At 44.5% G+C, this 128,802-nt stretch overlaps 6 protein-coding genes and 4 long non-coding RNA genes across 15 annotated transcripts in view; 5 read left to right on the plus strand and 5 right to left on the minus strand.

The window, feature by feature from the left end:
• Positions 1–554: 554 nt before the first annotated feature.
• Positions 555–18,037, minus strand: LOC140687753 (uncharacterized). Of its 2 annotated transcripts, none has more exons than XR_012062277.1 (4): positions 17,978–18,037; positions 3,190–3,421; positions 2,528–2,729; positions 555–952 (listed from the first exon to the last, which is right to left on the minus strand). It is a non-coding gene; the product is annotated as an uncharacterized lncRNA (long non-coding RNA). The 2 variants fall into 2 exon arrangements; XR_012062278.1 differs by lacking the exon at positions 17,978–18,037 and adding an exon at positions 4,682–4,894.
• Positions 8,139–8,481, plus strand: LOC116284503 (translation machinery-associated protein 7-like). Its single transcript, XM_072944703.1, is given in 2 exon segments — positions 8,139–8,226; positions 8,229–8,481. Coding segments are annotated over 2 exon segments (189 nt in total). The 3' UTR covers positions 8,330–8,481.
• Positions 18,038–26,285: 8,248 nt separating the features above from the next.
• On the minus strand, positions 26,286–43,112 carry LOC102532972 (tripartite motif-containing protein 26-like). Of its 3 annotated transcripts, none has more exons than XM_006215277.4 (8): positions 43,044–43,112; positions 34,597–35,092; positions 32,653–32,748; positions 32,208–32,438; positions 31,294–31,316; positions 28,953–29,068; positions 27,698–27,730; positions 26,286–27,238 (listed from the first exon to the last, which is right to left on the minus strand). In XM_006215277.4, exons 2-8 carry the CDS (start codon positions 35,044–35,046, stop codon positions 26,547–26,549), a joined length of 1,641 nt encoding a protein of 546 aa, XP_006215339.3. In that variant the 5' UTR covers positions 35,047–35,092; positions 43,044–43,112; the 3' UTR covers positions 26,286–26,546. The 3 variants fall into 3 exon arrangements, with proteins under 3 accessions (XP_006215339.3, XP_072801550.1, XP_072801551.1); XM_072945449.1 differs by lacking the exon at positions 43,044–43,112 and adding an exon at positions 38,983–39,400; XM_072945450.1 differs by lacking the exon at positions 43,044–43,112 and adding an exon at positions 39,296–39,386.
• Positions 27,316–29,317, plus strand: LOC140687752 (uncharacterized). Its single transcript, XR_012062276.1, has 3 exons — positions 27,316–27,470; positions 27,714–27,907; positions 29,028–29,317. It is a non-coding gene; the product is annotated as an uncharacterized lncRNA (long non-coding RNA).
• Positions 43,113–45,131: 2,019 nt separating the features above from the next.
• On the plus strand, positions 45,132–65,690 carry LOC102532732 (tripartite motif-containing protein 26). 3 transcript variants are annotated; one of them, XM_072945451.1, is made up of 9 exons: positions 45,132–45,292; positions 54,864–54,945; positions 55,806–56,289; positions 56,459–56,554; positions 57,867–58,097; positions 62,103–62,125; positions 62,614–62,729; positions 62,959–62,991; positions 63,534–65,690. In XM_072945451.1, exons 3-9 carry the CDS (start codon positions 55,852–55,854, stop codon positions 64,214–64,216), a joined length of 1,620 nt encoding a protein of 539 aa, XP_072801552.1. In that variant the 5' UTR covers positions 45,132–45,292; positions 54,864–54,945; positions 55,806–55,851; the 3' UTR covers positions 64,217–65,690. The 3 variants fall into 3 exon arrangements, with proteins under 3 accessions (XP_072801552.1, XP_015104301.1, XP_015104300.1); XM_015248815.3 differs by lacking the exon at positions 54,864–54,945 and having other exon boundaries at positions 55,689–56,289; XM_015248814.3 differs by lacking the exon at positions 54,864–54,945 and having other exon boundaries at positions 45,133–45,292.
• A 6,243-nt stretch (positions 65,691–71,933) lies between these two features.
• On the minus strand, positions 71,934–81,430 carry TRIM15 (tripartite motif containing 15). The gene is made up of 7 exons (XM_006215275.4): positions 80,958–81,430; positions 79,422–79,517; positions 76,562–76,792; positions 75,781–75,803; positions 74,364–74,479; positions 73,987–74,019; positions 71,934–73,057 (listed from the first exon to the last, which is right to left on the minus strand). The coding sequence occupies exons 1-7, from the start codon at positions 81,324–81,326 to the stop codon at positions 72,540–72,542; spliced, it is 1,386 nt and encodes a 461-aa protein (XP_006215337.2). The 5' UTR covers positions 81,327–81,430; the 3' UTR covers positions 71,934–72,539.
• On the plus strand, positions 74,273–93,219 carry LOC102532229 (tripartite motif-containing protein 10). The gene is made up of 10 exons (XM_006215274.4): positions 74,273–74,392; positions 77,100–77,206; positions 80,965–81,092; positions 83,427–84,285; positions 86,568–86,663; positions 87,250–87,480; positions 88,240–88,262; positions 88,738–88,853; positions 90,032–90,064; positions 91,297–93,219. The coding sequence occupies exons 4-10, from the start codon at positions 83,857–83,859 to the stop codon at positions 91,812–91,814; spliced, it is 1,446 nt and encodes a 481-aa protein (XP_006215336.2). The 5' UTR covers positions 74,273–74,392; positions 77,100–77,206; positions 80,965–81,092; positions 83,427–83,856; the 3' UTR covers positions 91,815–93,219.
• Positions 93,220–97,148: 3,929 nt separating this feature from the next.
• Positions 97,149–103,338, minus strand: TRIM40 (tripartite motif containing 40). The gene is made up of 5 exons (XM_006215400.4): positions 102,994–103,338; positions 98,665–98,760; positions 97,870–98,094; positions 97,574–97,596; positions 97,149–97,392 (listed from the first exon to the last, which is right to left on the minus strand). The coding sequence occupies exons 1-5, from the start codon at positions 103,336–103,338 to the stop codon at positions 97,149–97,151; spliced, it is 933 nt and encodes a 310-aa protein (XP_006215462.4).
• Positions 103,339–121,693: 18,355 nt separating this feature from the next.
• LOC140687610 (uncharacterized) lies at positions 121,694–122,464 on the plus strand. The gene is made up of 2 exons (XR_012062006.1): positions 121,694–121,998; positions 122,267–122,464. It is a non-coding gene; the product is annotated as an uncharacterized lncRNA (long non-coding RNA).
• A 3,625-nt stretch (positions 122,465–126,089) lies between these two features.
• Positions 126,090–128,802, minus strand: part of LOC140687754 (uncharacterized) — a 6,142-nt gene continuing 3,429 nt past the window's right edge. The window contains exons 2-3 of the long non-coding RNA XR_012062279.1: positions 128,286–128,359; positions 126,090–127,388 (exon numbers count right to left, since the gene is read on the minus strand). This is a non-coding gene — a long non-coding RNA (uncharacterized lncRNA). The remainder of the gene's footprint in view (positions 127,389–128,285; positions 128,360–128,802) is intronic.

Below are 128,802 nucleotides of genomic sequence, written 5' to 3' on the forward strand. Positions count from 1 at the left end.
ATGTTCTGTGAGATGACTTATGTCCACTGCTGGATAACCTGGCTGAGTGGGGAGCATCAGCTCCGCTTCCTACAACACTGAGGTCAATGTAAGTTTCAGACTAGTTCCTGTTGTGAGAGGCTGCTTTGTCCTTTTTGAATTCAATATTTTAAAAGAACTACATCAAAAAAAAATTAGAGAATGATTTAGAAAAGAAGAAATGCTAGACAAACATATTAGTAATAAATGTAAACAAAAATGAAAATGTGGAATAAGAAATGGGTATGAATTAAAATCTATCATCTTGGCAAAGATGTAAGTGAATGAGGGGAGGACTGACAGGAATTGAGGGAGAACAGACTGTTGTAAAGACTGATGGGATTGAAAACTGGTACAGAAATCTTACAGGTCACTTTTGCCAAATGTCTCAATAGTTTCAATATGTTAACACTGAAATATAGACATTTTTCCTTTACAAATGTATCCTAAGAAGATAATCACACATATTCTCCAAAATAGATATTCAGGGATGCACCTTGAATTGTGGTTTATAGAAGCAAAGAGTGGAAGCACTCTAAATGTTACAATCACTGTAATGATGGTCACTATGAACAGAGGAGCTCTGACTATGTCTCAGGCAGTCATTCCATGTGATTTACATACAGGGTCAAATTTATGACTCAGAGCAAACCCGTGAGGTGCCCACCATGTGATCACTTTGAACAGACAGGGAAAGGAGACTCAGAGAGGTTAAGGAGCGTCTATTTGCATCAGGATCTGGAGACACCGGAGGAGAGCAACAGTTAGGCGCCTAGTGATGGGAGACAGGCTCTGCTGTGCGGGAGAGGGACAGAAATGACTGAGACAGATGCACATCACGACTGTGCTAAGTGCCGTGAGGAAGAGCTGATGATGCCATGAGAGCAGGTAACAGGAGTCCTGACAGGTCCCCTGCCGCTGTTATCAATAATATCTGAAAGACAGAAAGGATAAATGGAATATGAAATAAAAATAGAATTCTATATAATTCTATACAAGTATAGAATGAAAAAAACTCTTGGGATTAAAAATATGATCATAGAAATGAATAATTTCAGAGATGAATTGGAAGATTACACTCATGCTCCCAGCAAGTAGACAGAAAAGTAATGACAAGGAGGAGAGAGGACCTGTGAGAATATGTCTGTTAGTCACGACTTTCCAACAAGTTACAATTACAAGTTGCCAAAATAATGGAGAGTAGGGAATGATAAAAAAAAAATCAAGAAGACTTCTCAGAGTTTACAGGCAAAAATTTACATCTTGAACGGCCTACACAAATTCTTAGTGCACTAGATGGAAACAGACCCACACCAGACACATCAAGTGAAATTTGAGAAACAGGTTGGAAAAGAAGAGACCTTGAAAACTAAGAGGCAACAAACATGTGCCCGGAGGCTAGAAGACACTGAGCAATGCCTTCTCAATTCTGAGGAAAGAATAAGTGTTTCCAACAGAGTTGTTTATCTAGTCAAGATGTGAGTCAGCCCTAGGGCAGCCTAAGGCCCTTCAGGGTTACAGTGTTTCACTTTCCATGTTCCTTTCCTCAGGATACTGTTAGGCAAAGTGGAGGAAAATGGTGGAGTAAATCAACAATGGGGAAGCCATGGGATCCAGGCCCCAGGGGAGCCAAACAAAAGAGCTAGAGGGCTGCCCAGGAGGCGGTGAAGGAGATCCAGGGCGTCAGCCCAGCCCCAGGTGTGCAGGGACCCCTTCCACACGAGGCAGGCCTGAGGGCTGTGGGACAGGGCTGTGCAAAGAGACGAAGTTGGTAGAATATCAGATGTACTCAAAGATGTTCAGGAAGACTAGACTCTGAGGAGAGCTTGGGGATGGTTTAAAATGAGTACAATAAAATAATTATTTATTCCTGGGAAAATTAAAAATTCATTCAAGAAAATGAGAGGAAAAAAAAGAAAATAAAAGGAAAGTAGTCATAGCCTACTAAATGCTCAGTTGTGACTTTCATGTCCATCATCATAATAATGTAAATATTGCAGATTGAGCTCATCAAAATTGCAAAATTGATAAATTTGTAATTATAAATTATGATTGTATTGGGAGGACAGCGGTGTGTGAAAGAAGAACCAGTTAACTAAAGATGATGCATAAAGCTGAAAAACAAAGGAGTATTATAAACAGCATGCTATCTAGAGGCATTGAAATAACAATTAGAGATTCAGCTGAAAGTGTAAAACAGCTTGTCTCTGAGATTCAAGAATTGGGGCAGCGTGGAAGATTGAATCAACTGCCTTGATATCAAGTCTTGTAGAAGTGTTTTACTCTTTAAAGCTATGTGCATGTGTTCATTAGCCAAAAATGAAAAGACACCCCGGTAGGAGTGACAATGGACTCAGGAGCTGTTCTGTAAGGAGAGTCACAGACATGGGGCAGTAGTTACAATAAAGCAGGACATACAGTGGTCAGTTTTTATGGGATGACTTGTTTTTATTTATTTAGTTTAGGTTGATTATTATTAATTTTTTTAGTAGGAGGAATTACAGCATACCTGTAGGCAAGAAGGAATGATCCAGAAGAGAGCCAGAAACTGCTGATACAGGGGAGGGAGGAGCCACATCCTGTGCCCTCCCTGAGGGGCAGCCTTAGACAGGAGGGACCATCCATCATCACTGGGGGGAAGGTGAGGATACAGGTGCAGCTGTGGGAGTGCGGGAGGATGATGTCATTCTACCTGAGTCCTCTTTCATTTTCTGAGTGAAAACAGAAGTTCATCAGTAAGGATAGGGAGTGGGGAGGGAGTGGAGGGGATTGAGGAGGGAACAGAAAGTGAGAGACAGCCCTCTCAGGAGGTGGGAGAGTGAGCTAATTCAGACAAGGCATCTGACAATGCGGGGTGGGGGCCACTGAGGTCTGTGCTCATTAACTTAGAGACAGAAAGTTCCTGCCCTTGGGCAGCAACAGAAGGATGGATAATAAACTAAAAGAAAAAGCAACAAAATATCTCCCGTGTGAGGACTGTAGTTCTTTTTACTTTGTCATTGATCACTTTCAACACTTTATAACTTGTTTTACAGTGAATGTACATTATATCATATATGATACATTACCTGTACATCATAATCAGAATTAAAAAGCTATGTTTATTTTTTTAAAAAGTAAAAGCAGGTGGATAGAAAAAGTAGAGAGCCAGGGGTGGAGAGCTGAACTTGCCGGCCTCCACGCCTGGGCCGTGGGCTGTGAACTCACGGAGCCTTTCTCCTTGTCTCAGGACCATGTTCTCTGCAGAGGCCAAACAAGATCTTTCTCTTCTTTTTTGGCATGTGCTCATTTATTAGTATCTGGTCATCACTTTGTTGCTTTTAGGACGGTTTTTGTATTTTACATGGCATTTTTAGCTATTTTCAGTGGGGAGAATTGTCCATACAATGCAGCCCATCTTCTCCTGTAATGGAAATTCTATGTCAGAAGAGCTCAGTCAAAAGGCTCAGAATGGGCGTCCTCACACAGGATCTGCAGATGATCTGTCAAGTGTTTTCGGAGCGTAAGGGATTTTAATGTCTTTTAATTTTTGAAAACATTATATGCACACAGAGAATTTAAATGATACTGAAGAATATTAAAAAAAAAACCCTCTTATTGTCCCCCTAACCCCCTAGTCACGCAAGTCTTCTAGTCAGAAACCACTGCAGTGAGCAGTTTCTCTTCCCAGAGAAATATATCCACGTGTTAATGTGCACTGTTGTGTCAGTCATAGAGTTCAGGGCACAGGCTGGGAGAAGTTATCTGCAGATTCACATGTCTGTTGGAGGACTTGTTTTAGAATATACATCGAACTCTTAAACTCAACAATATGGAAACAAATAACTCAATGAAAGAGAATAAACAAAAGCCTGAACAGATACCCCATCAAAGAAGATGTATAAATGGAAATACATATGAAAAGATGGTCAACATCATATGCTATCAGGATATGGAACTTAAAAAAATGATTTTGTTTTGTTTGTTTTCTCCCAGGTTTTTTAAAACTTTATTTATGTATTTATTTTACAATACCAAAATTTTAAACTGAAGTATAGTTGATGTACAATATTATATGTTACAGGTATACAATATAGTGATTCACAATTTTTAAAGGTTAGGGGATAGTGATTATAAATTATTGGCTATATCCCCCGTGTTGTACATACATCCTTGTAGCTTATTTTACACCTAATAGTTTATACCTCTTAATCCTCCACCTCCATCTTGCCCCTCACCCTTCCTTCTCCCCACTGGTAACCACTAGTTTCTTCTCTACATCTGTGAGTCTGTTTCTTTTCTGAAAAACAATGATGTTATCCTATCACACACCGATGAGAACGGCTAGAATCCAAGAATGAGTAATACCAAACGCTGAGCAGGACGTGGAGCCACAGAAGCCCCCGGCACTGCTGCAGGAATACGAAGCAGCGCAGCCACTGCAGGGACGGGCAGCAGTTTCTCATGAAGCTACACAGAGACTCACTGTCCCACCTGCTGATCACTCCAGTACTTACAAAACTCATTTTAGAACTCATGTTTGCACAAAACCTTGCACACCAGTGTTTATAGCAGAGTACCCCTCAAGTGTGGGCTGCACATAGTGACTTCCTTCTAAAGACTACAGTATGGAAAGTGGGGAAGGAAAAATAAAAGTTCCCAAAGAGAATCCTGGGACATGTACCTCAGCCAGGTGATGAGGTGCATTTATTGGTGATAATCAAGTGGAGAGCACACACTCTCTATGTGTGGAGAATGTTACTTCATGTCTGTCGTCTTCTCCCCTCAAACTCTTTGCCTCAATCACTCAAGTCAAATAAAAAAGACAGTCTACAACATCCCTGAGCAGTCCTCTCCACAATATACAAGTCATTGAAAATGAGGAAAGTCTGAGAGGCTGTCACAGCCACAGAGCCTGAAGGAGATATGGACTTAATATAATGAGGTGTCTTCGATGGGACCCTGGATCAGAAAAAAAGAAAAACTAATGAAATCCAAATAAATCTTGGAGTTTGGTAATAATGTATCACTGGTGCTTCATTAGCTGTGACAAATGTATGGTCATCATATGAGATGTTCCCACAGGGAAACTGAGGGTGAGATATATAGTAACTCTGTACTAACTTTACTACATTTTTGTAAATTTTAAACCTTAGTATAATTTTTAAAAAACTTAGTATCCGCCGGAAACGAAGAGGGAGTTGAAGAAACAATATAGACTTTGAGTTTTCCAGGGTGTTTTCATTAAGGAAAGGAGAGTGTGTTGTGGAGAGAGAAGATGGGAACCTCAGACACAGGGCAGGGCTGCAGGGCTCTCCTCTCCTCCACCCCCTGCCTCACCCCCGAGCCTGACCCCAGAGCTACTCAGAAAGCTTCCTCATCCCCCACTGCTGTCCAGTCTCCAGGGTGCCATCTCCCTATGACTCAGACCACAGCCCCTCCGCTCCCCGGGCTGTGCCGAATAGGAGAGCAAAGGGCAGCAGCGCCCTCGTGTGGCCACAGGGATGATGACAGGAGACCTGAGCTCCCCTTTGACCTCCTTACCAGGGACCTGCCCAGGGTTTCCTTGGGCTCCCAGCAGTGAGACAGGGCTGTGCATCCAAGGGGACGACCCATCCAGTGTCAAGTTTAGAATATGAATTATTTCACAAAATACAGGCTTACACAGATGTTTTCCTCCCCATTGAATTACCAAAGATTTTGACCTCAGGGAGGAGCAGATCTCGAGAACGATAAAAGTTGGTTCCCAGGTCCAGTGTGGACTCCACAAACGTACTGGACGCCCTCAGTCTCCTGGGATAGTACCTTGAACTGCAAGTCCCTGTCACCTGTTTCCACTGCTGCTAACAAGGATGTAGGCTCTCGCTCCAGGGAATCAGCTCTGGAACCTCCATCCTGAAGATGGTGTGGAGGAGGGGGGAGGAGGAGGAGATCCCCAGGGTAACGGGGCCGCCCCCTGAGAAGTGAGGAGAAGGAAGAAATCATGACAGTAAGGGATGAAGGCCAACAGGACTGGAGAAGGAAGAAGCAGAGAGGAGAGGGGCGGGGAAGGGGCCAGCTCAGTGGCCACATGTGCAGGAGGGATGCGGTCTGTGTGGGGAGAGGCACAGGAGCTTTGGCCTGGGCTCTGGTAGAAGCTCCAGTTTTCACCTGGATGGTAATTACACAGGTGTTAGCTCTATATTTTGATAGTAAACTCCACTGAAGTTTTAGGTATTTTCTGTCCTTACAGGTATGCTGTGACTCAAATCACATGGAAGAAAGGGAAAAGAAAAAAAGAGAGAAGGGAGGTGATGAAAGGAATTCCTCTCTTGCAGAGAAATACCCCTTTTCCTGGTACCCACTCCCCCCTCTGCACACAGGATGCTGGGGGGCAGGGAGAATCAAGGGAGAGCCTGTCCTCAGCTCACAGCCTGGGCTACTTGGACACCATCTCTTTATTTGCTAAGACAGTGGGGACCACTGTGCCAAAAAGACTGGCCCCAGGGGCTTTGGAAAAGACCTGCCCAGCCGGTGGCCATGGAGGTCATTCCTGGAGAGCAGAGGACAGGATGTGGGGTGGAGCCTGTGGCTGCAAGGAGATCAGCCAAGAGTCTGAGCCCAGGTATTTCTGAACATTTCCCTGAGAACATGAAAACCATCTGCCCCCTCCCAAGACCTACTGGACCCAGGCGTCCCAACACTGTACCCAGGGACACCAACCATGGACCCTCATCCTGTGCAGGCATCAAACTTTCCACTCTTTGAAGCTTCAAGGACTCCCTCACCTCCTCCCCACTCCTGAGAGCCCAGGACTCCGGCGTCCTGCCTCTTCTTCCCTTTTGTGGACCTAACAGACAGGGACCTGCTGTCTGGATCCCTCAGGCCTGTCTCCAGCCACCTCCAGATCCTGAAATTAAATGTCCTGTAGTCCTGGACCCAAAGCTAATTTCTGGCCCTGCCTGATGACCCAGGGTTGGGTTTGTGGGTCAGGGGAGGCTCCCCAGGGCCCCACAGTTGGCAGCTGAGCCCCGCATCCAGCTGAGCAGAATCAGGTGATTTTTGACAAAAGACTGGGATCTGGAGGAGACACATCAGCCTTATGAAGGAGGAAAAAGCTGCCTCAGTCTCTCCCCTTCCATCCACAACCAGTGAACAAACACAACACACAACAAAGGTGACTCTGCCCACCACACCAGGACTCCAGAGAATTCCACACAATGGACGTAATAGAGGTGGGTCGACTGGAACCCACGGAGGAGGCAAAACCCAGGTAACAGCAGAGGCAGAGCCTCCGATCCTGGTCCCCAGCTGTGGCCACCGAGCTGGAAGCCCCAGGACACCTAGTGTAGCAGGGAGGTGACTCATAGGAATCCAGCATTCCAGCCTCAGCAGTGCCAGGGCCCCAGGTATAACTAGATATCAGCAAGAGTGGGTCCTGGGTCCCCAACCCACCAGCCACTGAGACACACATGACTTCGGCGTCCCAACACCCCACTCCAGCAACAGAGAACCTTACAACACGGGACAAGGCAGAGGTGCCTGCAGGATCCCAGCTCCCCTATCCCCTTCTTCCCTGTGGCAGTGATGCCGGGGAATTAGGGGATCCCAGACATGAGGGAAGAGCCCACTATCCCCATTCACCATGCAGCGACGCCAGCGACACTGTCTGTAAGAAGGCTCCAACGACCCTGGAGGCACATGAAGCAATAAAGAGGGCACGGGGCCACACTTCTGGCAGAGGTGATGGAGGGTGGAAAGTGCCAACTGTCAAACAAAAGGTAACACAAGTAAGAGAACCCAAAAACCCATGCTGTAGCGCCGCCTACTGGACAAGAGAAGGAAAGGCCTCTATTTTCTAATCTGTTGAATTGTTGGAATCAAGCTGAAACGTGTTCCTCGCATCAAATGCCTTGGCAGAGGAACAAGACATCAAGCACTGTGAAGAACCACAGTAACACTGTACCACAAAAAACAAAAGACAATTCTCCACAAGTCACACTTAAAGTCGTGGATTATTGCGATATAATCAATAGAGAATTCAAAACTGCTGTCATGAAGACACTCAACAAACTACAAGAAAACTTAGAAAGGCAGTATAATGAGCTCAGGAATAAAATTAGTGAATAGGGGCAGGGTCTGGGGTAGGGGCGGCAGGCGCCATGTCTGGCCGCGAAGGTGGCAAGAAGCCCCTGAAGCAGCCCAAGAAGCAGGCCAAGGAGATGGACGAGGAAGATACGGCATTCAAGCAGAGCAGTAAGAGGAGCAGAAGAAACTCGAGTTGCTAAAAGGGAAGGCTGCGGGGAAAGGTCCCCTGGCCACAGGTGGAATTAAGAAATCTGGCAAAAAGTAAGCTGTTCCTTGTGCCTAAGGCAATGATGATCCTTAATTCCATTCCTGTTTAAACATCTGGATTCCCTGCCATAACATCGGTTGCCACCTGTAGCTAGAATGAAGTGTTGTCTTGGAACCTATTGTACATTTAAGAATAAACTTTTGTGAAAAAAAAAATCAAACAGTGGCTCATCTTCTCTTTAGTTCATCTCAATCATTTCTACCTTAGCTGTGAAATCAGCACAAACTCAGCCCAGAATCCTGTCAAAATGTGTTCTTGTCTTTTTTCCATCCTGAATTTTGTACCACCTGGAATTAAACCAACTCATTTGAAATGGCAAAAAAAAAAAAAAAAGGATAGGAGGAATACTTTATCAAAGAGATTGAAATGCAAAATGAAAAGACAAACTACTGAGTGGGAGAAAATATTTCCAAAAGGATGCGACTGACAAGGGCTTAATTTCCAATGTATACAGACGGCTCATACACCCCAATATCAAAAAACAAACAACCCAGTTGAAAAATGAACAGAAGACTTTTCATTTCTCCAAGAAGACATACAAATAGCCAACAGGCACATGAAAAGATGCTCCATATTGCTAATTATTAGAGAAATGCAAATCAAAACTACAATGAGGTATCACCTCACACATGTTAGAATGGCCATCAACAAAAAGTCTAAGAATAATAAATGCGGGAGAGGGTGTGGAGGAAAGGGAACCCTCCTACACTGTTGGTGGGAATGTAAATTGGTGCAGCCACTATAGAAAACCATGTGAAGGTTCCTTTAAAAATTAAAAATAGAGTTACCATATGATCCAACATATATCTGGAAAAGACGAAAACTCTAATTTGAAAAGATACATGCACCCCAACACTCATAGCAGCACTATTCACAATAGCCAAGACATGGAAGCAACCTAAATGTCCATCAACAGAAGAACTGATAAAGATGTGGTGTATACACACACACACACACACACACACACACACACACTAGACTATTATTCAGCCATAAAGAAGGATGAAATATTGTCATTTGCTGCAACATGGGTGGACCTAGAGATTATCATACTAAGTGAAGTAAGTCAGGCAGAGAAAAACAAATACATGATATCACTTTTGTGTGGAATCTAAAAAAAAAAAAGAAATCAACTTATTCACAAAACAGAAACAGACTCACAGACATAGAAAACAAACTTATGGTTACCAAAGGGGAAAGGTTTGGGGGGAAAGGATGAATTAGGAGTTTGAGATTAGCAGATACTCACTACTATATATAACATAGATAAACAGCAAGGACTGCCTGTATAGCACAAGATACTATATTCAATATCTTATAATAGCCTATAATGGAAAAGAATCTGAAAGAGTATATATGTATGTATGTGTGTATATATATATACACAACTGAATCACTTTGCTATAGATGTGAAGCTAACACAATATTGTAAATTAACTATACTTCAGTTATATGTGTGTTTGTGTGTGTGTGTGTGTGTGTGTGTGTGTGCATGTATTTGGTCTTTGTCCCCATTTCTGGCACACAATGCCTAAAACCTTTAGAACCCCCTAAGTGATGAGAGCCACAAAGCTGTGTTTTGCTTTGTTAAAAATTGACTTTTGGACCAAACTTTAGGATGGGGGCTGGTTACCAGGAGAACCAACCATGTTAATAGAAGGTTGGAACTTTCAGTCCCACCTCATCCCCCATGTCCTGGGAGCTGAGAGGGGCTGAAGGTTTAATCAGTTGCAATGGCCAATGACTTAATCAATTGTGCCTATGCAATGAAACCTCCATAAAAACCCAAAATGATGGGGTTCAGAGAGCTTCCACATTGATGAAGACATGGAGATTTGGGGAGAATGATGCAATCTGAGAGGACATCCGCCAAGTCCTTCCCACATACCTTACTTGCCCTGTGCATCTACTCTATCTGGCTGGTCATCAGTTATATCCAGTAACCTAGTAAGTAAAACGTTTCTTGGAGTTCTGTGAGCTGCTCTAGCAAATTAATTGAACCCCAGTTGGGGATCATTAGAACACCCACTTTATAGACAATCAGAAACAGGTAACAACCTGTCCTTGTGATTGGCATATTAGGAAGGGGGACAGTCTTGCAAGACAGAGCATCTAACCTGTGGGATCTGATACTATCTCTAGTAGATTGAATCAGAATTGAGTTAATGGGTGATGTGGGGAAAATCCCCACACACTGGAATTTGGTGATCACAAAAGAACAGTAGGAGGAAAAGCCTGAGTTTTGCTTGAGATCTTCTATCTCCTGCAACACAGAGCGGTCAGCCTGGCAGAGATGGGAGAACTCCAGAAAAGAGAAAAGAAACAACAATTTTACCCACTGTAATGTGAAACCTTCCCCTATGGAGCTGAAATAGACACTTTGATTTCGCCCCTCTCTTCCTACAGTTTTAGACAAAGTTTCACTAAATAATTGGCGTTGACCTGTGTGAGTATGCCTCTTTCATTACATCTTGAAGATCTTGTGTTTTTTTCACAAATGGAAGGTTTGTGCCAACCCTGTGTTGAGCAAGTCTATTGGTGCTACTTTCCCAACAGCATCTGCTTGCTTCATGTCTCTGTGTCACATGTTGGTAATTCTCACACTATTACAAACTTTTTCATTATTATTAGATTTGTTATGCTGATCTGTGGTCAGTAATCTTTGATGTTATTATTGTAATTGCTTTGGGCCCCCATGAACCACTCCCATATAAGACAGCAAACTTAATGGATAAATGATGTGTCTGTTCTGACTACTCCACCGACTAGCTATTCCCCTGTCTCTCTCCCTCTCCTCAGGCCTCCCTACTCCTTGAGACACAACAACATTGACTTTAGGGCAATTAATAACCTTATAATGACCTCTAAGTGTTCAAGTGAAAGGAAGAGTCGCATGTATCACTTTAAATCAAAAGCTAGAAATTATTAGGCTCAGTCAGGAAGGCATGTCAAAAGCCAAGATAGGCTGAAAGCTGGGCCTCTTGGGCCGAACAGTTAGCCAAGTTGTGAAAGCAAAGGAAAATTCCTGAAGGAAATTAACAGTGCTCCTCCAGTGAACACACGAATGATAAGAAAACGAAACCACCTTTCTGCTGGTATGGAGAAGGTTGGCATGGTCCGGATAGAACAGCCGCAACATTTCCTTCAGCCAAATTCTAAGCCACAGCGAGGCCCTAACTCTCTTAAATTCTATGAAGGCTGAGAGAGGTGAGGAAGCTGCAGGAGAAAAATTTGAAGCTAGCAGAAGGTGGTTGACAAAGTTTAGGGAAAGAAGCCGTCTCTGTAACATAAAGTGCAAGGTGAGGCAGCAAGTGCTGATGTAAAAACTGCAGGTTACCCAGAAGATCTAGCTAAGGTAATCCGTGAAGGTGGCTGCACTAAACAACAGATTCTCAATGTAGACGAAATAGCCTTATATTGGAAAAAGCTGCCATCTAGAACTTTCATAGCTAGAGAGGAGAAGCCAATGCCTGATTCAAAGTGTCAAAGGACATGCTGGCTCCCTTGTTAAGGGCTAATGCAGCTGGCAACTTTAAGTTGAAATCAATGCTCATTTACCATTCAGAAAAATCCTAGGGCCCTTAAGATGTGTGCGAACTCCACTCTGCCTGTGCTCTGTAAATGGAACAACAAAGCCTAGACGACAGCGTTTCTGTTTACAACATGGTGGACTCAACATTTTCAGCCCAATATTGAAACCTACTTCTCAGAAGAAAGGACTTCTTTCAAGATATTGCTGCTCGTTGACAATGCGCCTGGTCACCCAAGAGCTCTCATGGAGATGGACAATGAGAACTTCCCTCCTCTCCTGCTTTCCCTGTTTGCTCATGGACCAATGACATGGTCTTAGGTACTTTGGATGATGCTAATAAGGGCAGCATCCCAGGGACAGCAGAAGAGGAAGGTCATAGGATCCTGGATGCCTGGACAACCTCGAGGTGCAGGGTCACTGAGCAGCCCTGGAACTGCCTGCCTCCCTGTCATGGAGACACAGACAAGCTTCCATCCTGCTAGACCACTGTTATTTGCGTTTCTGCTGCACACGCTGAGTTAATACATATGGAGAGAATAGGACTTCCCAGGGGCATGCGGCCGTGGTGGTCTGCTCTGGAGATGAGCAGAGATTTATTTATGGTATTCACCTCTGTGGGCTCCTAGGAGATTATTCTAAGTTGGAGAAGAGAGCTGGGCCAGAGGAGGCAGACAGGGAGATTGGAGACGGTTACCCTCCTCATCTTTCTAGCCATGGGGCTTCCCTGGGGGAGTGTTTGGCTCACCAGGTATTAGATTTGGGAGTCTTTGTTTCTTCACTTGCTGTCCTCTTTGCAGAACACGGGAGTGTTCGTCCTAGCCAGGAGCAGAAACTGGTTTGAACAGCTGATTTTTGGATAGCTGACCTCAGGTCCCTCATAGCCTGTGCCCTGGTGATCATAAAATTCTATCACTTCACTGTATTCTGTTTATTATAAGTGAGTCACTAGGTCCAGCTTATGCTCCAAGGGTGGGGATTACACAAGTGCATGAACACCGTGATCTGGGGATCACATCTCAGAAGTGGGCTTACTGTAAAGCGGACTTTGGCAGCCACCTAAATGTGTGGCATCTCACAGGGCTGTAGCCAAGAATGCAGAGATCAGTGGTATATACAAAACTCAGGTCAAAGGGATTTTGTGTTCAATCCACTGGAATGTAGGTCATAATTAAGATCCCAGAAAAGTGGCCCAGTCTTCTAGGCAATTTGGGGCTTGGAAGAGGCAAGAGGCTATGTAGAAATATAAAGAAAAGCCAATGAAAAGAAACCCAACAGTTGTAATAGTTAGTGTTCTCACTATTTCTCTTATGGATCTGAGAATTTACAAAGTCTTTGTGTTCAATAGTTACATGATTTAATAATCAGCACAGCCTTAAATAATTTAGGAAATATAATGGACTGAGGGATAAGGAAATCACATGACCCAGGCCTGACCAATCAGGTTACCACATTGTACCACATCCACCTAGCAACAGGGACTGGTCCAATGGTAATTTTTCTTTTTCAGTACTTTATAAATGGACGCTGTGAGAAAGATGTTTCTCTTTCTGCTTAAGTTGTTAAGGTGGGTAATGTGAGGGGATTAGAAATCACATTGGCTGTTTCCCCCAGGAACAGAGAAAGAGAAGAGAGATTGAGATCTGATGACTAGTTTGAGTCCCTGAATCCAATCACGTTTCAAATTAGACTCACTCCTTGTCTTCCCTGGGAAAATCAACATGTTATGTTAATCTCTTCTGCTAAAGCTAGATTGACATGAGTTTTGTTAACTTGCAACTGAGTCCTGTCACAATAATGTAGACTTTGCTGTGATGCTGGACCTCAGTTGCTCCCTTGAGGCTGTGAGTTCCTCATGGCTGTCATCACTGATGGACCAAAAGTACAGGGAGAAGGGAAGAGATAGAGAAGGAAAAAGAGGGGGACACTGAGTTATTGACACCTTCTGAAAAACGTGAGGCAGCTTCCTCCAGCAGTAACCATTCCTGTGGGTCTATACTCCTCTGAGTGTGGTCCTCTCAAGACAAAAAGCAAACAAACAAAAATCCCTTCTTCTTAAAATACATCTCATTTCCTGCTGGTAGCAAGAAAACCTCCTGTCTTGCAGTGACATCCTTGTTCACAGATGTTAAGCAGCCTGATGCTTAGGCTGGAAATGCTGCTGGGTTTCCCTTTATTACATCAGGATTGGGGTTCATCTATGGTGTAGCTGGGGTCAGAACAGTCCTGGAGAAGCCCTTCAATATGTAAACCAAATGTCACCCAAAGGGGCACAGGCGCAGCACCACGGAGCCATATGGTGCCTTTATGAATGAGATTTAGTCAGGAGAATTCATAAGCAGAGAAGTGTCAGAACACAACTGATCCCACGTTGTCACTGTCCCATGGAAGGGTACACTTGGGCTGGTGCAGTATATTCCCGTGGCCAGTGTCTGGGCGTGAGGATGCTCCCAAATGCTCTGCGTATTTACCAGGACAGCCAGGCAGAAACATCTTTACTACCACGACACAACAGTAGGTCTGGTTGGAAGAAGTGATCCGGTTAAAAGTGGGAGCCTCTGGAGCTCAGGGCCCGGCATTGACCTGTTTTTTCCAAGTCAGTTCATATCTGCTGACCCAGCTCTCCTCTCTAACAAGGCTGGAGGAAATGTGCCTTGAGGGCAGCTAGCTCCGGGTCTCAGCTGATTTTCCAGTCTCACTGCAGCTGCTCCCCAGGCTCCCCAGCACCTGCGAAGATCCTCTCAAACATTTCCAAGAGTCGCACAGGGTTATTTCCAATATTACATCTACGTTTTTTATTGTCTTCTGGATATTGCTACAACTTATTGGTGTTTTTGTGGCTGCTACTTTGCTATGTCATTTCGCTACACTAAACAAGTGTAACAATTTATTTAATCCCTTTTCTGTAAATACTTTTCTCCATTTTCTGTTAATAGCTTCCACCTCGGCTTTTGTTCTTTGTTTCCTACTAAATAGTGGGTCCTTTAACATTTTCCTGGCCATATACCCTGGTATTACTTTATGTTACTTAATGCTGTAGCGCTTTGTGTTACTAGAACACTCTCACTGCAGTATTTTAAAAATCAATCCTGTTAAAACTTTAATCTCAACTCTGATATAACAATACAAAGCTCAGTTTCTCGTCTCTCTCAAGTGAGTCAGTGCTCTGACCCTGGCTATTGGTGTCAGAATATGCATTTATTATGGTAAATAGATGTTATAACAAATAAACCCCCAAATTTCAGTGACTCCACAAAATAGAAGGTTACTTTTGCCTGTAAGCTGCCCGGTGCGTTTCTAATTGAGCAGTGTGTTGGTGGGGGAGGTTGGGACACAGCACTGTCTGCTCCATGCAGTCACTCAGGGGCTCAGGCTGACACTGTTGGTACCATGTTCATTACATGATCATTTTCCTTCAGAAGAAGGGAGATTACAGCACATAGAAGAGCATGTGTGTGTGTATTTTTTCATATTGATTTGTAGGTGAATATTTAGATAATACTCTTTCACATATTTTTAAGATTTTATTTCTGTAGAAGAGTTTTAGTTTCACAGCAAAACTGAGGGGAATCTATAGACATTTTCCTCACACTCCCTGCCCTCATACATGCATAGTAGCTCTTATCAATGCTCCCTGCAGAGTGGTATATTTGTTACAATTGATGAACCTACAATGACACATCATGATCACCCAAAGTCCATAGTTTATATTACAGTTCACTTTTGGAGGTCTACACTCTATGGGTTTGGACAAATGTATAATGATATGTGTCCATCATTATAGTATCACACAGAGTATTTTCACTGCCCTAAAAATCCTCTATGTTCTACCTACTCATTCCTCTCCTCATCCCCCAAACCCTGGCAACACGTCTTTTTACTGTCTCCATAGTTTTGCCTTTTCTGAAATGTCATATGCTTGGAATCATACAGCATATAGGCTTTTCAGATTGGTTTCTTTCACATAATAATATGCATTTAAGGTTCCTCCATGTCTTTTCAAGGCTTGCTAGTTTATTTCTTTGGGGCACTAAATAATATTCCATTGTCTGCATATACCACAGTTTATTTATCCATTCACCTACTGAAGGACTTCTCGGTTGCTTCCAAGCATTGACAGTTATGAATAAAACTATCAACATCCATATGCAGGTTTTTGTGTAGACATAAGTTTTTAACTTACCATGTTATCTTCTAGGTATTTATGTGAAGGAAAAGCCGGGTTGGGCTAACAAGATAACTCACAAATCTAAGTATTGGAATACTGATCTGAGTTCTGCTGGACTAACTCGTAAATCTAAGTTAATTAGTGTTGGTTTGCTGATTCCCTGTTCATGTTTTTTTTTTTTTTGCTAGCCAGCTGGATTTTCAAAGAGATATATCTGGCTTTGGAATGTTGGTTTGCTGCCTCCCTGCCTCCAATTTTGTGATAATGATGCTGCTAAAGTTGTTCCATGCCTATTGGCCGAATACCCCAAGCTTGTACTTAACCCTATAAAACCTCATGCTCACGTCTTGGAGGTGCTCAGAGCTTCGGAGGAGAAGCCCCTCTGAGCCCGCCGGCGTAGTACATCTGAGTACGCCAACCCTTCGAGTGGTGCTTGTTTCTTGGCTGGCCTGTTGTTTCTGTAACATTTACAGTTTTGCATTTTACATTTAGATCTGTGGTCCATTTTGATTTGATTTTTGTGAAGGGTGTAAGTTCTATATCTAGATACTTTTTTTTTGTTTTGCACATGGATGTCCAGTTGTCCCTGCACCACTTTTGAATGACCATCTTTGCTCCATTGTATTGTCTTTGTTCCTTTGTCAAAGATCAGTTCACTACATTTATGTGACTATTTCTGGGCTCTCTATTCTGTTCCATTGAACAGGATATTGAATTATTTGTCTATTCTTTCCCCAATACCACACTGTCTTTTTTACTGTAGCTTTATAGTAAGTTCTGAAATTAAGCACTGTCAGGCCACTCAACTTTGTTCTTCCCTTTCAATGTTGTGTTTGTTGTTCCGGGTCTTTTGCCTCTCCATTTAAAATTTAAGATCAGTTTTTCAATATCTACAAAATAACTTGCTGAGATTTTCATTGGAATTGCATTAAATCTATAGTTCAGGTGAGGAAGAATTGACTTGGGGATCTGGATAGCTCTCAGTTCAGGCTGAGACAGCTCAGAGTAAGAGGCTCCAGGTCTCTTGAGTTGGAGAACATGACTTCTGTGTGAGACCGAGTAGCTCAGAAAAGCTAGAGTCAGACCTCCAAACACACTGAGTGTGAGGCAGAGAACAAGGCCTGAGACAAAGTCACCCAGAGTGCCTATTAGCCTATTCTGCTACGGGGGTCAAAAGGAAACGCTGACCTCAGGGGCTGTCTTCCTTTTCATCCCTGGAGAGACTGGATACCTTATTGTCCTGAGGGGAGGGCTGGCCCTCAGAGTCACTCTCTCGGTACAAAATCTTGGACGCTACAGAGGCCTCTTCCCTCTCCGGAGCCGAGGACGGGGCGGCATGCTCATTTCCCTCCCCTCTTATGAGAGGCCAGCGGGGGAGATCCAGGAGGGGTTGGGGAGGCCCCATGGCCCCTCGCACTTGTGGGCTGCAGCTCTGCCTTCTCTTTCTCAAGATACTGCGGAGCCTTCCACCAAACCACACGGACCACCAAGCCGGGTGATCTGAGTTGCAGTGTCCACCGCGGTCCAGGGGCTCAGGTCCTAGTTCAGGGCGATGCAGGCTGGGTCTTAGAAGGATTGTTCACACCACAGGAGGAAGTGCCTATCAGGCCCAGGCCCCTGGTCGCAGCCACAAATCACCAGAGTGCTGTGAGACTCTGGCCGCACCCTTGATATTAGCGACGCCCCTGCACTCATACCCTACCAGTTAGCCCCACAACACCCCGGGCCCCAAATCCTCTCCCCACCTCGCAGATCAGCGGGCGGCGATTGGGTTTGGGCCGCCTGCCGGGAGATGCGCCTTTCCCGGCTCCCGCGCCGCTGCAGCGGAGGGTCCCCTGCTCCTCCCCGCTGCGGAGGCCCGCCCAGGTCTTGGTCCGGGGCAGGGACCCCTCCCCGCCCGCCACCCCCAAAGCAGCAGGAGGAGTGGTTGGGTTCCTAAAGCCCTTACCATTGGAGTCTGAGAAGAGATCTGAGTCCCGGCAGGTCGGTAGAGTAACCCTAAAACGGGAACCACGGAGACCCTGATTGGCTTCTCTAGAAGCTGGACACGCAATGGGAGCGAGAACTGGGGTTACGTCATGAGTATCCAGGCAGGAGGGCCCGACACAGGTTGTGAGAGGAAGAAGTGAAACCCCGGAGACATGGGGAATCCCGGGTGGCTTGCCTCCCGCGCCCGGACACCGGTCTCCGGGCCTAAGACCCTGAAAGCCCTGCTCAGAAACCCGGAACCTGGCCCCGAGCCCTCCTCTCCTCCTGCATGGAGCACTCTTTGTTACCCTGTCTCCCTGAGTCCTGGCCCAGGGGCTGTGTCAGTCAGCAACGTACAAACTTTCGGCTTCAGAATTTCTATACACGCTTACCATTCGGCACCTCAAAGATAATTTCATTTATGTGGGTTATATCTGTCAATACTTACCATATTAGAAATTTAAATCTTAAAAAAATATTGATTCAATTATAATATTAATAACCCATTACATGTTTAAAATATATATTTTTATGAAAAATTACTATTTTCAAAAAAAAAGCCTAGTGAGAAGTGTTCCCTCTAGATTTTACATTTTTTTCAAGTCTTTTTTCTTGTCTGTCTCATTAGAAAACTGATGGATTTGCATATCTGCTTCCACATTGACTCTTTTTGACTGAAGTATATGAAAAAAAAATCCAGCCTCACACAAATATGTAGGGGAAATATAACGTTTTCAGATAATTGTGGTTATTCATCTTTGATGCTCTACTAAAACTACACAAGCTTATTTTGCAATTTGGAACTTGAAACTATCACTGAATATTTCCAAATTTTCTGTATAAGAATCCAAAGGTCTATCTTGTGCACTGAATAAATCTTATACTGATGCATGATTATTAAAAGTAATGCATTGCTTCACCAAACTGTATACATCTTACAGTGTTAACATTTAGTTAAGATTATCAAAAATCATATTTGTTAATATTACCACAGATTCCAATAGAATGGTTTGTTAGTACTGGGAACTGTCAAGATCAATTTTCTCATGAGAACTTATATTTTATCACTGGCAATAAATACTGCCAATTAACTAAGTCTAATATGCCAAATAACTCATTCATTATACCAAATAACTAACTCTAAATCATCATAGTACTTTGTCCTTCATTCTTAAAGTAAAAATGGCATTTTATAAAAAAGAGGCTAGGTCAACTTAGAAAAATTATTTTCCTTGAAACACAGTACTTTAGAACATAGCAGAGGTATTTTGTATGTACTTCCCATTTCATATCAGATATTCTAAAATGTGGACTCAAGAACGATGATTTAATAAAGTTAATAATTTTTAATACTACACCCAGGTATTTTTTCAGTGAAACTTGCTTTTTTATTCTCCAATTAAATGGTGGTGAAGAATACAATAACCACTATTGCTGTTTCGTCAAGTAGCCTCTATTCCTGCTAAGTTTTACCTCAGTGCAAATGTCAACACAGTGAAAAAGGTAAGTGAATTCTTGGTAATGTTATGAAAACAGTTTTGATCTCACGGATCCCATGGTAGGGTCTCAGTGACTTCAAGGGTTACACAGACCACACTTTGAGAACTGCTCTTCTGAGTAAACCAGCGGGACTACAAAATGGCACCCACCTCTTTGCCTCCTCTTCGCATCTCAGAATCCCTCTCCCTGAGCTGGACTCCCTGCCTCCCAAACCATTGCTTAGGGCTCTGCCTCTTGGCTCTTCTAAAAGACAACTTACCCCCTAGAAATCTGCCAGAGAGTGCCTCAGTCTAGGAGGGAGTTGGAGGACAGTTGTTTCCCCTTTAGAACTGGGAAGAGTTTATGCCTGAAGGCACCGGAGGAAAATTCATTCATGACCCATTTTGGTTTTGTTCATACCATATCCCAGAAAGAAATCAGATGCAGTCTGTATGAGAAATAATATTGGCCCTTTGCTTTTAAATGGGTCTAATACACCTTATTTGAGGCCTACAAAGCATCAATAATAGTGCTGTTCAATAGAACTTTCTGTGATGAAGAAATTGTTCTAAATCTGCACTTCCCATATGGTAGGTAGCTACTGAGCATTTGACATGTGGCTAGTGTCACTGAGCAGGTGAATTTTTATTTTCTTTAATTTAAATTTAAATATTCATATGTGACCAGTAGCTATCATATTCGACAGAGCATATCTAGAGTGTTTTAGTTTTCAATCTCCCGCCTCAAGAAGATACTGTATGGCTTATACATTGAAATACATTAAAATTATCTTGTATGGAAGCCATAGATTTGTCCATATGGGTCTTAGACATATCCTTAAAATACAGCACTCCCAAGAAAGTTTAATTAATATGTATTTTAATATCTAGAGTATACAGACATTAGCAAAAACAGAATCTATCACTTCAAAGTCATCAGTATTCAAAAATACCCATCACTGGAACTAATTCTTGTCTATATTACATTGAGACTTGATGTCATTTTCGTTAACCTGGTAAACATCAGCAAGCACATAAGTCTTCACTTAGCCCACGAGAAAGTATTTATTGAATGCTCCATATATAAAACACCTTGTAGGCCCTGTGCATAATTACACAATTATAAAACAGAAGACATAAGCCTTAGAATTCCACCACCTTAAAGTTCTTTATCTATCGTTCCTCCCCATACTTCCCCCCAAATTCATGTTTCTCTGTTTCCCTTCTCCCTTGGACTCCACTCTCTTCATCCTCTCCACCTAGATAAAAATATACATGAAATTTTCACAAATGTAGAATGAAGAATTTTTCTAATCATAACCCCAAGATGAAAAATCACAAAGAAAAAAAATAATACTTTTCTATGGCAACCACAAACTCACAGGCATGCAAACAAATGTCATAATTAAACTCCAAGTTACCAAAAAAGAAAAAAAAATCTGACCGACAAAAGGTTAGTATGTGTCAGTATTCTTCACCCAAAGACTACCAGGAACTCACCTAGTTGAATACATGGTATTTACTACTTGATGCAGCAAGAGAGTAAGCACACCATGGGAGCCATAGGGCATCTTAGAATGAGGGCATTAGAACGAATGCATTATTGTGGGCTTTGGGCTTTGGCTAGATAATTTGGGGAAGGTTAAGAAACAGGGGTTCACTCTAAATTGAGTATTGCCAGGAAGCAAGGTCAATTATATGACTGGGTGGCCTAATCAGTCTTACCTATATGGAGGGCAGACTAGAGCAAGGATAAAGCAGCAATTGGTTAAGAAGCAGCCATCACTCATGTTACCCAGGACAGGGAGATGTTCAACACTTTGTGAGTTGCACAGCGCCCTGTTTTCCTCTGTGCTTAAACATAATGATGTAATAGCCTTGTTTTGTGTCACTTTATCATGGTCTCAGTGTATCTTTGCCTAATGTTGGTATTTTGTGAGACGGTTTATGTCAAAGAAGAGAATAACATGGCCTAGCTGGGAGCAGCAGGCCAGCTTTAAACAACACTGAGATCCAGCTGTAAGTGTCACACTTGTTTCCTGGGGTCAGGGGCCAGCTTTTGTGGCTGCCACCAAGATGATGCACCACTTGATCATCTGGCTCTGGTGGCCAGCAGGGCTTCTATTCACAGTCCCACAGGATAGTAGCAAACAATGAAATGGTTCTTAAAACAGGTATGCATGCTCCCCATCCCTCCACCCAGCACACGGAAATGCCCATCTTCCAGTCCTTCCCTAAAAAAAGGTCTATTTGCATACCTTAAAAGCCACTGCCTAAGAGTCTGGCTTCCAATCAGCCTGCATGTGGATGCTAACTGAGAGCCTCTCCTCTGGGACACTGACAGGTCTTCGCATCCCCTCAACTAACTAGTACCCACTAAGAACAAAGAAGGCAGCTTGGACGATCAGAAAGCTTTCAGACGACCAAGAGCCAGGCTGAATGATAAGGTTTATTTTTTCAAGAGACAACTCCACCGAGGCTGAGAGAGGTGGCTGTTTTAGCTAATGTGCAGAACCCAACACAGAGAATCAAGGAAAATGAGGAAACAGAAGAATATGTTACAAATAAAAGAATAAGATAAAACTCCAGAAATAGACCTTTAAAAAGGAGGTAAGTGATTTACTTGATAAAGAGCTCAAAGTAATGGTCATAAAGATGCTCACTGAGCTCAGGGTAAGTACAGATGAACAAAGTGAGAATTTCAACTAAAGAGATAGAAAATATAAGAACGTACTAAACAGAAATCACAGAGATGAAGAACATAACAAATGAACTAAAAAATTCAATAGAGGAGTTCAAGGGCAGACTAGATCAAGTGGGAGAAAAAAATCAGTGAACTTGAACACAGGGTAGAAGAATTCATTTAATCAGAGAAGCAAAAAGAAAAAAAGAGTGAAAAAGAGCATGACAGAATATTGAAACACTATCAAATGACCCTATGTCACATTAGGGTCCCAGGAGGAAAAGAAAGAAAGGGGAAGAAAACTTTTTCAAGAAATAATGGCTGAAAATTTCCCTAACCTGGGGAAAAAAACAGACATCCAGATCCATGAAGCCCAAAAAGTTCCAAAAAAAGATAAATCCAAAGAGACCCATACTAAGACCCACTGTTAATTGTTAAAAATTAAAGAAAGAATCATAAAAGCTGCAAGAGAAAATGACTTGTTATGTACAAGGGAACCCCCATAAGATTACCAGCAGATTTTTCACCAGGAAATTAGCAGGCCAGAAGAGAACAATATGAAATATTCAGTGCTGGAAGAAAAAAAAGTGCCAACCAAGAATATTCTATCATTTTACATTCCTACTAGAAGTAGGTAAGTAGTATGGTGATCTGTGATCAGTAATCTTTGGTGTTACTATTACAAAAAGGTTACGCCTCACTGAAGGTTCACATGATGGTTAGCACTTTTTAGCAATAAAGTATTCTTAATTAATGTAGGCACTATTTTTAGCACACTTACTACTACAGTAAGTTTAAACATAACTTCTATATGCACTGCGAAATGAAAAAATTCATCTGATTCACTTTTTTGAAAAATTATTGCAGTGGTCTGGAACTAAACCTGCAATATCTTCAAGGTATGCCTGTATGATATTAGCCGTGGGCTTTTCATAAATGGCCTTTATCATGTTGAACTAGTTTCCTTCCATTCCTAGCCGGTTAAGTGTTTTTATCATTAAAGGGTGTTTAACTTTGTCAAATGCTTTTTCTGTATCAATTGAGGTAACCATGTGGATTTTGTTGTTGTTGTCATTCTGTTAATGTGGTTGACTTCTGCATGCTGAACCATCATTGGAGGAATTCCAATCCACTGAAGGAATAAAGCCAACTTAATCATGGTGCATACTCTTTTTGATGTGCTGTTGAATTCTGTTTGCTAGCATTTTGTTGAGGAATTTTGCACCACTATTCATGAGGAATATCGTGTATAGTTTTCTTTTCTCGTACTGTCTTTTGTCTGGCTTTGGTTTCGAGGTAATGTTGGCCTTATAGGATGAATTTGGAAGTGTTCTCTCCTTCTAGGTTTTTTGCAAGAGTTTGAGGAGGGCTGGTGTTAATTCTTTAAATACTGTATACAATTCACCAGTGAGGCCATCTGGTAGTAGTCTTTTCTTTGTTGGGAGGTTTTAGATTGCTGATTAAATCTTCTTAAAAGTTATAGCTCTGTTCAGATTTCCTGTTTCTTCATGATTCAGTCTTCAGTAAGTTGTGTGTTTCTAGGAATTTATCTGTTTCCTCTAGGCCATCTAATTTGTTGGTGTACAATTATTCATAATATTCTCTTACAATCCATTTATTTCTGTAAAATCAGATGTAATGTCCTTTTTCTTTTCTGATTTTAGTTCTGTGGGTCTTCTCTCATTTTTTCTTCGTCGATGTAGCGAAAAGTTTGTCAGTTTCATTGATCATCATTTCAAAGAACTTACTTTGGTTTCGCTGATTTTCTCTATTTTTTGTTCTCTTTTCTTTATCTTGCTCTAATCTTTATTATTTCCTTTCTTCAAGTAGCTTTGGCTTTAATTTATCCACCTTTTTCTAATTCCTTAAGTTGTAAAATCAGGTTGTTAATTTGAGATATTTCTTCTTTTTTAATGTAAGCACTCACAGCTATAAATTTCCCTCTTCTTGCTGCTTTCATGGCATCCATTAGTTTGGGTATTTTGTGTTTTCATTATCTAAAGCATTATGCACACTGATTAGAATACAAAATAGAATGATATTTCTTAATCATTAAATGGTTTCAACAACTCCAGAAAGTTGCATGCTACAATGAGTTTGATAGAAAATATAATGAGTCAACATTTTGGCTTGTGACAGGTAAAAATCATGATGAAAGGTTACTATGAAATTTTACTATTTTCACACTAACTATGGAAACGCATTCATTTTAGCAATTTTTTGCAGGAAACTTGTACAAACCAATATAAGATCTAAATTCATCACAAAATATATAAAACAGGAACAAAGTGGCTTTTTGGTTTAGTTTTTGAAGACTGGAATGCTGACACCTTTGAAACAGGCAGTTGGCTTGGATCTGCTGCTGACTATGATTCTAGCATCAGACATAATTTCTTTCTTAGGCTTCTTTTCTTCTGATAGTTTTTTCTATTTATCTGTCTAATAAGTATCCCTAACATTAGTCTTTGACTTTACAAAAATATTCTAAAGAGGAATAGTTTCACCATTCTCTTGCTAAATTCTGACCCTGTTCATACTTATTTCTAACCAAAATTATTGGAACATCCTCTGTCTAAACCCTTAACCCTTAAAATCTGTTTCCTTCAGTCCCACAAGTCAAACATGGACTGGGCTGTAATAGAATATACTAGTTAAAACCTTTGTGGGTGAGGGTATAGCTCAGTGGTAGAGCACATGCTTAGCATGCACAAGGTTCTGGATTCAATCCCCTGTATCTACATTAAAAAGAAAAATTTTTTCAATTCAAAAAATTCTTTGGCCCCTCACCATATAGAAAAACTCTGGTTGAAAACTGCTTTGTCCCTGCTATGACGAGGATCTGAACTTACAACGTCGGCAATCTACTTCTACTTGCTTGTGTTGTTAGATACAGATATAGGATATTTATCTTGTGTTGTTTGATCTAATTTTTTCAACAAAACATTCTTATACAACTGAACTATCAGAACAAATTTCCCCACATCTCTTAAACCCAGAGGTTTAAGTACTGGAAGTTCCTTTTAGGCAACCAGCATCTGCTCCCATATTTTGAGAATGCTAAACTACGTGAGCCTTGAAAGGACCAGTTCTTGTTACAGAAGCTAGAAACACACTTTCCTAACCTTGTTTGTTGCTGGGGCACAGGCAGTCACCCCACACGCTGGCAATCTGCTGCACTTATGCCAGATTTTGATGTAGGAGTTAGTTACATGAAGAACTAGGCTTGTTCTATCCACTAATTTCCTGAGACCATGTCTTCTTCAACTCTTTGTTCTCATCTCTATATCCAGGAGAACTATGCCCATCAGTCTTGTCTATGAATCCACCAAGATAGCCATACATACCTCTGACTCCACCCCGATCTGTATTCATTACTTCTTCCTCTGCTCCCCACGAGATCGTATCCACTATCTGCTACTTGTACTCATGCTAGTATGTTCTGTTTATATAGTGACAATCCCAACAATCCTCTCAACCTCTGATGACCCTCCGCCTCCTCCTCCCTCTCACTGCAGCTCCCACACTGACTTCTAGGTCTTTGTAGCAACATGGTAGCACCTCCAGAACTTGCAAGCTGGTAAGTACAGATCTCCCTCCCTCTTTGCACTCTACACACCCCAGTAATGTTTAATAAATTTCCCTTTTCCTAGAATTAGCCGAATTTGTTTTCTGCTGCTTATAGCTAAGACTACTAACTTAACATTAAGCTAAGTGTCTTTTTCTATCATCTTAAAACACTGCTGACATAAGACTTAACTTTAGGACCAAGTGACTTCCAAAATCTCATATACACCTGAACCTCATATGGCTTCCCCTCCTCCTTTTTATTGCAAAAATTATCAGAACACAGAAGAAATAAACCTATTCCCACTCCAGTTATCTCAAATTTCATAATATATCAAACATTAAGCAGGCATGAATTGCAAAATATTTACTGATTTTCAGTCGCTTAGGAGGATGGTAGGAAAAATTATGTAACAGAGCAGGTGCTTCAGACATTGATATGGATGTTGTAATCAATTACCATTAATGGCAGGGGCTGCAATCCTATGAGATAGTCATTCATTCTCATAACTTTGTCTCAGTGGCAGGTGAAGAATCAAATCAAAGACAACAGAAGAGAAAGGTTAATAATAACACACATTTTAATAAGTACTTTAAAGACATTTCAACCATTCCCCTGTAGAGAAAGCAGATCAATATTACTGTTCTCATTTTAGAGACCAAGCAGTGAGGACAAGAGACTCTTGACTCTACCATAATGCTGCAGTCATCTAACTGCATTCAGAACCCAGCAGGACAGTCTAGCTGACGTAGAGAGTTGGGAATGATGTCAAGGAACAAAGGATAAATGAAAAAACCTAGGGCTGTGTCCATGGGGTCTTCTCTCAGGGTCTCAGTGTAAGTCTGGATCTCATGCAATTAAGCCACAGGAAAGGGAAAATTCTCCCAGTGAAGGAAGATGAGAATTCATAGATAAATTCTTCAGTTCTGGCATTGGTAAAGGTTACTTTCCCACCATCATAATCCAGGGCAACCCCAATCTGCCTTGGACAGTAGGACAGGATCTGGAGGGGTTCAGGGCTAGTACATATATAAACCCCAGCTGAAGACAGCTGCAGAGTCCAGAATCCCTCCTCAGGGGTGAAGTTAAGAAATCCTCTTCTCACCACCGACTCTCTTGCCACCCCTACCAGGCAGAATTTTGGCCATATTCCATTTTCCTGAGACCATTCCTCCTCCAACTCCTCACTCTCATCTCTATATCCAGGAGAACTATACCCATCAGTGATGCCTATAAACCCACCAAGATAGCTACTGCCAAACACACCTCTGGTTCCGCCCCTGTATTTCACTGCTTCTTCTTCCTCCTCCGCTCCCCACCATATCCTATCCACTTTCACTTCCCAATACACTTTGCCCCACGTGAAGCCCTTACTTCCCAGCACTCCAGGCTCTGGATCAAATCGCTGACCATGTTGGTGTTTGTTCATCCACAAGCCAGTGAATATCATACTCTTCCCATTTGGAGACACTGAGAGGTAGCCATTGGCTGTCTGGGAATTCAGGATGATCCTCACTGTGCGGACAAAGAGACAAAGGTGTGGCATCACAAAAGATATCAAATGAGATTTGTCCCATAGGTTCTGGGGCCTTTATGACAATGGTGGGAGACTCCTCAGGGGACCAGGACAGAGACTGCTTTTGACCTTATGTTCATACTGTTAGCAACCATAGCTAGAAAATGAAGACAACACCAAGAGAAAATTTAAGGGCACAGGCAGTGTGATGAGACTTGAGAGGAAGAAAAGGTAAGGACTGGATCATTGTAGCTGGGAAAATCTGGGGAAAGGTTTGTGGTACTGAACTCTGAATTCTTAGGATAAAGAATTTGGTTACATTAGTCACACAAAGACCTTTCTCTTTAAAACAGAAGAGCTGACCCATAAGTAAGAGAGCTTCACAGGAAAGCTACAATTTGGAGTAGGAGAATTTACTTTGAGGCAAATTTCAGCCACTATCCCCTACAGATACTCACTTGTCTTATATTCCAGATCCCTTATCAGTTTTCCTAGAGTAAAAGAAGAAAAGGACAGTAAGCAATTCTGACTCCACATCTTCTAGGCCAAATTCTCTTACTGTTGGCTAATACAGCTTTAAAAGGTGACAGGGCACCATGAAAGCTCAAGTGAAGCAGAGAAATCAATTCAGGAGACACCAAGAGCCTGTCCAGTCTAAGGCGGTTCATGTGAGTATCCATGCCAATATCTGCTGAATCTACCTAGTGCTTCATTCAAGAGTACTTTTAGGCCTATTCCCTGTTTTTAAACTAAGTCCTAAACTTCCAGTCCTAAATCACACTATTTCCCTCCACTCTCAAAGATGCTTCTTTCAGATTAATTCTCCTAGTAGTCTTTAAATTTTTTTAATTTAAATTTTTGGTAGAAACACCTAACATTTACCATCTTTACCATCTTGAAGTGTACAGTGCATTAATGTTAAGTATATTTACACTGCTGTGCAATCAATTTCCAGAGCTCTTCCATTCTGCAAAACTGAAACTCTATACCCACTAAATAACAACTCCTCATTTCCCCCTCCCAACCTCTGGCAGCCACTTTTCTACTTTCTGCTCCTACAAATTTGACTACTGTAGATAGCTCATATAAATGGAATCATACCGTACTTGTCTCTTTGTGACTGGCTCATGTCAGTTAGTATAATGTCCCCAAGGTTCACCCATGTTGTACCATGTGTCAGAATTTCCTTCCTGTTTTAGGCTGAATAATATCCCACTGTCTGTATACATCATATTCTGTTTATCCATTCATCATTGATGGACATTTGGGTTGCTTCTTCTACCTCTTGGTTATTGTGAATAACGCTGCAGTGAAAATCAGTGTGCAGATATCTCTTTGAGACCCTGCTTTTAATTCTTTGGGAAATGGGAGTGCTGGATCACATGCTAATTATATTTAGACATTTTGAGGAAATGTCATACTGTTTTCTGTGGCCTCCCAATATTCTTTTACCTCACTTTTAGATATGAAATATCTTTTTGCCAACTCTGAGACCTATTGACTATGATTCTACTTTAGTCTAGGTAACATTCTATCACGTGTAAAGACTCCCCGGTTTGAACTTAGTTAGATTCCCTCCCCAGTGTCCCTGTCTGGTGTGAATGACACGCACAAAAGCAAGGAATTCTGGGAAGCCCTGGCCACAATCAAAACCTAAGGAAACATTACAGAGATAGAAAGAAGGTTTTCTAGGCTCAGAACCCCTTCTTTTACCATGGAATCCTCTGAGTCCTTTCTCTAAAGAAAGAAGTTTATCTGAAAATTCTTCTGTCCGCTTTTTGATTGCAGGACTGATAGGCTTTTCAATCCAGAACTTCTTCCGGGGATATCTAGAGGGAATGGAGTCACAGTGAGAACTACTGGAGGAAAGGCACGATTTCCCACCGTCACCACAGGCACTTAGACAAACACCAATAATGGACTAAAGGGGTGGAGCGTTAAAGCTACATTTCCAAACTCTCAGTTTCAACATCAGAGTCAAACAACGATATAGAGTTCTGAATAAAGGGCCATGATCCAAGGATTCTCTACTCACCAACATATCATTAAGGTACAATATTAAAAAAGAAAGAAAGCCATTTTCTGCCTTTGAAAATCTTCGAAACATGCTATTAATACTACAACTTCTAAAGAAACCACCTGAGGATATAAACTAGACAAATTAAAATTAAGCTTTAAATATATGTTTGTTAAAAACTTTAAATTTTAAATTAAGATATAGCTGGGCAGAGATATGTAAGCTAAATACACAATGAAAGAAATCTGAGGTCTTTATCTTATTATCAAGCAGGAGTGAATTTAAGGTAAGAAAATTAAATAAAACAACAGAGGGTATTCTATTACTAAGAAGATTATAACCCATAATTAAGATACAACTCTCCTTAAAGGTTATAAAAAAAAAGCATCAAAATATAAAAAGCCAAAACTCACTAATAGGAATCTCTGAGTGACTTCTTTTAGTCTATGACATATCAAGAAGATAAAAAGTAAGTATCAAAACAAAATACCTAAATAACAAAATTACTAAGGAATACCTCATAGAGATATAGCAAATCCTATTCTAAGAACACAGAGAATGTACCTTCTTTTCAAGTGTTTGGAACATCTAAAAAATTTGCAACAGAGAGCCTCAATAAAGTCCAAAAGGGTAGATGGCAACAAAGTCGTCAGATCACAAGATTTAAAAACTATGAAACATAAAACTATCAGAAAAAAATCCTAGCATCTGACAGATACCCTCTTTCTTAAATCTTATGTTAAACAGCAAATCAAATTCAAAGTTTAAAAATAACTAGAAAACAATAAAATACCATATACTAGAAATTACGGCCTATGACAAAAGCAGGGCTCATAGACATACACATACAAAAACAAAACAAAATTAAAAATAGAAAAAAAAGAGAGGCAAGTAGAGGAGACAAAAGTAGAAATACAACAAAAATAAACAAAAATTTTCAGAAATAAAAATTAAACTTAAGGACATTATGGCAAACTACACAAATACTTTTGAAAATATGAATGAAAATGGTAATTTTCCACGATCTATAAATACTAACTATTCCAATTTAAAAATGTCCGAATGAACTTATTTTAAAAGAAAATAAAATTTTATGTTGCTTATAAAAGATACATAAAAATAACCACACAGAAAGGTTGAGAGTTAAAAGATAAAAAGTTAAATACCATGCAAACATTAATCAAAAGAAAGCTAGAATAACTGTACTAAAAGCAGATAAAATGCTTTAGGGCCAGAGGCATTACCCATTCTGTATCACCTTCCTTTCTCACATAATTATTCATCTCTAATGTCTCTGTCCAGTCTCCCCAGCCAGAATCTGGTAACCTATCTCATTATCCTCCTTTCTACCCAGTGTTTGGTCTGCAGTAAATGCTCAGTATATGCCAGTAATCCTGGATGTCTCTGGGCTGATCTGTGTATTATCAAAATACCTGCCCTTGATTCTCTGTTCAAAGCTTCTGAGTACTATGCGGGTGTGATTTTGAAAATTGTCATTGTTGACTGTCTCACACACATTTCCTCAGACCCACCGTCAGAGAAATCATTATCCCTATGACCCACATAAAGTGTCCTCTTCTTATGGTTGGGCAGAGAGCAGGAAACCATCACTAACAAGCATGGAGGACAATCTGATGACGAAATGTGCTCAACAGAATACGGGGGAAGCTATGGCCAGCAGAGGCAGCTGGGAACCAGGCAGGAATAGAAAGAATGAAAGGATATTGGGTTTTAGAAACAAACATGGATTCTAAATTTTCTTTAATACTCTCCCATAATCTCCTCCCATTTCAGTTCTCCCTATACCATTAGCATCCTCACATAAGTTTCACGACAGTAATTTTTCTAGAACTCCCTCCCCCATTCCATGGAATGGAATTTACCCTTTTCTTTCAATTTACCCTTTTCAGAGAAGAACCCCTCTTCTTCCAAATAACCCCTTTCCAGTCCTTGTTAAACTAATGTAAGGTGACAGAAAGAGAAAACAAAGGGACACCTAAATGGTTAAAAACAAACAAAAAAGCAAGCAGCACTTACCTGCTTATTATGTCACTTGGGTCCTGGAAAGGAAGAGAACACAGACTGTCATGGAAATAAGGTTCCTAGGCGCCAGCACCATTCCCTCCCACGGGCTCGCTGGGGAATGGGTACTTGACAGGACTGTACAGAGAATTATTCTGACCAGCCTGGACCTGCTCTGTTCTCCACTGTAGTATCAGTTTATGGGGACATATGTTTCCCTTTCCTTTCTTCCATTTGAGTCTAGACCATCCCCTCCGGGAAACCTTCCTTAATCTATTAAGAATCCTCTTGTCTATCAGGTTAAGACTTAAATCTCAACCTGCCTTGGAAGCCTCTTCTCATCTGCCCTGTAACTTCCTCCTCACTTAAACTGACTCCTCCAGAATTGTAGCTCCTTTCACTCTGTATACCCTTCCGATCTTCCAAATTGTCTTCCTCGGTATCTATGCTCATCTTTTTATTATCACATTCATTAGGTTTATTATCACATTCATTTTTTCAACCAACGCACCTTCACCAAATGGAACATTCAACTTCTCCTTTCTGCTAATCCAAATCTTTACATTTTCTTCAAGGCTACGATTAAGGGCCACTTCTTTCACGAAGCCTTCCCTGACTAAACCTTAGCCTTTTCCAGAACTCCTGTGGCTTCCAGTTTGACCACAAGACTTAATGTTCAATTATTTGTTGTAATTATAAATGTATAGCTCTTACTAGCTCCTTGTATGATCTGTGCATTCTGTAGTCCCCTGCCCACTGTAATTTGGGACTTAAAACCTATTGGATTTCTGTTTAACTTTTCAAAGAACTCAGTAAGTGAAAATAAAACCTTGGCTCTCCTGACTCCTTGTCCAAATCTCATGCTAATGGAGAGGCCGCAAAGCAGCCTGGAGCAAGAGGACTCAGGTATAGTTCAGTTGGCCCCTCACCTGCAAAAGTTCAAGTGCTGGCTGCTGAGCCTTCTTCTCTAACTCAGAAATCAAGGTTCCAAGCCGGACCACCTCTTCAGAGCCCTTGGTGACATGGCTGTTCTTCCCTTCAGTGAGCTCTTGCTCCATCCCCTCCAGCCACTCCAACAGGTACTGCTCCCTTTCTCTCAGGAACTGATGGCCCTGTTCAAACACTGATGCTATGTCTTGTTTGTGGCTCTGGAATTTTGCCTAGAGTAAAGGCAGAAAGAGAAAGAGGATTTCCCCTGAGAGGCTAGGAAACACCAGAACATTTGTGAGATCTGGGGATAAGTTCAGAACAAAAATCCCTTCCATCATACCCTCCTTCTCCCCATCCTTCAATATGCCCATATGCCCCTCCTCCCCTACACTCACTCCCACCACACACACATGGACACAGAACATTTGCTTGTACTTCTCTTACCAGCAGGGCCTGAATCTCATCTTCTCCCGTAGACTGAAAATTCTGAATCCTGTCTCTGTCTCCCTTCAGAATCTTCAGATGGTTTAGGATTTTACCCTATGGAAATAAACACAAATAATCTCAAGATGAAGATGAAAATGCCCTAAATAAGAAAGATGAAAAATGACCCCAGAGTGAAATCAGATAGTGTTTGACCTTATATAGTTTAATAGTCATGTGGAATAGTTTCCTTCCTAGTTAATGAAGAAGAAACAAAGTGAGTGCTGTTAGCCTAGAGCAGTTTCTCAGAAATGAGATCGAACACACATTACACTTATTCAGTGCTGAATGTCAATTACATCTCAATAAAGCTGAAAGAAAAAATTAAGTGAAATAAAGTAATAAATAATATTAATACAACCACTCAGACTTATAGTTTTTATTTATATTTACACTGTCTCTTTCTACCACAAATACAGACAATTTATATTAAAATTAATTAATAACAGAAATAAAAAAAGAAAATCAATACAAAAAGTGAAGGAAAGTATATCTATATTAACTCCAAATTATTGACAGAATGACTAAATTGGTTTTAAGATTCCTGTCAGCTATGGAGAAAAGGAAAACAATGAATCACATAATTCTTTAGCAGACAGGAAGAAATATACTATGACCTCAGGAAAAGTACTTTCCCTGAGATTAAATTCTGAAAGAAAATTTTTATAAGAGATTATATACAGGATTCAATACTCTTAAAAATGTTTTTATAAAACATATGTGCTGGAAACACCCAATCTGAAGCTCTGGATCAAGAGGGCTGATGCCCTACACTGCAGGTTGAGACCTGATCCAAGTGCTTTAGAAACTAAAACATCAAGGCAATGGGATAGACTCATTATTATAAAAGATATGAAAACAAACCAGCTTTATTATCTAAATTCAAATGGTAATGCTTTGCCAAGAACTTCCCCCGCAAAAGAATTTGAACCTGATACCTGTTAGGATGGCTATTATTAAAAACCAAAATAACAAAATAAAAACAAAAAAGATAGCAAGAATTGGTGAGGATGTGACAAAAAGGAAACTCTGGTACACTGTTGATGGGAATGTAAACTGGCACAGCCAGTATGGAAAACATAGATGTTTCTCAAAACATTAAAAATAGAACTACCATATGATCCAGCAATCCCACTTTTAGATATTTATCCAAAGGAACTAAAATCGGGATCTTGAAGAGATACCTGTACTTCCACGTTCACTGCAGCATTATTCTCAATTGCCAAGATATGGAAACAACCTAAATGTCCAATGGATGAGTGGATAAAGACAATAGAGTACTGAGCAACAGAATATTACTCAGCCTTTAAAAAGGAGATCCTGCCATTTGCAACAACATAGATGGACCTGGAGGACATGATGCTAAGTGAAATAAGCCAGACATGAAAGACAAATACTGTATAATCTCACTTATATGAGGAATCTAAAAACAGTCAAACTCATAGAAGAGGAATGTAGAATGGTTGTTGCCAGTAGCTGCAGGGGAGGGAAAGGGGAGTTGATGGTCAAATGGTAAAAGTTTCAGTTATGCAAGATAAATAAATTCTGAAGATCTACTCTACAGCATAGTCCTTAAAGATAACAATACTGTGTTGTATACTTAAATTTGCTAACAGGATAGATCTCATTACACATAAACCCACACACAACAACACAATAATAACAAAACAGGTGGGAGGAAACTTGGGTGGGATGGATATGTCTGTGGCCTTGACGGCAGTGACGGTTTCACAGGTGAATACTTATCCCCAAAGTTATCAAGTTGTATACATTAAATATGTACTTTTTACACGTCAATCACATCTCAATAAAGTATTTATTTAAAAAAATGTGGACCTTGTCCTGACGGTACCATAGAACTTTTTTGGCTACAAGAACGGAGCAGGGATCCAGCAAGATTCTTACCCGATAAGGCTGTGCAGCCTTCTCCAGGAGGACGGCAGCATGGTGCCTGTGCTCCCGGGACTCCCGACACATAACACACAGTATCTGCTGGTCATCCTTGCAGTAGTAATGGAGCTTCTCCAAATGCTGCCCACACAGCTTCTCTGCTCTTTGCTCAGATGGCCTTTCCTCTCGGGGCTGTCTCTCCTCATCTACTTTCATCCTCCAGATGTTCTCCACTAGGCTGGCCATCTGCCACACGTGGCGGATATTCTCTTTCTTAAAGGCTGTCTTGCAGAGAGAACAATATAATGGCTGCCGAGCAGACTCACAGACCTTAATGATGCAGTGGTAGCAGAAGACATGACCACAGTCAATGGTTACAGGGTCTCTCAAGTAGTCAAGACAGATTGAGCACAGCACTTCGTCCTCCAGGTTTCTCAGAGGAGAGGTAGCAGCCATGGTAGCCATGCTCAACCCCTGCAGAATGTTTCTTCTCAAAGCACAGAATGACTTTCTAGGAAGACATACAGGAAAACAGAAATTGTGAGTTTAATCAACATCAAGATGGAACCCAGAAGAAAATAGTTTTTATGTTCAGATTGCTTCTAATCTTTTTCTTCCAAATCCAAAGTTCCTTCCAGAGCACTAGTCAGAATAGGTTTCAGCCTCCAAAGTTAACTGGGTATTATTTTCAGGTAACTAGCTCTGCTGTAAACATTTTAAAAGGTATTTATACATGTAGTTAAGCAGAGGATGTTCTAGAAGATAATGGGAAAGTAAATCCCCAATAAAGTCTAAAATTTCCCTCTTAGTAGATCAGCTCAGTAAAAAAAAAATTTGTTGTAAATAATTCAATAGTAGAGAATAAGAATTGCAAAAATTTAGGGCTGTATTTGAAAACTCATCTGAGAACATCAGAGTTAGATTACTAGAAATGGCTACATTCAATCATAGGTCTGCTATTCATATGCTGTCTGGAAAACATCATGATGCTTTAAGCTAATAGTTTTCAAACATTTTTTGGACCATCACAGTGAGAAATGAATTCACATCCCAGTCTAACATACCTGCACATGCATATACACACACCTAAAATACAAGTTCTGTTAAATACTATTTATTCTTTATTATATGTAATACACTGATTTTTAAAAATTGCAGTCCAGTTTCTGTTTGGTTCTTTTTTGTTTGTTTTGTTTTTTGTTTTCCAAGAAAGCAAAGAGAGGATTTATTAAGCAATAGTACACTCTGAAGGGGAGAGCAGGTAGACTCAGTGCAGTCCATTTTTAAAATGTCGGTTTTAACCCACAAAATTGATGTCATAATACAAGGTATTGCTATCTATACTTTGAAAAACACTGATTTAAACCACACCAACTTTATTACTAACCCCGACCTCTACCCAGGAATGTAGACTCTAGGAAGCTACAAAGGCCTCCTGTATCACCACTTGAATAGCACCTTAAATTCACATCTCCAATTTTCCTCATTGTTCCTATTCCTCAGTAAAAAGTACCAACAACTATCCCATTACTCAAGCCAAAACCTAGATGTAATTTAAGACACTTCATTTTCTTTCACTACCACCTCCTGTATCTGGTCACTGGATTAAACAATACAATATCTGAAATAAAATTTTCACTGCATAGCCTTAACAGCAGAATGTAGATGACAGGAAAAAATAGCCAGTGAACTTGAAGACAGTGTAATAAAAATTATCAAATCTTAATAATAGAGCAACAAAAGAGTTTTTTAAAAGCAGGAACTCTGTGACCTGTGAAATATCAAAAGGTCTAACTTTTATGTCATTAGAGTCCCAGAGGAGGGAAAGAAACTGGTAAAGGAAAAAAAAATTTAGAGAAAAAAATGGCTGAAAATTTCTCAAATACGGTAAAAGACATAGATTTATAGATTTAAGAAGGTCAGCAAATGCCAAAGAGAACAACTTTAAGGAAAACCACCCCCGATACATCATAAACAAATTGCTGCAAACCAAAGACGAGGGAAACAATCTCAAAAGCAATCGGAAGAAAATAACACATCAAAATGAGGGGAAGAACAATTCGAATGTTAGTTTCTCATTAGAAACCACAGGGCCCAACAAGACAGTTGCTACTTCAAAAGTGAAACATGAAAAATTAAGGGACATGAAAAATGACAAGGAACATGAAATTTTACATGTTCATGGAAATTACAAGGAACATGAAAAATTAAGGAAATAAGACATCACCAAATCCTGCAAAAAATGAAACCAAAAGGCATAGAGATCTGTAATTTACTCAATAAAGAATTCAAAATAGCTGTTTTAGGAAACCCAATGAGTTACTAGAAAACCTAGAAAGACAATTCAGTGAAATAAGAAAAACAATATGTACAAAAAATGAGAAATTTAACAAAGAGACAGAAATCATAAAAAGGAACTAAGCAGAAATTCTAGAGCTGAAGAAATCAGTGAATGAAATGAAAAATGCAATAGAGAACATCAACATCAGAATAAATCAAACACAAGAAAGAATCAATGAGCTTGAGGATAGAAACTTCAAAACAAGCCAGTCAGAAGAGAAATAAATGAGTGAAGATAGCCTACAGGATCTATGAGACACCATCAAGAGAAACAAAATCTGAATCATTGAGGTTCCAGAGGGAGAAGAGAGGGAGATGGACACAGAAAAACTATTTAGAGAAATAAGGGCTATAATTTTCCCAAACCTGGGAGTAATTTGAACATTCAAGTTGATGAGGTTATCACCCCATTACTTCAATCTGAAATGATCTTCTTCAAGATATATTATAATAAAACTATCAAAAATATAAGACAAAGACAGAATCCTAAAATCAGCAAGAAAAAACAATACTGTAAACGACAAAGGTACCCCCGTTGGGCTTTCGGTGGATTTCTTAGCAGAAAACCTACAGGCCAGGAATCCCACTTCTGGGTATATATTCAAAGGAAATGAAAACAGGATATTGAAGCGATATCTGCACTCCCAAGCTCACTGCAGCATTATTCACAATAGCCAAGATATAGAAACAACTTAGTATCTATCTATGAATAAGTGGATAAAGATGTGAGACATATATATATATACACACACACACACACACACAAACATATATATACACACAAACATATACACACACACATGCAGGAATACTATTCAGCCATAAGAAAGAAGGAAATCTTGCAATTTGTGACAATGTGGATGGACCTCGAGGGCATTAATTACACTAAATGAAATAAATCAGACAGAGAAAGACAGATACTACATGATGTCACATGGAATCTAAACCCCCCCCCCAAAATGCACAGAAATAGAAAATAGAATTGTGGTTACCAGGGGATAGGAAAGTGGGGGAAATGGGAAGATGTTGGTGAATAGGTACAAACTTCCAACCAGAAGATAAATAAGTTCTAGGAATCTAATGCACTGCATTGTGATTATAGGTAGCAGTACTGTATTGTGTACTTAAAAATTGCTAAGAGAGTAGATCTTAAATATTCTCACCACAAAAAAAAAAATGGTAATTATGTGATGTGATGGAGGTGTTAGCTAACACAAAGGTGGTAATCATATTGTAATATATGTGTTTCAAATTAACACGTTGTACACTTTAAACATCCACAATGTTATATATCAATTATATCTCAATAAAGTTTGGGGGGGAAAAGGAAAAAAGAAAATGCTACAAAAAGTAAGCAGAACTAATAAATAAGTTTAACAAAGCCCCTGGATACAGGGTCAGTATTTTAAAAATTAGCTGTTTGTCAATATACACAAATAAATGAACAACTGAAGATTGAAAATTTTAAAAACAGTACCATCTACAACAATACCATAAAACATGAAACACTTAGGTATAAATCTTACAAAATATGTATAGGATCTCTATGCTTTAAGCTAAAATTTTTTTAAAAACATGAAAGAAATCAAAGAAGATCTAAAAAAAGGGTAAAATGTACTACATTAGTGGATTGGAAGACTCAATATTCTTAAGATGTTATGTTAAACCTTGGAAAGTCCAAGGGGACACCATTGTAGAGCTGTTCTTAGGGCATCAATTGGCCTTAACCTAGCCATGAAGCTCCCCTCCACCACCACCACCATCACCCCCAATAAAGGCATATAATAATAAGAAACCCTACATCCCAGAGGACTGCAGAAATGATTCAGTGAGATCAGGTAAATAAATGAAAATCACTTTCCAAAGCAAAATGCAGTATAGAATGCTGGTTATTATTTCCATACCAAGAAATCGAAGCTAACTTTTCATTTTTAGCTGCCACCATGAGCCTCATACGGACCCTGCTTTGACCTTCTCTTTTCCATCTTCTTGGCGGTGAACGCACTGTCACAGCGCCTGGTCCACCCCACGCTCGGCCCTCGAGCCCAGCCCCGCACTCACTTGGGCCGCCTGCCGCCGCGTAATCACCGGAGAGGCCTGTCACTGGGCTCTGCTGGAGCCTCTGCGACAACTGCGGGCCTTTCTGGGCAACTCGGCCCTGTCTGCGCCTCCAGGACCCAGCCCTCGGCCCCGCCTCTTGGCTCCTCGGGAAAAGCCTCCACCAGGCAGCCCAAGGGCTGTAGCCGTTGCTCGTTGCTCGGGGACCCGCGCGTCCACGGTCCTGCCCCTCGCGCCCAAGTCGGTTGGGGAGACTGAAGGTCCGGCGGCACCACGGGGATTCACCAGCTACGGATGCTTTTGAGATAATTTGTACCGTGTTGTGATCCTCAGCAATTCCGTGAGGCAGGACACAAAGACACTAGCTGTCCCAGCTTACAAATCAGTCAGAGCAAGGAAGGCAACGCAGCCAAGACCAACTGGCCAAGATGGCGGCCGCCACTCTGACCAGGTCCCTGCCGGCCGCCTGGGCCGAGCCCTATGGTTGCCCGGCAACACGGGGCACTGATTCTCCCAGGCAGGCCTCTAGTTTCCCAGACCTAAAGGTGGAGATTTTTCTCTCTGTACTAGGGGCTTCAGCCATCCAGAGTCAGGTGCTTCTGCCATTTTCACCACTAATTTGCTTTCGCCCTTTTGAAAATCCCAAGTGCTCCACTCCACCTCCAACCTCACTCCAACCTCAGTCTTTAGAGAGGTTGTGGACCATTGGAGTTCCACCAATCTGGACAGCCATACTCATTGGTAATCCAGAATTCTTCGATTACTTTCCCTAGAGGAATGTGTAAGGTCTTGGCAACTCTTCATGTGACGCCAGGCACCCCATTATTTTTTACTTCAGACTAGGCGTACATGTTGCCAAAGTGCACGGTCACATACAACCAACCAATCAAATCTGAATCCCCAAACCAAATAGGAGCACAAAAGATGAAAAAGATCTTAGTAGCTGTGAAAAACATTTCTGCATGGAACTTACATCTCTACTGCTGCTAGGCCAGACAGGTTATTAGGATCATTACCTTTAAGCCCGAAAGTCTTTGCACCACAGAAGCCTCTAATGCATCCTCCCAACACTTTGCAATGTCCAGAGACAATTCTGGTTGTCACCCTGGAGGAGAGAGTGCTACTGACATCTAGTGGGTAGAGATCGGGAAGGTTGTTGACATCCAATGCACAGAATAATCCCTATACAATAAAATGTCATAGTGCCGAGATTGAGAAATCCTGTTCTAATGGATGTAGAGGATATAGCCCCAAGTATCCAACTTCAACAGTTACTTGCTCTTCTTTCATTTTTTCATGTGTATAATCATTCACACATGGATGGTTATACACATGAAAAAATGAAAGAAGTGACATATTTTACAGCAGAGAAAATGTGAAAATGGACTTATGCCCATGGAATTCACTGACGTTAACACATGTCCCAGCATCTAGAAGAAACGGGCTTTGTGAAATGGAGCAATGGTCTACTTTGAGGCTCACTTACAGCATCAACTGGGAGACAACCTCCTAAGAGGTTAGGGTGCTATCCCACAGGAAGCAATATGGGCATTAAACCAGTGGCCAATTGTATTTGTTTCCTACTGGTGCTGTTAACAAATGACCACAAACTTTATGGCTTAAAAGAACACAAATTTATTCTCTTCTGGAGGCCAGAAGTCCAACATGAGTATGGAGAGTTCAGCTCAGCGACTCCATGGTATTGCTGCCCATATTGCTGCCTCAGTATCTATTTTGTTTGGCCAAGCAGCCTGCAGGGACCTTAAACTGACCTTAGCCCCCTCACACAACCACATGCCCTAGATAACAGCCCATGGAATCACAAGCAAATGTAAGTTCCTGATACGCTTTCCCTAACAGCCCCTGATCAACAGTCTCCCTTGCCTCCCAGAACCACTCCCTTGTGCGGCCCTTAGATAAGACCTCCATGAAGCTTACCAATACCTGATCTATTTGGTTTGAATTGACCAACTGGGTCTTGACCTGGGATCCTAATAAAGGCAGGGCCCCCAGGTCCTGCTTCTCGCTCTGCACTTTCTCTTGAACTTCCTCTGTGGCCACCTGAGGCACGCTTTGTACCTCCTCCAGGACCTGTGAGCGATAAACTTCCCCATTTCCATTTCTCGTGTGTGTGGTCTATTGTTGAGCCATGCTCATCATCTAGCACTCTGTGCTCTACTTAACAAGTGTTAATTTAACAGTCATAACAATGAGTCTTATGGGACCAAAATCAAGATATCAGTAGGGGTGGTTCCTTCTGAAGACTCAGGGGAGGAATCATGTCCTTGCCTTTTTCAGATTCTGGTGGTCACCAATTTGGCTTGTGGCTCCTTCCCCCATCTTGAAAGTACATCATTCCAGTTTTCACTTCTTTTCTGTCATCTAGTTTTATTCTGGCTCCCTCTTATAAGAATACTTGTGTGTACACTTAAGGCCTACCTGGATTATCCAAGATATTCTCATCATTTCAAGATCCTTAACTTAATCACATCTATAAAGTTCCATTTGTCATATAAGGAGACATCCACAGGCTCTGGGGATTACCGTATGAATATCTTTGAAGCCAATTATTCAGCCTACCCACTCTCCACCCTCTGGCTCCCCCAAATTCATGTCCATTCCCAAAGCAAAATGTCTTCCCCCAGTAGAATGTAAGCTCCACTGAAATTTTTGTCTTGTTCACTGCTAGAGCCCCAGCATCTATAAAAGTGCCCGGCACAAAGTAGATGCTTAACAAGTATTGGTGAATGAATAAATGGATAGAATGTATGATTAGAAAGCAGGGGAGGTTCTAGCTCAGTGGTAGAATGCATGCTTAACATGCAGGAGGTCCTGGGTTCAATCCCCAGTACTGTGACTTTAAATAAATAAATAAACCTAATTATCCTACAAAATTAAAAAAAAAGTGTATGATTAAAGCTGGCAGTACAAAGCAGTGGGGAATTGAGGGGCTATGCAGTAGATGGTCCTGAGATAACTGGATAACCATCAAGAAAAGAGAAACAAATGTACATCTTACTCCAAACATAAAAATCAATTAGCCCAGCTATATTAAAGGCTTAAATTTGAAAGGTAATACTTTTAAATGTTTAGAAAATAATGTTCAAGATTATTTATGATCTTGGGACAGGGCAGGATTTAGCAAACTAGATCCAGAGTTCAAAATGTAAAGACTGATAAATTCAGCTACTTTAGAATGGAGAACTTCTCTTATGGTGTTGAAAGACATCATCAAGATAAGCCAGAAACTCTAAGATATTTGTAACATACATAATCAACAAAGAATTAGTGACCACAATATATGAAAAAACAAATATTTCCCATAAATCCATAAGAAAAATTTAAAAACAGTCTAATAGAAAAATGGATAAAAGACACATACGGCATTATACAGAAGGAGACATACAAATGGAAAAAAGAAAAAAAATGAAAAATGCTTATCCTCATTAATAATCAGGAAAATGCAAACTAAAACTAAAATGTGATAATATTTCACACCTAACAGGTTGGCAAAAAGTTGAAAGCCTGACATTATCAAGTGATGCTGAGATGTGGTTCAACGGGAACTTTATCCAGCCATGGAGGAAGGGTAAGTAATATAACCTCTGGGAAACAGTCTTGCCTCACTTAGTAACACAATGAATATGCACATTCTAAGACTCAGAAATTCCTCTCTTGGTCACATACACTAAAAAGTCTTTGTAGGTTTTGCCAGGGAATACATGAATGAGAATGTTTATAGCAGCATTATCCATAATAGCAAAAAGCTGGAGACAAACCAAATTCCAGGAACAGTAGAATGGAGAAAAAAAAAAGTAGACTGTTCATATTTGAAATACTACAGAGCAGTGAAAATGAATGAGCCAAAGCTAAATACATCAAGATGGTGAATCTCAAAAACAAAGACAAGTCACAGAAGAACACATACGGTATGATTCCATGTATAGAAGTTTCAAAAACTGGCAAAACTAGGTAATGTACTGTTCAGGGATATCTACATGTGTAACACAATTATAAAGAAAAGCTAAGGAATGATTATCACAAAAAAGCACATTGATGCTTACCTTTAGAGGAGAGAGGGTGATACACCTGTTAAGGGCACACAGCGAAAGATGATGGAAATGTCTGATTTCCTAGAATGAGAGATGAATGCAGGTGTCTACTATACAATAATAATATTTTATTTTAAAATGCATGTATGCATTATATATACTCTTTTGAATATATGATATATTTCATAGTTTGAAAGAGAGGAAAGGAAATGAAGAGATTAAATAAAGATTTTCCAGTTATGGGGAACAGAGAAATGGGGGTGGGGTTAGCTAAGCAAAATCCTTGAAAAAGTTATGGTATCAAGTGGGCTTTTTTATGGGAGATACTATAATATGTGTGTATACTCATTAGAATAGGTCAGTGAAAAGGTAAAAAATGATGACGCAGGAGATGGGATACTACAGATGCATATAGTCTTCGAAGAAACAGAGGGGATGGGATCTGGCCCTGTTAGTGAAGGTGCAAACGTGGCTCGGTCGATGGCAGGGAAGTCAAGATGGTGCTGCCAGAGCAGAACCTTCTGGAAACCTGGCCTCTAGAACTTAGTGGAAATCTGCCCTCTGGAACTTCCCAGAAATCCACCACCTTGGGTGCAGGAGAAAACTGTTCACATTGGGGACGCTAAAATATGAAACCTCCCCAGGGGGTTACCTAGGGAGCTACTGGCGCTGTTTGTTGATGGCCACTATGCATTGTAGAAGCTGGACGCTAAGAAAGTTTCTGGTGTTCTTCAGAAGCCGGTGCTGGAAAAGTCAGGCGCTAGCTGCAGGAGTCTGGCAAGGACCGCACCAGAACCCGGAAGCAAAATCGGTTTTTTTCCCCTCCAATGACTCTCTGGTGCCCTCTACTGATAAAGCTCAGTGCCTGCTGGCAAAGTAAAAATAAAGGGCGCAGATCCATTATGGGAACCAAGAAACAATAAATCCACAATCAGCCCAATGGGAAAGGCGTGATATGGGGATAATGGGTATTATCTCAACGGGGAAGGTGTCATCAGGCTGACAATACCTGAACCTTCCATCACACTCGCAGTCACTCAAAGTGGTATCATATAGCCCTCACATGCTGCAATCGGTACACAGCAGCACTTATGAAATATTTCTCGCCTTAAAAAATGGGACCCCCGAAGTATATTTAAAAACAGCAACAACAAGGAGCTCAAATCTGACAACACCTCTAGAGCTAACTACTTGTTACAAGGAATACAAGGATAGAGAAACAAGTTGATTGATGCTGAGGAAATCAGAGAAATTCAGAATGTGTAATATTTTACGGAATAAACGAACTGACTTCTGTAACAAATTAATAGCATGAAACTAAAGGGAGAGTAGTTGCTGTAACTAAAAGGATTAAAAGACATAATAATAAAATGCAATGTATTGTCAAAGTATAATTTTCAAAAACTTGAAAATGATGGAGCCTCTAGGAAATCTCCCCATTGAGGACCCTGGGAACCCAAGTTCCCGCTCGCTTTTTGGCCTCTGTGGTTTCTGAAGCCAGCGCCGAAGAGGGAAACAGCCCAGACACAAGGTCTTGGAACTTCGGTTTCCCCTTCTGTTGAATGGGGACAATAATGCCTGCCTGGTTTAAAGATCTTTTATGTAAAGCTCCCTACTCATCTAGGCGAATGGGAAATGGTAGTTAATGTTGATGCAAATAGTCCCCCGAGGCTATCTGCTTGCTAAGATCCTTCCTGGTCCAGGAAGGAAATTTAGGCCACTTTGTGGGCAGGGAGTCCTATTTAATGCTGAGCACCTGGCGAGCGCCACTTCGCAGCCAAGCACCCTCAGACCCTGGTCCAGACCCGCTAAAATAGGGAGGAGTGGGTGGATTCTGGCATCCCAGAGCTCTACAGAGGGGTCTAGTTAGGCCTCAAAATACGCTTCCCTTCCACCTAGGAGCGCGGGAGCGCGCACCACGCGCCAAACTCGAGCTGCTGCAGTCTCGAAGCCTGGGCTCAGAACGATTTCAGTTTCCTTTCCGCCGCTGCTGCCCCACCCCCAGCGGCAGCCCGGGGATTTGCCCAGTGATCAGTGACGTAGAGGGGACTAAAGTTCCCATTGGGAGACGGCGTTCGGCAGGGGCCAATCCGGGCGCTGGTCTGGGGGAAATCTCGGTGGAGGGCTCCGTAGAGCCCGGAGATTACCGGGCGGGGGCGCGCCGTCGCGTTGGGTGCTGGCGGTGGCGCGCGACCCGGAACTGACCGCCGCGGGAAAGAAGCGACCCCGGCCCGGGATTGGCGGCCCGGAGCTGGGGACCGGTGAGTAGGGGGCGCCCGGTGAGAAATGCAGCAAAGCAGCAGTCACACACGCGCCCCGGGGTCCGGGCGACCGAACGCGGCCGGGCCGCGCGCGGGGCGGGCTCGGGAGAAGGGTGAAGTTCGCCGCGTCCTCCCTCCCAGTCTAATCCTCCTGCTTGCTTGGGCCTCCATTCGCTCCTTCCTCGTGGGTCTTCCTCGCTTTCCAGTTTCCAACTCAGGCACCGATCCATTCTTGTCTCTAGAGGCAGAAGTAAGCGGGCCCAGATGACGGTCTCGTTTCTTGGAGCCGAGTAGACGGCCAGTCTGGTTCCACCATCAAAGTCATGGTGGTTTTTTTTTTTTTTTAATTTGGTCAGAATAAACCGGTTTAGCCACGTATACTTGGAGCTGTGCATTCACTCCCTCTTCCAGCCCGTTAGCACATTAGCATTTTCCCTGCTGCTTTTCTCCCTATATGGCCTTTAAAAAGCGTGTAAATTTATCTTAGTGGAGCAAATGCAAGGCAAACTCCCAGTATATTCCAGATTTTGACACCACATTCATTCATACTTACAACGAATATCACTGTCAAGGACTGTGCCTGAGCCTCCTGTTTAGCTGTTAGCTAAAACCATAATCCCTAGAGTGTCCCCCACCCAGTTTTAAAGAATCAGCTTTTTTTAAAAAATAGACTTTTTAAATATTCCTCAAATTGCAATTCTTTTTTTTTAAAAGTCTTTATTTTCTAGAACATTTTTAGATGTATAGAAAAATTGTGATGATAGTACAGAATTCCCATATACCCCAAACCTGTTCCCCATTCAACATCTTACATTTGTATAGAACGTTTGTTAAAATTAATGAGCTATGATGAATATGTAAAATCACGATTGTACACTATAATTGGTTAACATACATAATGTATTCAGATTTCCTTTGTTTTTACCTAAGTACTTCTTCTGTTTCATGATCCCATCCTGGTTACCACATACCAACTACTTTTCATAATGCTCCGCTTGGCTGTGGCAGTTTCTCAGATTTTGTTTGTTTTTAATGATATTGAGAGTTCTGAGGAATACCCACCACCTATATTATATAGGCTGCCCCTCTTGGAATTCGTTTGTGTTTTTCTCCTAAGACTGGGCATATAGGTTACTAAGGGGAGGACCACAGAGGCAGATTGCCGTTTTCATCACTTCACATCAAGGGAACATGCTTTATGGCTTGATGTTGACCTTGATCACCTGGCTGAGATAGTGTAACTATTCCCCACTCCTACCCCTCATACTGTATTCTTTGGAAAGTAGTCAAATTATGTGCAGCCGAACCTAAGGAGTGGGGAGTATGCTCTTCCTTCCTTAAGGGCAACTCTGTACATATATTATTTGGAATTTTTCTTCATGGAAGATGTGTATTTTTCGCCTTATTTATTAACTTACTTAGTCATTTTTTTGTATCACTGTGGGCTCATGGATATTTATTTTATAATTTGGGTTATAATCCAGTACTACATCATTTTGTTGCAACTTTAACCAGTGGGAGCTCTTTGAAGTTGGCTCCCCTGCTCCTTTCTAGCATATATTTCTATAGATCTTTTTGCTGTTGAAAACACTTTCACTTAGTGACCTTGCTTGAACTTCAAACAGCCCAGCGAACTTGACAAGACGTTGTTATTCTTACCTCGTTAAGCAGTAAGGAAAGTGAGGCCCAAGAGCAACAGATGACTTCTTAGATGCCACTTACCCCAAAGGGAGTGACAGGCTATGCTCAGACTGGGGTGACTGCTACAGAAGACACTGAACTGCAGAAGAGAGACTGAGTTGAGGCTTTTTGGGGTGACTTCAGACTTAGACCTCCCCAGGACCAGAATAGAAAAGACACGGAGAAGGGAAGAAAGGTTTTGGAAAACAAAGGCTTAATTTGGCTGGCAACCAGGGTGAATTAAAACTTGCCAGTTTGGTAGAAATGCAGTGTTGACCTTTCCCCAACACTATATGTTGATCTGGGTAATGTTTGTGGCCAGGAGTGACTAATCTGAGGGGAGCCCTTGGAGCCTTCTGCTGAAGCAAGATTGTAAAGTGGGAAGGGGAGCGTGGTCGGGGAGAATGAAGATGATAAATGGGGCTCTGGAATCATGGGATAGCATTTAGTCCCTGAACATTTACAGACTTTGTGCCCGACACTGGAGATATGAAAAGATCAGTGAGATGTGACCCATGGGTTCACATTCTGGATGGAAGAAAGATGGGTAGAAGTATCAATTAGGAAGCGGTGTGACAGTGCTGTGATAGCACTAATAATGTAATGCAGTGTTTGCAGGAGCTTCCTGAGGGAGAGATTCATTCAGCTTGGAGGTGGGATGGGCACAAGAAGTACCTCATAGATAAGGGGGCAGATCTGATTTGAGCTTTGAAGGATAAGCTGGGACTGAGTAGATCATGTACTAGAGCGAGGGTGGGATTGGGGGCGGTGAAGAAGGAGCTGTCTTTCCAATTCAGTGTATCTAGCATTAGGCTGAGGTAGGATTCCAGGCTAGATGGGTAAGTGGGGGCCAGATGATAGGGGCCCTGCTGTGCAGTTTTGACCTCAGTTAGGAGTTTTGAAGCAGGAGAGTGACTGGATGAGATCCATGTGTTCGCCGATCCTGGCAGGCTTTGCTACATTTCATCGAATCCGAGATGTCATCATTTATTTTATGTTCCACGTAGAAAAAATGTCTTGCTAGTTAAATTATGGCATGCCAGTAATCACATTTCAAAGATGCTAACATATAACCACAAGGGTATCTCAAATTTGGTGAAAAGTGGTAACTCCCTAGCTGGAGGCTTAGGGCCTTCCTTTCTCCAAGGAATGAATGGTTAGAATATCTCTATTCCACTCACTCATAGATGTTGAGTTCACTTGAAGAAACTAAATTTGATAAACTGACTTTTTCCTGCCTGACAGCAGATTGTAAAAACAAACAAACAATAAAACTGGGATGCCTGATCCAAGGATTTCGTCTATGTTTATTATGCCTTAGTGGCTCTTGATTACAGTAGTGACTATGTTGCACAGTAAATATGCTGATGCACTTGCCAAACCTTTATTTCAGTTTGTCCTGTGAATCACTTGGATGTGTCCTCCCAACTGCATTTCTTCATGGTTATATTGAGACCCAGAAAGGTCAAGAATCTAGCCCCGACCTGCACAGCAGAGTAGCTGAGGCTGGGTGATAATCTGAATTTTCATGCCAACCCAGGACTCTTCACTGAAGGCTTTGGTTAGAATGGCAGCTGGGGTGGAAGAAGATTCACAATTTCTAGGCGTTATGGAGAGGGGCCGTGATGGCTGAGAGCAGGTTGGAGATTTGTCATGTCCTGGCAGGTCATATTCTACCTGTGGGGCCCAGAGAGAGAACAGACCTGCCACTTGGTGTCTACCTTGGCCACAAGACATTGTCTAAATAAAGAGACTGATTTTCCTGCATAAGCTCTTTGTATATTTCAGCCTAATAACTTTCAACAACTTCCTCTGGTATATATGGTAGCGTTTTTTTGTTTGTTTGATTTTTTGCAGATAATAGACAAGTCCAAGCTGGCTGGGCAGAAAAGGCATTTATTAGCTCCAGGGACACAAAAGTCCAAGGGTAGGCTAGCTTCAGGCACAGCTCGATACAGGTTTCACTAGATGCCATCAGGACCTGGTTTCTTTCACTTTATCCCTGGGTTGGCTTCATTCTCAAACATGCTAACCCTCTGGCTAGCTGTTCTAGCAGCTCCAAACCATATGACCTCACTTCTTGAAAGGTCTCGAGAAAAAGTTTTCAAGAATCTTTTTTTGGCCCCTTTTCTCAGCTAGGTCTCCTTGTTACTGGATGTAACTGAATCATGTTCTTACCCCTGAAACAAGCACTGTGGCCAGGGGTGCTTAAGGCTCATTCTCTTGCTCCACCCTTGAGCTGAGAAGGAGCTCCACCCTGACCACATGATCCCCAGAAAGGAACTGGGTAAAGTCGGCAGGAGAAGGAAGAATGAAACCCGGCAGACCCCCCCCCCCAAAGATAAACATTTACAGCAATTATTCGTTGAATTAAGAGCACAGTATCTGATTTACTGCTGTAGGGCTGATTCCCTGGCCTGTTACTGGGCCTTTCATGCTGTTTCTTTCTATTATTTTTTTTAAAGCATTAAATACACACACACACACAATGGGATTCTATTTCTCATTCACTAGATAGGCAGTTTTTTTTTTTTAGAGTATAAAGCATCTATTACTTAACTTTTAAAAATTGAGGCATCATTGACATGTTAGTTTTAGGTATACAACATAAAGATTTGGTATTTGTGTATATTGCAAAATGATCACAATAGTCCTATGAACATCTGTCACCATAGTTTCAAAATGTTTTCTTCTTGTATTGAGAGCTCTCAAGAGCCACTCTCCTACGTGCTTTCAAATATGCAGTACAGTTATTTACTATAGTCACTGTGGTGAAAATGTAAAAGGTGACAATATCAGGTGTTGGTGAGACCACGGAGCAGCGTGGGTGCTTGTAGCCTGCTGATGGGGACATACACTGGTACAGCCGCTTTCGAAGCAGTTTGGCCTGGTACAGTCCAGTTGAGGATGCATCCTACTTGCCCGTATTTACTAGGGCACTTGAGCAGAAATGTTTACAGAGTAGTGTTTGTGATTGTCCCAAACTGGTAACAACTCGGGGCCATGAGAAGTAGGCTACATCAGAAGTAGAATTATGTAATTGTCAGAAACAAAATCGGCTTACAATCACATGAATGAACCTTACAAGTGTGATGTTGGCAGCCCCTCCCCCCTCCAAATGCAATATGATTCCACTCATTTGAAGCTCAAAACCAGGAAAATTAAGCTGTATTGTTCATGGGTGCATACCTAGTACAAAACTGAAGAAGAGGGAAGGAGCGATTATCACTGTTAATAATTTATTCCAAAGCAACCGTTTCCTGGGACACAGCTTTTTCTTCTCTCCTGGTTTCTGTGCGTTCCTGGAGCCAAACCTGGGATACTGTGAGTGGTGTTGTGCAGGTGATGGCAGGGGGATACTGTTCTCGCTGCTGCGGGGAATCTGAAGAAATCGCCTCTTAGTACTTTCCCATCTTGCTGGAGGGAAGGGGCAAGCAGCTGAGATTGCTTGCACTCATTCAGCAGACACTTAGGAAGCATTTTGCAGGCTCTGTGCCTGGACTTGATTCACTTCCTCAGCCAGTTTTTATTGTTTCCTCTGTGCCAGGCACTGTGCTAGATTCTGGGGATGAGGCGGATGCAGTCTCTGTCCAAACGTGGTGGGAAAAGCTGGTGTTAAATGAGTAATTATACTCACTAGATGTAAGCTTTGGGAGGGCAGGGATTTTCCCATTTTTGTTCTCTGCTGTATCCTCAGTGCCTGTCACTTAGTAGTCACACAAAAGTATCATCAGCTATTGAATGAATGATGACAGCCTTCTCCTTAAAAGCCTCAGAGGCACTTTAAAGCCTTGTCCCATCACCTCCCAGTGGCTGCTGCCACCATCACCCTGACTATGCAGAGCTTGTCTCTGCGTGGCCTGCATGGTGCTTCAGAGCACCGCTGATGTTCGGCCCTATGGGGGAAAAGTAACCTACGTGTGACCTCAAGAATGCACTGTCCACTATCTCCTGAGATGGCCTGGTGACCAGCCCACACCCACAACTAGGCTTGAAAATCTGGGGAGTCAAGGCCTTTGGTGTCATCAGCAGGGGCACAGGCACTCCTAGTATCTAGATCCAGATCACTCGCTTTTCGCCCTGAATTCTGTGCTCTCTGGCTTTGTTAGCGGTGTCTCACAGAAGTTCATTTCTAGGAGTATTTGCTTGTTTCAGCCTAAGAAGTGAGGATTAATCTGGAGCCCCAAGAGCCCTTTGAACCCTAAGGGGTTCCCATGGGGCATGGAGCCCGAGGCTGTGCTTTGGGATTACACGGAAGAAGGGCTCCTTGTTTGGAGCCTCACATGTGGACTTGAGAAGCAGCCTGGAGGCCAGAGTGCACTGCAGGGGCTGGAGGGGTCTGTCCCTTACCAAGTGTGGCATTCCCGGTGATGCTTCCCTCAGCTAGTTTTTGCAGCTCGCAGTGGTTCTCACAGCAAAGAATTGCGCATGACATCCACATCCTGACTGTGCTGCCAGAAATATGTGGTGTCACCTCCGCCAGCCTGTTGACATACGCAGAGCAGGTATTTACAACACCCGGAGAGTAGTCGGGGACAGGTGAATCGTGGGGCAAGGGGAACTCTGGAAGGTTGGGAGTGTCTCCAGTTCTGCCTGGTTCTGGGGAAATGCAACCAGCTTCTGGGTTATTGAAGGGACAGAAGACCCGTCCATCCTAGAGCAGGGGTGTGTGGCCTCTGGTACAAGGTAACTCCTGAAATGACTTCCTTGGGATTCTCATTTGGGTAAAGGGCGTAGGGTGGACCACATCGTCTCTAAGGTTTTTTTCTGGCTCTGGCTTTCTGTGGTTTCTGTCCACCCAATAGCCAGGAATGGAGATGATAATGAGAATTTTACCCCTTATTTTCCCCCAAACCTGTTGAGATAATCAGAATATGCTGAAGGCACAAAAGCAGAAAGGGCAGAATCTTGGGGGAGCTTGGTCAGCTGGGGAGGGGTTTAGGGAGAGGGTCAGTTTTGTGTTGGCTCAAAAGGGTTGGATGTGGGGTGGGGAGCAGTTGTTCAGGTCCGTTTCATCCTCGAACCCCGCTTTCTGTCGTATCTAAGGCCAGGGTGCTTTTGGTCAGTGTCAGCAGTGCTACGTGCCCCTTTACTTCCGTCAGCACTCTTCAGCTGACAAAGCCCTTCTATTGGGATGACCTCATCGGAGCTTCCTGACAAAGGGGCTGGTATTTGACCCGCTTTCCAGTTTGCCTGGGCAGAGAAGAGAGTGGCGTGGGTTGGGCTGAGGCGTCAGCACCAGGCACTGCTGTGCGCTCTTGGGAAGGTGCTTATCCCTGAGCCTCAGTATCCTCCGAAGAGTATCCTGATCATTAAATGACATAGGATGTGTAAGTGGCAGATAAGGTGGGTCCCATGTAAGTGCTGCTGCTAAGAAGTCATCAGTCACCTGGGTGTGGGGTTAGAGCCCAAACTTGACCCTGAATTCAACCCACAGATTTGCACCTCAGTTCTTGCATGTATTCAGCAATGCTATAGTAAGCCGTCTTCAATATGTGTTCTGTGTTCAAGGTGGAGCCTATATAACCAAGTAATGGGACTGAACATAGAAATGGACTGTGTATGTTTTGTTTGTCTCGTTCAGGCAGACTCTCAAACAAGTGCACATACAGTTAGTGTTGCCTTCACTCCCTCTGAATCCATTCATTTGTTCAGTGCCTCTGTATTGAGCTTCTGCAAGTGTCAAGTGATTTTCAACATCTTTGGTAGTTACAGGCCCTTGTATGGATTCTTTTAAGAAGGATGGAAAACTCTAGCCCCTCTCCTGAGAAAACTTTTTATTTTATTTTATTGAACCATTGAAAAGTTAAGTTGTGGTCTTATAGTCCTAAATATTACAGCATGCATTGCCTAAAAATACGGATATTCTCAGACCTAACTTCAATAAATGCCCTTAAAAGTCAATAACCATTTCTTAATATGATCCAATACCCAGTCTTTTGTCAAATTTCCTCTAATTGTCCCCGAACTGTTTTTATAGTTTTTTTAAAACCAGGATCCAATCAAGGTATTTGCATTTGGTTGTTATTTCTCCTTAGTCTTTTAAAATCAAGAATAACCCTGTTTTATTTCTTATGACATTTGCTTATTCTGAATTTATGTGATTGTTTCCTCATGGTGTAGTTTCGCTCATTCCTCTGTCCCTCATATTTTCTATAAACTGGAAGTTAGGATGAAAGACTTGATTAGATTCATCCACGTCAAACATTTTTGGCAGGACTACTTCAAGGGTAATGTGCAATTCACATGGCGCCACGTTGGGGAATGTATGCCAGTTTGTCCCTCTATTAGCGATGCTGGATTTGGTTCCTGACTAAGGCCACCTCCAGGTCTCTCCTTATCAGTGTACATTAGGGAGTAACCTACTGGGTGGTACTTTGGCACTATGGGACAGTCCTGTCGCCTAGTACCTTTCACCTCACGGTTTTAGCATCTGTTGATGATCTTATTATAATGGGAACTGCAAGATGGTGTTTTTCTAATTCTATTATCCGTCCAACACTTATTTACCAGTGTTCTTCTATAATCCCTAGACAGGTTTGTTCATCTAGTACGTATGCAGTCTTTTTTTTTTTTTAATGGCGTTACTGGGGATTGAACCCAAGACCTCATGCATGCTAAGCACGTGCTGTGCCACTGAGCTATAACCCCTGCGCCCGATCATTTTCATGTAGTGTCGGGGGTTTAGAAGTTCATCAAAGCCCAGCATGGAGGCTGGGTGAAGATCACCTGCTGTAAGTGATGAGGGCACCTGACTGTGTCAGGTTTTGTATGGACAGAGAGCTGTAGCTGAGCTCTTGATAGTCCTTTTTATTCTTCCAATAACTTGCAACAGAATTAAATTCCCAGCCCCAAAGATAACACATGCTGTCCCCCTACAACAACAAAAGAAACAAATAAGTTTTTGAACTTCCAAGCCCCTCAGCAAACGGAGCTGGTGAAGGACTCCAACGCCCACAGGAATCACCAGCACTGTGGCCCTTTCCTCTGTCCCAACCCTGTGTCAGGCTGTGTCACCTGAAAGTGCTGGGTCAGACTTACTTTTTCAACAGTGAAACCAAGGAGTCGGACCTGGCATTTCCTAGGATTTTACTAGTAGTACTAACATTCTAAAAACTTTATTACCTTCATTTGCCAGTTAAATTCCTTAATTCTTTCATTTGAGCTTTGTGGGTACATGTCTTCTCTACACTCATTACATCTCTTAAAGTCGCTCATCTCCAAATCCATCAGAGCTTCCGTCAGCCATGAAGCCCTTACATTTGTACAGAACTTTTACTCTATAAAGCACTTTAACAGTGCTGCGTTAGAGCCTCAAGAAGTAGACTTTGTATTCCTGTGTTGTTTTCTCTTTGGGGCTTTATTTCTAGCTCATTCATGTCACTGCAGTGAAAGAACTCGATGGCCAGTGAACTCGGTTGTAATGGACTTTCATGTACATGATCAGTAATCATATTGATTTGCCTGGGGTTCCAAGGGCTTCATTCCAGCCTCGCAGTTACCTGCGCGCCCTGGCTGCCGGCTGTCTTCCCACGAGTTGCTTTCTGTGGGTCTGTGGCAGAGCAGATGCCCCAGCCCCTGCCCCACGAGGCCCGCGTTTGCTTTAAATCGGGAGCACGTGTGTCACTATGGCGGTGCACCCTCACTTCCTCTCTTGCTGCCGCTTTAAATTTCTGCTCTTGCTCTACTTGTGCTCTGAGTAGATTTGGGAGCCAAGGGTTCTGGGTTCTCTTAGATTCTCCTCTGTACCGTGCTTATGCTTAGTCCTTTCAACATGATTCCTTTACTCAACCCACTTAAAAACCCTTGAAGGTAAGTATCACTCTCCCCATTTTATGGATGGATGAACTGAGGCTCAGAGTACTTAAATGGGTTCTCTCTTGTCACACAGAGTTGGAGACAGGAGGCAGCAGTTGGGTTGAGTGTGCTGAGGCTCCTGAACCTCAAACAGGAAGTGGGCCAGGGCTGCAAAGGTAAACAGGACTAAAGTCCTCTCTGTGCTCAGCTTCTGGGCTCCCTGTGAGGGCTAAGCCCTCATCAGCACATCACAGTCACAAACTACCTGAGGATTCCTCCCACATTAGTTTCAGTCGCCTTTATTGGCAGCACAGTAGCCAAGCCAGCTACACGGGGGAGTCACAGCTGAGAATGAGTCCAGTGTGGCCAGGCCATGCTCTGCCGGCAGGCTGGGTCTAGGTAGAGACCAGCGTTCCCGGGAAAGTGAACCAAGTCAAAAACTTCAGCACAGCCCGGGGAAACATCTATAAAGGAGGACACTGGAAGTCAGGCTCTTGATGCTTCTTGAGTCTTGATAAAGAACCTCAGTGCGCTTAGCTCTTAGACCCCGAAATCTGGAGGGCAAACAAAGGAATCTTTTAACTCTGTCAGGGCCCCCCATGAAGAGTTGAGCAGCTTGTGCACTGCACAAGTAAGGCATCGCTGTGTATGTAACAGACATTGCAGATTTGTATATTATGTCGATTTTCCAGCTAGTTATCTAGTGTCTTATTTTGTCATAATTGGTACATTAGAGCAATTTCCCAACAGATGGAAGGAAAGGGTCTTGAGGTAGGAGTGCTTTTCCAACAGCACAGCTTGGGCTGGTGGCAGCCCTGCTCTCCCTTCTCTGGGCCTCAGTTTCCTCATCTGTAAAATGAGCGGTTGGACTTGAGGATCGGTAAGGTCCTCTCGCTCTGATTTTGTGTGAGCCTTGTAGGAGCTGCTCAGCGTCTGTCGAGTGACAGATTGGTCACTGGAGCTGGCAGCCCTGTACGAGGCTGCCACTGCTGCTCCCCTGCTGTGCCTGCTCTTGACTCCATGTCTGGTCTCCAAGGAGAAGTCCCACCAGCGAACAGGGACCCCTCTGAGCTAAGGACACCATGGCCACGTCAGCACCACTGCGGAGCCTGGAAGAGGAGGTGACCTGCTCCATCTGCCTCGATTACCTGCGGGACCCGGTGACCATTGACTGTGGCCACGTCTTCTGCCGCAGCTGTACCACCGACATCCGCCCTGTCTCAGGGGGCCGCCCCGTCTGCCCCCTCTGCAAGAAGCCTTTTAAGAAGGAGAACATCAGGCCCGTATGGCAGCTGGCCAGCCTGGTGGAGAACATTGAGCGGCTGAAAGTGGACAAGGGCAGGCAGCCAGGGGAGGCGGCCCAGGAGCAGCCGGACCCGCGTCTGTGCGCGCGGCACCGGGAGAAGCTGCACTACTACTGCGAGGACGACGGGCAGCTGCTGTGCGTCCTGTGCCGGGAGTCCCGGGAGCACAGGCCCCACTCGGCCGTCCTGGTGGAGAAGGCCGCCCAGCCCCACAGGGTAAGCCCTCCTCACCCCCGCAGGGCGGGATGCTCTGCTCGGCATCCACCCAGAGGCCAGGCCCGGCTCAGACCCCTTTGAAGGCTTCTTGCTTCCGAGGACCGGCCGAGTCCTCCCTCCTGCCTCAGGCCAGAGCGTCCACCTGTCCCCACTGCTTGTCTTTCTACAGGAAAAAATCCTGAACCACCTGAGTACCCTAAGGCGAGACAGAGACAAAATTCAGGGCTTTCAGGCCAAGGGAGAAGCTGATATCCTGGCTGCGCTGGTAAGTGAGGCCGTAGAGGGAAAGCCCTGAGGCCGAGAGGAGCAGGAGCTCCCAAGGCCCGGCTGCGGGGCGCCCGGCTCCCTGGGAGACGGAGCCCTGACTGGACTGGCAGCCGGGGGGCCTGGGCTTTGGCTCAAGCCCTGCCAGTCTGGGCTCTGTGCTCTGGGCCCACTTCCTCGTCTCACGAGTGAGTGGGTTGCCTGGATGCCAGCTAAGGTCCTTCTCCTTCTGTGACTCTGCTGCAGGCCGTGTCTGCTTGGCAGAGCCAGAGTGCAGGGAACCAAGTAAGGCCCAGCCTGGTTCTTCCTTCAAAGAGAGGGAGAAAGACCTATTCCTGAGAGCGCAGGGGAGCCAAGGGTTTGGAAGGTCGGAGCTGGCTCCAGGGTAAGAACTGAGAGAGGTAGGCTGGGCCAGGCCTGACCAGCTCTGAGGACACTGTGTCTAGTGAGTCCTGTGCCTGTGGTCGCCAGTAGTTAGAAAACAGAGGCAGCATGTGTGTGCTTGATTAGAGATGGGATCAGAGGGGGAAATCTGATAAGAGGATTCCAATTTTCTGGGGGAGAGTCAGTTGGGGAAGTAGGCACTATGGAGGGATGTTGGGGCCAGTCCCAGCAGTGACCTGTTAGGCACTGGGAGAGAGACAGAGTGAAGCGGGAGGTGGCCCAGGACCAGGGAGTACCTCTAGGCCCTCATTGTGCAAGGACGCCTCCAGCCCAATATTAATTAGTCAGTGAGAGAACCGAGGATGCTGACCAGATCCCTGGCTGGACGCGGCAGGGAAACTCGGAGGCAGTAAAGGACATGGTCCCTGAGCACAGACGTTCCAGTTTCACTGAGGAAACAGGATAGAGTCTTACATGTTAGGGATGGGGCGCACACACAGAACTTTATACATAATGGAGGAGGGATGCTGAAGAGAGGATTGGTCAGGCTCAGATGAAGTTTATCAAGAGAAACTTCCTGGAAGAGGCAACTCACAGCAGTTGGTATCCAGGAGGGAAAAGTGTGTTGGCTTGCAATGTTCCTCAGAAGGCCCCAGAACATACTGGTTTACCTAGAACAGATCAGTGGCAGGTGGAGTCAGGGGTCCAGTCCCGTGGTGTCTGAGGGAACTGAACTGATGGACTTACTGTGTCTTTGAGGAAAGAAGGTCGGCCCAGGAGTGCTCTAAAGCCCCTTCCAGCCCAAACAGTGTAGAATTCATGAACGGAGGTAGCTCGGAGCCAAGAGCCAGCCTGTGCACCAGATCCTGGAGGGATAGTCCACCCCGGGGTGGAGGCGTCACCCCTTCTCCCCCTTCCCACCCCTGCAGAAGAAGCTCCAGGACCAGAGGCAGTGCATCGTGGCTGAGTTTGAGCAGGGCCACCAGTTCCTGAGGGAGCGGGAGCAGCACCTGCTGGACCAGCTGGCGAAGCTGGAGCAGGAGCTCACAGAGGGCAGGGAGAAGTACAAGACCAGGGGCGTCGGGGAGCTGGCCCGGCTGGCGCTGGTCATCTCCGAGCTGGAGGGCAAGGCACAGCAGCCGGCTGCAGAGCTCATGCAGGTGAGAGACCTTCCCGGGGGCAGGGAGCCCGGAGAGCAGGGCCAAGACCTACGGCCCTGCTCCTCACTTGCAGGACCTTGGAGAGGCACTTCCTCTCGGGGCCTCAGTTTTCTCATCTGAAGCATGGAGATGATAATCCTTATTCCCGCCACTTAGTCCAGTGGTTGCATGAGCATAAGATGAGATAATTGGCATGGTGTCACTTCAAAAAGTGAATTTTCCACCAAAAAAAAAGTTTAAAATATTAAAAAGTGCTGTAGCAATGGAAGGGAAGATTACTAGTACATTCGTTACTATCCTCCACCCTCATCACTGCCATCACGAGCCTGTCTTCTAACAAGTCACTGGCAGACACTGGGCCAGGGGAAGCTCTTGATGGTTCTGGAGGTGAAGAAGCCTATAGGGTTGGGGTGGCTGAGGGAAGGCTGAATGGCGGCTTCTCTCAAGGACCCAGAGGGTCTGGAGGGGATGGGCAGCTGGTGAAGGAAGACAGAGGCAGCCGTGGTTTTCTCTGGGACTGTGAAATTACCCTCAAGAGAAAAAGGTAGAGAGCAGGCAGGGTGCCTCTGGAGCACTTCCTGGAGGAGGTGGCTTTGATGCTGCGAAAGGGGGAGTCATGGACTGGAGAACAGGTTGCCAAGTTGAAGTGACACCACAACTCCTTCCACCGGAGCCTCCCAGAGGAGTCACACTGCGTTGAATGGGGCTCAGCAGCCTTTGGAGGGAGCATGCTCGATCTTTCTGCTCCCATGGGCCAGGAGAAGGCCTACGTAATAATCTCTTTCACTTGCGTGGTTGGGGGTGGTTGGGCCTGTCGGCAGTGGAGCTACCTAGGATCTCCCCTAGGAAAATGCTGTCTCTGGCCAGTGGCAGGGCCAGTCTGTAGTGGGACGCTGGGGAGACATGGTCAGGCGAGCCCTCCAGGTACCTGTGCCGGGACAGGTAGCCTCTGCCTGCCTCTCCACCCTTGTGGATTCCGACTCATGCATCGGAACTGGCGGGGACATAGAGCTCTTCAGGCCAGCACCCCCGATGAAGTCACTGAGGGCCAGAGAGTGGAAGCGTTTGTCCTGGGCCTCTGGACTTCTGTTCTTTTCTCTCACTTTGTCCAAATGTCTCTGGCTCCTTCCTTTCCTCCAGATGCCATTCTGTTCCCTTGAATTTCTTTCTTGAACTCTGACTGGGTCACTTGCTGCCGTTCCCCCTCCCCCACCTTCTCCTTCAGGGATGTGCATCCTTCCTTTCCCCACAGCTGCCGGTTTCCTTTCCGTGCAGCCGCCGCCACCGTGTGGTTGTGCACTTGTTGGAACAGAGAGAGGGACGCAGCTGGGGTGCTGGGGGGGCTGAGATCCCGTTGCGTCTGCCCAGAGGGGAGCTTCTCCCCAGTCCACCCAGAAGAGCCTCCAAGACCACTCAGACTGAAGACATCCCTGGGGCCGGGTGGGAGGAGTGAGGGAGAAGAAGTGGGTGTCTGCCGAAAGCCAGGACAAGAAGTCTTGGTGCTGGGGGGTTTTATCTGTGTTTTGTTTGCGTTTGCTTTTGCGGCAGGGGAACTGGACAGCTAACTCCTGAATTGTCACTAGTACTTCCCCAGAGATTATTTGACTGTCAATGGACAGTAAGAATCAGGCCCTATTAAGACAGGGGCCCTGATCCAAAAGTGGTAGAGAAATACAGGTGAGAGGGAAAGGCAATGGGACAAAAGATGAAAAACAGAGGCCCTTTGACAACAATGATAGAAAAAGAAAGAAAGGTCTCTGGACCGGGAATATCAAGACATTAAAGGGAACTAGGGGATAAGAGAGGCCAGAGAGGCACTGGAGCCCCCCTGCTTCAGCACTGCATGGCCTTGCAGGGCATGGTAGCAGGTCACACGTCTGCCTCTCCCGCTGTTGGTCGCCGTCCACACCCGTGAACAGCCTTCGGGAGCACTCTTTGTTAATGCCCAGCGTGGCCGTGACGCCTGCCCCAGCCCCTCTGCTCTGATGGCCTGTTTCATGACAGCCCCAGGCGTCTGGGGGAGAGAGGCCGTCCAGGAGCCTTGGGCAGGTTGCTTCCCTCTGGAGGCCCTGTGTGAGGCTGCAGGTCACCCCAGTCTCCCCTTCTGTGTCCTTTGGGAGAAGGGTTCCTGCACTGGTGCTCCGGGTCCTCACAACCTTTAACCCTTAGACGGGCTTCATTCTCTGTTCTAGCAACTCCTGTGTCACCAAATATGTCCCCTTGGCTCCCTGACCCCACCTTCCCACTGCCCTTTTATTTGCCCTTTGATACCACGAATCTCGGCAGAGTTGTTGGCATACCCTGTCTCAAGATTTGTCACCCTGACCTCTGAAGCCGGCTTGGACTTCCTTCTTGTGACGGACAGATTAGACGGATTTGCCAGCAACTCACAGCCAGTCCCTGGGCAGTTGCTTCGTGGTTGGGGTGGGTGGAGTTCTGACCTCTTGTATGGCCTCCCCTGGAGCAAAGCCCCAAGTTCTTCCTGAGGCTTGCTGGAACAGTCCACAGCAGCCACAGTTGGGTGATGTTCCATTTGTTTCCCAAATCTCGCTCTCTCAAAGAGGCCAGGCTGCGCCCACCCTCACCTGGTCCCCCTTCATGCTCCTCCCCTTCCTATAGCACTCACCCCATCACAGCATAGTGTAATGGATTTGTCGTGTTGATTGTTGCTCTCTGCTTCCCCCTACTAGGCATTTGTGTCTCTTTTTCTTCCCTGCCCTATCCCAGGCTTCTAGAGTGGTGCCAGACACAGGAAGCACTTAATTAACATTCGCGGAGTGAGTGAAAGGAAGGCAAAAATTAACAGAATATTATGGAGGCTTTAGACTCATAAAAGAGAAACAACCAGCATCTCACAAGAACCCCCTCTCCATGTCCTTTCACTTATATGACACCATCCTCCCTCCTGCTCAAGTCACTGCCTGTCCTTGATTATCCTTCACCAGTGTGCCCAGGGTCTCAGACACGCCTGGAATGTGCAGCTTCCCTGACTTCCTGTGAGTTCAGGCTTCATTAGCTCTCACCTGGTCCACAAAACAGCCTCCACACTGACCCCCTGCTGTCCCCGCTGCCTTGCCTCCCTTAACCCATTCTGATCTGATTGATCACTTGGGATTTGGCCAGCTGCTGAATCAAGCAAGTTATTTCTCTCCCGGAAACAATATTCAGACGTGAGGAGTCTAGAGCTGTCAGGGCAGCTGCCATGCGGTCACCCAGAGAGCCGGTTACTTCCATCTGGTAGTTTCACTCACCTCAAGGGATGTTGTCCTGAGCTGCGTAGTCAAATGTTGGGCTCACCACCACTGTATCCAAAATAGAGCCAAGGAAAAAAGGGAAGTAGAATGGGATTTCTATTTTTAAAGGACATGACCCCAAAATTATAGTCATTGCTTCCTTTCACATAGTGTTGGCTGGAGCTTAGTCACATGACCAGGCCTGGTTACAAGGAAATCTGGGAAATGTAGTCTTGCTGGGTGGCCCTGTGCCCAGCTATTACTCCGTGGGTTCTGTTATTACAAGGAAGAAGGGGGAAATGGGTCCTGGAGGACACTTAGGAGTCTGAGCCGTGTGGAAAGCAGATCACATATAGCACTCCCCTACTTGAAACCCTTTGGTGGCTTCCTACTGAATGTGGAATGGAACTTGAACTCCTTGCTCTGCCTGTCCAGTCCTGCATGATTTGGCCTCCTCTCCCAAGCCCCTTCCCACCTTGCTTGCTTCCCATTCTTCACCTGGCCAGCACCTTCTTCAAATCTCAGTGCAAGTGTCATCCTCTCAGAGAAGTTGGCTGTCATCCCCTGCCCTCCCTCTGTCATTATGATTACTTTGTTTATTTACTTTATTTTCTTGTTGTTTTATCCAGTGCCGCCACTAGAATGTCAGCTCCATAAGGAGGGGCCGCATTTATTTTGTTCAGTGATGCATCCCTGGTCTTTAATAGTGTTGATGCATATGAATGATGTCTTCTTAGAGTCACATTGATGCTTATGCTGTCTTCTCTTCCAGGACACCAGAGACTTCTTAAACAGGTACAAGAGTTTCCTCTCCACAGTGCACCTCATTTCCCTGTTCCTGTGTCCTTGCCCCTGTTCCTTGACCACGGTCCATTTCAGTTAATGGGGAGTGATATGGGGCCAGAGGGACCTGTACTCCATGGTTCATCCTGACGACCTTCCCTCCTGGGAAGCAAGAACACATCCTTGAGAACTGGCGGAGACTTGCTCTGTACCTGAGCAACTTCCCTGTTACCTCCAACTCCTGGGTCCACGATCTGTATCTGTGACGGGACAGGGTGGCAAGGGTAGGGCGTGGCTTGGCAGACAGAAGCGCCCTGGATGTTGAGTCTGCTGATGGTCGTAAGTCCTGGCTCAGCCCTGGGCAGTTCACTTAGTGTCTCTGAGGCCCTGTCTTTCTGTTACCTGGGGACGATCGTACCTTTCCCTCCCCCTCCACACGTGTGAGAGTTGAGAGTAATGTAAGGAGATCTGAGTAACAGGTTTGTCTGTCATCTTCTCAGGTATCCACGGAAGAAGTTCTGGATTGGGAAACCCATTGCTCGAGTGGTTAAAAAAAGGACAGGAGAATTCTCAGATAAACTTCTGTCTCTGCAGCGAGGCCTGAGAGAATTCCAAGGTGAGGACTGGGGAGGGCATGGGTGCTGCTTCAAGAAGAGGGTGCCGGCTCCTTTCTGCCTGATTCTCTGCCCTCACTCCTCTGAGGTCTCCTGGTTGTTTTCTCTTCTTAGGATCTGAGGGCTGGAGCCTTGTTGTGAAATTAGTACTGTCTAAGTGAGAAAGGACCCATAAGTTTGCTGGGCTTGAGGGTCACTGCATGAGGGTCACTGTCCTTTTTTTCTCCCCAGGGAGGCTGCTGAGAGACTTGGAATATAAGACAGGTGAGTATCTAAAGGGTCATCCCCAGATTTCCCTCAAATAGACAATACTCTCCCCACGGGGAGCCTTGCTGCCTGCAGGTAGCCCGCTCTCTTACACCAGCTGCACATCTAAAGCCCCCACCTTGCATTTTCTGGCCAGTCTGCTGCTCCAGTCTGCACTGGAGGCCCCCACTTGCTAGTCTGACCCTTCCGGCCCCGTGTTTGGTTATTCTGTCCTCAGAGGTCCTGCCACGGTGAGTCCTTTTCCCTGAGACTGAGTTCCTTCTTACCTGCCCTATCACGTGGCTCCTGTATTCAGAGCAAACTGGGACGGCTTCCTAAGGCCAGAGGCCTCTCTGCCCCAGGCCCAGCCACTGACCTCCGCCTCCGCCCTGCCGTCAGGTCATGCACCGCACACCCGAGGGGCCTGTTCATGTGGCCGTAGGTGTGGAGAGAGCCCATTGGATCGTGCAGTGTGGCAGTCCTGCCATGGACACCATGGAGACTGGGGGTCCCCTCCCGGCCCACTGATGACACTGTTACTTCTTCCTTTGTCCCCACAGTGAGTGTCACCCTGGACCCACAGTCGGCCAGTGGGTACCTGCAGCTGTCGGAGGACTGGAAATGTGTGACCTACAGCAGCCTGTACCAGAGTGCTTACCTGCACCCGCAGCAGTTTGACTGTGAGCCGGGGGTGCTGGGCAGTAAGGGCTTCACCTGGGGCAAGGTCTACTGGGAGGTGGAGGTGGAGAGGGAGGGCTGGTCCGAGGATGAAGAGGAGAGGGACGAGGAGGAAGAGGGGGAAGAGGAGGAGGAGGAAGAGGAGGCCGACTACGGGGACGGATACGACTATTGGGAAACGGATGAGGACGAGGAATCGTTGGGGGATGAAGAGGAAGAAGAGGAGGAGGAGGAGGAGGAAGTTCTGGAAAGCTGCCTGGTGGGGGTGGCCAGAGACTCGGTGAAAAGGAAGGGCGACCTCTCCCTGCGGCCAGAGGACGGCGTGTGGGCGCTGCGCCTCTCCTCGGCCGGCATCTGGGCCAACACCAGCCCCGAGGCTGAGCTCTTCCCGGCGCTGCGGCCCCGGAGAGTGGGCATCGCCCTGGATTACGAAGGGGGCACCGTGACTTTCACCAATGCAGAGTCACAAGAACTCATCTACACCTTCACTGCCACCTTCACCCGGCGCCTGCTGCCCTTCCTGTGGCTCAAGTGGCCCGGAACACGCCTCCTGCTGAGACCCTGAGCCCCGACTCCTGCTCCCAGCCCCACACCTGCAGATGCTTCACTTCTCTGGAATTCCAGTGCTCTGTGGCAGGGGAGGAGGTGCCTGGCCAGAGCACCCAGAGCAGGAGAGAGGTGGGACCCCCCTGTCTGCTGCCACTCCCCTCCCTGTGGCTGTGGCCCCCTTGAGATCTCACTCCGTGCTGTTCCCTCCATCCTGCCCTAAAGCTCTTCTCCCGCCTCCAGGGGTTCCCAGGCTGACTTCTGACCATGAAGTCCTTGAGGTCTCCTCCCTCCCTCCTGCCCATGGCCCTTGACCCAGCTCTGCCATCTCCTTGTTCAGTAAGAGGCAAGGCAGCATTTTCTTGCCCAGTGCGGCATCCAATGCCAGCTGCTCTTAGGAAAGACCAGTTGACTCCTACACCCAGGGCCATTTTACTCTTCTCTAATCCCATATCTTCCCTTTGCCCAAGCCCACTTCTGCCACCTGCCTTCCCTGGTACTTTCAACACACCTACTGCCTTCCCAACTCAGAGTCAATCATACATGAAAATGTTGAAAATGAGCTGAGTGGAATTCCACGGAGGCGTCCTAGGCCATTGAAGCCGCCTGGAATGCCCATGGAAGGCATCTCCTCGTAAGGCCCAGAGTCCATGCTTCTCTGAGACCAGGGCTGAGTTTGTGGGGTTTCCAGAAGTGGGAGCAGGGCCTCCCTGAAAGCATCTAAGGGCTGAGGTGGGGATCGGGATATATGCGGCTTTGGGGTAACAGTATCACCTCTAGGGGATGGTCCTCAGGAGGAGAGTTTTTGAAAGAATCCAGGGTATCCTGCTCTTGTCAGTCCATATAAAAACACCAGGGCAAAGAAAATATCCAGTCAAGCAAAACCTGTCCTGCCTTGGAAGCCCTGATCTGTTTTTGCAGCAAGATACTAAGCTTCCATCACTGGCCCTACTCAACATCCAGGTTCCGTTTTCCCAGGAACGGGGCTGGGGAGGGCAAGATGGCTGTGCCAGGAGAAGGCAGCAGGTGCCGCCCCCCTCAATAACCCACAAATCTTCATGTCAAGAGAGGAATCAAAGCATATCTTCTTTGCCCGCGGGCCCAACCCACGTCCCAGTCTCTGTCCAGGCTCCGCTAGTGCTTGCCGTTTGGCACAAGCTCCTGCTCCAGCCAGATTACCTCGCAGCCTTCGACCTCATCCATCCCAAGCACTCTGCCAGCACCCAGCTTAGCCAGTCTTAACTCCTCCCCCTGCTCTAAGAGACTGTTCCCAGCCGCTGTGGATCTCGGTGGTCTCTTCACCTCGACATCATCTGAAGTTGCACTCTGTGTATTTCACATGCTGCCTGAGTCATGTACATCTGATTTCTGCCTCTAGTTTTATAAGCTCCTTGAGGGCGGATACTGTATCTTATACTTCTCTTGTATTCTCCATAGCACCTAGTGCAGTGCTGGGCACAGAGTAGGTGCTCAATAAAAACATGTTGAATAAACAGCCTGCGATTCATCTATAACTCAGATATTACCAGACCTTTGCGGTCTGTGGCTACAAAGAGGTTCCGCTGGCAGCGGTGGGCCAGGGCTTCTCTCCTGGGCCCCTTCTGGGTCTTTGAGAACTCTGCAGCTTTGCTTACTGTCATCTTCCCACACGCATGCCATTTCTGGAAGTCCCCAAAGAAGAGCCCTTCCATGGGACACTTCATCAGCCATTGCCAAGGTTCCGTGCCATTGCCAAGGTTCCGTCTTGTTCTTCCTCTCCTGCAGTGGCGGCCCTGCACTGAGGTCCCGTGTCTATGGAGTGTGGGGCTCCCAAGAGAAGGGTGACGTCCAGCACGACACACCCACAATCCTTCCTGGGAAAATAAACTGCCCCAAAGGAAATGTCACCTACAGAGATTCAGTTCTGTCTCCAGTACATTCAACTATATGACCATTTCCTGTCCTCTTTTGATTTTTTTAAATTGCCATCTTAAAGGTAGAAAAAGGAGGGTTACATAAAGTACCTCCAAGATCATACTAGTGGCAAAGAGCACATTTCCTCCCTGTACTCTCGTTTGTGGACTCATTGATGTTTCCTCTTTTTAGAAATTTTACTTTTTCTTTCTAAATACATGTGTGCAAAGTGTGTCGATTATTGGAAATGACATGCATTATTATTATAGTCTCTTAACTCCCATTGGAATCCTGAGAGACAATAATTCCTTGCATATTCTTGAAATTTAAAATTTTTTGATTGGTACGAATTGCCCCCTAAAATTATATACTACTAGTCTTTATGAAATAATTTCATAATTCTCAAAATGCCCTCTGCCCTTTCTTGGAAAGAGTTTTTATACAATGATGGGAGATTTCTGAAACTTTTAAAGGTGATTATTGTTTAATAAAAAGCTAATAGTTATTAAATAGGCAATATTTCCATTTGGCCAAAATATTAATGCTTCCAAGTCATTGTTGCTTTAGTGAGTTTTATAAGTGTCATGCTCCCAAAATAAACTGTAGAAGATAAAGTGTCAGCATACAAGACCCTTGAAGATAATTAAAATGTGTATTTTACAGTGCCATCTTAGTATAGAAGGTTGCCGGCAAGATTTGTTCAACAGATTATTTTGAATTTTTTTATATTTTTCTGTTATTTTTATATTCATATTTTAGGTTGTTTTTTATGAACTACACCTGCACATATGGTCAAGTAGACCTACAGTGCTTATTACAGTTTTAGAGCTGAAGTTCTTGGGGTTGTGCACCACCAGTTTTTGTCAACGATGTGGAAGGGGGTCATTTTTGTGTTTTTAATAACTTATTTTGTGCTCATCTTCAGCAAGGCTTTTTGAGGGCATTCTACTCAGTGCTTCTAGCAGGGAACCCAGATATAATACCAGTCCGATACCATTTTATGTTTGTTTTTTGACTTGGGGGTTCCTACCCTACAAACCAAAACACTAACCATACACTAGGCCAGGTGTTCTGTTTCTCAGAACGGTTCCCAGGAAAGGCTCCCCTTCTGTCTCCTGCACCACTGGGTGGTTTTCCTCCAACTTACCCTTTCTCAGAGTGTGCAGTCCTCACGGGGACCGGGCTGTATGCCAGTCTCAGTTGTGACTCCCTGCCTGTTACTGGTCTAAGGTTTCATCTGCTGGCCTTTCAGGGATGTGGAACCTGTTCCCTGAGGCCTGAGTCTGGAGCAGAGGAGGTGTCACACTCTAGCCACTGCGGCCTCAACTCACAGCCGCTCGGGATTGAAAGAGTGAAAATAAAATTCCTCATCAGTGTCAGCATGTCAGTGTCCTCAACTGTTTTCTTGTGAAACTGAAAAAAAAGAAAAAGTTCTAACCATCCGCTAAACTCACAGTGCCACGGCAGAAATGTTACTCTTTTTAACATGATAGCTTACAGTATGGTGAAGCTCGGGGTGAGTTATACTCATCAGCTGTAAACTTCATTCAAGATGAAAATTTCAAAAATTCCCACAGCTAATCTGCAGTGCCTCTGTGAATTTGCCCAAAAAGACAGCACAACAAGGAAAGTGATGCAATCCCGACACACACTCTAGTAGGAGAGAATGAGGCCTTCAAGGAACACATAGCTCCTGATAGCTCTTGATCTTGGGGGAAAAAATGGTCTTTTCCCCCAGGTCTCATTTATCAGAGGAAATAAAATTTTCTCATTACATAAATTTTCTATATTTTAGTTGCCTATTTGTAAAATGGATGTCCTTAGATTCTGCCTAAAGATAAAATCCTGGGTCCGATTATCCTCTGAGATTCTTCCCAGCTCCAAGATTTTCGGTCACAGTTACCCTCGGCAGCATCATCATTGGTGCTTACACTGCAGCAGGCAATGTGCCCCGCACTTTCATGTGTGTTGTCTCGTGTCCCTGGTAACAATTCTAAGGTGGCTTCTTGTTCCCAGTGTTCAGACCAGGAGTCTAGAAGCTCTGGGGGATTAAGTAAACCTCTTTAAGTCACACAAGTAAGATGTGAGTCAGGATATGAATCAGGGTCTTCTGGTTTCTAAAGCCCATGGTTTTCACTGAGCACAAAGGTATGAGGTCATTGCTCTCCCAAGAGACTAGAAGAATATATCTGACATTGGTCCCCATTCCTGTGAGAAACAAGGTGATGCTCAGAGGGTAGAAGCTGCACTCACTCTTCACTCCCTTAGATGGACAGCGCCCTGAGGATGGGAATTAAGTCACAAGGTCTCAGAATTAGAAGGGACTCACTCCATCGCGCTTTAGGCCCTGGGCAAATGGGATGATTTTCCCAAGGTCAAAGTCATTGGCTGAGCCAAGGCCAGAACAGGAGGCCTTCACATCCCCAGGGCTGGGCACCTAGACTTACTTGTATTCACTGTTACTTCTGCACAGTTCTTAGGGCCACTCCCCCAGTCTCGGGGTCCCTAGACAGAGAGACTGCTGTGAGGGAATGATTCTGGTGGCAATGGCTTTATTGTCATCATGAGGATAATTAGCTCTTGTGTCTTCTTTCTAATGGGGGTAGGAAGGAGAGAATTTACAAAGATAATATTCGTAAGTAATAACCCCATAGTTCCAAATTAAAGATAATCTACACAGCAGTCCTCTTTATCTTTAATTTTTTTGTTCTGTGGATTAGAATACATTTTTAAAAATACCCTACTCTAACCCCCAGGCAATGAAACTGCACTTCTTTTTGAATTCAGGGGACATCCAGCCCTAGAGATGCAGGACAGTTGGCCATGACCAGAGGCCACCCCTGGCCCCACTCCTTCCTTCACCCATGGTTCTGAGTATCTGTGGTTCTGATTCTGCTAGTGCTGGACTGGACTTACCCCAAGTTTTCAACTTTGACCACAGACTTCTCCATCACACATGAGAAAAAGAATGGATAAGTAAAGATTTTCTTGCTTCTAAATTGATTCTGTTTGGTGCACATTTAAGTGGTTTACACAGTATAATTCTGACTCTGCAGACAAGTCATCTGATACATCAATCACTATCAATGAGACACATCCAGAATCTTATTCTAAGGGAGTTTGCCCCAACTCCACGGCCAACATTAATTGCTTACTGAATACCAAGCAGTGTACCAGGCCCATTATGTGTTGGGCCATTACATGTCACATGTGCAGAAGTACAGGTAACAACCTGGCCTTGTGACTGGCATCTGAGGTGGAGGGTGGTCTTGTAGGGCTGAGTCCTTAAGCTGTGGACTCTGATGCTATCTCCAGGTAGATAGTGTTAGAATTGAGTTGGGTTGTAGGACACCCAGCTGGTGTCCAGAGAATTGTTGGTGATGTGAGGAAACCCCACCCGCACTGCTGCCCCACATTGGAATTGGATTCCAGAAACATATTACATGTGTGAATACATTTATCATAACAATCCTATAGAATAGGTATTTTAATCTCTTTTTCACATGACTTAAAGATTCAGAGACATTAAGTAAACTTGCTTCCAGCAGAGCTAGAGTTTAAACTATTTTTATAACGAAGCCAAAGGGCTGTAAACTGTACCTTGGCCATAATGATTGGCCCTGAGATGGCTATCTTATCTAGGGTCATCCAAACATACTAGCTAGTGACTTCAATCTGGCACAAAAACCAGTATAGAGCCAATCAGAAGCCTTTCTCAGGAGTTTGGAGTTTGAATAGCTACAGTAGGACCTGAAGGGTGAGATGCAGAGGAGTGGGATAGAGCCTTACTCCAGTGTGGTCCAGGGTCAGCTGCTCGAGCGTCACCCTAGAGCTTTTAAGAGATGCAAACTCTTAGCTTCGTCCCTACTCCTTCTGAGTCAGAATGTGACTTTTCACAAGACTCTCAGATGACTTTTAAACCCTAAAGTTTGAGAAGCACTGAGGTAGACAGTGGCAGCAAAGCCGAGAATGTCCTAGGTAAGTTAAATAACCTATGTATAATTATGCAACATTCCAGCTGTGAACTATTAAGAAATGATACTTTATCATGTAGAGTTTGTCTCAGAAAGGCAATAATAATGTAACATCAGAAGATCTGACAAAGCAGTCACCACCTCCATAGACAAATAGAGAAAAATCACAATGACTATCTTGAAACATGAAAAATCGTATTTGATAAAGCTGAAATCTTAGGTATTATTTGAAAAACTAAGAAAACTAGAAACAGAAAAGCACTCTTTAACTTGGTAGCTTGATAAAGGCTCTCTACCAAAAAATCCACAAGAATCCTGCGAGCGGAGATAAAGGATGGTTTTACATCACAGACACCGCAACACAGATATCCTCAAACTCTCCAGCGGGCCACCGAATGGATTAATTTCCTCCTCTTTCCCTCCAGGCAGCTCCTGGTCCTCATCTGTGGGTCTTGGCTACCCCTAAACCTTCTCCTTAGACTCCTAAATTCTCTTTTCTTTATGCAGGGCAATAAAGAATTTAATTCTGGCCCAGAGCCTCCACGTGTGAGTATCCACAGCCCTACATTTCCCAGACCACCCTAAAATGAAAAGCACCAGAAGCTTGGAAATAGTGTCGGTCGTTCATTTATTTTTTTCTATTTCATACAAAGAAAGCCCAAAAAAGCCCTGCCTGTCTAAAACACTGGTTCAGGGCAGAGGAAATGAAACAAAGCTCCATCATGAGCCGTCTGTTCGGAAAGTCTGAGCGTAGTTGAAATGTCACCAGACTGAGGCACGAGGACCGGGATCTGCGGATTCCACTTCCTGCAGATTATGAAGACCAGCTGTGAAACCTGTTAGACAAGTTCCTTTAACCGTGTGCTAGTTTTCTCAACCACAGAGCGAGAAAAACAAAATGAGATCTCTGTATTTCACAGGTTTGTTATAAGGTTCAAAAGAAGATGTGTATTTTTGCAAAATAACTTTTGACTTCGGTAATGTTTGACAAGTGTTACAGCAAGGCATGTGTTATATATAGTTTTTCTCTGGAGGTGGATTGCAAGGAGTACTTATGGTATAGTCTCATTTGGGTTAAAAAAAAAGCTAAATGTACTTGTCTACAAAACTGGCAGGTTATACAAACTGTGATACTGGTGGTTACCTATAGAATGTGGTAAGAGGAAGTGAGGTGGAGAGAGGGACTTTTCACTTACACTCTATGCAAATGTTTGAATCCTTTTTTTAACCAGCAGTATATACCACTTTTATAATAAATATTAGGCAATGCATTCTGCTTGTCACTCAGGAGGACAGAAGAAACCCCCAAACTCTGGCTTCTTTTACATCAAGGACTTCTATTTGCTCAGTTAAATTAGGGGTAATGATTCACAATCCCAGTGATTCTTATTACTGTCTTGTAATGAAATTCACATATAGCACAGGCACTTACAGTGTCTTTAAAACACCTGACCCCACACTTGGGGAGCAAGGCTCATATGATATAAATGGTAAACTTACAGATTTATACTAGAGGGAACTGATTGAGGATGAAGGTAGATCTTTTCGGGGTTTGGGTGGGACAATGGGAATGTGAGTGTTAAACTTGAGAGGAGAGAGAGCAAGAATCAGAAAGGGTGGTGGTGTGGAAATCATCATTATCACAGAAATTCATACTTAGCTTCTTAAAATTATTTTAATGTATGGTCTGTTTCTGTGTCCAATAATAACAGCAGTAATAATAATGCATATCTAAGAGCTAGTTAGAACTGAACACAAGCCTCGTTTTGTTGGACAATGAGGTCTGGCCCAACTGCCAGCAGGCAAGTCCTGAGTAAAAGAAGGGGCAGGATGTGTCTTGGTCACAGAGATTCCACTGACTTTAAAGCCTTTCCTTCAGCCCCATCAACACTGATTAGACACATGAAATGCAGGAGCCTGGGTGGGTTGCACACTTTCTTAGGATATTCTCTATGAAAAAAAGACCTGAAGGTGTCAGAATGGAAGGGGACCTGCGACTCCACAGGGCTGGATGAAGAAGCCATAAGGCCAAAGCAGCTCCATGTATATGTCCAAGTAAAAACAGTCAACTGAATAAATTAGGGCAAGATCCATAAAGCTCTGTTTTTCCCATGACAGTTCCTTAGAAGCTTAAAAATTTTTTATTTTATTTTATTTTTTTTTCTCAACCCCTCTACTCCCACCCCGCTCCCCAGCTTTGCTGGTCTAGGCGCAGCCTCGCCCACCTCTGGTTCTACACTCCCCACGCATAGAAGGCAGGAGCGTCAGCGGTTGGGGCAGGGGGTTGGGTGGGGGGACCAGGAACGTCAGGGAGTTGAAAGACATAAGATAAATAAAGTGAAAAAATTACAGAGCTGTAGGGGCCCTGAGATCCCGGGTCCTCCTGCCGTCTTGGGCACAACGACTTGCCCCGGAGGTTGGAGCTGGATCCCAGGGGTTGCTTTCTCCGCTACACCGCCTTTTGGCCGCTCCAACTCAGCTTTTCAACGTAAGGCAGGAACCTTTTTTCCAGACAGCGAAGAAAGGGAAGACTTGGCCGGAGAAGGAGGCTGTGAAGGTGAAGATGGGCGCCCGGGTCTCGGCGTTGAGCAGCGTCACGCGCCCCGCCTCGTAGTCCAAGGCGACGCCCACGCGGCTCGGGACCTCGCTCAGTGGCAGGTCGGTGCCCGGGGAGGTGCTGGCCCAGCACTGCTGGTGCGAGAGGATCACGGCCCAGACGCCCTCCTCGGCGCTCAGGCCCCGCTGCCCCTTCCTCCTCACCTCCTCCCCGACCACGCCCACCGTGCAGCCGCCGCCGGCTCCCAGCTGCACCTCCACCTGCCAGCGGTGGCGCCCGGAGGAGAAGCCGGGGGAGCCCAGCACCACCGGGAGACCCTCGAAGCGCAGGGGGCTGTCTGGCAGGTTCTGCTTCTGCCGGGTGTATCTCACTGACTTCCTGTCCTCGGAGAGGACCAGCCTCCGGCTGGCGGTCTGAGGGTCCAGTGTGACGACCCCTAGAGGGAGGAAGGCATGGACATTAACAGAGCTGGAGGCACCAGGTATACCCCTAGAGCACGTGTGCTGTGTATGGGAGGCAGAAAGCGCACCAGCCCTGTGCAGCCTGTCATTGGCTCAGCTTCTCAGAACCTCAGTTTCCCCTTTTGTTCCAGCACAACGGAGGATGACAGCTCTTCTGTCTGACCCGCAAGTGGTGCTGTGCTGAAACGCTTTGCTTCTTAAAGTGCAGTCCACGGACTAGTGGCATCCACTTTGCCTGGGAGCTTGTTAGAAATACAGGATCTTGGGCCTCATCCCAGACCTACTAAATCAGAATCTGCATTTTAACAAGATCCTCCCCCCTCCCCCAGGTGAGTTTTCTGTACATTAATTTTGAGAAGCAGAATGAGGTGATGCTTCTGGAAATAGTTTCTAAATTAAGCACCAATTTAAAAGGAAATGCTGTCTTCTAAAATTGTACAAGATTTGTCCAAGTTAATAAAAAGTTTAGCACTTAAGCCAACTATACTTCAATTTGAAAAAAGTCTAGCACAATGCTGGGCAAAAAACAAGGACCTGATAAATATTTTTGAATAAATAAATAATATCTATACAAGTAACTAACTTTTTTTTTAATTGGGGGGGTAATTAGGTTTATACAAGTCACTAACATTAACTGAACACTTATTATGTGCCAGGTACTATACTGAGCTTTTTGCATATAATAATTCATTTACTTTCAGCTATTTATGGGATGGGTACTATTATATTTTCCGTTTTATAGATAAAGAAACTATGGGGCTTTATGATTTGCCCAATGTTTCATAACTAGCAAAAGTGAGAACAGAGAACCCAAGCAATCAGGCTCCAGCATTCATACATTTAATTGCTGTTTGCTGCCTTGGATTGAATGGATGAATGGCTTCACAAACCCCCAGGTGCTTACCTGAATCTGTTTCCAGATGATGCACCAAGTTTTCTGAGGGAAGCAAAAATAGAAAGATCTGTGACTTTTTATTTCTTACAGGTACCCTGAAAGGCCTTGTGTCCTGGGAGCAATGTGAGGACAAGAGAAGGCTCAGCTTCTGCTATGAAAGAAACACAGTCCTCACCTTCCTGGACTCAGCGCAGTGCCCGTCCTTGGGAAAAGGAGGAGACACTCTAGGGAATGGTCCCTTTGGGCAGAGTGGGATCACTAAAGGAAGGCTTCAGGGATGGAAGACGTCTTCAGCCAGGTTTGGAAGGTGGGGAAAGATGGAGATGGATGGAAGGCAGAAAGGCAACTGATGAGACTGAGGAAAGCTGCTGCTCCTTTCCTCTTACCTGTGAACGCCCTCATCATCTCTGGGAGGGTGAGTATTTTCCTGTGGAGATCGCGGATCTTTTTGACAAGGTCAGGAGAAATGGCCTCTGGACTCACAAAAGTTTTCATTTCACATCTGCAGGTAAGTTGGGAACCAGTCAGGTTTTAACTTCAAAAATGATGTTTGGGTCATCCAGACAGAGTGAGGTTAAATCAGACTAAGGAATCTTGACATCTGTGATGAATAATGAGATTGAGTATCATCTCTTTACCTTTGCTGGAAATGTTTAGCTGCTAAAGCAAGAGGCATTGCAGTTAGACCTAGGAGGAACTAATGGTAACCACAGAACATTTGGGCATGTGGAGACCAAAAGGGAGGAGATCATTACCCCATGAACCTCTAGAGGGCAGTACAGTACCATTTGAAAAACAGCCTTAACCAGTCTAATCTGTGCTGTTCATTACGAAAGGAAAGGGGCTGGAGGTTAGGGGAGATGAAAAAAGTGGGTGAAAGAAAACATATACTGCAGTGAAAAAGCCCTCAGTTCTGGTTCCAGCTCAGTGCTTGCCTGTCAGTTTTTGTGTGACCTTGAACAAGCACTTCCCCTCCAGGCTTCAGCTTCTTCATTGGACAAGAAGAAGACCTCCAGAGGCCCACTTAGATCTAAATCTCTGACATTCTCTGAAAGTATGTTTAGAGAACTTCCTGATTCATGGACACCTGGTTCAGCGCCCTATCCATTACACGACAGCTTTTCCCTAGTCATGTCTCTGCTCAGCCCGGGGAGGACTGCTGATGTTTGAAAGGAAAGGAGCCCCTAATTGCAAGGCCTCCCAGCTCCTGGTGACTATCCTTTTATAGTAGTAGCATTTGAAATTCTGAAGAAATGGGAAAGTTGAATGGGAAAGATGATTCAAAGAACATACTGGTCTTCCTAAGTTTTGTGCTTATCATATTCTCTACAAAATATTTCTACTTAGAATGGCTTTGTTTTTTTTTAAGTGGAGGTCCTGGGAATTGAACCCAGGACCTCATGCATGCTAAGAACATGCTCTGTCATTGGGCTATTACCCTCCCCCCTAGAATGACATTTTAAATGAAGTTAAATACTGACTCTAGGACTAATAATTTCAAAAATTAAATAGATATCCCTGGTTCAGCCTAAAAAACATGATTATTATTTATAACTTTCACTTCTAAGGGAAAAATTGTGTCCCCAATACCAAACAATCAATTTAAAAAAGAATCTTTAGAACACAAACCTTAGTAAATCAGGGCTGTCTATGCGTGAGTGAATGAGAAAGTGTGTCTGTCGCTGAGTATGCTTTTGCTTTTCTGTGTAGCCATCTGCGGAGGCTGGGTGAGTCAGTGAGTGCCCTCCCCCTTCAGTCTCAATGTCAAGTATAAAGCAGGTGGGACTGGAGAGTGGGCCCTACCTGCTCTGGTTGACTCTGACATCCTACAAGAGAAAAAGATACGCTTAGTTTCCACACATCCTTCCCACCAGGGATTCTGTAATTCTTTCTTTCTTAACATATCAGCCCCAAATTCCTCCTCCAGAGAGCTGATATTTTTAATTACCTACTCATCAGACCATCCATTTACATTATGCTTCCTTACTAACGTGGGACTGTGTAGTCAGTTCATTTGAACTGGTTTGTATGTCTCAGCCTTATCCTAGGAGTGTCTTCTGCTTCCAACAATTAGGAGATGGTGGAGAGCAGGGACCAGGCCTTGAGTTATCAGCCAGGTCTGATGTGAAACAGGATAATATAATGCTAATCACAACAGGCACCATTTACTGAGTTCTTTCTGTGAGCCTGGACCATGTTAAGCATTTTGTGTGGATTGTTTTTTTTATAATCTGCAACAGCCCCATGAGGGAGATGCTATTATTAGCACCATGTTTAGAGAGGTTATGAGATCTTCCAGGGTCACACAACTGGACGAGCCAATACTCAGGCCCAAGATCATCTGATTCCAAAGCCCTTGGCATGACCGTAGTGCATGACGTGGGCAAGAAGTCATCCAGCTTTCTGGGACTGCATCTCCATAACCTCTCTGGGCCAAAGGAACCCAATAACCATTAGTCCCTCCCATTAGAAATAATCTCCGCTTCCCCTTCCGGTCTCTCTCAACATCTTCCAGCCCCCAGCATGGTGTCCCCTTGCTGTGGAATCCCTCTCCTATCCCATGGGGTGGTGGGGTGTCTCTCACTTGTAGAAGCTCACTTGCTGGCTGCTGACACTTCTCCTCCAGCTCCTTGACCTGGGCTCCAAGCCGGGTGACTTCCTCAGAGAGCTTTGAGATATACTTGTCCCTCTCCTTCCAGATCTGCCGCTCCAGCTCCGTCAGCCTGGCCAGCAAGAGATGCTGCTGTTCCCCCAGCTCCTGCTGCAACCTCTCAAAAGATGCTTCCACCTGCTGCTTCTTGCTTTCAATCTGAGTCTGCAAAGGGCAGAGAGACAGATGTGGTCAGGGAGAAGCTCACAGAGCTGGGTTCCAGGAGGATCATCTATATACTTGCTATTGATTAAAAGGGATAGGGAGTAACTAGTCCCAAGATTCATTCTCCCAAAAATGCCGTAGTAAAAGTATAGGTGTCTGGACAGTCTTAGCAATGATGAGGGCAATGTTCTTGTCTTACCTAGAGATTCTATTAATAATGCACATTATACTCTCAAAGCTACGCTGAACTTCTCAAACATTCTTTCACATCTACAATATCATCCTAACCCTCCCATATCATCCCTAGAGTCGGGTGGAGATGATTCCTCAGAGAGCAATTGGAGCAAAAGGAAGCTGCGATTAGAGCACAACTTATCAGAAGAGAATGGTGTGGCATTGGTCTTAGCCACTGAGGTAACCATCTATGGGGCATATTTTGTTGGGAGGTGATGGATGCTGGAGAGATCTTGTCCCAAAACTCTGTTTCCTTGGTCAAGGTACCAGAAATTCCCCCTGGTACCTTGTGGATTTCCCCTGCATAACTTTGTAGCATAAAGAAAGTGATGGGAGGGAACCAGGCATAAGCACACCATTAGCCTACAGTCCTCGGGGTCAACCTGGCGGTCAGTATAGATCGCAGACACTAATATACATTTTCTGGCCGCATGCTTCCTATCTGAAGTCAAGGCTTTCAGGCAGACAGACTGTAATGGGAAGAGCAATGGACTAAAGGTCAAGAGACCCAGGTTCTAGCCATTTCATCATGAACTTGGGCTTTGCTGTGTAGCTTTGGGAGCATCACTTTTCTGGACATCAATTTTCTGCTCAGAAAAATAATGGCTGGCAAGATGGATGTTGGATTAGTAGATGGCAGAACCACTCCCAGCCCTGATGTTCTAGGATTCCACACCCTTGACCCCACGTGCCCTTCTGCACAGGCAGGGGGTGAGGAGGAACCGTCTGCCTGTTCTCAGCCTGGCACAAATAGCAGACAACAAGCTCCCCCAGAGCCTGTTAAGAAAAATCCCTAAATGGGGATTTCCAACTGGGAGAAGTGGGTGAACAGTTTTTGTTTCAATATAGTGAATTTTAAAAACAGTAATGTAAAGAGTACTCAGTAACTTTATTCTAAAGGTTGACTAGTTAGTCAGGTAGACTAATGAGAAACATTTTTGAGCACAGAGGATGGACACAATTTTCATGTTCCAGAGAATATTATTTAAGATTGCAAGATGATAGACCTAAAAATGGTATCATTAACTTTATGAAATCTGACAGCAGAATCCTACAGGTCATATTTTCTCAGCCCTGGGAAATGACAGTAAAAACCTTCAGTTAATGTAAAATCAACCAGGACTACCTCACCATGTGAAAAGTGAACTTAAGATCATTTTGAATAGCTACTGGATAAAATAGAAAATCCAAACTAAGATTACTTTTACAGAGTCAAAGAAGTGCTAAAAAGAGACTGGAGACAAAAGACCTAAACTCACCTAATTCTACTCGAACTACCTAAATTTTATAAGTATACACACACACACACACACACACACACACACATATGTCAAAACATCTTGTTCCACACCTTAAGCATATGCATTTTTAATTCTTCAATTATATCTTAATAAAGCTGGGGTGGGAGAGAAAATGCACCCTTAAAAAAAAGAAAAAACAGTAATTCTGGCCATGCACATGTGTTATTTATTTAAGTGGAGGATTATCACTTCGGAAATTTGTGCAAAACATAAAAACACTTTCAAGTATTAAGAAAATAATTACACTTACAAATAATGTTATCATATGATATTGGGGGGTGGTCTTCTAAACCAAGAAAATCAGGATTTCTTACGAGACACTGTTCTGCCACAGATGTCACAGTGAACTATTTCACTCATGGATGCTAGGTGGTTATTTGATGTTTGAGAACAAAATTATATCTAGTCCCCTGAAGTCATTTAATGCAGACAACAAAAAATTCTCCAAAGTTACAAGAATCCTTAAAATGCCAGACAGAGCTGATGGGAAATTTTGGGAACTTCAGTATCAGAAGTAAATCAGAAGTGTCCAGAGGAGTGATCAAACCAAGAAGCCAATGCCTCTTCCAGGTACTGGCTGATCACAGGAACCTCCTACCTGTGTGTCTTGTCCACTCTGCCCCCTTGGAATGAACAAAGAAAAGTGCTGATTTGAGCCATTCCAAATGTGGGCTCCCCAAATGTGGGAACCACAAGGAAAGCTCCCAAGAAAATAAGCTACTGGAATGAAGGGTCAGAAGAATTTAAACATCACATAAACTTCAGATATTAGAAATATACTTACTGGAGGAAGGGTAGAGCTCAGTGGTAGAGCACATGCTTAGCATGCACAAGGTCCTGGGTTCAATCCTCAGTACTTCCGTTAAAATAAGTAGTTATTTGTTTTAATAATTACCCCCCCACACACACAAAGAAATACATTTAAAAGGTTTAATTAAAGACAATGGGAAAATAGAAAATAAAATTTATTTTGAAAGAGAAAAAAAAGAACTGAAAAAGCATATTTGGAAAACAATAGAAACTGAACAGTTGAAAATAAAGAAATAGAAAAGAAAACCCTGAAAGGAGAAGGTGGCCAAGGACATGGCCTTTACCAGGAGCATTTGGAGCTTCTGGTCTTCCCGACTCTTCATGGCTTCAATCTCATCTCTCTCCACACTCAGGGCTTCCAGCCGGCTCCTGAGACGATCCTGTGGAGCGAAGGATGGGCAGACAGAGGTGGCTTAATTCATCATTCAACTCACAGATGTTAATTGTCTGCCCTGTTCTAGGCACACTGTCAAGTGCTGAAGAATTCAAAGGAGAAAAAGGCCCAGTTCTTGTCCCTAACAGACCACCACCTAGGGAAGGAGTATTTCACAAGTGATAAAAATGCAGACAAATGCAGTAATCAAGGTGTGCGCGTAGTGAGCTGGGAGCACAGCGGAGGGGGCAGTTCTGCCTGTAGGGACAAGGGGAGGCTTTAGAGAGCAGAATCCAGTTACAGCGGGTAATTTCCTATTGGTTTAGAGAAGGGGAGGAGGCGGGTGGAGGGTATAGCTCAGCGGTACAGCCCATGTGCAAGGTCCTGGGTTCAATCCCCAGAACCTCCATTAAAAAAAGAGAAAGAGAGAGGAGGAGGAGGAGAAGAGTACTTAATGCCTCTGAACTGTACACTTAGCAACTGGTAAAATGGTTAAAAAAAAAAAGTGAGGGGAGAGGAGAGCTTCCCAGGAGGGAAGTACATGCCAAAAGGAAAGAGTGTTAATTCAGAAAACAGCAGGTACCTAATGGTCAGTCTGTCTGGATACGTGATGCCAGGGGAGGGTGGCTGAGAGAAGAGACTGGACAGGAAGGCAGGATCCCCACTACAAGTGGCCTTGAATGCCTTGCTAAAGACTTGGGCTTCCTTTGGACCCTAGGGGTCCATGGAAGGACTGTGAGCAGGGGAGTGACGTGATCAGCTTTGTGCTTTGGGAAGCACTGCCTCACAGCAAATTGGAAGGTGATTGTGGAGAGTGGAGACAGGGACCTTGTTGGAGCCTCTGGGTGACAGATGTTGAGAGCCTGGATTCAGTGGCAGTTGTGGGAATAATGCAGAGTGAAAGACTGAGAGGTACTTCTGAGGAAGCCGCTTCCAGACTTGGTGACTCAGTGATGAGAGGGATCTGAGAGGCAGATAGAAGTAGATAATGTCCCCAAGACCAGATGGGCTACTGCCACACCTCCCTTTATCCGAAAGAAGAGCGGTGCTTGTGGGACGCCTTCCTCGTCCCTCTCTTCCCTCCAAGCCCAAGTGGCCAGGGTCTTGCTAAACCCCATATCCAGTCTGGATCCGGGAGACCAAGTCCTCCCTGCCCATAACCTGTTCTCTCTCCTTCCCTAGAGAGTGAAACCATGGCTACTATTCTCTGTGCTCTGTCATCGCAGTGTCCTCTCACAGCTGGAGCTTAAGTTCCCCCTAAGACTGTGAACGACCACTCGTCTAAGTGGAACCACATGCCCCTCAGTCTGGGAGTTCCCCAGTGTCCCAACATTCTTGGGGTCCCCTGATGTGGAAGCCATCGCCCTTCATGCATATCCTTGCCCTGTTTACACCACGGGACACAGTCCTTCCCCAGCTGGCCCTGAGTTGACCCCATGCCTCTTACCCGGTAGGGCTGGATGGCTTCATCGAGGAAGCCCACGGTGTGGGCCTGATGGGAGGGTCCCTCCCGGCAGAACACACAGAGGAACTCGGCATCATTCTCACAGAAGAAGTAGATCTTCTCACCATGCTCCTCGCAGTAAGTCTCCCCCAGAGGGCCCAGGGGCACGGGGACCAAGAGAGTCTCTGTCTGCTCCTTCTTCTTGCAGAGGGGACAGAGCAGAACCCTGCCAGAGGGCTGGGCTCCCATCTGGGAGGGTGGGGGGAGGCACAGACGGCAGAAGGTGTGTCCACAGGTGGCGGTCACTCCATCCTCCAGGGGCCCTTTGCAGTCAGAACAGGCAGCCCCTTTGTGAGAGGGTGTTGAGGGCATCACGATACCTTCCCCAGCCCGTCCACGCAGGCCTCTGCCTCAGTCTGCACGAATTCTCTTTCCCTGAAATTGACTCACTTGTACATGAGTCACAGAGGGAAAGGAACAGGAGGCTGAGTGAGGGGAAGGTGGGAGTGACAGGACAGAGAAGCCACCTGGCTCCACCTCTTGTGCTTCCCAGAGTCCCAGCCACCACTTATCAACTGAGTGAGTCCAAACTCCAGGGCATCTCGAATTATCCAGCATTTCCCATCAGTGGCGGGGTCAGCCCCTTCTCTACTCCTTCTGGTCCTTCTGGCCCCTGGGGTGGGGAGCAGGGCATGCCATGAGGTCACTGGGAGATGGCGTTTCCTGGAATCCCTCCCTTGACCATAGTTGGGTGGGGAGAACTGGGGAGGAGACACTGCTTCCTGTGTGACTGAGCAGGTGGGAGTCGTAAACTTCTGGCTTTGAGGTGTGCGAAGTTCAGCCGGAGTGGGAGGTGTCTGACTTCCAGGGAACTCTGTCCCAGGGGCTCTGTTCACACGTTGCAAGTGTGATGATGGCTCTCTGGGTCCCCTCCTCTGCCCTCCTTTCCTAGTCTCACCAGTTCAGGCCGGTATCTCCTAAACTCCTAACCCCCACCACCTTCCCATGCCACTGTGCCTCCTAGAGTCTGGGTAACACTGTAGTTCAATTTTAGTTTTTAACTGCAGTAGAGAGAAGGCAAGAAATCATAATACAATTAATTCATGTTGATACTATTTAGAAAACTCAAAAAGATAAACAGATTCAACCACGTTTATCTAAAGCTTAGTATTTTCATATTATTACATCCAATCTGATAACAACCCTTTGGGGCAGGAATAATCACTTTTCTTTTACAGAGAAGGAAATGTAAACTGAAAGGTAAAGGGACTTCCCCAAAGTCACAGAGCTAGAAAGTTACAAGGCTGGGTTCAATCTAAGTCTCCTGGCTTCCAGCCCTGTGCCCCTCCCAAACTCCGAGCCAAGACAATGATCAAACAGCCACAGTTCTTCAGCTGTCACCTACATTTGTGGATAAAACCAAGGAAAACTCTTTCCATTCCCCCACTGGATGATCAGCGCCCCTCGCTGTTTCACTCCCTTTTCACTCCAGCTGTACTGTACATCACCTTCCCTTCCCACCCCACCTACGCCCTCTGCCCCCAAGAGCGCTGCCCTTGGAGCCGCCCTTGTCCAACACCAGAGCCTCCATCTACAAGATGGGGCTGGTCCCAACTGAGATGTGCTGTATGTGTAAAATACACCCCAGATTTCAAAGACTTAAATTAAATTAAAAATTTAGGGAGAGGGTATAGTTCAGTTGTAGAGTGCCTGCTTAGCATGCATGAGGTCCTGGGTTTAATCCCCAGGACCTCTTTTAAAATAAATAAATATAAATAAATAAATTTAATTACACCCCCCTAAAAAAAAACCCAAGCGGATAAAAGTCATAAAGTTTAAAAAAATTTAAAAGAATGTAAAATGTCTCATGATGGATGTTTTCTGCTGATTCTATGTTGATACTATTTGGGGCTAAATATTAATTCATTTCACTTTTTACTTTTAAAAATATGACAGCTGGGAATTTTGAAATTGCACATGTGGCTCACATTGTATGTCTATGGGACAACACAGCTCTGAGACAGATCTGAGGGCGAATGATGGCCTCCCACCCGCCTCCCTATGTGCTTCGGGCAAGCTGAGTAACCTGGCTGAGCCCAGCTAATATCCTAATAACACCGATGTTGTAGAGCAGACAGGGGGAATAAATAAGATCATAAGTTTAAATTACTTATAGCAGGGTGAGGAATACCATCATTGTAAATAATGCCGGCTGTTATTTTTCTTTCTCCTCCCCCACACGGAGTACATTCCAACCCCTTTGGAAGCCTCTGGCAGGCTGATTGGGGCATCACTGGTGAAGTTACTTGTGCCATGTTCCCCACCCCCAGGGCACTACGCCCTTATCTGGGTCTCCACACTCCCCTGGATTGGCTGATACCTCCAATCTCCCTGGAGCCAGCTGGTCATATTGCAGGGAGGCTGGGGTGGCATCACTGCACTGGGACCCACTCTCCCTCCTGCTCCCCAAAGAACAGCCCCTTCCAACTGTGGATGGTTAAGATACGACCACTTTCTTTCTACCGCGAGTGTCTCTGGATGGACGGGAAGGAGCAGCGACCCCCAGGTCATGAGAGTAACTGAGGTCATCTCTGGAATGTTGTGACCCCATCCTCCCGCTCTTTCTCTGTCTCTGCTGTTGGAGGGTGTGTGTCTGTTCCTTTGGGTGGGGGTAGCAGAACCCTGGCTGCCAGAGATGCAAGTGGGTGCCTTGCCCTTGTGTGCGCGTGCGCGTGTGTGCAACCATGAAGGTGTCAGTGGGTTTGTAAAATGCCCCTGTGACCGGCGGTGTGTGCTTGTGGGTGTGTGAGTGTGTGGTGTGTGTCCTCATTGTTCTCTGGGCCCTTCCCCCCAACCCAAGCAGAGAAGGTGACCTTGAAGAGGCCACGAGTGCAGCAGCGCCATGGCCTTGGCTGCCTCAGTGACCAGCCTGGCCGATGAGGTCAACTGCCCCATCTGCCAAGGGACCCTGAGGGAGCCGGTCACCATCGACTGTGGCCACAATTTCTGCCACTGCTGCCTCACCCGCTACCTTGAGATCCCCGGCCCAGACCCCGAGGAGCCCCCCAGCTGCCCACTCTGCAAGGCGCCTTTCCGCCCAGGGAGCTTCCGGCCCAACTGGCAGCTGGCCAGCGTGGTGGAGAACATCAAGCGTCTGGAGCTGGCGTCCAGGCTGGGCTCAGAGGAGGAGGACGTCTGCCAGGAGCACGGGGAGAAAATCTACTTCTTCTGCGAGGATGATGAGATGCAGCTGTGCGTGGTGTGCCGGGAGGCCCCGGAGCATCGCGCCCACACCGTGCGCTTCCTGGAGGACGCAGCGGGGCCCTACAGGGTAGGACAGGGGACACTGAGAAGCTCCCAGGGTGGGTCTGGGATTGAACTGGACTAAGAGAATTAGAGCAAAGTTGTGGATTATTTGGGCCACTCTGAAGCCAAATTCTACCCCCCTGCTTCTATCAGCCAGGGAATAGACCCAGGGGTGGAAGATCGAGTTCATGTTTTAAGCATGTCTGATGTTGTTTACTTGTGCCCAACACATGATAGCAGCTCAATAAATGCATGTTGAAGGAATGAGTCACCAAAACATGAGCATGTGTGTCTGGATCATAGATCAGTCAGGTGTGTCTGAGGATGTCTGGGTTTGCACTTGAGGGAATGACTGTACAGTGTGTGCAAGTATTAATGTCTGCACATTTACCAGGACATGCAGTGTATTTGGGGGGGACCTGGATACTTGAGTGTGTATGTGTGACTGAGTACTCATGTTTGTGAATAAATTAGTGTTTACGTATATGCAGGTTGGGTAAATATATGTGGTATGTAATTTTATTTGTCATTAAATGAGTGTGTGTTGTGTATGTGCTGCATTTTTAGTACAGGTGGGTGTCTATGTGTACGCGTCAATTAGTTAATTAACATTTATTGGTGAGAGTTCTAAATGTATTTGAAATGTATCTACTCGGTCATTAATGTGTGTATACTCGTTCCAAACTCTATTCTAGAGCAAGCAATTTTTAAAACAATTCATTGATTATTTTTGCATTATACGAGTTTCTTGTTCCCTCCAGAATCACATCCAGAAAGTTTATTCCATTCACTAGAGGTGTTGTTTGGATGTGTTCCCTTTGGGACATGTGAGAAAGTTGGGATAATTTCAAAGAAGGGCATCTCAAGCTCAGAACAGGTCCCAGGTACTACTCACTACAGGAGAAAGAAATTAGGGTGTTTAGCCTGCAGACAGGAAGGCTCAAGTGGGAACATGGAGTCAGGAAACATGGAGCAGGATAAAAAGAGAGAGCCTTGATCAAAATTCTTGGAGGACGAAACAAGAGGGAAAAGACCCAAAGAGAGCAAGCTGTCAAGGACAATAAAGGGCCAGGCTTTTTCGGCTAAGGGAGTGACTCCTTCCCTTGTCATGCCATCCCCAGGGGCAGAAATGACACCTCTTAACAAATCATTTCCATCTTCAGTATTTTTAAAATTTTTAATTGAAGTATAGTTTTTTTTTAATTTAATTTTATTTTTTTTACATTTTTTATTGATTCATAATCATTTTACAGTGTTGTGTCAAATTCCAGTGTTCAGCACAATTTTTCAGTCATTCATGGACATATACACATTCATTGTCACATTTTTTTCTCTGTGATTTATCATAACATTTTGTGTATATTTCCCTGTGCTATACAGTGTAATCTTGTTTATCTATTCTACAATTTTGAAATCCCAGTCTATCCCTTCCCACCCTCTACCCTCCCCCCCCCCGGTAACCACAAGTCTGTATTCTCTGTCCATGAATCTATTTCTGTCCTGTATTTATGCTTTGTTTTTGTTTGTTTTTGTTTTTTAGATTCCACATATGAGCGATCTCATATGGTATTTTTCTTTCTCTTTCTGGCTTACTTCACTTAGAATGACATTCTCTAGGATCATCCATGTTGCTGCAAATGGCATTATGTTGTCGGTTTTTATGGCTGAGTAGTATTCCATTGCATAAATATACCACATCTTCTTTATCCAGTCACCTGTTGATGGACATTTAGGCTGTTTCCATGTTTTGGCTATTGTAAATAGTGCTGCTATGAACATTGGGGTGCAGGTGTCATCCTGAAGTAGATTTCCTTCTGGGTACAAGCCCAGGAGTGGGATTCCTGGGTCATATGGTAAGTCTATTCCTAGTCTTTTGAGGAATCTCCACACTGTTTTCCATAGTGGCTGCTAATTGAAGTATAGTTGATTTACAATGTTGTATTAGTTTCTAGCATGCAGCAAAGTGATTCAGAAATATATATACTTATATATTCTTTTTTATTGAAATACAATTGATTGACAATGTTGTGTTAGCTTCTGGTGTGCAGCATAGTGATTCATACATATATATACATATTGTTTTTCATATTCTTTTTCACTAGAGGTTATTACAAGGTATTGAATACAGTTCCCTGTATTCTTTCTTTTCCATTATAGTTTACTATAAGATATTGACTATAGTTCTCTGTGCTATCTAGTAGGACCTTGTTGTTTATTTTATATATAACAGTTTGTATCTGCTAATCCCAAGCTCCTAATTTATCCCTCCCCTCTACAGCTTAAATATTTTATGCTCCTTTTCTCCAGGAACAAATACAGAAATGTCTCGAGTGTCTAAGAAGAGAGAGAGAGGAGATTCAAGGAATCCAATCAAGAGAAAATCAAAGGACACAAGTCCTCCTGGTAGGTCATCATCCCTCCCCGGGTCGTCTTCCCTTCCTCAGGGTCCAGCGTCTCTCTGACACTGAGGCAACGTAGTATTCAGGACTTTGAAGTCATTCTGAGTTTGAATCCTGACTCTGACATTAACTAGCTCTATGACCTCAAACAACTCTCTATCCTCAGTTTATCTTTTTGTCAAGTGGAAATTGAAAATCATCACTATGACACCAAATTGCTCTAAGGACTGTAATGCCAGCTTAGTGCTGTGCACATAATGTGCACTTCGTAAAAGGCAGGAGGTAGGGTCTCCTCACCACCTCCCTGACACCTCATGTGAGCCTCCCCCTTTTAGAAGCTCCTGCAGGAGCCCAGGTGATGCTGGGCAGTGGGGCACCCAGAAGGGGCATGGTGAGTGGAAAGAAAACCATACGCTTGTTCCAAGTCTCTCTGGGCACCCAGGGAAGGGGGCTCTGACATTACCACCAAACTCCAGAGGATGTGGATTCGGGCCAGGAGGGAGATGGGAGGGAATTAAGGGAAAAGAAGGAAAAGGAAGCAGAGGAAGAGAAGGGATAACTTCCTTCTGGCCTCTCCTCCTGTCCCTCAGACTCAGGTGGCCACCAAGAAACAAAAGGTGATATCTGAGTTTGCACATCTGAGCCAGTTCCTGGAAGAACAGCGGAACATCCTCTTAGCCCAGTTGGAGAGTCTGGATAGAGACATCTTGAAGCAACAGGATGAGTTTGATGTCCTGGTCACTAGGGAAATCTGCCGGTTTAGCACCCTGATCGCAGAACTGGAGGAGAAGAACGAGAGGCCGGCAAGGGAGCTCCTGACGGTGAGACCTGAGCCCCGCCCCCGCTTACCCGTGCTCACCTGTGATTGTATCTTTACCCATTAAGCCATCTCTCCTTCACTCACACATCTCTGTATCCCAAGGGGAAGATGGGTCACAGGATCGGAAGTTCCAAATTCTAAGAGCCTTTGCTTCCCCAAGAATCTCCTGGTCACTTTGCTCCCTGGTTTTGGTCTCTTCATCCTAACATCCATGGAATAGGGAAGACAGTTTGTTTATTTAGCTCACAAGTATTTTGTTTATTTGTGAGGACCCAACAATAAAATGCAAGTGAAAGTAGCACTTTGAAATGCATCAAGCACTATGTGAACAAATGTCAAGTGCTGTTTCCAAGGCAAACTGTTCTCTGTGTCGCTACCCACCAGTCAGAAAGTTCTTTCTGGTCTATTTCACTTCCTTGCACTGGTGGAGAGATACAGGGGTGGTCCCCAACAAGGCATCAGAAATGCAGCATGATTTAGGGGGACACACTCGGGACTGAGAAGCAGATGACCTTGGGGTGGGGCTTGCTTTTGCCTCTGACTGTCAGGGGCAGTTCACTTCACCATCCAGATCTTATAAAATAAAGGGGTTGGGGTCTAAGATCCCTGAAGCCTCGTAAACCCTAAAACGCTATGACTCCATGGATCTGGTGTCCTTTTTCAGGGCTGAGAATGCAGTGTGTTGTCTTTTCCAGTTATAAGAAGGTGGGAGGGAGAAGGTGGAAACTGAATCCCTGCTTTCTCTCTCTCTTTCTCCTAGCATATCAGAAGCACTCTAATAAAGTAAGTTTTTCTCTTCTCTTTTCCTATATACACGTACAGACATGCACCATATGTACAACTTATTGCCGTACAAATGTAGTCTTATGTTAAGGATTAAAAATTCACATGTGAACTTTCACATACTCAAATGGATTCCTGCGGGGAGGGTATAGCTCAGTGACAGAGTGTGTGCTTAGCGTGCATGAGGTCCTGCTTTCAATCCTCAGTACCTCCATTTAAAAAAATAAAAAATAAACAAACCTAATCCTCCCCCCACAAAATACTCGAATGCATTCCCATGTTTAGCTGTAGATATACACCCCTGTGTGGCACTGCCCAAGAGTGGGCAGTGGGGGAGGGGGTCCATCCTAAAGGAAGTATGTCTCCCCTTGGGAATCGGCACCTCCAAGCCTAATTAGGAGAAGGCAACCAGCTGAGTCTGGAGGCATCGCTAAGGAGGGCAATTCCCAGACCCTGCCATTTCTGTGCTCCTTAGATGTGAAACCAGAAGGTGCCGGAAAACAGAGGCTATATCCCCTGAGCTGGGCCAGAGGATTCGGGACGTCTCCCAGCAGGCTCTGCCTCTGCAGAGGGAAATGAAGATATTTCTGGGTAAGAGGACCCCACGGAGCACAGCCTGAAGCCTGAGTCTTCCATGCTCTTTGGCCTGATAAGCATGACCTTTGACAAAGCTTGCACCCCTCAGTGCCTGGGTTTCCTTATTGGCAGATCTTTATAAAATCTGCTTATCAGGTTGCTGTGACAAAAAAGAGAGATAATAAAGGTGAAGATTTCCAGAAAACATTCAACTGATTTGAAAAATAATTATATCTAATCACTTGGCATGAAGCGATATACAAGATAATGATGAACAAAATCTGTCATTGTCAATAATTTTAAAAATCCACAGGGGCATTTGTCATATATGATAAGTTTTAGATGATGAACTTTGTTAACTAATAACCAGCAAGAGTGTTTCTCTTTGCCCTGTGGTAGCTGACTTCCTCCCTCCTCTTCTCCACCACACCCCCGCCCCCCACCGTCATCAGTCTGGTTCTCAGAGTTGAACCGCCCTGGTGGAGACCGTGTTCCCCTTTTCCGGGAACAGGGAGTGGTGGTAGGAGAGGGTGTGGATGGCTTGAAATGAGAGTCGGGAATGGTGGCTTGCTGCCAACACCTCCTCTTCCTCCCACGTGACAACATGAATGATGCCACCTATTGCTAAATGACCCACCCACCCAAATGTCACCTTAGAAGAGCTTTCCCCACAAGTCCACTTCCTGCCAAGTACTCCCAGTGGCCTGGCAGTGAAGGAAACTACCCTAATCAAAGGCTGACCTTTGACTCTCCTCCAAATTATTTCCAAGCAGAACGAGACAGAAATTAACCCACTTAGCTGTTCATTAAATAGATATTTCTCAAGCATTTACTATGTCCTGGGCTCTGTGCAAGTCACTGAAGGCAAACATGGTCCCTGCTTATTCAGAGCTGGGGAAACGGGGCTCAAAGTGGGTTCCTGGGCAGCAGCCTCCGAGTCCCCTGAGAACTTGCCAGAAATGTAAATCTCGGCCTCACCCTTGGCCACCTGAATCAAAAACACATGTGTTTGAGCAAGTGCTCCAGGGACTCTGATGCAAGTTCAAGTTCAGAACCACTGGTCTGGAGGGTTCCAGCTTCCATCCTTCTTTGTCCCTTCTCTTCTCAGGGCCTCAGTTTCCTCTTCATAAAGTGTTCTATGATGGTTTTGTGAGACTAATGAAACCTCATCCTTTTTCATTTCCTCCTTACAGAAAAATTCTGCTTTGAGTTGGACTATGAGCCAGGTAAGCAGCCTACATCAGGATGGGAGGGAGTGAGGAATCTACAGTTGAAAAGGACAGTTACTTTTACAGGGTTTTACACTGGACACTGTAATAGCAAATACATGCATGTCATATGTATAAATGTACAGACACACATATGTCACACATGGCAGTGACACATGTGACTGCCTTTGTAAGGCTTGTGGGAAAACCACGAAAAAGGGACAAGCACACACATACACCTGGCATGAAGCACATGTTCTGATCTGCACATGATGACAGACTAGAACGATTAAATTGGAATGGGACAAGTTCCATTGGGAAAGTCTTCCTGGATGAGGGGAAATTTGATCTGGGTTAAGAATCACATTCTTAGGTGTGTCAGGACCCCCTCCTCCCACTCAAGTGTTAATTTCATAGATGACAGTTAGGAGGAGGACAGCCTGTGGGTGGGAAAGGAATGAATAGATTGGACCCCATTCAAGGCTATTGTTCCCAGTCTATCAGCCAAAGACCCTGATAAGTCATAGAGTTCTTGCAAGAGACTCTCTAACTCATAGACATATCTGAATTTATGAATTGGTCTCAATTTATGAATACTCAAAGTAACAATATGCTGGGGTCTGCACAAGTTTTTGATGTTATAAAGTGGTCCTCAGACTCTGCCAGCTTTTATATTACTGAGGCAGAAGGAATAACCCCTGGGTGAGCCAGAGAGCCTGCTGGGGGAGCACAGGCTGTGTAAATGAGTCATAAGTGCCCAGGGAGTGATCATAAAGTTTGGACTCAAGGGAGAATGTCTCCGCCTTCTGAGATATGTGACATGATGTGTCAGCAGTAGGAGGAGGTCAGAGGAGGCACGCACAGCTTTGGGAGTCATCCAGTTTGCACCGAGCAGAAGTGCTTTCCAAGGGATTGCACAGAACCGGATGAGTGCATGGATGTCCTAACTAATGAACTAACAACTAGAACTAACAACTAACGTAGGTAGGCATCCTCCGAGGCAGGCATTAGCATGATAGGAATCACGTGCAGATCTTGTTAAACCGCAGATTCTATTTCAGGTGGTCTGGGGTGGAGTTTGAGGGTCTAGCACATTCCCAGATGACATCTGTGCTGCTGGTCCTTGCAGATGCTATATATGTTGTTGGTAATCACACCAACAGGGGGGGTGCCAAGGGGAGTTTTTAGGTTTTTCTTGAAGATGGTAGCATGTCTTCTGACATCTGTGTCACTTTTGGTCTTCCCCACAGCTCACATCTCCCTAGACCCCCAGACTTCCCACCCCAAGCTTCTCCTGTCTGAGGACCACCAGCAGGCTCGGTTCTCCTACAAATGGCAGAACTCTCCAGGAAACCCCCAGCGCTTTGACCAGGCCACCTGTGTCCTGGCCCATGATGGCTTCACAGGGGGGAGACACACGTGGGTGGTGAGTGTAGACTTGGCTCACGGGGGCAGCTGCACGCTGGGTGTGGTTAGTAAGGACATCCGGCGGAAGGGGGAGCTTCGGCTGCGGCCGGAGGAGGGGGTGTGGGCCGTGAGGCTGACGTGGGGCTTCATCTCGGCCCTGAGCTCCTTCCCCACACGCCTGGCTCTGGAGGAACAGCCCCGGCAGGTGAGGGTGTCTATTGACTATGAGGTGGGCTGGGTAATCTTTGTCAATGCTGTCACCCGAGAGCCCATCTACACCTTCACTGCCTCCTTCACCCAGAAGGTCTATCCCTTCTTTGGGCTCTGGGGCCGAGGGTCCAGTTTCTCCCTGAGCTCCTGAGAGAGTCAGCTACCCTCCCCAAAACACGAGACTCAGAGAAAGGGCCTAACGACTTGACCCTGACTGGGTCACCTGAAAGATTTGGAACAGTAATTACACTTTAGGTGATGTGATAGAGTCAGGACTTTGGCAAGGGACAAGGTGGGATGACCTTCAATCTGCTGATCAAACCCTTTCCACAATGCCCAGTGGATGGAACTCAGACCACTGCCCGGCCTCCCCACCACCATCCCCACCTGGCACAGAAGCAGCTGTGTAGAGGAAGGAATACTAGATTTGGAGCTGGAAGACTTGGGGTCTAGACCCAGCCTTGTAATCAACTAATCGTATGATCTTAAACTAGGCCTCTCACCTCTCTTCATCTTGTTTTCTCCCCTAAATATTAGGGTTCTTTTACTCATATCCTTAAGAAACATTTACTGTGTGCTAATTATGAACCAAGCAGTATGGTAGCCATTTGTGAAATGAAAAAAACAAAACAAAACAAAACAAAAAACTTGTTCTGAATGAGAAGGAGCTCATGAGAAAAGGCAGAGACATAGGAGGCAAGGACAGCACAGTGTGATGGGCGCTGCGACAGGGGTGTTAGGGAAGCCCAGAGGAGGCAGGAGGTCAGTCAGGAAAAGATGAGTTTAAAAAATGAGTGTGGTAAATGATGCAAGGAGTGGAAGAAGCATCTTAGGAAGAAGGGACCGCAGAGAACTGGCTGGATGATCTGTATGAGACACAGGGTCACATTCATTGTCCTCATGAGCAGATGCGCTGCCACCCCCACCCCGGACACCACTCAATGCCTCACTCATCCTAGTGGTGTCACTTCTGGCTGAGATGAAAGTGCAGGGCCTTGGTGGGGAGGGGACAGGGGAGGCATGGCCATAAGCCACAGCCCAAGGACCTCACTTGACCCCCAGGGAAAATCTTCTTCCTGATCTGTTGCTCACCACCTGAGGCTGACAAATGAGGTGAAAGGAGTGAGATGGTGGGAAGGAATGAGTCCCAGATAGCCCGGTTCGGGGCACAGAAATAGCACCATTGTAAGCTTCGGGCTGGGCGATAGACTGCCGGGTGGAGGCAGGGGGTGAACTGGGTGAGCTGTGACTTTCAGCCCAAAGCATTGGGGCTGCTCTAGGCCTGGACAAGAAGTGCCATCTGAGGGTTGAGGCAAGAGAAGGGGGACAATTAAGGATTTGTAGAAGGTGTGTGGATTTGGGGCAGAGAGCTGGAGGAGAGCAGGTGGTACTGGCCAGAAGCTGTACCCATGGGTGGCATGTAGAAACTGAGCACCCCTGCCTGGTGCTCGAAATCCCCCTGCCTGGTGCTGATGCTGGGACAGGAACAAGCACTGACACATGGCTGCCTGGAATTTGTAAAATTTGTAAAATGATTTCCATTGTCCCAAGGAATTGTAAACCCTACGCAAAATAAAAGCACTGTCTTACCTTATTTTCTAGTTTTTGTTGGTGGTATCATTTATTCTGCTTAAACATACCCTTCACTGACCAGCTCTTGAACACTCTCTCTGTTGTCTCTGCTCAGACAAAAACTAAAAGGTTCTATCATCTGCCCCCAGGGCCCCTGGGGGAGTGAACCATCCAGGTGCAACCTCAGAGAGGGTGGGCACAGTGGATTGAGGCCCAGGCTTAAAAATCATCCCCAAAATCCTGCGCTTTATCCTCAGTTTAGCAGGTAGAAAAGACTGGGAGATCAAGAGACAGGAATTGGAGGCAAGTTCGGTTCCTTTAGCTGGGTGTGTTCAGTATTTCATATGAAAGGTTTGTATATTTTTTAAAAAAAATAAGCACACTCAAGTCCCTAAATAATGGTATAACATACCGAAAGCCCCCAAACCTGGGATTCCAACAAAAAGTGGATTGTATTTTTCTGTTTTTTTTTTTTTTTTTTTTTTGATTTTAGCTGGGTCTTTTAAAATGACTATTATCCTCCAGGGTAAGTGTGTACGAAGACCTTGTCCTGTTGGAGGGCTGGGTGTGTATTATGTCACCTACCCTTGGTAACCCTGCCAGGCAGCTCCTATTAGTATCCCCAGTTTAAAGTTTAAAAAGCTGAGGTCAGGGGAATTTTGGTTACTTACTCAGCCAAGATCATGCAGCCAGGATTTTAATCCACATCTGACTCAAACGCTCTCAACCACTGGGTTGCCTTGGTCAGAAACGAGTGCCCTGGTGGGTGTGAATATTTTACTGCTGGCCGCATTCCCCACGAGGGAATTGGATTCAGCAAGACAATTTATATTTCTTACACTGAGAAATAAAACTGCTAGTGAATGAAAATACTCATGTTGGTCTATGAGCACTTGCTTCTCTCCCAGGGTAATTTTACTTGGAAGTTGACTTGTTTTGGAGTGTGGTCTCACTGCGGAGAAAGTGCGTAGGTCCTAAAACACAATAACTTCAAGATAAGGCAGCTCCCTGAGCCTGCATGCTCTACTTGTCACAGACTCTGGACTCGGGCTTCCCTCCCCCAGAGAAGTGCTTAAGTCCGGAGCCCCAACCTCCCGATCACCCTCTCCAAGACTCCAAAGGATTGGGGCACCTTTCTTGAGACATTCACAAGTTTACCTGGTTTTTTCACATCTTACACTGCGGCAGCTCCTTCTATTATAAGGAATGGAGGCTAGCTCAAGTTAGTTCAGATAATAGGAACATTTATTACAAGGACAGACATGTAAATGAGGAAAATGGGATTTTTGCACCATTATCAGGTCTCGCGGAAAGCTATGGTGAGGGTGGTGGGAGTGATGGGGAAACACAAGTAGTTCCCAAAGGAGGGAAACACAAGTAGTTCCCAAAGGAAGAACTAGAGATCTTAAAACAACAACAACATATAGAGTTCACTCTGGCCAGTCATTGTAATAAATATTTTTATATATTAACTCATTTAATCCTCACAACAACCCAAGAGGTAGGTACTATTATTAATAGCCTTGTTTTATACATGAGAGAACTGAGACGTATGGAGGTTGGGTAACTAGTCCTAAATCAGCAGATAGTAAATAACACAGCAATAATACACACTAGACGCTAGACATTAGACAGACGGTTTGGCTCCAAAGTCGATGCTCATGACCATTAAGCCATACAGCCTGTGTACATCCAAGAACTGTGGGAAGGGGACTTGAGGTCCAAGGCAGCCTAGAGACTAGATTAACCTGTGGCCACTCAGCGACGTGGACCATAGACGTCTGCTGTAGGACACGGCCACGTGTGCAGCTCTGATTCTCTCTACTGCTGCTCTTCCTGCCAACTAGTGATGCATTCATCATAGATCCATTCTGAATTTCCAAGAAAACCCGATGATCAGTTAATCATCATAGTCCCTTTTTGATAAGATCTTTCTTGGCAGGCCAGCTTATAGGCTGATTTGGCCAATCATATGCAGCTCAGATGACCACTGGCCCAATCACCTGTAGTCACAACAGAAAAGGACAGAGGGCCTGGCAGCACCTGCAAGGTAACTGACTGTCTCCAGTGGAGAGAGACCCAGGGAGCTTGTCAGTCTCCTCCCAGTCCTGGTAGGATGCTTCTGGACAAATTCTCTTGTGAGACTTTAACCCCAGCTAGAACACGGGAATTGTTAGCTATCACCTCCAGAGGTATTCTTTCCTTGGCCAATGTCTTGTTTGTAGACTTGTGGGTCTCATGTTTCCCTGAGACCTATAGCTTCCTGTCTAGTAACTTCTTTTTCTGAACATCCACACTAGGTTCTTCTCCTTTCTCCCCTTTAGCCCTCAACTCCCTGCCCTCAATCCTTCTAGCACCCAGAGTCCAGACTGGTTCTCCTTAAACACCTCTTGTTCCCTTCACTCCTAATTCAAAAGCCTTTGATGGCTACCTATGTCTTGGTGTCAGTCATCTAACCCTCTGCTTGGCTTCTGATCCTCCCCACTCCCGGGTGTTCCAGACTGACTGGGTCAGTCTCCTGTACTGCAAACGTGCTGTGGCTTCTCCCTGCCACCACGCTTTCACTTGTGCAGTATCCCAGCCTGGATCCTGGATGCTCACCCTTCTCTCCCGCCTTCCTCTCCTGCCTGTCCAATCCCACCCCCATGAAGCCAGCCCTGGCTTTGCCAGCCTCACTCTCTCTCCTCTGTCCGAGTCTCTCCCAGTCAAGTCTGATTCTTGAGTTTTTACTCTTTCCACCACAATGCAGCCCCTCCTTGTAGCCATGTTTTATTCTTTATATCTTTCAGTACTTAGTATAGTATTGACTACTTCTGTAAGGGTTCCATAAAGACTAGTAAGAAGTTCAACATCAAGAAGGCCCTTATACTTTCTATTAATTCACTCATGCATCCACTTAATAAATTTCACTGGGCTCCAACTATGAGCTAGTTACTCTCCTGAACCCTGGGGGCACAAAGACAGAGAACTGTCCTTAACCAAAGAAGCGATGCACAAGTAATTAATATAAAAATGTATTACTCATTGCTCCATTAAAATTACCATAAAATGTAGTATCTTAAAACAACACACATTTATTCTATCATTGTTTCTATGATAGCTATTGCTTCACAGTTTCTGTGGGTCAGAAATTTGTGTTCTCTGCTTAGGGTCTCACAAGGCTGCCATTGAGGTATCAGCTGGGCTGGGTTCTCATCTGGAGGCTCAACTAGGGAAAAATCCCCTTCCAAATTCACTTAGGCTGTTGGCAGAATTAATTTTCTTGCAGCTGCAGGTCTGAGGGCCCCTGCTTCTTGTTGGCTGAAAGCTGGAGACTGCTCTCAGCTCCTAGAGGCTGCCTGCTGGCCACAGGGTCACGTACTTCATCCGCAGAGCAAGGAGAGTCTCAAGAGTGAGTCTGTTAACAAGGAGGAGTCCCATACAGTGTAACGGTCACTGAAGTGATAGTCTATCCCTGTTGCCATATAACATAACCTAATCATGGGAGTGACATCTCATCCCCTTTGCCATATTCCATTGATTAGAAGCAAGTCATGGAATCACATGAAGGCATGAACACCAAAAAGCGAGAACCATGGTGGGGTCACAGTAGAGTCTGCCCACCATAAAAATAATGTAAGTGCCAGGTGAGTGGTACAGACAACAGGTGCTACAGGAGCTCAGAAGGAGCATTCCTTCCAACAGACATGCCCACTCCATAGGCAGAGTGGCCTCACCACTGGTGAGCTCATGCCATCCACTTTCCTGGGGACTCCGAGTTTAATATGAGATTGTGAGAGATGGGTGCTACCATCAGTTCACAGGCAAAACGGAGATCTTGGATCCTGACCTGTGCAGTGGGAGCCACAGGCAGGAGCCTGGTTCAGGAAATAGGCTGTGAAACTGTACAGGAGTCAGAGGGTCAGGCATCCGGTCACAACTGTGGGGATGAGGAGAGGGGATCATGTTCAGGACAGGGCAGGACTGAAGGCGCACTAGGTAGACTCAGTGGGAGGCTGGACAGGTTGGGAGAATGAAAGCCAGGAGGCTGAGGTGAGTCTGAGATGAGGTGGCCCAGGGATGAACAGGTCAGATCTGCCGAGGATGGCTGAACAAGTGATTCGTCAAGTCTCTTCTCTAAGTTAGGATAAACAGCCTCTAATTGCTCTGGTGTGCTCCTAGAAACAAAGAAATCATTCAGTATATTCTGTTGGACCTTTCACTGTCCAAGTAGCATGAAGATGCAGGTTAATGGCATAGTGGCGCTCCTTGACTTTGATAAAGCCCATGCACATGTCTATGTTTGGGTGGGTTTGTGTGTATAAGCACCTGTGGGAAGGAAGATGGGATGGCTCATACCTGTTCAATAAGTAACTGGCATCCTAGGAGAAAGAGAGTGAGAATCACAATCAGTTCTCAGGTTCATGTCACCTCCAAATTCCCCCTCTCCCACCCACTAGTGGATGTCCCTCTGGGCTGTCACCTTGAGAACAAGAGGGAATAACACCCCTTTCATGTACCCTGCTCTGCTGCAACTTGGACAAGCCATTGCCACATGTCACAGAGAAGCCTCTCCTTACACCTCTCAGAAGGATGCTACAGGTAAGCTGTTTGGGGAGAGTCCTGGGCCTTGGGAAGTGCCTTAGGGCCTGCACCTTCAGCAGGTTGGCATCCAGTTTCTTGGCCATCCTCTCCAGATCAGTGACCAGCCTGCTGAGTTGCACTATTGCCCTGGAGATGTCAAAGATTCTGGACATCTCTGCTGGCATGTCCTCCAACTGGTCTGGCTGCTGCTGAGAGAGGGCCTCCAGCTGTCTCCGGGTTTGGTGCTGGGTCTCCAACTCAGTCTCCAGCCTGTGGGTCCCACAGTCTACCTGAAACTATAGAAAACGGACTCCCTAAGAGTCAATGACACATGGCTCCCCAACCCTCAGTCTCTGAATGTTGAGTGAGAATGTTGATTCCTCAGTCCTCCCCACCTCATGGTGTTGCCTCTGCACATCACAGGTATTGGAGAGGCAGCTGTATTCCTCTTGAAGGCAGGGACACCTCCCCTCCCCACCTTGCACTCCTGTGAACATCCATAGATCCCATGTCACACGTGGGTAGTGCGCACACGCTCACACCTGCACACACCCCACTCAGCAGGAAGATAGCTGGTCAGAGACGAGAAGGAGACCTTGGTTTGTGTAGCAACTTGCAGTTGTGGGGCTGCTTGTCTCCTTTGATCCTCACTGTGAGCCAAGTAGGGCAGGACTGGCTTTCAGTGAACATATAAACCACGTGAAGATCAGAGGGCTTGCCTTGCCCCAGGTCACTCAGCCAGCAAACCCCGAGGCTGAGAGCCCAGCTCCCATGTTTCCAGCCTCCAAGACCTCCCCCGACAGCAGACTGCTCCAGACAGACAGATGGCCGGAACTGGAAGTCCTTCCCAGGACTCTGAGCCCCACCTGCACAGCCTGCAGTTTCTCCTTCTCCTGAGCCCTGAGCCGCTGGAGTTCGCAGATGTCCTTTCTGAGCTTCCTGCTCCTGCGATTGAGTCGTTCCTAGAGAGACAGATACCTGTGCTGGTCAGACTGGGGATGAGGGCGGTGCCCTCGGGACAGATGGTAGGGGTTCTGATCGCAAGATGAGGCTAGAGTAACATACTGCCTGAAAAGAGGCAGCCTTCCAGGCATCATGCTTGGGGTAAGGAGCACGAGAGTTTATTTCATGGATAACGATGGGGGAAAGCAATGGGTAATTTTTAAAAAGTCTTAACTACACAAAAATAACAGTAACAGAACCTTTTCTACTTGACTTCAGGATATTTTTCTGTCAACATCTTAGAGTTGTGTGCTGATCACTGATAATTCTTACTACTTCCCATTAACAAGTGAAGCCAGTCTAGAGAGAACTGACTTACAGAGGTGACTCAAAGCCTCATATACCACTCACGCATTCTGGCTGGGATGGGCAAGAATCCTCTGTTGGAGGCAAACCCATAGACCAGGAAAGCATGGCACATCTCTCTAAATCTTAAATCAGTGCCAGGAGGGGTCACTGTGTCCCAGAAGCTAAGGACATAATGAATGATTTCAGTTTGTAAAAGATTCGCTTTCTGGTTTTTGATAAACTATGTAGGAAGGAAACATAAACAAAGCTGATACTGATATCAACATAGGCCTTTAAGTAATCAAAATGGAAGAAAGGTGCAGGATGAGGGTGTCAGCAAAAGAGTCTGGAGACATTCTTCTTCGAATCTCTAGTCAGCTTAGTTACAGAATGTATTTGCCCGACCAGATAAAAGGGCATACATAGCCATCATAACAAAACGGTGTGGTACTGGGACAAGAACAAACAGAAAATGAAAGAAGAGAGAGCTCAGGTACAGATTTGTGTTCACAAAAGAATTTAAGAAGAAAAAGTTGAAATGCATGAGCCACAGGTATGAATGTACGTGTGGAGAATACAGTCAATAACTATGAGATATCCTTGTATAGTGACACACTGCAACTAGACTTATCCCAGTGATCGTTTTGAAATGAATAGAAATACTGAATCACTATGTTGTGTAACAGGAACTAACAAAGTGTTGTGGGTCAATTATACTTCCAAAACAAACAAACAAACAAACAAACATAGAGAAAGAGATCAGATCTGTGGTTACCAGAAGTGGGGGGGAGGTCATTGTATGAAGGTAGTCAAAATGCACAATCTTCCAGTTATTAGATGAATAAGTACTAGGGATGAAATGGACAACATGATAAATATAATTAACACTGCTGTATGTTACATATGGAAGTTGTTAAGAGAATAAATATCCTAAGTTCTTATCATAAGGAAAAATTTTTTTCTATTTCTTTGTTTTGTATCTACATGAGATAATGGATGTTCACTAAACTTATTGTAGTGATCATATTATGATGCATGTAAGTCAAATCATTATACTGCACACCTTAAACTTATATAGTACTGTATGTTAATTATATCTCAGTAAAATTGGAAGACAAGCTTCTACTGTATAGCACAGGGAACTATATTCAATATCTTGTAGTAACTTATGGTGAAAAAGAATATGAAAATGAATATATGTGTGTTCATGTATGATGAAGCACTATGCTGTACACCAGAAATTGACACAATATTGTAAACTGACTTCAATAAAAACATATATACACACACACAAAAGAAAGAAATGTACCTTTCCCAATGAGTTCACCAGGAAATCACAAAATAAAGCATTTCAAATTGCTACAAAATATGCTACTTCATCAAAATACAAGAAGTAAATAAATAAATGAAACTGGAAGAAAATAAAATAAAATAAGAAGAAAAAGTAGTACACAGATCAGTGATAAAAGGGACAGAATCTGTAGGGGGATAGTGTTGAGAAAATGGGCTTACAGCGGGTGGAGGTATAGCTCAGGGGGAGAGTGCGCACTTAGCATGTTCGAGTCCTGTGTTCATTACCCAGCACCTCCATTAAAGAAAAAAAAAACAAAACTGGCTACAACAACGGAGAAACATACAGCCAGATCCCCACCTAGAAACATGTGTGAAGGTATACTCCAGATGGATTAAAGACCTAAGTGCGAAAGGAAAACTATGAAGTTAATCGAAAATAATGTTAGAGAATACATTTGTGACCTTGGAGTAGGGAAAGATGTCTTAACTAAACCCTCGAAACACAAATCATGATAATTATTTAATTTGATTGCCTCAAAATTAAACATTTCTCTTCAGTGACAACACTATGGACAAAATTAACAGAGAAATGACAGATTAGAGATAATAGCTGCCATGTCTGAAACTAACAAGAGACTTATATACAGACTATAGTAGGAAAGCCTAGAAATCAACACGGACAAGAACCCAAGAGAAAAATTTGCAAAGAATATGAGCAATTAATTCACAGAAGAGAGAATGAATTGATGCCCAAACTCACCAGTGATTAGAGAAATGGAAATTAACATAACGATGAAATATTATTTGACTCCCATCAGATTAATAAAAATTAGACAGCTGGATAATGCCTGGGGGTGGGGGATGTATGTGGATATGAGGACCACACTGTGGGCTCTGAGGTGTACGCTGGTGCAGCCATTCTGGAGAGGGTCCTGGTCATCTAAGTGTGCTATCCACTATGATCCAGTCGTCCTGTTTCTGGGTAAAAATCCTAGAAAATTCCTCACTTAGGTTCTAAGGGGACGTGCACACTACAATGTTGTTTGTGGTAACAGAGACCTGGAGTTTTGTAAAGTCCACTCCCAGGGAGATGGATGAGTAAAATGCTGCACGTGCCGCTGTGGACTGCTATGCAGCTGTCAGAAACAATGGACTACGTGACCCATAAGACATGCACGGATCTTAAAAAGCATGGTAGGTTGGAAAAACAAGAAATAGAATGAGGCCTATGATGTTATTTTGTTAATACACAAGCACCCAATGCAGCAATGTGTATGTTACCAAACTGTCTACAAATAAAAATAGAATGAACACTTTAAGTGGTTGCCCATGGAGAAGAAGGAAAGATGATTAAATGGAATGAACAAACCAGAAAAAAAGGGGGGTGGGATTTGTGGACTAAAAATAAGAATGTGCTATTAAATGAAGAGGGTAGGGGATGAGAGTATAGGTCAGCGGTAGAGTGCCTGCCTAGCATGTGTGAGGTCCTGGGTTCAACCCCCAGTATCTCCATTAAAATTAATAAGTAAATCTAATTACTTCCCCACCAAACAAAACAAAACACAGAGAGTATGTGTTTCATTAAGTAAATCCTTCTCACCTCAGGTCAGGAAAAAATGGGTGGGGGGTAGTTTTTTTTGTTGTTGGCTCTTTATTGGTACATTTTTTATTTTTGTCATTTTACCTCATTTCCTCTTTAAAACACTTAAAATGTGTTGCTTCAGGAAAAGAAGAAGAATCCCGCATTGCTGGACATGTACAGGTGGAGGCTGGGGTTGGAGGAGATAATGCAAAACCATGAAGTTGTTGAAAAGAATTCATAAGATCTATATGTACTGATGGGAAAACAGATTAATGTCCAAGATGTATTTTTAGATATTAAAAATGAGTTACAGAAAAATACAATAGAAAGAAACTTTGTGTGTGTGTGTTAGAGTAAATTTACACACACACAATTTTCTAGAAGAATGATACACAAAATCTAATAGTGATTACCTCTGAGGACTGAGAATGGAGGAAATCAGGAAGATTTTTAGTTTTCATTTTATACCTTACAGTGTTGTCTGAATGTACCACTTTTATGATAAAAAAATAAAATAAGATAAAGTAATCACTATAGAAAGGAAGGAAGGAAAGAAAAGACAAAGGAAGAGGGAAGAGAAAGAGAGAATCATGTACTAATTTCCAAGTTTCAACCTATGTGCAAGATAATTGTTAACATATGTAAAACCTGATTACATTTCTAGCGAATTTTCTAGTACAAACAACCAGGGGAACCATATAGTTTTAGAACTAAAAGAGTTTTGCATTATCTAGTCCCACTCCTTCCTTCTACAGATGAGCGAAGTGAGAGGAGCTCATGCTTCCTGAGAATCTGACATCACAGTGTCAGTATCCCCTCTTAGATGCATGCATTGAAACTTTAACATCAGTAGCAAAATAAACACAGAAAAGCAAAGACAAGGGTCCAAAATAGGATGAAGCTGAAGAGACGAAGAAAAGTGTCAGTTACCGAGCCTCTAGGATATGCCAGGAGTACTGGACAGGGAGTAAGAAGGAGTAACTCAGGGAGGTGGTGGCAGTGGTTGGCTGTGATGACCCCCCCCCCTTACCTTGTAGTGGCTGATGGCATTTTTAATGGCCAGTTCACAGTGAGACTTGTGTTCAGGGGACACCCGGCATTCCATACACAGAAGATGTCTGCTTTCCTCACAGAACCAGCACACCTTCTTCTGGTGTCTGCGGCAGGTGTAGCCAGCCCCCAGGACCCCCTCGGAACAGGGCTTTCGACAGAGGGGACAGCTGCGGACTCCGGAGGCCGAGGTCTCCTCCAGGTGCCGTGCCAGGCATATTTGACAGAAGAGGTGTCCGCAGTCAGTGCTCACCGCCTCCTTCAGGCACTCTTGGCAGATGGGGCAGATGCCCTCATCCTGGCTGTCCTGGCGCAAAGGGAACATGGGCTCCACCATACACTACCAGCCGCCTGCCTATAGGGCCTCCTTCCCCACTGGTGCTTTGGAAGTCCTGCCGCACTAGACAGTCCAGAGAAGGTGGCCCTGCTGGAAGGAGGCAGCCCTGGAGCAGCTTAGAGGACACGACTCAGCTCTCCAACTTCAGGCAACGGCCCGCTCTCCATCAATGGAGCCGTAGCACGGACCACAGAAACCACCATGCTGCACGAGTTTCAGAAATAAATCATCAGCTTTGACATGTGCCCTCTAGCTTCCTTGTCTTTACTAGACATCATTCTTTATTTTTCATACACCTGGAGGAAGCAGGTGATTCAAAAACCAATTCGATTTCCCTCTTCAGAGCTTTCTATGAATATTTTTACAGCTCAAAATTAAAAGGCCAGAGTGTCCTGGTCAGAAACCAGAGCATCAAAAACTTGAAAGTCTTCTCTGATTTGCCCTCAATTGAGAGAATCTGGCAGGAAATGGGGTGTCCTCTCCCACCCTATGATGCTTGAAGGTGCACGGTCACACTCTAAGAATGTGACTACTGCTATCAACCACTACCCAACCATTTGCAACAGCATCTCTGTCGGCTGTTCATTCTCCCAACCAGCATCCTCTTCAGGGTTGTACAAATTCTACAAGGAAAGGGAAAGAGAAAGAGACCCGGACACAGAGCAGACCAGAGACCTGTGTAATATTTGAACATACTCTTTCCCTGACTTTCAAATCATCTCCAAAGATGACCCAAAGGAGGAAATACTCCCTGTCCTCTCTTCCCTTAAACACTGGGCATTCACTTCTCTTTCCTCATCCCCAAGCCTCTTGCCTAGTCCTCCTTCAGAGAAGCTCTCTTGGGATCCTACCTCAACTTCTCCTGCTATGACCTCAGGTTATTTTCTCAGGCTCCAGATCTGGAGAGATGGCCAGCAGGTGAATGGTTCTTTTTAAACTCTGCTGATTATATACACTCACGTGTTAGTAAAACGGGAGGAAAGGTGAAGAGGCCCATCCTCTCCACGGCTGCGTGACCAATCTAGGGTAGCTGAAAGGCGAGATGGACTTTGGTTGGTGAAAGGTGTGGCTTGTTTGCGCACGGGGAGGAGGAAAGTCTTGGCGCCTCTGATGTAAATATGATATGAAGTGAGAGTCAGCGCACAGACTGGAGACCTCCCAGACCCCCAGATGCCAGTACTTCGGGATCGAGGTGTCACAGGACCATGGCATCTGCTCATCATGTCGGAACACCAACTGCCCACCCTACTTTCTTCCAATTTCCCTCCAGTCAGGCTGGTCTCAGCACTGACACTGGGGGAGTCTGCAGTGGGTAACACTAATGACAGCTGCCTGCTCAGGCTTTGAAAGGTCCAACATTCTTGTTCAGCTCTCACCCCATAGTATCTTTCCTTAATCCCACTTGTCCACTGTCGGCTGTGGTGTTATTAATAAAAAGTCACTTTCTCCAAAGTCACAGTTCCTTGGCTTTCTTCTCAAGGGAGAGCGCTCCCTTGAGTCTCCGGGTCGGGGTGAGGTGGGCACCTTCCTCACTCCATACCACCACCTCCTGAGCTTGATCACCAAGAGTCAGATAAAAATATCTGTTTGTAGAGCTCTGGTCATCCACGTTCTTGCTGTTCCATGCTGTCCTCCACGGAGCCATCTCCCTTGATTCACTGAGGATGAGTCATTGAGGACGATTCATCAAGGCTTGCAGGCTCTTCCTTACCCCACATCCTGCCATCCTCCTGGGTGATTTCAAGGACTATGTGGATGACCATCAACACTGAGATCCTTCAGCAACTTGATTTGCTCACATCCAATGACCTTTATTTTTGCTGCCCACCCCGCTGACCATTCACTGGTCCTTGTCAGAACAGACCTCACCACCTGAAATCACAGATAGAGGCATTGGACTCGTCTGACAGCTGTCTCCCTAAGCGTCTTACTACCACATCTGCCCATCAGTCTCTATTCCTTGACCCTTCCACATTCCACATTTGCTATATCCCATGAGAAAATATGAGAAACAAAGATGTAGAGAGATTAAGTAACATGCCCAAAGCAGCAGAGGGGTAAACAGGGAGTTGGATTTGGACCCGGATGTCTGTCATCCTCGCCCACATGCTTCATCATCACAAAATGTCATCTTTTCATACATTTTATTGCCCTTAGAAGGAGTTCAGTAAAGCCTTAATAAATGAGCAGGTGAATGGATAGATAGATTGGTAATTGGATTTTGGGTCAGCAGATGAAGAAATAGCCATTTGTACCACCTTGGAGTACTGACCATATGGCAATTTCTATCGTAGTCTTTTAGGTACTTTTCTTGGTTTTCCTGCTGCCTTAACGAGCACCTTGAAGGCAGGGACCTACTGTCTTTAAGTTAACACTAACTTAAAAATGATTCAAACATAGACATCATAAAAGAATGGACATAAACACAACTATGTTTTAAAAGATCTGCATGGCAGGGAAAAAATTACGGAAGCAATGTCAAGAGACAAATGACAAATGAAAATGTATAAAGAAAACATGTTTACAACTACCATCAATATCAAAGGGCTAATTTCTCTAATGTATAAAGAGTGTTTACAAATAAAAAAAAGTTATTAGCTACCAAGTATGAAACTTGGCAGAGAAAATGAACAGACATGTCAGAGGAAAAAACAGTGTCTCTAGCCATATGAAAAGACACTCAATCTCTCTCATATGAATATGTAAACTATTGGAAGAAAATTCAAATTAAAATGGCACTGAAATTAGATGTCTGGGTGAATGAAGAACAGGAGTGGGGATGGGGGGACTGTCATCTATGTTCCCATTGTAACTTTTCAATTTGGAACCAAGTAAGGGTATCATCTATTTAAATAATTACTTAAATTTAAAGAAGAGGAAGAATCAGTGGCTACAATGAAAGGAATTCTGGATTACTTAAAAGACCTGGATTATGGTCCTAATTCTGAGAGTTGGAGCTTCATGTTCTGGGACAGCCACAACCTGGGCCTCCTTCCCAGGAAAGCAGATCAAATGTCATATCTGGGAATAGGTGTGCTTTATATATTACAAACCAGTGCACAATTATTAGGAGTTATTATTATTCCCCTGCTTCACAGCCCGTTCAGCATAGCTCTTTGCATATAGCAGATGCTTGATAATTTTTTGAATGAGTGATCTTACCTAATTTCATCTATTTTAAAATTTTGGAGCCAGGAGTCAGGTGATTTGCATCTTTTCCTTCTCTTTCATTGCTTCTCTCCTGCCTCTGCTCTGACACTCCCTGGCAGAGAAGCCCTCCTACCTCATCTTGCAGCTGCTCTAAACTCTTCATATCAGGTTAAGCCCAGCTCATGTCCCGGTTTCCTGCATGAAACCTTCCTAACTACTCAATCTTCCTCCTTCCAGGGCCTCCACTTACAGCTGGGCAGGTTGTTCACTGTACCAGAGCAGCCTGGAGAGGTGGTGAGTCAGGGCTGAGACCCAGCCCACAGTCTACTTACCAAACCATGGACCTTGGCACAGGGCAGTGTCGGCACTGAGGAAGGGGAGGGTCCATCTAATTTGCACAGAGGTGTCAGAGGGGCTTTCAGGTCTATAAGCACCTTTCCCTTTCCTGTACCACCTCTAAACTGATTACCGTTACATTTCTGTCAACTTCCCTAACTTTGGTTCATGCTTAGCTATGTGAGAGGTGAGGCTATGTCTTCCCGTTTTGCTTACCCTCTGATCCCTAGCCCATTGCTAGGCATCTTAAGTCACTCTTTCAAAAGTCTCCAACTAAACCCAAAACTCAAATCCTAGTGATGTTTTCTCAGCCCACATCCAAACTGATGACTCTGAGGCATGAGATCATCAGCAGTCCCTTCCTCGAAATTCTCATCTCCGCTGGTTCCTGGGTTTCCTTTCACCTCTCCAACCATTCATTAAAGGAGATCCACTCCCTCCTAGAAAATGAGGTAGAGCTACGTGGACGTCGAAGGCAGATGGACAAGATTCAGATCTCCACTTTGCCAATTTGCAGCTGTTAAACTTAAGCAGGTCCTATAACCTCCCAGAGCCCCAGTTCCATCCAGATCTTCACCTATGCTCTTGATGTCCTTACTGAGTTTAAATTCCTGTGCATCCTTGAATGTCTCATCACCATCTCTAATTCAATATACTTTCTAAATTATTCTTACCTAGATTATCTGCCACCCAACCCAGAAGAGGAAACGGAAAGGGTCCTTCAGCTGTGCGTTTGGCAGCTGTCTCTCAGTGGGCAGTAGGTGGCGTTGTCTCCCAAAACAGAACAGAGCTTTATTTTCACCTCTCTGGGAGGCAGAATCTACCATGACTCAGAGCACTGGGACATTTCATTAAAAATGACAGCTTCAAATCTGGTTCTTGTAATTCCTCAGAGCAAGAAATAGCTGGCTGTGAAGAGCTAGCTCTGGAGAGGGAGGGAGGAAGGGAAGGGGGGCATAAAACTGTAAAAGGAAGAGGCGGTATAGCCCAGGGCATAGCCGCGGGACAGCAGAAGGCAGGCAACCAAGGAAGAGAGCTTGCCTGTGAAAAATGTCCTGTGGCAGAAGCAGCCAAGGAATTTAAAAAACAAAATATCTAATATGGAACTTTAAGCTATCTGCTCCAAGATTGTGAAAAAAAAGTTGGGAGTGAGGAGCAGGAGACATGGAGAATTCAGCAGAGGACTGAGGAGCTGCTAGTGAAAGGAACACGTCCTTGGTGGAACTCGTGGATTCTACGCAATGGCATGGAGCACGTCCTGGCTATTGGTCATTCACCAGGTTGATAAAGAGTCCTTATTTTGAGTCCTACAGAACAGCTTCTCCCGAGAAGCACAGCCAGATGGATCTGTACGGACTCCTTGGTTGTAGAGGTTGCAGAAAGGGCTGAATCCACCCTGAGTGGAAGACTTACTGTCATTACTTGGTTGGACACACTTGTTTCAACAAAAAGGATGGAGCTACACAATTAATAACATAGGGAAATTTATGAACTTCCAAACTCACTGAGGTACAGAGAAGAATGAAAAGGAGCCAGCAAGGGCAGAGAGTGTATTAGGTAAGGCAGAGAGTCGGGGGGCAAGCAGAAGGAAGACCCCAGCAGAGAGAAGACTTCAGAGAAAAGCTTGCTGCAGTGGCAGAGTATACAAATGACCATCAACCATGAAGCTCCTCACGTGCTTTGACCTTTCCCGGTGCCCTGAGATCGCCCTAGTAATGTGTTGACATGACCACACTCTTTTGCAAAATTTGCAGAAGTAATTTACTTTACCCATGGTTAAGATTGCTGTCTCTTTCCACTCTAACTTCCCTCCGTCACATCTTCCCTTGTATCAGGTAGCTTTTGGGGACAAGATTTGGCTAAAAAGAAATTAAGTTTGGCTTCCATTGTTTGGGTTTACTAACATTCACAAGTTATTGCTTAGTAAGTTTGTAAGTTATTGGTAGGTGTCTCAGTGTAGAAATGGCTTCCAGGAACACCTCTAGCATCCACTGAAACAATTCACCTGACATCAGAGACTTAAGTGCCAAGTGAGGATGTGTCATCAAAAGAACGTGTCCTGTGACATGAGGCACCAGAACTCTGTGCACAGCAGAGCCAGTAGATCCTTCCAACCCCCAGATGTCGAAAATTGTAAGTGTAGGATTTAGTCTCATCACCATCTAGTCAAAATGAGTCAAAATGACTTCCTGAAGTCCTTTTCTCCAGGAATATATTTAGCAAGGTAACATATACAAGTATGTATACACAACAAAAGAAAAAAATTTTACATATTTCTACATGGAATCAATAGAAGTCATTCTGACATCAAAAAGTGATTTGGAAAAAAAAATCTGATCAAACCAAAATCAGTAATTGAGGAGAAGAGATCGATTTTAAGCAGAAGTAAAGAATAGATTCCTAGATTTTTTGATAATCAACTGACAAAGAAGAATGAACCTATAAACACATCTCAGTAAAAAAAAAAAAATTTCCTGTAACGGAAAAAGAAACTAAAAAAAAAAGTATGAATATGTATAACTGAATCACTTTGCTATACACCTGAAACTAACATTGTAAATTGACTACACTTCAATAAAAAATAAGAATAAAAAATTTCTTGTTGATTTGGTGTGAAATATTGGCATCTACAAAGATAATCTAGAATTCATAATATCCTTTTATAACAAGGAATTAACAATAAACAGGTCGTTGAAATTCAGCTATTTAAAGAGTTAAGATTATTCACTGTCCAAGAAAATTTGAATTGTCCTGAAATCTTAGCGCTTGCGTAAGAAATTTTGACAGAAGTTTCCCCAAATTTACAAACTAAAAATTGATATATTATTACCAATAATGAGTGTGAAACTGAAATAAACTTTTCTAAACTTTCAATTTAAAAAATGTATTAACCATACTAAAGGAAATACCAAATGATTCATTCTCACCAGAGAAAATTTGCTACAAAATTGTTATCCAATGAAGAAAGAGACAAGAAGTATAAAGCTAAAAATATAGTGGAATTACAGTAGTGGTCCTTCAGATAATTAAAAATATTTTTCTGGATTTTTTTATGTTTGTAGCATTTGTCAGCTTTTTAAAAGTTGTAATTTGTTGTCATTGCTTTTCTCATTGTAAGTAAATATTCACTTTGGCTTCCTAATTGTATATTTCTAATTCTGTGTTCTTTTTCTGGAAGAGGGCCCAACAATACGTGAGTTTCAGGCCGCACAAACTTGAGCCCTTCCTGACGCCCTCCCCCATAAAAGTTTTGGGCAGTGATGCAGGTGGGCGCCACAGATGGAGCCGATTTCCATCAAGAAGCCCTAAAGGAGACCTGAAGGGGAACAGAGGTGACTTGGGAGCACTGGCTGGCAAGACTCAGTGGATGGAGTGACAGGTAAGATGCAGAGTCCCCTCCCTGACTGAGTGCACCCAAGGGAGGTCCCTGCTGAATGTTCATAACCCTTTCGGGGAGGGGGCTGCAGCTCCACATGCTTGGGCCGTTTTCTGTGCCTATCTTTGCAGTGGCTCAAGAATTCCAGAGGCAAGCTTTGCACCCTGTGGTCTGCAGAAAACCTTCACCAACATGCATCTGGGCCGTCAGGTGTTCAGCCCCATCTCACTAACCTTTTTTGTAACTTTCCTTGTCAACTGTGTGCTTTAGTATTACCGAAGGCAGTTCCTGTGTCATCCCCCGCCTCACCATGAGGCCAAACAAACTGAAACATGGAAGTTTGGAGCAGAGAAAGGTATACTGCAGGGCCGAGTAAGGAGAATGGGATGGTTCATGCCCAAGAAAACCCTGAGCTCCCCAAAGTTTTCAGTAAAGCATATTTAAAGGCCAGGTGTGAGGGAGGGGGTCTCAGGGTACCTGATCAGCTCCTGCACGATTCTCTAATTGGTTGATGTTGAGGGAACAGGGTGCTCAACACTATCAACCCTTAGGCTCCAGAAGGTCTAGGAGCTACGCGATCTCCATCAGCAAGCAGAGGTTATGGATGAGGGATCTGACTCTGGAAAGCCCCACAGTGTCCTACTCCGTTACATTAGGATTAAAAAAAAAAATCCACCTCAACTTGGGTAATACCATCAAGGACCACCCCAAATCTGTTGCTTTGTATATTATCTATTTTTTTTTATTGGTGGAGGTACTGGTGGTTGAACCCAGGACAGCATACACGCTAAGCCCGCACTCTGCCCCTGAGCCATACCCACCCAACCCAGTTACTTTTTAAAACATCAGTCATTCTGGCCCAGGGGGCATGCTCCCAGCTCGTTCCTGAGCGCGCCCACCGGGTGGTCCTCACCCCCACCACCCTAACAGTCCCCAGCAGCCACCCGCCCCGCCTGACTCCGCACTCCCGGCCCAGCCCCTGCCGGGGGAGGCGGCCCGTCCAGCCTGTCCGCGCACCAAGCCGGTCACTGCAGCGGAGCCCGCCGCCAGTGCCCAGCTCTCTTCTTCCCACCATCAGCGAGTGGTCTCCAGTCTCCAGTTGCCTTGCTGCCTCCTCTTGGCTCTTCCTGACCCTGCGGACTGCAGGGTGTCAGCGTCGATGCCCCACTTCAGTCCTTCGCGCCTTGGACCTCCTGCCGAGTAACCATCTCCATTCTACAGATGGAGAAACTGAAGCCCGGGGTCCTGAAAGGCGGGCCCCCAACCCCCCTGGGAGTGGTCACCAAAAGCAAGTGCTGTAAGTGACTCTGGGAAGATTAACACTTGATTTCCTACACCAGAGGCAGCTTCAGATAACCAGCCTCGGGACTTTCTCCCAACGGAGCTCTCAGTCCTTCAAGGCATCCCATACTGACCCATTTAGCAAAAGAGCTAGGAACAGCTCACCCCCAAACCCATGGAATGGAAAAGCTTTGTTCGGAAGTGAAGCCTGCAGAAATCTTACATGGGCTTACCGGTTTTTAATGCATCATTAGCACCTCTGTTTGGCTCCTCCTTCTGCCTCTAGTGCTGGCTGCAGCTCCAATCTCCTTGTCACATCCTGGTCTGCAAACTGAGACCTGTCAGGGGCCCTTAGGGCACAGGGCAACTCCTTACGCTGGTGGTGTGCTGAAGCTAGAATTCGCATGACTGCATTCTGCGCCTGCGTTTTCAAGGCCCCAACCTGAGTATGTGCACACAATTTTTTTGTTTCTGAGCCTGGTAAGGAGGACTTCTCTGACTCCAGCTCTTCTGGAATATTAGGTGTGTAGGATGCAAGATTCTATTTCAGCTCTATCTGAGGGTGTGGTGGGGGCAGTGTGAGTGTGTGTGTGTGTGTGTGTGTGTGCGCGCGCGCGCGCAAGAAACGTTCATCTAGACTTTACTACAAAAGGAAAAAAAAAGAGGAAAAAAACATTTTCTGAAAGCTACAGTCCAAAGAAGAGCAAACCACTCTTCTGAAAAGGCTGAGGCTTGACACGGAAGGGTTTTTTCTCCCATTTGTGGACTGAGTAACTCAGACTTCCTCCAAATGAAGACAACTAAAAAAGCTGGATAAAATATTTTTAAAGTATCTTAAAAATTCAAAGGGCCAGTAAAGAATTGCTGGGCTAAAATTTGGGAAAGGAAAGGAATCTGTAGAGGTGAGCCTGGAACCGGGGGTTGCTTCCGTCTGGGGACATCTGCTGATCCTGCAGGTTGCTGAGATTTCAAACTGCATTTTTGGCGACCTTTAAAGACTTAAGGAACTAGAGTTCCAAGCCCCCAAAATATCAAGTGTTGAACTCGTTTAAAGTGACTCTTGACTGCAATGTCAAAGAAAATCCTTTTGGGAAGAAACTAACATAATCCCAGGATTTGGATTATTTCTACAAATACTTCTTCAGATATATCCAGCACATAAGCAAAAATAACCAGACACCAGACAGACAAGAAACTACCAATAAGAAAAGCAGAAGCAACAGATAGAATCAGACCATAAAGACTTCAGACACTGTCATTATTGACACAGACTGTACAACGACTTTGTTATGTTCAAGGAAACAAAAGCCAAACTTAAAAGATCTGGCAGAGAACTAGGAATTGTAACAAGTGGCATAGCACATGTAAAAATAAAATAAAACAAGAACTTTTAGCTTGAGAGTGTCATGGGCAGTAACGTTTTAAAGTCATGGAAACTGAAGTGTGATAGTCTTGTTGGTCCATCTGTGAACCTAGGAAGAAATAAAGATCACAGAGATTTGGAGAGAGTAGCTTCTTATTTCTAGCTCAGCTTTTGATATCACAAAATGATAATAACCAAATAACAACAACAACAAAAAAATGTAATTTAATTTTAACTATATAATTTAAGGGTTTTACATTCACCTGGTTCAAAAACTAATACAAAGAGGTACATCAAGAAGATTTGCCCTTATTCACCTCATCTGTCACTAGCCTCCGGACCCCTACCCTGCAGGTAAACACTTTTGTTAATTTCCTGCATATCCTGTCAATGTTTATGTAGGCACAAGTACATACAAATGTATATTTGTACATAATCTACATATGTATATATATTTGTGTTTCTTTTTTATAAAGCAAAACTTTGCATGCTAAATAATGTTCCATTTTCACTTAACAATATAACCTAAAGTTTTTTGTCATGCCAGTACACAGAGCCCCTATAAATTGGCTCAGTTTAATATGCTAATAAAAAAGAGCTCTTTTGCACCAGGTACCGTGTTAAGTGCTGAGAATGTGGAGATGGGAAAACGTGGCCATGGGTAAGAATCTTTATTCTCACAATCTTAAGGGGAAATTTTTTCTAAAATTTGGCTTTGGGAGGGATTTTCTAGAATTTGGCCTGAATGCTCATCCAACTGCTCTGCATCTGTCTGTGATGTGACGCATTGGAACAGCTAGCCAGTGTTAGACGCTTTGGGCACTGGAGATGCTGGAGATAAGCCCAGGAGTTTCTGGTCGCTTGGGCCCCGAGGTTCTTCTGTGTCAAGTCCAGGCCAGAGCACACTACTGTCTTGCAGGAGAGGGACGAGTATCAGCCTTTCCCTTGCAGACTTAGCAGAAACTGAATTGACTATAAGGTGGGCTCAGATCAGCCTTAAGGTGCTCTCAGGGCCCATGAACCTAACGGATGGGGTGGGGGACAGTGCAAAGGGTAGGTCAGATGAACAGATGCACCCTTGTTTGGAACAAAAGTTGTCCATTTTTAAAGCCTCCTTAAATTATTCAACATCTGAATAAAAGCATAAAATGTACATTTTTTAACACTCTTGGGTTTAAAAAAATTAACCAAGGACATTTTACCTGAATTAGGATAGCTGGAAGATTGAATAAATGTCCTGTAAACTAAAATTGAGTTTCTCTTTGGGGAGAACTTCAGAGTCTTTGGACATTCACTTATTTACTGGACTCCAGGGTCAGGGGCATCTGATCAAAGGTGCAGTCTTTGTCTACAGGGGAGTCATCAGCCTGAGGTAAAGGAAGAGCCCCTCACTCCGCCCCACCCACATCCTGTGCATAGTGTGTACCTTATATAGGAGCCGCTCCCACCCTCGGGCTTCACTGGAAAGGTTTGGGAAGATGGAAGAGATTATTCCAGCAGATGGGGAAAGAAGATTGCTTGTAGCGTTGCCAGGTAAAATACAGGCTGCTCAGTTAAACTTGAATTGCAGATTAATATGTCCCAAATATTGCATTATTCATTGTTTCTCTGAAATTCAGATTTAACTGGGTGTCCTATACTTTTAGTTGCTGAACCTGGCAACCCTACTTGGCACATTTGGGTCACAAGAGTATCAGTCTGACTGGAAAAGACAGTTTGTCTTCAGGAGGAACTAAAGATAAGGGAAGGGAGGAGGCCTTGAAGTATTGTCAGCAGTTTAGACTTTGTCCTGTGGAAACGGGTCTGACTGAACATGGTTTTATTAAAATATTTATTGTGCATTTTTTCCTACATTGTAGGAGTGAGTTACATTAATTGTAATACATTTGGAAAATACAGAAAAGTATAAAAGTATAAAAGAAATTAAATTAGCCATAATTCCACCAATCAGCAATAACAGCTTTTGACATTTTGCTGCTAACTGCCTTCAAGTTGTTGCCCAATTATCACCACCTCAGGCACATTTTGACCACCCTATTGAAAAGTGGAAGCTTACCACCCGCTCCCCATGCCCCCTTCTTGCTTTATTTTTCCTCCGTAAGATGTATTACCTCTTACTGTATCACTTATTTGGTTAGCTAATTTCTCTGGCTCTCCTCAGAGGCTGGGGCTTCAGTTTACTCTGTCCACTTGTGATCTCTATCATTAGGCCTAGAACTGAGTCTGGCACAGAGAAATACTAAATATCTGTTGTCACGAACAAATAAGTTACAGTTCTTTTCCCTTTTCCCTGAATATATATAATATATTATTAATAATTATTAATTATATTAATAATTAATAATATTATTATTATTTAATATTTATATTTATATTAATTAATTAATATATTAATATAATTAATGATATTTAATATTAATAATTATTATTATATTAATGTATTAATAATATATACAATATAATAAAATATAATTATATTATATTATATTTATATGATATAATACTTATATATTTGATTTTTCTGTAGGGCAAATTTTTAGACATGAAATTGCTGGGTCAAAAGGTCTTGGCAGAGTACTCAGTGGTAGAGTGCATGCTTAGCACGCACGATGTCCTGGATTCATTGTGCACTTGGGCACTTGAAGTGTGACTAGTCCAAATTCAAGTGTGCTGTTAGTGAAGAAAACACATCAGATTTCACAAGACTGAGTAGGGTAATCGAATGTAAAGTATAGCAATAATTTCTTACATGTTGAAAGGGCAATATTTTTTAAAATATTGGGTTAAATAGAAAATATAATTAAGATTAATTTTGCCCGGTTCCTTTGGACTTTTTGTCAATGTGACTACTAGAAAATGTAAAATGTTATTTGTGGCTCAGAGTATGTTTCTACTGGACAGTGCTGGGCTACAGAGCCACTTCAGAGGAAGCAGGAATGGCATCTCTCTGTGTTTTATACCTCCTTGGTCCACTAAGAATATGAGAGGCAAATCCAGCTCCCCGCTTCTCCAAGGCATTTCAAATCAGTGCCCTGCTGTGTGGTCATGGGTTCCTTGCACAACCTCTCTGGATTTTGAGAGGCTGTAAGAAGGCCTGGGAGTTGGGAGAAGAGGAGGAGGGGCTATGGAATCTAGAGTTCTTGAAGACTTCAGGTGTTAAGATGGCATGGGCAGCTATGGGGGGTGGGAGAGCAGGCATTTCATCCATCTCCTCTCCGCCTCCCGGATTATACCTCTCCCAGGAAATAATACAACTTTTCATCAGTTTACTCCTGACTCGTTCAGATGTACTTTTGTTACCAAACCAGGTTTGTTTGCCTGAAACCCAGCAGGCCAAATGCTGAGATGCCAAGGTTTGCCGCGGAGAAAGAATTTATCCATAAGGCAGCCAAAAGAGGCGATGGGAGAGCAAGTCTCAGATCCGCCTCCCTGAAGGCGAGGGGCTTGAGATATTCATGGGATCATGAAGCAGGATGGTCTGGGCATGGGGAAAGGTGACTGCAGGTAGGGAAACGGTGAGGTAATCAGTGTTCTGCCCAGGCATATCAGTCACGTGCTTCTTCATGGGACACATGTTAAAAAATGGGTGTGCTTAGCATAATCTGAGGGTGGAGTTTTTGGCCCTCTGATGTCAAAAGTTGATCAGACACCTGCACAGGCCCAGTTTTAGCGTTGGTGGTCCCAACCAGTCTTAGCCAGCTCGAACTTGACAAGAGCTGATTCCAAGTTCCTAAAAAACAACTTAAGTTACTATAGCAACCCGTATGTCAGAGGTGTTATCTAGGGCTGGCTAATGAGTCTTGTGATATACTACCTAGGCTACATGAAGCTTGGAGGGTATGCAATTAAAGAGAGGGAAAAAATAACTAAAACGAGCTTAATCAGTGAAGGCAGTTTACAAGCAAAGGGGTTTTTAACAAGCTGTTCCCTTAGCTGTGGTTCTGTAAGACAAGCTCAAGAATTTCTGTTAGTCCCCAGCTTCTGTTAACGGTAACGGGCAGGGTTTCACTTTCTCTGCGTCTAACCTTTACCCCTCTTGCTGTGTCTACAGCTCTGCAGCACTTCCTGCTCATGAGGGATTATTGCTACCTTGCTCCCACCGACCACCCTTTTCTCCTCTCCTTCTCCCTCAAAGGTGACGGGACAACTAAACCAGCACCACCAATACCCACACTCTCAGTTTCATTGCAACTCCTATTCCGGAGCAGAAACAGGGCCTCTTTTGCTTCATATTTACCAAAGGAAGCCAGCTCTGAAAACCCCGGGAGCGCTGGAGGGACCTAGATTGAAGAGCTCAAGGTGGCACTGAGGCGCTGAGAGCAGTCAAGAGTCCCTGACTCAGTAGAGCGTGGAAGAGAGGCCGAGGCTAGTGAGAACGGAGATGGGGTGGTGGGGAGGACTTGGAGAAGGAAGCTGGTGTTCTTCAGCAAAAAGAGGAAGACAACCTGGAAACCCCAGCGCTGGCTTCTGCTTATTGCTTTGGCTGTGGTGCCGCCTGGTGGATAAAGGAAATCACTATAGTTGATCCCTCTTTTTTTTTTTCTGCTTCTTTTTAACATTTTTTAAAACTACCTACAATCCATTCAGCCAGGTTGGAATCTAGAGACCAGCAAAGACTGCCTGGGTCACAATCCACCTAATTCATCCCCATGAACCTGGCCACTCTTTCTCCTTTTCCCCACATTCCCACATCTTCCATCTCTCCCACTCCCTCCTATCCCCATCCAGCAAGGGACAATTAAGTAATTTCAGTAGGAGGGAGTGAGATTAGATAAGAATTCAAGAGATAGAATGCAGCCCCCATTCCTAAGCCTTTAGCAAAGACTGGAACCACAGCTACACAAGCCATTGTAGACGGGGGATGGGGGCCTCCTAGCCTTGATAAACTATGACTCAATGTCCAAATCCAATTCAAAATGTGCGTGTGTGGTGAGATGGGGGCTGACTATTTCGCCTTCTATATTCCAGTCCTCCATTCCTCCCTGTCTTTGAGGGGCTGCATTTTAGAAAATTACTAAGACAGTGATTTAGCTCAGTCTGAGCCTCGACATCTCTTACACAAGCTTCAAATCTTGTTCTAGATATGAGAACCACAGGAAAAGGGGAAGGAAGAGGAGATAGTCTCAGCTTTGAGTGTTGAAATGATACCCCCTCACCACCAGTGGAGAGCACCCACAGAGCAGCATATGATGAAATTTAGGGATTAACTTCAAGGAGGGGGAGGGGTGCCAGGACTTCTCTGGGGCAAAGAGAACTGTGACTGGTAGAGAAAGAGGACACTAAGAGGTAGGGGACTGGAAGACTTGATCTGGGGCTGCCCTTCTTTCTCCTCCTCATCTTCCTGCAGCCCCAGTGATCTTCGATGCTACCTCGGTTCACCCAGACCTCATAACTTCTCAGGATCTGAAGATAGTGATGTTGGACCCGGTTTCCGAGACCAGCTGGACTGAGCCCGCCGACCTCGCGCGTTTCTGTCGGTTCCGCTGTGTTCTGGGCTTGCAGGGACTCTCCTCCGGCTTCCAGAGCTGGGAGGCGGAGCTCCAAGGGCCCAGGGGCGGGGCTGCGTGGTGGGCGTGGCCTCGGAGTCGGTACAGCGGAGGGGCATGCTGGTGATGGAGCCCGTGATGGAGCCCATGACCGGCTTCCGGGCGCTGCGCGTCGCGGGCTCCGCGTGCCAGGCGCTCACCAAGGCCAGCCCCCGGGAAGATCTCTCGCTCTGTGCCAGTAAAGTGGGCGTCCGCATGAATCACAAGTGCAGGGAGGACGTCTTCTACAACGCCACCATGAGCAACCACATTTACACCTTCCAGGCCTCCTTGGGGAAGATCTTCCCCTTTTTATGGCTCCTGTTTCCCAGCACCCAGATCATCCTGAGACCCTAGAGTTATTCCTTTACCTTCCTCTCCGTCTATTTCCCGTTACCCCCTCACTTTGGGATGTAGTGCAGCTGGTAGGTAAGGTTGAAGCTAGACTTCCAGGAGCCCTTTGAGAAGGTTACACTCTTCGGGCTTCCTGATCCAGTTCTGATGTCTGTGACCCACTTTAAATTCTCCTTTTTTCTTTCAGTCCCCCCTCCCCCATATGTCTAGGTCGAGGGAAAAAGCTTCAGATACACGAAAAGACTCCACACGAGGCTGCTTATTGTAGCACTGGTTGTGATAGAACAAGACTGGAAATAACGCAAATGGAAATTGATAGGTGATGGTTGAAAATTTCGCGATGAAAAAGCATCCAGCTGCATCCTGGTTGAGATGCAGATACAGAGGACCGGGCAACTCATTCCCCTCCAGCTCACTCACCGAAGCCTGTAAGTGTGTACGCAGGCTTGGCCTATCTAGACCTCATCCTTTTGGGGTTCGAAAAACGTGATTCTGGACTGCTGGATATCGTCTCCCCAGGTGACTCAGCCAGGCTTGCCCCCTTGCCTTCTAGCCATTTTGCAAATGAGGACTGTCTATGTATTACCATAGGATGACCTCCAGCATATATTAAGTGAAAAAACAAGGTAGAGAACAACAGTGCCTACAGTATGCTCATTTCACCTAGAAAAAGAAGAAATGTAAATATACATTTTGACATATTTATTTTTTTAAGTGGAAGGATAAACCAAAACCTAACAGAAACCTCCCCCTCCCACCAATGGGGGGAAAGGAAAACTGGGCAGAATGGATGGAAATTAGTCTTTTCTAAATGTACTTTGTTTTGTACTTTTGGCTTCGAAATCATGTAAATGTTTTACATTATTATAAAACAAAATTAAATTAAAATAAGACAAAATGAACCTAACTGCATATGCAGTTGGTAGCTTAAATTCTCTGTAGTTGGTAACTCCTTAGAAATTATTTTAAGTGACCTTAAAATGCAATAATTTAGCTGTATGTCCTCAGTGGGATATAGTCTAATGACAAAAAGAACTGTAAGTAAAACTTAAAATTTTCAGTTGTCATCTTGATAATAATATTTTATTGTTCTTATGAATCTATTATAGATTATGTACATGTACATATATACACATATATAGTAGGATAAAGAAAATAAGCAATTACGTTAATGTTACCAGGAACCAAGATTTTCAACCTAAAAGAAAGGATTAGGTTTTGCCTTATGATTATGACCTAAAAGAAGAGAAATAAAAACATAGTGATCCCAAATTTGAATGGAAAATCGGTGTAAATTTATGATGCGTTTTCTCTTAAAAAAAACAAAATAAAATGTATTCCTTATCTCCCATCACAAAGAAGACCTAATAATAATAGCCTAATTAGATGCACTGAGCAAGCACTGCTTACACGCAGATGGTGGTGTTATTATTTCCCACTGAAAACAAAATGGCTCCTTGAAAAACCTGCTTAATTCTAGGTCTGGGAGAAAAAATATACAAGATGACCCTGGAGCATCTTGTCACAGCAGATTGTGAGCAAGCTACTGAGGTCATGTCAAAAATGACTCAGGAGCCAACTTGAAGGGTTAAAGATGGGATACTTTTAGCATGAATAAGGATAATAACTGCAATTGATTGAAGAACATCAAATATGCAAAAAAAATCCATCTGTTCATTGTGATAACTAAAAAATAAACTCATTGGTCATTTTTGGAGGATGCTAGGAACCCATATAACTCTCTGAACACTGGTAAGTAAAGACTCAGTTTTTCTGCTCCCATTCTTTTTTTTTTTTTTCAAAAAAAAAAAGCTGTATTGTAGTATTTCTGTATAGTAAACTATGCTACCATTCTTGTACAAATATATCTAAGGTAACCAAATGGTTGAAGGACAGTTCTTTATACAAACTCTAGCTAATAAACGAAGGATGCAAGAATATCATTCTTTTGTAACATCGAATGAAATAATGGATCTAGGCAATATTCATCAACAGCTGCTAGAAACATTGTATGAAAAAGCTGGTGGGGAAACTTACAATGATGAATCAGACTGCCAACACCCAAACCCAACGATCAATCCTAACAGTATAAAAAGAGAGACAATCCAACATTACGTGCCTTCCAATGTAATACAATGGGAAGTAACGACTTGATGTGTACTTGCCAAAAATGATGAACCCATCAGGGTTCTGGCTCTATCAGAATATTTTTAACAACGCTACAGAGATGCATTCAGCAAATCCCAGTTTGGGAAAATTCACAAGCAAAGGACAAGTTTACTTCATCAAATAAATTAAAAAAAAAAAAAAAAGAAGGGGATGGGGGCAGGGAGTAGGGGAAGAAAGGGAACCTATAGATTAAAAGAGACTTAAAGGACATAACAACCAAATGAAGTGGTGGACTTGTTTGCATACTGATTTGAACAAATTAATTGCAATCTAATTTTTAAAACGTGCAATAGAAATGTGAACATTGACTGTACATTTATATTAAAGAGTTGTGCACTTTTAGGATGTGATAATTGTGCTTTTTTAAAAGGAATTTTTTGTATACTGAAGTTTTATCAATAAAATATGTCTGGAATTTGCTTCAAAATAACACACTGGGAAAAGGGTGAGGATGAGTGGGAGGTAATTGATGAAACAAAATTGGTCATGAGTTGACCATTGTTGAAGGGGAGATGGGTGCACAAGTTCATCATACTATTTTTCTCTACTTCTTGTATGTTTGAAATTTTCCATAATAAAAAAGTTGACACTTTAAAGAAATTTAAAGACATCCTCTAAGTGTGGTCTTCCACCGTCAATATTTTGGAGTGAATCTGACTCAGAACATAACCGTCCTTTCAAAGGTATGAAAAGATGTTGATTCTCATCAAAGATTGGTTTAGGCTAGAGTGGGAGAGGATGTAGTTTCCCTTTCAAAGACAAACTTGTCTGTCTTTTCTACTTCCTCATACTCAGAAACCAAAATTAATCTCAGGACCAAGGTGCATCCTCCTCTGTAACCCTCACCACCACAACGCGCAACGAAAATCTTTTTACACTGTTGCCAAGTGAGGGATCGAAGTTTAACTCAGAGAAGGATGGCCCTTGTTTCCAGGGTGATCTGGGAAAAGTAAAATGGGCTAGAGGCTTGGAAACCCAGAGCCAACCGGACGACAAGATGACCTACGGAGAACAAGACCCAGGATGCATGCCAGAGTTCGAGATTATTATGGGTTTCTTCCTCTTCGACTCTCTTCAGCCGGGCGGGGAGAGGGGTAGGCAGACGGGGCGGGCTTGCCGGGCGTTTACAGCCGCCCAGTTCCAGGTGGGAGGAATAGGGAGTCGCCCGCCGACCTCAGGGCTGCCGCGCGCCTGACTTCGCGGAGAGAGGGCGGACCCAGGTGCCGGGCCGGGGTGAGCCAACACCCCCAGCGCGGATTCCAGGAGCGCGCGCTCAGCCCTGGCCCGGCTCCCCGGTCCAGTTCCCCCGGTCGCCCGGGAGGCGCCGTCGGGTTACGTAAGCAACTCTCATCTGCCTGTTAGGTGACGACTAGGGACACGCAGACCAGGACCCTCAAGAAACCTCTTCGGGACATTCATTCAGAATCATCCCCGCGGCACAGTCCACATTCCCTATATTAGGAACTCAAAGCCCTCGCCGTGATGTCACACCCTTTATGAAGTTGTTTCCTTTAATTCTATGCAGATTTAGCTTCCTTATTAAAACAAGAGAGTTTCCTGGACTGAATTATGTTGATTTCATACTTTCTTTCTCTAACCCTGACGCTAGCTCAGATCCTAGAAGGAGTTATCTGATTAATAAATGTTTGCTAAATTGAAATCGTCTCCTAATTCCTTTTTCCCACGAAAGACCAATGTCTTGGGAATCCCACTCAATTTTGGTGGACCAGCTTTACCTCACCTCCTCCAGGACGCCCTCCTCAGTCAGAGTTCTTGGCTGGTTCTGAGGAAGTGTGCACGCTTCCAAAGCCAGAGCACTGACCTGGGTAGACTGAGAACTCCTTGAGGGCAGAAGCAGCCTCTTACTCATCTTGGCTTCACTCTCCCACCCTTCTTGCACAGTTCTTTGTGAATGAAAGGATGCTCTGTGGCACAGTTTACCTCTGGGGAGGTCTTCCCACCTGGCCTTAACCTTGAACTGTGTGACCACTCCCTGTTCTGCCCCTGGGGAGAGGAGCACTGTTGAATCTTCCAGAAGCTGACAAACCTGCAAAAGGTCCTGGCCAGTCATACAGGACATGGCTGGGAAGTCAAGTGGTTACTGAGACCAAGGGACTGCATTTCCATGCCCTAGTTCAAGGTGTTTTCTCCTCCTCTACATGGTGATGACAGTGCTAGCAACAACTTGTTTACAGAGTTTAACAGTTTACTAAGTCGTTTCATACACATTGTTCCATTTGTTCCTCACAACCACTTGAACTAGGTATCCCTTACCCCTCCACTTTCCAGGTATGACACTGATGCTTAAACTCAAAGCACAAACAAAAGCCACCTTGAAAAGATAAAATACCATAAAATATACAGTAGTATGGTTATAACAAATAATAAGCTTTCCATGGTGTTGCCTTCTACCTTGACACCCTCAACCCCTGTATTTGTTTCCAGAGGAAGGAGAGAGCTGGTCTTCCAAAGGCAGAAGAGGAAACAGCACAGCGGGAGTTGAGGAGGCACTAGGAGGGCAGAGGAGCTGCTCCCTAGGGAGAGTCCACCAGTGCCACTGAGACAGGAGGGAAGAGGGCAGGCAGAACCATTAAAAGAATGACACAGCAACTGAGGATAGGACATAAACTGGTCAAAACTCGTTTAGGCCCAAGATGGTGGTAGATTCAACTCCCATAGACACTGAGGCCCAAGGTGGTGGAGGATTTGACTTCCTGGTGAACTTGACCTTCATTATACGCTCTTGTCACACATTAGCATGGTAAATGGCACCCCCACAGGTGCCATGACAGTTTCCAGGCTGGCCATAAAAGGTCAAAAAGTAGACAGGGACCCAATTCCTGGAAATCTCGGCCCCTTTCCCAAAATAGTTGGAATAACCCTCCTACTTGTTAGCCTGTGAAATTACCGAGTGCATAAAAACTAACAACCCTGCACCTTGTGGTTACTCTCTCTTGCCTCCTGAGACAGCACACACCCTGTCTAAGGAGTGTGTATCTACTTTTACTTTAACCACCCCCTTACCTCATGACTGATCTCACTTTCTTAGACGACCCCATGCTCTGAGGCCGCCTCTTGCCGGCTGCCTCTGCCTACGGAGTGTGTATTTCCCTGAATAAACTCGTTTTCACTTTACTATGGCTCCCTCTTGAGTTCTTTCCTGCGCAAAGCCAAGGACCCTCACCTGATGAGGTGCGTCCCAGGGACTCGCCCAGGACCTGGGACATGGCCATCTTCTTGCACCCCATTTTCCTGCAACACCACCCCACCCTTGGGGAAGTCCAGTGTAAACTGGCCTAACGGTCAAGAGAAGGAGACCCACAGGGATGAGCCCCACTTCTCCCACCAGCCAGGCCCCCTTACGGAGCCAGGGCTCTGTGAGTCCCAGAACATGTCTCTGCAGACACTTCATGATCATCAAGCCACCTTGTCCCCTCCCCAGATCTGTTCCCACTTCCTGTTCTCTACTCATGTGCTGCCACCATCCCCGCACCTGAGTGTTATACTCCAGGTCCTTCTTTTTCCTCGGTCTTACAGTCCTACAGGCTCCAGCCTTGCTGACTTTCCTCCTACTTCAGGACTCCATGCACTTTCCTCCATCCTCTGGGTGCTTAGATCAAGCCATCATCCTGCTGCTGCCTGGATCAGGCATCAGCCCTCATCTGCATTATGACAGCTACTTCCCTCATCTCCCTGCCTCTAGACTTATCTTGCTCAATCTGTCTTCCATGACCAAGGCCAACATAATTCACACCCCCTCAATTTAATTACAAACATTTTCAAACAGAAGAGTTGGAAGAATTTTACAGGGACCACCTAACTCCCCACCATTTAGATTCTAACATGACGATTTTACTATAACTGCCTTATCAAATGTTTCCATCTATCCTTCCCTTTATCTATCCGTCAGTCTGTCTTATCATTTTATGCATTTTCAAGTAAGTTGCAGACTTTCAAATAATGTTTAAAAACATAACCTCATCATGTCAGGACTTACAGAACTTTCAACAGATTTTCCATAATGCTCCCTTTTGCTAAAGGGTAAAGGCCAAACCCCCAACTTCATTTCGCGATTGTGGGCGGCTCCAGCCTAATCCCTCCTGCAATCTGCTTAGTATTTTTCACTCTAATGAAATCATTGGCATGGAAAATTTCCCCACTCACCATGCTATTTATCATCTCCCTTACCTGGTCTCCTAGTTCCTTCTTCTGAGATTGTCCTCAGCCTCCAAGGCCTTAAGCATTCCCTTCCCCAGAAAGCACCCCCTCCCATGCTACACTAGTGTGGATGCCTCTTTTCTTGAGCAGGTAGCAGCCCCCAGGGCATCCCTCGATCATTGTGATTATCTCTGTCAATCATAATGGTGTGTTTATGTGTCTCTTCCCTCAAAAGAGCTTCCTGAAAAATCTTGGATCCTACTCTATTTGCCTATTGTCCTTGGCACCTAGAACAGTGTGTGGCATGCGTGGGTGCCCAGTAAATATTTGCTGAGTGAATGCATGTCTTGTTATGTCCCTTCTGACAGCGCTTCCTGCCTTTCCACCATTTCCCACACAGCCTGGGTCCAGATCCTCAATGTAGATCCCAGAGGGTAAGAATGAAGAAAAGAAACACTGGGTGTTACCCATGTCCTCCAGGTACCAAAGACCCCCAGAAACACAGCTGTAGTTGACAAGTTGGGTTTATTACTCTTTGCACCAAAAGAGAACTCACACCACAGGGAAATGTGGGACATCTGGGTGAGAGAGTGTTACAACAAAAACCTATTATAGGATTTGGCCTTTGGTTAGGTGATTTTGGGGAGGGTCTAAGGAAGCAGGATTTGCTCTAGTTAGAATGCTGTCAGGAAGTAGGGTAAATTCTATGACTGGGTATCTCAATCAATCCTACAGGAAGGGGAGACTAGAATGAGGGTAGAGTTGTAATCGGTAAAGAAGTAGCAGCCTTATTTTTTTTTTGGCCAAGGGAGGGAGTGTTTAGTATTTTGTGGGTGGCGTAGTGACCTTGTTTTTTTGTCTGTGCTCAGATTGCTGGTCTTGCTTTTTCTCATATGACTTCAGAGTAAATTTGTCTGAGGTTGTTGTTCTGTACCTAATAGGAGAATAACATGGTTTACCTGTGAGTGTCACGCCAGCTTCTGAACGTCAGAGGTTGTTCTTTGGTTCTTTGGGCTGTTCTCTCGGTGTTTGGGATGGGAAATGAGGAAAGGATGAATCAGTGGAGTTGGTGCATGTGTGTTTATTTTTATGTTCAATGCAAGAAATTTTCAAATATATCAAGTCTTGAATTTATCTCCAGTGTCCAGCCCCCAACTCAGTCATATAATCCCAGGTCACAGGGCTGACACATGTAGCCCTCATTGTCACCGCCCCCATGGCCATGGGAGGGGACAGGTGACCCTAGGCTCTGGTGAAGTTGGGTCTCAATTAGTGAGGGGCCAGCTGCCTTGGCTGTGACCTCTCCCAGGCTTCTGCTCCCCAGACATCCCTCTTTCTCCCAGTACAGACTCTGCAGCTGGTTTCTTTGGCCTGGCTGTTTTTGTTTGTCACCCTGCCTGATATCATAGCCTCACAGTGACTCCCCTACCTACTCATTTAAGCCCTGAGGAAAACCTATCAGATATGAATTCTTTGTTGGTTTTGTGACAGTGACCTCTGACCAGACAGGTTAAGCTCTCTGGACCCCAAGGGCCTTGTTGTCTCTGCTCTCTGCCTTTTGGGGTGATGATCTCACTCTTGCCATCAGTTCCTGGGATCCAGTGACTCACTGCAGATGCCTGGCACCTGAGTTCTCTGGGGATGCTCCCTAAGGACAGGCGTGACCTTGCGTCCTGTAGTCCAGTGTTTCTGTCTCAGTACTAGTGCGATCCCTTCCCCGACAGAGCCTTTGGCACCTCCTTCCAATCAGGAGCTGTGCTTTACCGCCTCCTGCCTCTGCCATCATGACCCCTTTCTGCCAAAGGTGGATCCTCCCCTGTTAATGATTCCTGGCTTCCTTTTTCATTTCCTTTTGTCATGTCCCGACGCTGCAACCTTCTCTTCCTTCAGGCTCAAGTCTGGTTTTTACCAGCTGTGCTTGCTTGCTGTAAGACTTTGAACAAATTAATTAAGTCTCTGGGCTTTAGTTTTTGCGTCTGTAAACTGTGGGTGATGATAATTACCTTTTACTATTGTGTGGATTAGTTTTTTTTTTAACTACACAAGTGATTAATGTATACATTCACTTGTAAAGAATGTAAACCAGACAGGTAGAAAGAAAGTCTCCTGTAGTCAGTGCCCCCTTGGATCCTAATTTAATATGGTCTTTCAGGACAATATTCTCTGCATTTATGTGCATATTTATGTACATACGGAAATATATATATGAATGTGTGTGTGTATTTTTTAAACAGCTTTAAAGTGAGGATGGTAGGGAAGGTGAGGACCAAGTGAGGTTGATGGTTAAGAAAAGGTTGTTTCTTTCATAAAAGCAAATAGATGATGCCTAAAATAGAAAGAGCAATAAATAAAATAGGGTAATAAAATCCTGTTTACAGATATGGAGACAAATACCAAAAAGCCAATCAGCTAAAAAAGTTGAAAAGTGATGGAGGTGGGTGGGGCTGCTAGTTTTCCTCATTAGCTCATGATATGACTTTTCATGCCTGTGTTATAACTTTGACTACACTCCCCAAAACTAATCTTGGTTCTGCGTTCCTCTTTCTTCTCTCATCAGCGATGTTGAGACCTGCTCCCCTCCTCACTCCCTCAGACCAGTTTCTCACAGGTCCATCCTCCTCCTCTCCATCCCACGCTCCAGCCCTGTGCAGCCCCCGCGCTCCCGCTCCCTGCTCTAGTCCCTTCTCCACCTGTGGCCAGAACCACCTCTGTAACATGCTTCATCACAGTGTGTTTTTCCCACTTTAAACTCTCTGAGAACAAACTAGTAGTTACCAGTGGGGGAAGGGGCAGGGGAGGGGCCAGAGAGGGGGAGGGGATTAAGAGATACAAACTATTATGGCTAAAATAAATAAGCTACAAGGATACATTGTACAGGGAATATAGCCAGTATTTTCTAATAACTATAAATGGAGTGTAACCTTTAAAAATTGTGAATCACTAATTTGTACACTTGTAACACATAATATTGTACAGCAGCTACAACTCAACAAAAATAAAAAAAAGTAAAGAAACAACCTCTCTGAGACCCACCTAGGAGAACAGGGCTAATACAAAGCCTTTAGCTCCGGCCCCAGACACAACCCACCATCCTCACCATAGGGACACACCCTGCTATCATGAGCTTCCCTGGCTCTGTACTCCTTGCTCCCTCTGACCAAACCCTGCCCTGTGTGTCTTTAATATGGCTCACAACTCATAGTACAAAATATCTTGCGCTTACTGTTTCTTTTAACTGTGGGTCTTAGAAATCTTCACAAGTCGGTCCAAATAGGTCTTCCTCATTCTTTTTAATGGCTACATGGATTAGATTAGATAATGTCTATGATTATGCATGCTCTCTGGCACATAGAAATTCTCCATGAATGTTTCTTTAACTTCATGTAAGTTTCTATTACTCCAAAATAGTGGAGACACATTCTCATTATCCCTTAACAGTATAGTTGTAAGATTTCCTCCTCAGCCCGTGCTACAGCTATGCAATGGTTTTAAGTACATACTGAATTAAATGTCCCTGATCTCCATGCGGTTCCTTTCACAGCCCTCCTCTCTTCTCTTTTAACGCACTCAACTCCTTGGAGTGCTCCCAGACACTGCTTGCTTATGCCTCAAAGTCCCTCTTCCTCCCCTCTCCCACCACCACTGGGGAAATACTTCTGAGAGCGTCACCTTCTCTGTGAAAGCTGCCCTCCCTCAGAGAAGAGCCCTCAGTCATCTGGGCTGCCTTCCTGTCCTGTTTG

The sequence above is a fragment of the Vicugna pacos genome, chromosome 20 (assembly GCF_048564905.1).
Source record: "Vicugna pacos chromosome 20, VicPac4, whole genome shotgun sequence".
NCBI classification, from domain to species: Eukaryota; Metazoa; Chordata; class Mammalia; order Artiodactyla; family Camelidae; genus Vicugna; species Vicugna pacos.

What these genes read in the sequence shown, in the direction of transcription:
- LOC102532972 (XM_006215277.4), bottom strand. Translation starts at nt 35,046, where the DNA reads ATGGCTACCATGGCTGCTACCTCTCCTCTGAGAAACCTGGAGGACGAA. An exon ending in AGGCTGCACAGCCTTATCGG is followed by an intron (nt 32,749 to 34,596) that starts GTAAGAATCTTG and finishes TTATTTCCATAG; the next exon opens with GGTAAAATCCTAAACCATCT. An exon ending in CAGCACTTGAACTTTTGCAG is followed by an intron (nt 31,317 to 32,207) that starts GTGAGGGGCCAA and finishes CTTCCTTTCCAG; the next exon opens with GACCCAAGTGACATAATAAG.
- LOC102532732 (XM_072945451.1), top strand. Translation starts at nt 55,852, where the DNA reads ATGGCCACGTCAGCACCACTGCGGAGCCTGGAAGAGGAGGTGACCTGC. An exon ending in AGGCCGCCCAGCCCCACAGG is followed by an intron (nt 56,290 to 56,458) that starts GTAAGCCCTCCT and finishes GTCTTTCTACAG; the next exon opens with GAAAAAATCCTGAACCACCT. An exon ending in ACCAGAGACTTCTTAAACAG is followed by an intron (nt 62,126 to 62,613) that starts GTACAAGAGTTT and finishes TCATCTTCTCAG; the next exon opens with GTATCCACGGAAGAAGTTCT.
- TRIM15 (XM_006215275.4), bottom strand. Translation starts at nt 81,326, where the DNA reads ATGCCCTCAACACCCTCTCACAAAGGGGCTGCCTGTTCTGACTGCAAA. An exon ending in CAGCAAGTGAGCTTCTACAA is followed by an intron (nt 75,804 to 76,561) that starts GTGAGAGACACC and finishes TTTCTCTTGTAG; the next exon opens with GATGTCAGAGTCAACCAGAG. An exon ending in TCATCTGGAAACAGATTCAG is followed by an intron (nt 73,058 to 73,986) that starts GTAAGCACCTGG and finishes TCCTCCCTCTAG; the next exon opens with GGGTCGTCACACTGGACCCT.
- LOC102532229 (XM_006215274.4), top strand. Translation starts at nt 83,857, where the DNA reads ATGGCCTTGGCTGCCTCAGTGACCAGCCTGGCCGATGAGGTCAACTGC. An exon ending in ACGCAGCGGGGCCCTACAGG is followed by an intron (nt 84,286 to 86,567) that starts GTAGGACAGGGG and finishes CCTTTTCTCCAG; the next exon opens with GAACAAATACAGAAATGTCT. An exon ending in AAAGGACACAAGTCCTCCTG is followed by an intron (nt 86,664 to 87,249) that starts GTAGGTCATCAT and finishes CCTGTCCCTCAG; the next exon opens with ACTCAGGTGGCCACCAAGAA.
- TRIM40 (XM_006215400.4), bottom strand. Translation starts at nt 103,338, where the DNA reads ATGTTCCCTTTGCGCCAGGACAGCCAGGATGAGGGCATCTGCCCCATC. An exon ending in AGAAACTGCAGGCTGTGCAG is followed by an intron (nt 98,095 to 98,664) that starts GTGGGGCTCAGA and finishes CGTTTTCTATAG; the next exon opens with TTTCAGGTAGACTGTGGGAC. An exon ending in GCCAGTTACTTATTGAACAG is followed by an intron (nt 97,393 to 97,573) that starts GTATGAGCCATC and finishes CTTTGTTTCTAG; the next exon opens with GAGCACACCAGAGCAATTAG.